The sequence below is a fragment of the Heteronotia binoei genome, chromosome 10 (assembly GCF_032191835.1).
Source record: "Heteronotia binoei isolate CCM8104 ecotype False Entrance Well chromosome 10, APGP_CSIRO_Hbin_v1, whole genome shotgun sequence".
NCBI lineage: Eukaryota > Metazoa > Chordata > Lepidosauria > Squamata > Gekkonidae > Heteronotia > Heteronotia binoei.
This window is the reverse complement of record NC_083232.1, coordinates 37,417,835-37,562,013: the sequence shown is the minus strand read 5'-3', so window position 1 is coordinate 37,562,013 and position 144,179 is coordinate 37,417,835. Positions and strand designations below refer to the sequence as shown.

The window sequence follows — 144,179 nt, the reverse complement described above, 5'->3', positions numbered from 1 at the left end:
CGAAACTGGGTTCAGGTAGCCAACTCAAGGTTGACTCAGCTTTCCATCCTTCCAAGGTCAGTAAAATGAGTACCCAGCTTGCTGGGGGGAAAGTTTAGGTGACTGGGGAAGGCAATGGCAAATCACTCTGAAAACGTCTGTGAAAGCAACATCACCCCAGAGGCAGAAATGATTGGTGCTTGCACAGGGGACTACCTTTACTAATTATAAGCTTTGCTTTCACCATTTTTTCACTGCTTTTGGTCCCAGACTGTCTAGAGAATATCCTTCCCTTCAGTTTCCCAGGCAGCTCTTACTCCCTTTGGAGTCAATAAGATTTCAGATATCCAAAATAATAGCATTTAGAAATACTCTGAATGCTTCCAAGTCAACTTTGCACACCTCCGAGATGAGTTAAATGGAACTTAGTCAGACTGATTGCTGCTGTCTGTGTAATGAATGTTGTTGGTGAAGAACCATCTGTGTGTTTCTTGAAGGAAATCCGTGAGCTTCAGGTCCAGATCCAGGAACAACATATCCAGGTTGATATGGATGTTGCTAAACCTGATCTGACTGCTGCCCTGCGTGATGTGCGTCAGCAGTATGAAAGTGTTGCTGCTAAGAATCTTCAAGAAGCTGAAGAGTGGTACAAATCCAAAGTAAGTGATCTATTCAAAGGGAACATATTCTGTTATTCTGTGTTATTCAATTTCATCACTCCGACTGTGCTGGGTGGGGTTTTTAAATTTTTTTGAAGATTTTTTAAAAACTGAATGAAAAACTAACAACAAATAGTTAAAAGGGAAATAGAAATACAAAACTGAAGAAAAAAGAAAAGATAAAAAGAAAAAGGATAAGTAAAATAGGAAGAAGTGGCTTCCAATTTTGAATGTATTTATTTGATTTCTATTCCACCCTCTCCGTGAACAGGCTCAGGGTGGGTTACAATATCAGAAGCTACAACTTTTACATTAAAATGGTAAAAATATCAATTAAAAACAACACTAAACAATAATAAGTTAGCAGTTTCAGAATTTACAGGGTATGGCTTAGTCCATAGGCTTCCAAAGTTAATGGGCAAGCAGTTTGGCAGGTATTCAACAGCAGTGAAGCAGTTGGAGGAGAAGGGGACAATTGTACTGGATGTCTGCTGCCTCAGCTGAAAACCTGGTGGAATAGCTCCATTTTACAGGCCCTCCAGAACTGTAAAAGATCCTTCAAGGCCCCTGATCTCTGTTGGGAGCTCATTCCACTAGGTCAGGCCAGGGTTGAGAACACCCTGGCCCTAGTTGAGGCTAGATGGATGTCTTTCAGGCCAAGGATTATCAGCAGATGTTGACCAGCCAAATGTTGGTCCCTTCAGGGTACATAAGGGGATAAATTAATCTTCTGGATTAATTAACATCATTTGAATTGTGAACAAAGCAGGAAGGAGAGGGTGTTAATCTACACTAGACCTTAATGACACAGAATGACATCTGTCATATACCCTTAGTTTTCAGTCAGGAATGCCAAGTTCTTATGCTATTTGATGTGATGAGTATTTCCAGTGGCCTATAGATAGTAAAAAGAGCCACTTAGCAAGCTGTCAACTATAATTACAAGCCAAGCATTCCTTTAATGATAGATAGCCAACTCCCTTAAAGTCCTTGAAAATAAACTATCCACAATAGATGTGACGTTAGTATGCCAGGGATCAGAATGAATACCATGTTCTAAAATAAGCTGCAGTCTTCTGGGACCTTAAAGGCTATTTATTCTACCTTGTTCTAGAATAAAAACTTTGTTACCAGAAGACTCCTTTTGCAGCAAAAGTAAACTTGATTTTCTCCTCTGGAATTATCACTGCATTCAACTTTGTTTGCTGTCACAATCTGTGCAACATCTTCTGAGAGCCAGTCTGGTGTACTGGTTAAGAGCCATGGACTCGAATCTGGAGAACCGGGTTTGATTCCACACCCCTCCACATGAAGCCAGCTAGGTGACCTTGGGTCAGTCACAGTTCTCTCAGAGCCCCACCTATCTCACAGGAAAAAGGAATGGAAGATGATTGTGGGGAGAAGGGAAGGTGATTGTAAGCCGCTCTGAGACTCCTTTGAGTAGTGAAAAGCGAGCTATAAAAACCAATTCTTTTTCTTACTAGTCTTGAAGATACTGAGTAGCAACATGCTAAAATGTTAAATAGCCTGTCTATTGATGCAAGGCACATATCATTAATATGGTCATATTAAGAGTGGTATGAATTTCACATTGAGCTCTCTATGGAAGTATCAATTGCAGTGTACTCTCGTGGTTTTCTGTACACAAGTCCCATCTTGTTGATCTTACACAGATTGGCCTATTTAAAATTGGTTTTAATGGTATGAATGTACAATAGAGCTTTCCTGCTAAAAACTACAAATGAAAATAAAATCTGCAAATGAAGAAATTTTGTACTGGTTTTTATTCTTTGAACTCTTAATATCATATCATGGGTAACAGTGTAATGAATCTCTTGCTCTTGAAACGCTCCTCAAATTGCTAAGCCTACTGTGTTAATAGTTTGCAGATCTCTCTGAAGCAGCTAGCAGGAATAATGATGCCCTGCGCCAGGCCAAACAAGAAGCAAATGAATACCGCAGGCAAATTCAGTCTCTCACCTGTGAAGTGGATGCACTTAAAGGAACTGTAAGTGAGAGACTCTGCTTGAATGAAAATAATTGCGCTGCCTCGCTCTTCTCTCTCTCTCTCTCTCTCCCTCTCTCTCAAAAAACAAGTAGTCGTAGTACCAGTGCTGTACTGTTTTGTGCTTAGAAATTAAATTCACTGATTTTTGCCAAAACAAACATGTGCACACCAAAGCTGTACATAGGTAAAATATGGAGGAAGATACTTGGTTAAACTTTGGCTAGTTTCATCTACTTGAATTATTAGCTGGCCATAGTTTCAGGCAGAACTCTTTCCCAGCTTTGTTTCCAGAGTTTTTAACCGAAGGCAGCAAGAACTGAACCTAGAATCTTGTGATGTGTATGTTCTGTCACTGAGCTCTGACTCCTGTAGGTACCTGATGTGGCATTGTGATTAGACTGTCAGATGAGGATCTGGGAGACCCTTTGTTCAGCTTCCTTTCTGCCATGACATTTGCTGAATGATATTAGGCCAGTTGGTCTTGGTTATGGTGAGATAGAACTGGGGATAGAATAGTCACAAATGTCACCCTGAGCTCCTTGGAGGAAGGGTGGGATAAAAATGCTAGACAGACTTAGAGTCTCTACAGAGCAATACAGCAGAAGTGCAAGCAATCATGCTCTTCCTACTGTTTATGAAGGAATTGTTTAACTTTCACCTTGAAAACATCAACATTATTGGAAAACTGCACTTGAAATAGAAGTTGTAAGCCATTGATTTTACTGGTTAATAAATGTGCTACTATAAGTGAACAGCAAGACACGAATGAGATTTCATTATGTACTACTTAAAAACCTCCACAGAATGAATCCCTGGAACGCCAGATGCGTGAGATGGAAGAGAACTTCTCTCTTGAATGTGCTAACTATCAAGACAATATCGCCCGTCTCCAGGAGGAGATCCAAAACATGAAGGAAGAAATGGCTCGCCACCTCCGCGAGTACCAGGATCTGCTGAATGTAAAGATGGCTCTAGATATTGAGATTGCCACCTACAGGAAACTGCTGGAGGGAGAGGAGAGCAGGTACTAGCTGGGATTGAGATTGTGCAAGCACACTGAAAGCCATCACAAACGGCATCTAAATATACTTTATGCTTTTTGTTTTACAGAATTAGTATGCCTCTTCCTACTTTTGCTTCCCTGAACCTGAGGGGTGAGTAGCTTTCTGCTGTCCAGGAAATAGTCCTAGTTTTTCATGTAGAAGTAAACTAGCATTTGCGTGTGACCTTGACTCTAGTGTGGCTTCCAAAGTTCTAATGTGCCTAAATGGTTTGGAGGGGTCTGGAATTGAAAGAGTTCTAAAACTGCCTATGACTGCCTTGTGTAGACTGTAGTCTAGTTCAGAACAAAGTACAGTCACTGCAGTGTATACACTCGGGGATTTATTTATTAAAACAATTACATCCTGCTTTTCCTAGCGGCCCAAGGCAACTAACAATGTTTTAAAACATACAAGGGGAAAATAACCTTTTCTGAAGTATACCGACAGTCTATTTTCCATTAAAAGCTCTGGCCAAAATGGCCTTGGAACACCTCCTACATAACAGCACCATTTTTGAGAGATACATCAGAAAAGGAATGGGCTCCAGTTGATGCCAGGTGGGCTATTCTAAGCGGGGGAACAACTGGCAGGTGACAGTCTGAGGATTGTAGCTGGTAGGCAGGGCTTATATGAGAAGGGCTGCTGATCCTGTATAGGGACAGGAAGTTAATTTGCAGTGGGACTCCTTCCAACTTGGAAGTCTATGGGTAGCATGATTTTTGATGGCTTGCATAGAATAGGACTTTGCAGTATGGCTCTAGCATCATTATTGATATAGCATATGTCAGGAGTGAACCTTCTTTACAGTGGTGCTCTTCTGTTTGCAGAAACAAACCTTGAGTCAGTCCCAATCGTGGACACCCATTCAAAGAGGACACTCCTCATCAAGACTGTTGAAACTAGAGATGGACAGGTGAGTGCAAGGAATGTTTCTTGTGAGTGAGTTCTTTAGTTCTTGTTGACATTTTTGAATGAGTACAGATTTTCAGATAAATTTCTCTCCTCTCCATATTTTGCATTCATCTCCTACGGGAATTAAGATACTTGTAGTAAAGCTCTAGTAAAGCTTGGGGTGGGGTATCAACTGAGCCTTTACCTGCTCATTTCAAAGTTTTCTCTACCACATGAACAGAAATGTCACACTGAATGCTGTGCTTAATATGTTGAAGCAATTTCAAAGGCAAGTCAGAGCATGGGGGTGTACAGCATGGGGAGACTGAAGGGTGTGGCCAAGGGGGGGGCAAGCTGCTGCTGTAGAATTGCATTTTCCACCCTTTGTCCACACTGTGGTCAGAACAACAAGCCTTTATTGGCTATAAATAAAATAAATATTTCAGGATCAGTTCTATGCTTCAAGTGCATGGCACTGAGATCCTTTTTAGCCAGTTCACATACCTGGTCAAACCATCCATTATCCTTTTTCCTAGGTTTACCTTTAGGAGGAGACAAATTTGAACAGAATTGAACTTCCTTTTTCCCTTGACTGTCAATCTAATTTTCAGAGCTTCTGAGTTTAGCCCTGCCTATGAGATGTTTCTAGTCATAATCCCTAGTGGAATAATAGGCAGGAAACGTTGCTTTCCCATTGACTGTTGAAGAACGGGTGGGGGCAGTGGAGAATGTCTAACTTCACTACTAATATAGTCTGTCATTTGTGTTCCTAGGTTATCAATGAAACTTCTCACCACGATGACCTGGAGTAAAGGAACAACAGCACATCACTCTTGTGCAGAAATGAAGCCTTACCAGCAAGACTTAAAAGACAAACAGCTTTCAAGTGCCTTTCTGCAGTCTTTTCCAAGAGCGCAAGATGGTTATGCTAGAAGAGATAGGTCTTAGATCTTGCAAGCTGACTCTCTTGGTGGTTTAGAAGAGCTTACAAAAAGGAGTCTAGTTCACTGATAGCAATATCCTGTGCTGCAATACTGTTTTTAAGTTTCTGAATTGAATAAAACTTCTTTTTCCAGCACAGTATGAGCAACCTGTCACTGCTTCAATAAACACTTGGGAAATGGCTTTCTAATGTGTTCTTATTTATGGCATGGTATTAAACAGCTGTTGGGAAACTAAACACTGTGGGCTGGTAACAGGCAGAAATGCTCTGTCGTTTTTTTTTCTGAGAGCTGCTTTGCCTGTGAAGCACAGGTTACTCCTCAGAGGCGCTGTGGTGCTTGCATAAGTGTAGACAGAGGTTTACTATCCCTCATTCCTTCCCTATAAACTTGGATACTGTAAGGATCTGCTTCCTGAAAGCTGATGCCCTTCTTTCTTGATGCTTATCCCCTTGTTTAGGAATATGAAGAGGAATCTTTGACATAAAATTGAATTGTGGAGATATTGTGACTTTCCAGCATTCAAACCCCAATATTTTTCATTTGGGAAAATGGCTTCTTTCCCCTCATCAGTGGAACTTCAGCTGAAATTGTGATTTCTGCATCAGATAATTTTACTGGGCAGTGCGTCTGTTCTTCCATCGCACCTTTCAAACGGAGGAAGTAGCCTACTGGAAGTGGCAAAACCCAGTAAAGTGGTTCCCATTTGCCTTAGTTTCTATTCTTTTTATGCATTTCTTTGATTCAGTCTTTTTTCCAGTGCATGCCTGTTTCTATGGCTACTTGTGCACTGTGTGACTGTAAGCTTAGTCCTTTGACAAAAGATAAACAGGACTGACCCTGCTCCCTATTATATAAATACACATAAATGCTGCCTGTGCTTTATGAATGCTGGGATACTCAGGAATGTGTGCTCCTGGCGTTCTACTCACAGAAGTGCTGCAACTTTAATTATTCCACTCTTTTTCCTCTTGTAATTTTCTAGAGTTTATTCCTCTGGCTTGTGCTTGGGGGAAAAAAAGGGTTAATACACCACGACCAGGAAACAAGGTTAATACTCCACGACCCCAAGCACTGTTTTAGCAAAAGCTTCAGGTCAAGAGGCCTTTCTAACTTTCAGACCATGGAGAGCTCTCTAATGCTCATTGACACTACTAGGCTCTTTCTGACAGTGTTAGGAGAGCTCAGATTGCTATGTCACCCTCAAGGATAATTTGAAAGGGCTCCAACAAGTCTAGGAAAAGAAAACAAGATCCACTGGGAGCGTTGGTTGTAATTAAATGCCTCACTATGGCAGCTTAGCTGCCTGTGGAGGGACACAAATGAGTGGTTCCATGTGTGGCTGGAAATCCTAGATAATAGAATCTTGGATAATGAAATATAATAACTGATAGATATAAAAGGTTTCTGGTTTTTTACTCATTCTACCATCATTGCCTTTGGGGTGTTTTTAACAATGGTCTTTACATCAGCGTTAAACAGGTTAGTTTAACAAAAGTGACAGCGTTTGTGGTTGGTTTAGCTTCTGCTCATTTATTTTTGCAGCTGAGTGCTTGTTTTTTTCTGAGATCTGCTTGTGAAGCACAGGTTACTCCTCAGAGGCTGTGGTGCTTGCATGACTGGAGAAAGAGATTTATTGTCCCTCATTCCTTTCCTACTGACTTGGATAATGGAGGGAACACAGTCAATTACTGTGGCTCCTGCAAGTTAAATATTATATGCAGTAGTGTGAGTATTGTACATCAATACATGAGTCAGGTGAGAGCCACAGTAAATTGTCTTCAAATAAACTTAAGGATTTATTGTGGGATAGGCTACAAGAGGGTTTGAGAGTGAGGGCATTTGGTTACATTGGAGGTAAACAATTCTGATGAAAGGAGACAAAATGTCTGTTAGGTTATTAGGACAGCTAGTGAAAATAGGGCTGTACAGTGCTTATCACCTGGTTCAAAAAAGGACACTAGAGCTAGAAAAGGGTAACAAATGATCCGGGGCCTAGATCACCTTCCTACAGAAGAAAGGCTAATGATTTGGATCCGCTGGAACATTTCTACTGGCATGATTACTTCTGCTTTTTCCACTTTGTTGCAAATCTGACTCTTGCTGTCCCCTTTGGAGAGTACTTTGGGGGTCATTTTCAACTGAAGTGGTGATGGGTAAGTTGTGCTCTGCTGATAGAAATCCTGTAACGGACCAAAGCCAGAAAATGGGCTGAAAATAGAAGCTTATAAAATTGTGTCATGTGGCAAAAGTGGATACCTTTCCCATAGTACAAGAACTGAGAAAGCTGGTTGAGCTAGTCAGGACAGACTAGTGGAAGTATTTGTTCTGGTAATTATTAATTTATGCAATTCACTGCTAAATGATGTAGTGATGACCACTTGTTACTTGAAAATAGATTGGTCTTTCAATGGTAATTATTTATGACAGCTGAATGGAACCTCTGTGCTCAGAGGAAGTACATAGAGAATGCTATTCTCTTCATGGAGATCTCGTCTGGGTTGTCAGCAAAATGCAGAAACCCTAGAGAAATGCCTGGAGGCAGTTGTGGAATGCTGATAAGACAGAAGTGTTACTGGTGAGCTGAAGTTCTGATTCGGGCAGGACCAGCCTTAGACTGTCTGGCACCATAGTCAAGGCTAACTTCTGCTGCCCCCCCCCCCCCGCATGGAAAATGTCACTGAGTCATATGGAGGTGCCCAATTCAGAGCCCCCCGGAAGGCCAGTGTCTAGGCAATTGCCTAGTTTGCCTAGTGGCAGGGCTGGCCCTGGATCTGGGACTTAAGGTGTCACTTGTTCTTAATCAGTTTGCATTCCCCTTGAAGGAGGGGACCGTAGGTTGCTGTGATCTTGGGCCCAGCCCAACTGTTAAGTAGGAGGCAGCTGTGAGCAGGAGTGTTCTTTATCAGCTTCAACTGTGTCCTTTCCTGGACAGAAAATATCTGGCTGCTATGGTGCACTCTATGTGGAGCTGCCTTTGAAATGTGTGTGGATATTTCAGTTGGTGCAGAATGCTGTAGTCAGGATGTTGACTGGAGTAGATTATAGAGACCATATTACTCCAGTCTTGGGCAATCTACAGTCTGATTCTGGGAACTGTTCAAGGTTCTGGTATTGATCTTTAAAGCCCTACATGGCTTGAGTCCAGCATACCTGAAGAACCATCTATGAATCTTCCCGAGCACTATGGTTATCTCCTGAGCAGCACAGGCACTAGGGTGCCCTGCCATGCCCATTGCCCCAGGAAAGCCACCCCCTGCAGGCAGAGCAGGCCCCCCCACCTCTGGCCTTCCCCCCAGGCGCCCGGCCAGACTTGCCACCTTACCAGCTGGAGATCCTGCAGTATGGCACAGTCTGGCTGTGGGCACTGTGATCTGGACATACATCCGGACACCTGCTCCCGCTCTCTCACATCCTGCCTCCCAAGTAATTTAAAATGCATGGGAGGGCACCAGAAGGGCCTGTCGATCAACTGATTGGCAGAGCCCTTATTTGTGAACTGGAAGGGCAGTGGGGTCTCCCTTGCTTGCCAGTTCCCCCACATGCCTCCTGGGGTGTGTGTGTGCTGAATTTGGCACCCCTGGGCCATGCCAGTAGGCCTATGGTTGCCTAATGGATATGCCAGCCCTGATTCTGAGGCTCTGTTTCAGGTGGCTCTGCCTTCTGAGATTAGTAAAATAGCAACATGGAAGGGGGTGTTCTTAGGGCACCAAAATTCTGGGACTATCCCTGCAGGATGATTCATATGCCCCCATCTGTTGCCATCTTCTACTAGGGGGGCTTTTTCATTTCTTCTGGTTTTCCTTTAGCGATCTCTCCTTCCTACTCTATGCTTTAACTGATGTTTTTTATGTTTCTGTTTTTGTTTTGATATGTTCTTGTTTGGAGTTTCAGGCATATTTTAAAAATTCTATATGCTTTTAATCTATCATCAACCTTGGAAGGCAGCAGGCGTGTAAATTCTGTAAATAAAATTAAGTTGGAGTATGCTTTTCCTTTGAAGAGGCCATGTGTGTTTGACCGTTACAGGTCAGATAGAAGTGCATCTCTTTGACGTAGTTCTTGTTGTTGCATATCTATCAGAAAATAGATCTTGAATGAGCAGCACAAGAAAAGAACATTGCAGTTGCCATTGCCATCTAGTGAAAGCTATAAGGAAGATGAGTTCCTAACAGAGACTAAATAAAAGACAGAACACGTGGTTGTTTATTTCAATGGGCGCTACGTCTGGAGTAGTTCATGCATCGTATGTAAGTCTTTCCATACAGATGGCTGATAATGTCATCTTGGTCTTCTGCAAAATATTGAGAACTGGTGGCTATTTAACATAATGACAATGAAGTATTTGGGGAGTATGAATAGGCTGCAGTCATTAGAAGACCAGGCCTAGCTGTACAAATTCTAAACTTTCCTGGTCCCAAAATGCATGGTTTTGGCTTGTAATTGCCAATATCTACCACTAGGTGTTACTCTTCTTATATATATATATATATATATATATATATATATATATATATATATATATATATATATATATATATATATATATATATATATAGGGCAGTGGAAGGGAGGCTCCTTCCTTCAAAAGAAAAGACAGGTGTTATTCACTACCAACTGCATGAGTCAACCTTTAATGTTTCTAAATGAAAGTAACTTTAACTAAAGCAGGGGTCCCCAACCCCCGGGCCACAGACCACTACTGGTCTGCAGCCTGTTGGCAACCGGGCTGTAGACTCCTCCCCCTGCCCCGCCCTACCTGCAGTGCTGCTCAGCCTTGCTGCCTTGTACCCCCTCGTGGCGCCTCCAGCACCCTCTGTTTTTACGATTTTAAGACCAGGGAAGGGGCAAAGCGCCGCCTTCCCCGGCTCTTTAAAGGCCAACAATCCCTCCCACCAATTGGCAGTGAAAACCTCCGTAGCAGTAGTGGACAACCCACTGTAGAAGCGATGCTGCCATTGTCTCCTCTCCACTTCCTTCCTGGGCGTGGGGGTGGGGTAGGAGACAAGGGCAGCACTGCTTCTTCAGCAGGTCACCTGCTGCTGCTACAGAGGTTTTTGCTGTTGAATGGCACGGGGAGGGGGGTTGTTGACCTTTAAAGAGCCAGGGAAAGTGGCTCTTCACCCCTTCCCTGGCTTTAAAATCGTAAAAATGGCAGGTGCTGGAGGCACCGCAGGGGGCGGGGTGAGGCTGCGGGAGGGGCGGGGCCAAATTCGATACCTCCACCCTGCTGGTCCCCGGTGCCGCAAAGGTTGGGGACCACTGAAATAAAGAACATTGGAAGAATTTGGTGTTCATGCTGAAATGAAATGCTGTGTGCTTAGACTTCTGATCAGGAAGAAAATAATATGCACACTGCTGAGAGGAAGTAGTTCATAAAAGGGAACTTTGAGTGAGGAGAAACATGCCTGCAAGAAGTAGTAGGCCTACAGTGATGGAAACTGGAAAAAACTGAAAAGCAGAAGTGAGTCCATACAGCAGCAACAAGACATAAAAATCAGTTGTTAGCAGTCAGACCCCTCCTGCTGAGGGGGCAGTTTATAGTTTAGAGAGGCAGAATCATCTCAAAAATCATAGTGCCTGGTCTAAAATGGAATAAATTGATGCCAGCCAGGTAAGAGTTTGGGAAAATATTTTGAAAGGTGAGTCAGAGCAGCTGACTGGCTAGTGCCCTAGAGAGATGCATAATTGTATGACAATGAGTCTCTCAAAGCCTATTGATCCACCCTTGGACTAATCTCATCAAGTCCACCTTTCTTCCTCTGCACCCACTTACCCTAATTAAGCAACAACTAATCAGTTTTATTCACCAAACCCATTAGCTTCCCCTCTGGTATTTGCAGGATCATCAGGCTCCCTTTGTACCTTTTTGCATAACTCAGGAATACTCATCAGGCCTCTCCCAAATCATTGTCTATCTCAGAAAAGCCTATCAAGTTACTATTTTTCAGGCAAATAGCTTGCCCCAGAGAGCATTTTGTTTTATATCAAGAGCATCCAGCCTACAGTGCAGTGTGTGTGCTCTCGGGTTCATACTTACACTCTCAATGTTGGGTCTTGCCTCCTCCTCTCCATGGAACATTAGTCATTTTGCTGCTGTCTCCATGGACCTCTTCCCTATGAAACTGGTAGTTATAGCCCTTGCCTGAAATTGCTTTTTCCCTTTCCATCCTGCCTTTCTCTACCTAAATCTGTATGTGTATTGTGTGTGCAGTTTGATTGTTATTCTTTCTCTTTCTGGTTGAACAGCTGCCTGGTTTATTTTGAGAGTAGTCTTAAGGGAAGAATTCCCATAAACATAGAATCCCAGTTACCCCGTCTTGCTCTGCCTCCTTTAAGATAATTCCTCCAACTAATTAGAAGACCACCTCTGGGTTACACAGTCAGAATTCTAAGTCTTGAATTATAGTGATGCCAGTGGAGCACCACTAGACCCCTCACATCAAGTGTCTTCAGACAATTTCCATGGGCAGGGGAGCAGACTTAGGACTTTCATTAATAGTCTCCTAACTTTCTTCTCATAATTATAGCATTGAATAAAATGTTTGAATTACAAAAAACCAAAACAAAACCCTTAACTTGCCATACTAATCCTCTGCTTGTTCTGCTTTCATTATTATCATGGTGGTAGTGGGAAGTGCCATAAAATGGAGCTGATTTATGTTATGGAGCTGATTTAGGTTTTCAAGGCAAGAGAGAAATAGCAGTAGTTTGCTACTGCCACTGTGTGGTGATTCTGGACTTCCTATTGAGACCACTTATTTATAACAGGTTTTCTGTGTGATCACATAAAATAGACTGAACTGAACTAAGCTTAGGTGACAGTGCTATCACCTGCTTACTATATCTTCTATTTTTTTAAAGAAATCTTTCATCTAAGGTGGCCTTCACATGTTGGTGGATATTGTACTTCCATTGCACCAGAACAATTAATCAGTGACCTTCTGACTTGGCTTGTCTGCACAGTAAAATTACCACTTACCAGTCATTGTTCCTGGAAGCAGCCTTGATATTGCTGTCAAAATGTGGTTTTAGTTTCTTTGAACTAGGCAACTCTCATCCAGCAATTGTTCCTTATCTCCAAATTTATTTATTTATTTATTTATTTTATTTATTTATATTAAGATTTATACCCCGCCCTTCTCACCTAAGTGTCTCAGGGCGGCTTACAACATGATAAATTAGACAACTTCAGATTGAGACATTTAAAATACAATTAAACTATAGATTAATAAAAAGCAGGATAAAATAGGATAATTAAAACCGGCGGCCTATAAATACATTTTGTTCCATCCAGGATGTTTTCATTGTCAGTTAATGTCATAGGCCTGCCGGAAGAGGACTGTCTTACAGGCCCTGCGGAATTGCCCTAGATCCCGCAGGGCCCGTACCTCTTCCGGCAGCTGGTTCCACCAGTAAGGTGCCGTTGTTGAGAAGGCCCGGTCCCTGGTGGATTTTAGACGGGCCTCCTTTGGCCCGGGGACTACCAACAGGTTTTGTGAGCCTGAGCGTAGTACTCTCTGGGGAACGTGTGGGGAGAGACGGTCCCTAAGGTAGGCAGGTCCTAGGCCATATAGGGCTTTAAAGGTGATGACCAACACCTTGTACCGGACTCGGAATATTACTGGCAGCCAGTGCAGACTCTGGAGCCCCGGCCGAATGTGCTCCCATCTAGGGAGCCCTAATAATAGCCGGGCAGCAGCGTTCTGCACCAACTGCAGCTTCCGGGTCCGGCACAAGGGTAGCCCCATGTAGAGGGCATTACAGTAGTCCAGCCTCGAGGTGACCGTAGCATGGATCACTGTTGCCAGGTCGTCACGTTCCAGGAAGGGGGCCAACTGCCTCGCCCGCCTAAGATGAAAAAACGCGGACTTGGCAGTGGCTGCTATCTGAGCCTCCATCGTCAACGAAGGCTCCAACAGCACCCCTAGGCTCTTGACCCTGCCCGACGCTGTTAGCGAAGCGCCGTCAAAAGCTGGCAGGGGGATTTCCCTTCCCGGGCCGCAGCGACCCAAGCAAAGGACCTCTGTCTTCGCCGGGTTCAGCTTCAGCCCGCTCAGCCTAAGCCACCTAGCCACTGCCTGTAACGCCCGGTCCAAGTTTTCTGGGGCGCAGGCGGGTCGGCCGTCCATAAGCAGATAGAGCTGGGTGTCATCAGCATATTGATGGCAACCCAACCCATACCCCCGGGCCATCTGGGCAAGGGGGCGCATATAGATGTTAAATAACATCGGGGAGAGGACCGCCCCTTGAGGCACCCCGCAGTCAAGCGTGTGTCTCCGGGACAGTTCCTCCCCAATCGCCACCCTTTGTCCCCGACCGTCAAGGAAAGAGGAAAGCCATTGCAAGGCCAACCCCTGAATCCCTGCGTCGGCAAGGCGGCACGCCAGAAGCCGATGGTCGACCATGTCGAACGCTGCCGACAGGTCCAACAACATCAGCACCGCCGAGCCGCCTTGATCCAGATGTCGCCGAAGGTCATCCACCAGAGCGACCAGCACCGTCTCCGTCCCGTGGCCCGGGCGGAAGCCAGACTGGTAGGGGTCAAGGACAGAAGCATCCTCCAGGAAACTCTGTAGCTGCAACGCCGCTGCCCTCTCTATAAGTTTGCCCAAAAAGGGCAAATTCGATACCGGCCGATAGTGTGCCAATTCGGTCGGATCTAACGTTGTTTTCTTCAAGAGGGGACGGACCACCGCCTCTTTGAGCGCTGATGGAAAATGTCCCTCCAGTAGGGATCTATTTATGATATCCCGTATAGGATATCTTAGCTCCCTCTGGCAGGTCTTAATAAGCCAGGAGGGGCATGGGTCCAATTTACAAGTTGTTGGGCGTGCAGATAGGAGGATCCTGTCAACTTCTTCCAGGCTGAGGGCGCCGAAGCTGTCCAAAACACAATCCGAAGACAGGCACGGAGCCTCAGGTCCACTAACTGTATCCAATGTGGCAGGGAAGTCGGAACGGAGCGATGCGATTTTATCCGCAAAATAATCCGCAAAAGCCTCACAGCCAATTTCCAATTCATTAATATTTGGTCTGCCCTGTGGCAGCGTTGTAAGGGTCCGAATTATATTGAACAGTTGTGCCGGGCGCGAAGTTGCGGACGCAATCTCTGCCGCAAAGTAAGTTTTCTTTGCGGCCTTGACTGCCATCTCATAGGACTTCATAACCTCTCTATAAGATGTTCGAGTCGCTTCGTCTCGGGTACGCCGCCATTGCCTCTCTAGCCGTCTGAGTCCTCGTTTCAGCTGCCGCAACCCCTGGTTATACCAAGGTGTCGGCCTTGAACGAGGGCGCAGAGGACGCCTAGGCGCGATCTCGTCGATGGCCCCGGTAAGCCTATTATTCCAAGACTCCACCAGGCCATCGAGGGAATCGCCAGGGGGCCAGGGATCCCGCAGAGCCGTCAGGAACCGTTCCGGGTCCATCAGGCTCCGCGGGCGAGCTAAAATAAGCTCGCCGCCCAAACGGGGTTGGGGTGGGACGTCCACACGAGCCTTGAGGGCATAGTGATCCGACCATGGCACTGCTATAGAAGCAAGATCGTTCACTAAAACTCCCGACGCGAAGATCAGGTCTAACATGTGACCGGCCTGGTGAGTGGGTGTCGTAACTACTTGGGAGAGTCCTAGTGTCGCCATGGAAGACACTAGGTCCATCGCCTGAGTGGAGGTCACGTCATCGGCATGAACATTGAAGTCACCCAGGATCAAAAGCCTTGGGTGCTCCAATGCCCATCCTGCTGCGGCCTCCACCAGTGATAGTAAGGCGCTGGCCGGTGCGTTAGGCGGTCGGTACACCAGCCAGATCGCCAACCCCTCCCCGACATCCCACGCCAGGCCGGCACATTCAATGCCCTTGATCTCCAGAGCCGGGAGGGCCCGGAAGGAGTAAGCCTCTCGAATGAACAGGGCCACCCCTCCCCCCCGCCCGCTAGTCCGCGACTGGTGAAAGACCGAGTATCCTGGGGGCGCCATCTGGGAGAGAGCTACGGTCTCCCCATCGCGGACCCAGGTCTCGGTCACGCATGCCAGGTCCATGTCCTGCTCAAGCAGGAATTCCCGAAGGATAGAGGTCTTATTATTAATGGACCTGGCATTACATAACACCAGTGACGGAGGCGAGTAATTTCGCCTTGCCCCGCTACCTGTCACCATCGGGATGGGACGCAGGCTGGAAGGTGGTCGAGCACTATCTTGTCTCGATCTCCTTCCCTTCCATTTTTGCCTGTTCCCACCGTCATACCTTCCCCTCCCCAGGAGTACCGGAATCCCCAGGCCAGTCATCTCTCACTGGTGCCCCCAACCCTTCCACTGACCGATATTTGGATTTGTCTCTTCTCAGCCCTCCCACCTCCGATTGGCCTATCAATAAATACCCACTAATATCTAATAGTTATTTAATCTAATAGTTATTTAATCTACCCCCCCCCCATCCGATCCAATTCACTAGCTAACAATAATACTTTATAATTCCAATTGGCTTCTTAATTAAACTCTACAATCATTATCCCTTTTCTCCAATTAATTTGCCATAAATAGTTCCATTAAATTAGCTAGTCAAAACCAATTTTAAATAACCAATAATCAGTCCAATCTTAACAATTTAAATAACCAATACAATTACAATTACACCAATCTTAATAATTTGGGAGATAGGGTCCAGTGGGTAGGAGGGAAAAATTGTTATTATTAGGTAATTTATAGTTTGCCATTCTTGTTTAGACTGGGTGGATTACATTGTGTAAATCAAGTGCAATCAATAGGATGAGAAATCCAATGAACAATACAACTGGGTGGGGAATATAGGAATCTGAAAACAAACAGAAATCTCAAAACAGCACTGAAACAAAGCATGAGTTTTTAAACACAATACAATGGGTGCTTTCACACACACTAAATGATATGCTTTGCAACTGGATTTTACTGTATAAAATCGGCAAAACCCACTTGCAAATGGCTGCCATGTGAAAGCACCCATTAAGTGGTGTAGAATAGAAACTACCTACTCTGGAGCATACATACAAAATTAGGTAGCAATACAATGGTGTAGGTCACACTCCCTATCCCTTTACCAATGCAACTTTCTGACCATTTCATTACAGTACAGTTTTATTTACCTGTACAAAAAGCCCCCTGGAATAATTCCATTTTTTTTCATTTGTGGAAAGCCAGGAGAGTGGCAGCCTTCCTCACCTTGTCACGGGGGCCACAACGAGAATCCACAAGTATGGGTGGTTATCAATTCCGCCCTTTTGCAGGATGGTACCTGCAGAAGGCCCTGCTGGGATGAGTATAGTTGGTGTGGTGGAGCATAGGGAGAAAGGTAGTCCCTTAGATTTATTTTGTTAGATTTAATGACTTGCCCCATCCCAGCCAAATATTAGAGGGACCAAGGATATGAAGAGTTTCATATGTGATAGTTAATGCCTTGAACTGAACCCAGTAACAAATGGGCAGCCAATGCAGTGACTGCACAATGTGCACATTCCATGGAGTCTCTGAATAGTCTTTGAGGGGAGAACCAGTGAGGTGTAGTAGACAGAGAAGTGGACTTGGGTGACCCAGATTCAATTCCAATTGCTTGGTGACTGTTGTGTCCTAGGTTCAAATGGAGAACTGTTACTTTTGGAGGGAACTGTTACTTTTGGAGGGAAGCTGAACAAGCCAAGCTTGTACTCCACACCAGGGTTCCAGAGAAGGCCTAAGCGTGCCCAATCAGGGGAAGGATTGAAACATAAGTAGCCAATCAACATCTAGGCTCATACTGTACCCTGATAGGCCCTTAGGCCTCTGTAAATAGCCAATCCATGTACATAGTTAAGGTCCAATCAGAAGGGGGCAAGAATTGTATAAAGGAGCGGGAGGTTTGAATAGAGCTCAGTCTGTGTTGGTGTTCCTGAAGTAAAGCTTGCTTGAAATCACTCTCCGACTCTGGTCTCTTACTGCGCCGACCCCAATACTTTACACTGGCGACGAGGATGGGATGCCAGTAAGAACCAGCAACAGAACCAGGAACACGGAAAGGTGGCTAAATCCAAGCCATCTGGGTCCGCACCTCCGCTCTGCGCACACCCCATCTCTCAAGCCGCCCAGACATGCTGCCAAGAATGGAGGCTTCAGCTAACCTCCTGCAGCCCTTTAGCATCAATCGCCCCGAGCTGTGGGACTCGTGGGTTGAAGGTTTCCAGTCATACCTGACCTTCCAGAAGATTACAGAGACTACCATGCAGAGAGCTCTGCTTATCAGTACGTGTGGCACGGAGACCGTGGACTTAGCCAGGGCCCTTCTCCAACCCAGGAAGCTCTCAGAGACGCCGGTGGACGACATCATCAGCGCTCTGGAGAAGTATTTCCAGCCCCAGCCAACCAAGCTCACCCGGCACTGGGACTTCCGACAAAGGACACAGAAAGCAGGCGAAACCACGATGGCGTTCTTCACAAGCCTGCGCCGGGTGGCAAGCCGATGCAGTTTCGCAGACCTCAACGAAGCCCTTCTCGACCAGTTTGTATGGGGCTTGAGGGACGAAAAACTAGTACAGAAACTCCTGTCCCTCTCCGAGTGCGACCTAACAAAGGCAATCGATGTGGCCACCAGCTGGGAGAAGGGCAGATCAGCAGAGCCACGGCTGACAAGACAGGCTGCGGCACACCAGATCAACCCTGAACCATCTACAGAGGACTCAGACGAGGACAAAGCTCTACAAACCGGCTATCGTTCAGCAGGAAGGAAGACCACCCATGCCCCACAGGGCATGAGACACAAGACACCACCTGCATGTGCAAGCTGCGGGGGCCAGCATGAGCGAAAGACCTGCCGATTCCGGAATGCCACCTGTCGACTCTGCAACAAGGAAGGCCACATCGCCTGTGCCTGCAGATCCACATCCCGAGCATGCGTCCCGCAAAGATCTGCGCACTCCGAAGGCCAGCCAGACTTCGAGACCGACGCTCTCCACGCCCACCCATACCCGGTACAGTACCTACCCTCGCCAGTCAGGCCCTCCAAAATCCGGGTCAATGTAGGGATCGGGGGGGGGTGCCCTGCCAAATGGAGGTGGACTCTGGGTCAGCATCATCTATTATAGCGGCAGAGACATTTTTTAAAATCCCCACCAGGCTGAGGCCTCGTCTCAGGGACCCGGGGTTTACCTTAGTGGACTTCCAGAAGAATAAGGTGCCTATCTTGGGAGTGGGCACGAGGCACACCCGGGCATAGTCCGCATGAAGGCTCTCGCACGGAGCTATGTCTGGTGGCCCGGCCTCGATGCAGAAATTGAGGCTTGGGTTAAAAGGTGCCCGGCATGCCAGGTGTCAAGGCCTGACCCCCCACGTGGCCCAGTGCAACCATGGGAATCCACCAAAACCCCCTGGTCAAGACTGTATATGGACTTTGCTGGCCCCTTCCATGGGCGGACTCTACTCATACTAGTGGATTCATACTCCAAGTGGTTGGAGGTGGTCCAGGTGCCCTCGCCATCATCGCAGGCGACCATCACGGCTCTGAGGGCCATCTTTGCAACCCACGGGTTGCCGGAGACCATCGTCACCGACAACGGCACAGCATTCACGTCCGCAGTGTTCCAGGACTTCTTAGCCAGGAACCTCATCAGGCACATTCGCTCTGCCCCGTTTCATCCAGCCACCAACGGCCAGGCAGAGCGGATGGTGCGCACGGCAAAGGAGGCCTTGAACCGTCTGGGCCCCTCAGACTGGCCAAAAGACTTGGCGTGTTTCCTAATGGCCTACCGGACCACACCCACCGCCTCCACAGGTCGCAGTCCAGCCGAACTCCTCATGGGCCGCCGCATCACCACCCTGCTGGACAAGCTGCACCCTGACCGAGCCCCAGACAGGCGACCGGCGCCGGAACACCTTAAAGCCCCCAGAGGGTTCTACCCAAGTGAGACAGTGTGGGCACGGAACTATGCCACCACTGGCCCCGCCTGGCTCCCTGGAAAGGTGGACCACGTCACCGGACCGGTCTCCTATGCAGTGACCTTGAAGGGTGGACATCTCCTGAGGCGACACATCGACCAACTCCGTGGTCGCCTGCCTGCCGGGGAGCCAAGGTCAGAGGCTCCAGATCCGGACAACGTAAATCCCCGTGAGCCTGACACAGAACAGGGTTCCGTAGAGCCCGCTTCGGCCCAGCAGGAGGAGACCCCCGACCACGCAGCTGAACCCAGGTCTCCCGGGGCCGCCGTCCCAGATGTCTCCAGCTCTGCAGCCGTGGAACCACCAACCGAGTCGGAACGCCCAGTCCCCTCGGAGCTCTGACGCTCGACACGAGACCGCCGCCCTCCGGCATATCTCCAGGACTATGTCACCTGATAGCTGGAACTATGGGGGGAGGGGTGTTGTGTCCTAGGTTCAAATGGAGAACTGTTACTTTTGGAGGGAAGCTGAACAAGCCAAGCTTGTACTCCACACCAGGGTTCCAGAGAAGGCCTAAGCGTGCCCAATCAGGGGAAGGATTGAAACATAAGTAGCCAATCAACATCTAGGCTCATACTGTACCCTGATAGGCCCTTAGGCCTCTGTAAATAGCCAATCCATGTACATAGTTAAGGTCCAATCAGAAGGGGGCAAGAATTGTATAAAGGAGCGGGAGGTTTGAATAGAGCTCAGTCTGTGTTGGTGTTCCTGAAGTAAAGCTTGCTGAAATCACTCTCCGACTCTGGTCTCTTACTGCACCGACCCCAGTACTTTACAGTGACCTTGGCTTGGGCCCATCACAAACTCTCAGCCTGGCATACCTCAAAGGGCTGTTGTTGTGAGGAAAAGAGGAGGAGTGAACTATGCTTTAAGTCTGAACTGGAAAGAAAAATAGGATATAACCAAATGCAAAATATTAGCAAATGCATCAACCTTGGTAAAGTGTAGTCTCAACATTACCCTAGCATAGATCCAGGTCACCAGATCAACTCTGCTGCAAGATGGTGACTGGAGCCGTTACCCTGAAGCTATGCTTCTTCCTATCTTTCCCCATAAGGCAGCGTCTTTCGCTCTTACAGGTGAACTTCCACAAAATGGAGAACTACCTATCTTGCAGGCTAGACTAAGTTGGAAGAAAACATTTTTGCAGCTACATAAACTTGGTTCTCCAGCAGAAATTCTGGATCCATTAACTGAGTTAAGGTTAGTTGAACGCCATCAAAAGTGGGAAAGGATGAGGTCCTTCAGGACATCCACCTTCCAAAGCCAGCATCACTTCTGTCTTGTCTGGGTTCAGTTTCAATTTACTTGCTTTCAGCCATTTAACTGCAGCAGTCAGGAAGCAGCTCAGGATGTCTGCTGCATCACCAGGGAATTTTGATAAAGAGATGTAAAGCTGGGTGTCATCCACATATTGATGACATCTAATTCCACAGCTACTAAGGATTTCTCCTAAAAAGCTTTATGTAAAGGTTGAATAACAAGGGTGGGGTGATAAGATTGCATCTTGAAGAACTCCACTAGATAATTCATTAACTAAAGAGAGATGATCTCCAATGGTAGCCCTTTGAGTTCAATTAATGAGGAACCAGTCCAAGGCACATCCCTTTATACCTACTTCTGTCTCCAAATTCCTCAGTAGGATGTTATAGTCTACTGTGTCAAAGGCTGCAGACAGATCTAGGAGGAGCAAAAGAGAAGCATGACCTTTGTCTTTGCTCGGATGGAAGTCATCAGCTAAAACCACCAGAGCTGTCTCTGCCCTGTAGCTTGGCCTTAAAGCAGGCTGGAAAAGGTCCAGAGCCATAATTTGTTTATTTATGAGAATCAGCTTTTAGGATATTGTTACATATTAATCAAAAGAATATGTAAGAAGAAAAATATGTACGGCAAAAGGGGCAGTGGGATTAATATAAGGGGGGATATAATATCAAACTGCAGAGCTTGTCTGAAGCTTGAATGCAAAGTCACTCGCATTTTCTGGTACTGTTTGTTTGTTTCCACATCTTAAGAAGTCAGACACATAATCTCCCCTCATTCTTTTCACTGCAATGAGCTTGCTTTTCAGAGTTCCAGGTACGATTGAGTAATATTTCATATTCTCAAGTCCATGAAAAGCTGTGCTTTTGAGCTTGCCCATTCCAGCTTTGCACGTGCGCATACAAAGAAGAGAAAATCAATCATGAAAAGGTGGTTGCGATAGTTCCTGCCAAAGTCAAGTGACAAAGTGGAGTCAATTAAATGTCTCCCCCTCAAGTCACAGGAGAAATGAGACACAACAAAGGAATGGGAATGGTCTGGTGAGCTCTCAATCACCTTGTCAAGTCTAGATGGATGTGAATCCGATCAATGTTTGGAAGAGAGACCAGTGAGGAGCCCTCCCAGCATCCACAACCTGGAAGAGTCAGATCAAAGTATAAATAAAATCTAACTCTGAGGCTGTCATTTCCAACAGCAATGGGAGACCTGGATTCTCTGCTTTTCTTTAGAAATTACACGCAGCAACCTGGAAGAAGGGGGAAAGATGCTGATGGAATAAAGAAATAGTTGCTTTGAAGCTTTGCATCCTTTCCCCCAGGTATGGTAATAGAGATGCACAAAGACCACATCCACATGAAGATTATCCCAGCTGCATTGGGAATGGTGCCTGCAAGCAGGAAGTGAAGATGCACTGCATACATGTTCCTTTGAGACCACTTCTACACAGGAAATCTCTGATGTGTGGGTATTGAATGTGTCAGCCTAAGATCCACTAGATGGCGTGGTTCAAAAAGGATTGCCCAAGCAGTAAAATGTTTCACTTCCACATAGAATATCAAAGCGGAAAGGAACTACAGCCTCTCTAAAATGGAACACAGATCAAAGCTCCCGCTGGAGAGCTTCTGTGCCACAATCTACATATCATTATCAATACAGTTGCAACATAAAACTGAAGTGCTCAGTCCCAGGGCTCAGCAGTAGAATGCAGAACAGTCACAATTCCGTCCCGCCATCTCCAGGTAATTCAGGAGTTCTTTGACTTTTTGAAGTGGGACACATTGCTAAACTAATGTGCTTTCTGGGAACCGCTTGCATAGTAATTTCACCTAATTTTTAAATTGTATATGAAAATTGCAAAATTACATACGGCATAAAAGAAGCATACAAATATCCTGCAAACAAATTACATAGCTTCCATTTGAGCAATCATATTCCAGGTTTTCACTTGACCATAAATATCTTGAAGCCTTTGGAGAGCTATTAATTTAAACAGACTGAAAACAATCCTGAACTTGGAGTTCTTAGTTAAATTCTCACAATCCAGGGTGTAAATGGGGTTGCATATGAATAGGAATGCACAGTATAAGAAATGCAATACACAAAGGTCTGTCAAGACCCAGACCTGGGTCCCCCTGAACCATAGCTACCCTCTGATAGGCCAGCAGTGTTCAGACCTGTGGGTTCCTGAAGTTAAGTGCACACAAGAAGCCAAACCTTTTCTTTAAAAGAACAGGAAAAGGTTTATTGATTGACAACAAGAAAAAAAGGAATCCATTTGGCAACATAGCCTGCATGATCAAATAGCATAAAAACAGTGAAAACTAATTTTTCTGTCTAACGTATTGGTACCTGATATTAGATGGCACAGTCATAAAGGTTCAGAGTCCAAGACAGAGGCTTAAGCATTCGTTCTCTGTGGTTCAGCATAGTCCAGGCCTCTATCCTGTAAAATCACCAAGTTAGCCTCCTCTCCCTTAGCCTAGAGCTCAATTATACTCTTTTGCCTCTAGTGTTAGATGATGTTCCAAATCCAATCAGGGCACATGCTCACAGGAATTCTCTTGAATTCTCACAGGAACATGGCTCCTGCTCCCCCTTCCACCTTACGAACCACAGGATTTCAGGAAGAGATAATTAGGACATTCTTGATTCCAGTCTTGAGAGAGATAAGAGTAGTATAGGCAGAATGGACTAATTACAGACACCTGTAAAGCTGGAGTAGGTCTACTAATATTCACATTAACTCTTGGGAGGAAACAGGGTGCTTTGCGCCAGCCACAAGGTCACAATCCAATATTGAATTAAGCAGCACTCAGTTCTATGTCGATGATCTACATGGATATATAGTTAAGTGGAACAGGATGGGATTAATGAAGGCCCATCGCAATGGACTGCTCAGTGCCAATTTCGTTGAATTTTTAAAAAATGAATAGTCCTGTATGTGGGAAAGGTAGTCAGAGACTCCTGTTTACTCTGCAGAAAAGATTCACTGACAGCTCCAGGCTATGGATTAACAAAGCATCAAATGGCGTGCCCAGGAGGAAAAGTTTGCTCAAACACAATACATTAATAAGCAAAACCATTTTTAGAAACAAAGGCCAAAGATACAAGTCTCAAAACAGTTAACATCAGAGTCTGCAAATGTAGTTATTTCTTACAAGCATCCATTTTGTCACATCCAAAGCAGCAAACCAAGCTTTAAGCATGCCCTTAAATTGCAAACTAGATTGAAAGCAAAAGTAGTTGTGATACTAGGTCAGTCAATGCATTTCTCCAGCACTTTAAAACAGCCACTGCAAGGGAAATAGCAATGGTTCAGGAGCCCTCCTGATACAGTTGCCAACCTCCAGGTGGCACCCTGAGATCTCCCTCTGTTACAACTGATTTCCAGACAACCAAGATCAGTTCCCCTGGAGAAAATGGCTGCTTTGGAGGATGGACTCTGTGGCATTATACCCTGCTGAGGTCCCTCCCTAGGCTCCACCCCCAAAATCTACGGGTATTTCCAAACCCAGAGCTGGCACCCTATTCTGAAGGGACATAAGATTTGACCCATCAATCAACCTATCAGGTTTTGCATTTTTAAACTGATCTCTTCCCTCCCTGCATGCTATTATTAACCAGGGCAGAGAAACAGACTGCTCCCCCCACCCCTCAGCCCAGCCCCACTCTTTTCCACCATCTGAATCCTTTTGGTTCAGATGTGCCAAGGAAATACTCCACTGCAAGCAACTTGAGAAATCCGGTAAAGTTTAACAATGGCAAAGAAACAAACATTTGCACTTCTGAATACCTAGCAATTATTTCATACCAACACAGTTAACAGCAAACGCCTTGTGGTGTCCTTATATTTGCAGCTGAGAGTCTGAATCAAATGGCACCTCATCAAATGAACATTTTGGGTAATTGAAGCTATTCCAAAGAGTTTATTTTGATGGGGAGGAAATAGCAATGTAATTTAGCAGTGCTAGAGAATGCAGTCACCCACTGCTGTGGATTTTCTGTCTATGTAACTTCAGCTTTGCACATAGCCAATAGGGCTTGGCTGTTTGCTACTTTGGAGTCAGGCAGCAATTTTTCTCCAGGATAGTTTCAAGGGATCCTGGAGGATTGTTGTTGTTTTGTGGCCATCTTCTAGGTGTGGAGCAGGTATCAATGGGTTTCTGTGGAGAGGGGTATTTGTAAATTTCCTGTACTATGCAAGGGGGAAGACTAGATGCCGTGGAGGTCCTTTCCAACTCTATGATTCTATTCTCTCTCGTTCACTGTCTTTGCTTTTGCAGGTTGTTCCACAAGAAATAAATTCATTTATTAGTTCTTAATGAGAGAAATAAATTATGTCTTGAATCAAAACACAATGGGCACATCAGTGCTGTGGCCCAAGTCTTTCCATTAATTTAGCCTGCCTTTGGTGGGGAGGGATATAAATTAAATAAATGGAAGGAATAGCTCCACATCGTGCTTGAAACGCTACCACCCCTGTAAATGAATGGGGACACACACTGTAGCTTTCACATCACAACAAATGGCTCATTATGCATTGCAGTACATTAATCTTTTCATCTGTAATCCTGTGCCCTGATGGAAATAAAATTATATCACTTGAATTCATTTTCATGAACAGGTCCTATCATTAATCCAATGACTGCACTTGAAGTATCAATGAGCCACATTTGGGAAGTGGGTTGCTATTAGGTTGCCAGCTTTGGTTTGTAAAATACCTGGAGATTTTGTGGGGTGGAGCTTGAGAAAGGAGGGTTTCCTGAGGGGATGGGACCTCAGCAGGGTAAAATTCCATACAGTCTACCCTCTAAAGCATCCATTTTCTCAAGGGAAACTGACCTCTTAACTAGAGATCAGTTGTGAAAGTGGGAGATCTCCAGGCCCCATCTGGAGATTGGCAACCCTAATTGATATTGTCATAGCACAGAAACAAAGTTTATAATTTATGAATCTTTTTTAAAAAATGCTGTGCAAGATGGAGAGGTGGAAATAGATGGTGTTCAGGTGGTGTTTCTGCAGGGCAGAACCCATCCAAAATGTCTCATTTTTAACATCTGCCTTCTAAGCTTCCTTATTGCAACCCCCTCCACCCAAAAATAAAGAAACCAGACTTCCTGCATAAAGTTTAAACACACACACAAGAAGATGTTCCCATCACTTGTATCTCACCATTAGTAGAGCTGAGAGCATTAATTAATTAAGCCATGCAAATGACGACTTTCCAGGAGATTTCAGTCATCCCCTGTGAGAAGGGCATCCAATGCTGATGGCAGGGTAAACGATAGATTTGCATCTCTTGATTCAAGATGTACTTGTGAGAATTTTTTCAAGAACATTTAACATTTCTGTGCTATTTGAACATGGAAAACAATGATATTAACCCAAATATCTTCAAAATACTACGTACTATGAGACACTGTAGAATTTATTTTAGCTTTGTTAGTTCTTCAATTAAATAAATACAGGATGATTAATTGACTAGCCATCTGTGCCTGCTGATCCCTTCCATGTGTACTTAGAGTGGGATAGATCAGTAATAATAATGAGATCCAGCGTGGTATAGTGATTGTAGTGTTGGACTATGAAGAGGAGCCCCAACATCAACTCCCTACCTTGCAATGAAGCTGACTTGGTGACTCAAGTTAACCCTTCTCACAGGATTGTTATCAGGATAGTACAAGGGAAAGAGGACCATGCAGTCTGCCTTGAGCTCTTTGGAAGAAGGGTGGAATAAAAACAAGATACATCTTAGCATTTGTATGGCATTTCAGAAAGTTCATTCACACATTGGCTGCAGTCATGTGAGCAGTATGATCCAAAATTGTTGCTGTTCTCTTCTGGATTTAAAGTGCATGATGAGACAGCAACATCTGCCACCTGTTTCCCAGTTGTTGGCAATTTGGAGTTATTAGGCACTGCGGAAAGTCTGGTCTTTATGGATGTCAGCACTTTCACCCTGTGTTCCTGGATATCTGAACACCCCTGTTGTGAACACAGTCAGTTGGGAAGTGTGAACCTTCTGATCTGTTTCCGCCCCACTCTTTTTTATCTGGCAGGGATGTGTGCATAAGCATGTAATCACCACTGGGTCATCAATCACCAGTGGTGCATTTATTATATACAGTTTACAGACATCTCTCTCTGTCTCTCATGGAAGCTTCTCAAAACTGTGTTTTCCTTAAGAAAACCTCCAAGGCACAGTTTCAGGAACACTTCTCCCATACTACACTACATACCCCAGCAGCCTCCTCCAGCAACCCCATCGGTCACCAGCTGCCACCATCCTACCAGATGTCTGAAGTACTGCTTCCCATACACACTTATGCACATACTCAGAACACAAATGATGAAAAAACCCTGCCTGACCACCCATTCTGTGGCTGCCGCACAGCGGTAATCTGATTGACAAACCACCAACCAAGTGCACACTGAAGAGGATTATGGTGGAATGTCTGATCAAAACTCTCTGTTACAGAAAAAAACTGGATTAATTAGAGATCACGCTATTCCTGTTGTCTTGACCTCAGCCATTGTGTTCTTTACTCTGTGAGACTGGTAACTATCATTAACTTGACTGTACATTGACTTAGCTTTCTGTTAGCTTTCTGTTGCACAAAGGCATGGCAGCTTGTATAGCAGAATGCCCCAGTAGATTATGGCCCTGCATCTTCATCATTTGCTTGAAGGCAAATGACTTCATAGAGGATATGTTATATAACAAGGGTGTCCTGTCCCCCTCAATTTTCCAAATAAAAATTGCAAAAAATTGCAAGTCACATCTGAGAGGGACAACATTCATGTACACATCACAACCAAGAAAGCAAACGTCTTTGGCACTGAAGTACTTCAATACAAAATGTCAATTAAATCATCAAAACCTGGCCTTGTAATAATAAAAAATGCATGGCACCATATTCCTCCTGATATGCTACAGATAAATAAGTTCTTTATACTTATATTTAGCCAAACATTTAGCAACATATGCAAATAGACAGTGAGATAACGTCAAGATTAAAGCATCAAATGCTGAGCTGTAGCACACTACAGAAATCAGAATGCAATTCTTCCCCCCCAGGGAATGCACACAATCACGCACACAAACATACACAAAACACCTTTCAGCTGATACTGATACACAAAGGAAAGAACAAGTAAGTGTTTTATTGGGTATAATTTTTATTGTGATGTATATAATTACTTTTAAAATAACATGACATACTTTGTTATGCCAACCACAATATGAAGGGCAGGCTTAGAGTAAGAACTTGTCTATTGAGTGGTACTTGCAGGATCACACATTTTGAAAAGATTCCTGTCAATGGCCTGTTATGCATAGGTGTTTTGCCTCGCTTTCACCACGCATGTCTGTTGGGTTTTCTTTATCATTCTGTGTTGTTTTTCCTCCCTTCAGCACTCAGTTTGCTTTCCACTCACTGTTTCTCCAGGTTTTCTGAGACTGCTTCTGTGCCAGTTTTCCCCTTGCTTTGCTTCCAAGTCGCTCTTTCCCCACCCTCAAAGGTCACTCTACTGTCCACATTGAGGTTGTTCCACCCACTCTGCAGCTTCCACTATCCTCCCCACTTCGTAGGTGTACAAGCTCCATTTCCCCCCTCATTTTTAATTTATTTTTTTTTTAAAAAATAAGTGGCTTGAGTCTAGCACTAATCTCAGACCACTGGGAAAAAATGAAATGGCTCCCACTTGGGCTGCCCTCTCTTGCCACCTGGTTTAAACTGGGCAGAGGAAGAAGGCAGCAAAGAGAGCTGCACCTGAAGGAAGCCTTTGGCTCCCCACAGGCACAGTGATCCTGGTTGGGCTGCCCTCTCCAACCCCAATTAAGAAAAACTGGGGGGGGGGTTGTTTGTAGCTGCAGAGTAAATACACTGGAGAAAAAATAATGGTGTTTACAGCAGGCACAAAATCTGAAGTCAAACTTAAAGGCTTGACTACTCAGATTCTCTGCTTACTGTGCCAGGTTTTGAGGCTTGAGTTTATCCTTCTCATAGTGCTTTGCTATATCTCATGTATCTCAATAATGAATGGCAGTCATTATTGACCAGTATTTTTTACCCATTGGGTGCAAGATTGCAAGATTGGATTTAAATTGGCTCCATTATTACTTCTGGTTTTGCTGGCTTAATCTGAAAAGATGCCACGTTCCCTAAGGCCAATTTTCCCACATCCAAACTTAACTTGCTACACACTCTAGCACATAACAGTCAACAAAAATTAGGTCCCTTTGGGGGGATTGATTTGATATCTCCAGCTCTGTCATACTGGTTCCATAGTTACTGCTGTTTGTGTATAGATTGGCAGAAATAGAAGGGGAAATAGTGTTGGCTGCTTCTACTACTATCTCAAGAACCGCAGGAGCTAGGTATGCATATGTTCAAAATGTCTGTGTGGTATAAACTTGTGATCTAGCAAGCTGAATGTAGTCCAACAGCCTGTATTATGGTCTACCAGATAAAAAAACCCCCATTTTTGCAGTTGACAGAAAAATAGATGGGCTTACTGACTCCTTGATGGGCAACCATAAATGGTTGGTACACTGCATTTTACTTGGTGGCAGAAATGAAGCTTTGCAGATTCATATTAATAAACAACCTCATCTCAAAGTCCATGCCAATAGCCATGCAAAGCAGCTCTGTACCACGTTGTTATCCCAAGCATGATTCAAAGAGCTCATAGTGACCTCTCTTCTGTTTTATAATCTCAACAACTTCATGAGGAAGGTTAGGGCCCAAGGTCATTTAGTACTTCATGGTAAAGTGGTGGTATGAACCTAGGTATCCCCGCTGTGACATTCTCAGCCCTATAATACACTGGCTCCCTGATCCTCCTCTTTCATGTTTGTGAGTCTGCCCAGAAAGCAGTGTTCCAATTTTGAGCATCAGATTCCTTGTTAGATTAATGTAATTCCACAAATGGTCTCAAAATGCTGTCCAAGGGACATATTGCAGTCTTTATTAGATAACTATTATGTAATGCAGGTTTTCCTTGCCTTGTGTTAATAGAAGAAAATTTCATCTTTTCAATAATTTAACATTAATAGATATTCTAATGAAATGAACATTAAGAATTTAAACTTATGAGCTAAATGTGAAACTCTTCAATAAAATATGCATAATATATACCTTTTTAACAAAAAATATACCTCAGTTCTCAAGAGTATAAGATTGAACCTGAAACCATAGTCCCCAACCTATTATAGTGTAAGGCTTTCTGTAGTACTTTTGATGCATGGGCAATTATAGCCCAATTATATCACTGCTTTCTGCTCTGTGCTCTGAGTTTCAGTCCCTAGTGGTGCTCAGTTCTACCTTATGTGTGTTCAGTTCTGCTTTGCTTCCTGGACATTGCTGGGATCTGTAACCCTGATCATAGCAGGTGCCCACTGGATAACTCCAAACTCTCTTAGGATGTGTAGTTTTGAGGTCCCATTTGGATTATCAACTGCCTATTCCCTTAGGAATCTCCCAGACAGGTTCTTACCAGGATAGGTCATAGAACATTTGCTCACCCTTATGTTTTCCCTCTCTAGCTCCTCTCCTTTCTTCTTGAGAAGTACACATTTCATGAGCATACGGGCATTTGGAATAGTAACCATTTGCTGTGAGAGTTCTAGTATTCAGAGCTACGTGTATGGTTGATGTTATTTTTGACTGCTGGAGTGCATTTTATATGGCACTCAATAAAGCATCTTAGGGAGGGAAGGCAGCATGATATCACCCAGTCTTGTCAGATTTTGGAAGCTAAGCAAGGTCAGAAGATGAAAGACCACCAAGGAAGATTACAGAGGAAGTCAAGGGCAAACCATCTCTGCTTCTCAGTTGACTTGGAAGTGCAACGTGACATATCTTATGTACATATGTAAATAATCTCTCTCTCTCTCTCATATATCCAATTTCCAATACTCTTTCCAAACTAACTTAGAAGCTCTGTCATTGTCAAAGACTCCAAAATTTGGGTATGGTGGCCTTAGTCTAGATTTGTACATTTCTGTAGCTGAGTGTTAACACCTAAGGCAGCAAGTCCAGTAAATAAGAAGAAGAGCAGGAAAGGTCTCTTCTTTATGATTAATTGTTCTTTTTGAAATTAGGATCCATCCATATAGGAAAGTGGACCCATCCACTCAAAGATGTGTATAGAATACACATATGCAGATCACTCACAATGACAACTTAAAGAGATGAAACATTGTCCTAGTTTGCATTTGGTAATGGACTCCAGCCAATTAGGGGGCGGGATCACACTGGGAGGGTGACGAAGATGGTGAGGGGACTGGAGATCAAGTCCTATGAGGAAAGGTTGAAGGAGCTGGGCATGTTTAGCCTGGAGAGGAGGCGGCTGAGAGGTGATATGATCACCATCTTCAAGTACTTGAAGAGCTGTCATATAGAGGATGGTGTGGAATTGTTTTCTGTGGCCCCGGAAGGTAGGACCAGAACCAATGGGTTGAAATTAAATCAAAAGAGTTTCCAGCTCAACATTAGGAAGAACATCCTGACCGTTAAAACGATTCCTCAGTGGAACAGGCTTTCTTGGGAGGTGGTGGGTTCTCCTTCCTTGGAGGTTTTTAAACAGAGGCTAGATGGCTACCTGATAGCAATGAACATCCTGTGAATTTAGGGGGAGGTGTTTGTGAGTTTCCTAGATTGTGCAGGGGGTTGGGCTAGACGACCCTAGAGGTCCCTTCCATCTCTATGATTCTATGGGGCAGATCCCCATTTCTAGACACGGATCTTTCGTTGTCATGTGTAGTTTTCATTCTCAGATGCCATATGAACCAAATGGCAATTCAGAACATATCTTTACTTCCAAAGAAAGATTTTGGATAATATATTTAAAGAGGATATTTAGAATACAATCTAGTTCACACAACAGTACATAAGTTGCTAAAATTGTTCCTAAACAGTTTCAGAAGAGGGCATTGAGACACTTAGGAATCTGTAAGAAAAAGACCCTTGAGGAGAGGATGAAAGAACTGGGTATGCTTAACCTGAATAATAGAAGACTGGGGGTGGGGCATTTGATTGCACTCTTCATATATTTAAACAACTATAACATAAGAGAAGGCAAAGACTTAGGAGGCTGCTTCAGAAGCGATATTGGATAGAATGGGTTTAAGCTGCAGGAAGCTTGATCTCAGTTGAACATCTGGAGAAATTTCAGAGTGGCAAGAGCCATTCAACAACTGTGAGTTCTTCATCACTGGATGCTGGACATTCAGCTGTTGGGAATGCTCTAACTTTGTATTTCCTGCACCAACCAGAGTATAAGACTATATTGCCTATAACACACACTATTTCTGTGGTTCTATTATGTACCATGTAAGACCACCATATAAGGCAAGCCATGGCTGAATCAGGTATGTATTTCACAGTTCAACAACAAAAAAAAAGAGCAGTCATACAGTATGACAAAGCTATTATAGTAGACATCGTTCAACCACCCTAGATGATATTAACAAAACAGAAGCACTGTAAAAAATTATAACTACTTGGCAAGCCAAAACCATACAAACTTCACTGACAACTATCATCCTGAGATTGTGCTTTGTTAACTACAGTGTGTACTGTGGATTTTGAAAATCTTGTTTATGTAAAAAGTCAGATTACGAGATCTAAAATCACACCGGCCACTATGTCACAAAAAAAGAAGACTGCCATTCTTAAGTGCAAAATATTTTTTGAATTAAAATAATAGTACAGTTTTATGCTCACAAATGGACATTTGATCAAATCCAACATTTGACTGCATGAGGCGCATACCAACGCTTTCCTTGGCAATCATCACTCTGAAACAAGAAAGCATATCACGATGTTTCATGCACAAGCACATTATGTAACATGTACAAAATAAGGTTCAGTGGAAATTATGTGCCTTTGGCTGGAGGGGAGGCAAGTTAACAAGTCAAAATGTGAAAAGCTGCTGGCACTGGTCCACTGGTGAAAGAAAAATTAGCCTTTTTGCTTCAGTTTTGTCTTATTTTGAAATTCACTGATGCTTCTTTAACATTTGGTAACTAAAATGATAATATAATTTCATCCATTTGGACTACTGTCAGTTTGGTGTAGTGGTTAAGTGAGCAGACTATTCTCTGGGAGAACCAGGTTTGATTCTCCACTTCTCCACATGCAACTGCTGGAGTGAACTTGGGTCAGTCATAACTCTCTCAGAGCTGTTCTGTTCGAGCAGCTCTCTCAGAGTTCTCTCAGCCCCACCTACCTCACAGGGTGTCTGTTATAGGGAGGGGAAGGAGAAAGAGATTGTAAGCTGCTCTGAGACTCCTTTGGGTAGTGAAGGGTGGGGTATAAATCCAATCTCTTCTCTTCTTCTTCTTCTCTAAATACTTACCTTTGTTACAGAAAAATACTGGATTTGCCTTCTTGAAGCAACTTAGCAATTTATGAGGCAGATGCAATTACTGCAGGTTAACACTGGTTCAGATTGGTGTTTCCACAGCAAACACAAAATGTGTAAACATCCAGGTGGGCAGCCATGTTGGTCTGAAGCAAGAGAACAAAGTTGGAGTCCAATAGCACCTTTAAGACCAAGGTTTTATTCTGGGTATAAGCTTTCACAGGCACACACCCTTCTTCAGACCAACATGGCTACCCAACGGAATCAGTTTTGTAGAAACATCTTTATTTATACATAGGTTCTCTGCTTGGACCAGGGCTTTCTGATGAATGTACATTGCTGTTCATGCATATATGTCATCCACATATTTCTCACATCTGCTTTTGGAAATGCCACTTACTCTACTGTGCATCTCAGTTATGGAACACTTTCTCCAAATCCATGAATCTGATGCTGAATCTTTTGACCATTTGTTTTCCCAGGTATTTTTCCAATTGACAGCAGCTTTGAATCCTTTTGTCACTTGTTTTTCATTTCCTGCTGGCTGTTTTTCTATTCACTAAACTATTTTAATGCTGCAGCTTAGGTGGGTTGTTTTTTTGGTTTTTTTTTCTGGATATATACATTCACATAGTGGGTACAGGTACAGAAAAGGGAGGTGTTTCTAGAAACCTGGGGGAACTCCCAATACTGCAGAAAAATGCCAAACATACTGAGGGAGTTCAGCTCCCACAAACTGGAGAAACAATGCATACACTTTTGAGGGGTGAAGTATGGTTTAAAAATGGTCATCTCCTCTCCCATGATACCTTGTGAACTTGCATTTGTGTTTGTGTGTGTATTTGTGTGCCTATGGAAACAATTATTATAGATTTATAAAATTAAATAAAATGTTCTGTGAAGAGACCTACCTTGGGCTAGTCAGGTAGACATTTGCCAAACTGCAGCTTGAGGATACCCCTTCCATGCAGCTGGAGAATCTGGTTATACTCTTTGGGCATTGCATGGAAACCAGGTTTGGGTAGTTGGTTATCATAGTAGTGGTGGCTGATTGGAGTACCTGCTACATTTTTTGAGAAAGGCCAGAAGCCATAAAGCTTTACATTCTCGCACAGTTCCAAAGCAGCGCTGGTGATCATAAAGCCAGAAGACAGCCGATAGGCTCTGACTCCCTTAGTCCTCCAGAACTGGGCAAGATTTCTGAGGTATCGGGGAAAGAAAAAGATGGCTTTCTGTTTTGCACTGAACTCCTTCAGAGTGTGGTGCACCTTGAAAGAAGCAGCAGTGTTGCTCCTGAAGGAAAACGCTGGTAACAAAAGGAAAGCGTCTCCGTAGCTTGCAATATTCTCCAGGAAGGTGGCCTTCTTTTCATTCAGTTTGTTATATCTGTAAACATGCAAAACTGAATGAAATTTTTTAATAGTTTAGATACTCTAGAAGAATTTAAATTGTGTCTAATGCTCAGTTCTATGAGGATCAAACCAGATGAAATGCTGGAAGATCTATCAGTGAATTGCAGGAGCATTTTTTAAACTGATAAACAGCAACTGCAGGAAAATAGGGCAACTCAGAAAAGCACTGCAGCACAAAGGGGGTGGGCTTAACTATTTTCTATAGTTAAGTTGTCTATATGTACAAATTGTATATATGTACTTCTTTCCTCAATGGGTAATTACATTGTGGAATTCACTGCCAGTGGACAGAGTGATGGCCATGAGCACATGTGGCTTTCAAAAAGGATTAGATAGATTAATGAAGAATACATCTATCAATGGCTACTTTCCATGGTGACTAAAGAGATCTTCCATATCCAGAGGCAATAAACCTCTGAATACCAGTGTTAGGAGGCAACATCAGGGTAACATCTTGGCCTCTATATCCTGTTTGTTAGCCCTCCAGGGTAACTGGCTGGCCCCAATATGAAACAGGATGCTGGACTAGAATAGCCCATTGGTCTGATACAGCAGGGCTCATTTTATGTGGGACAGATAGCTGATTGGGGGGAAGTTAAACTTGGGGGAAAAGGTTCAAAGTTACTACTGAAAAATAAAACAATGTGCAGGTTGTGATTTTCCTAGTTCACATGGCTCTGGCTACACTTCTCCCACAAGTATATGAGTCTCGCACAAGTCTCCATGCATAAGGAGACACGGTTCTGGATCATCCCCTCCACGTCATAAGTATGCGGGTGGGGGGAGGGGGGAAGAGAAGATGGCACAGATGAAAAGTATGACTGAATCATAATTTAAGCAAAATTATTTGAAATGCTAACAACATGAATATATTTTAAAATATAACTATAACAGAAAGACTCTCCTACTGACTCAGTAAAATAGTAGGATGGAGCAAAGAATCCTCTGAGAGACTTTCTTCCAACTTAAGTAGGCTCTTCCTCCAGTGAAAAAGCCACGTAAGTTGGAGGAGAACTCTTTAGCCTGAAGGAAGACTTCCAACTTGAGCCAAAATGAAAGGTGGAATATAAACATTTAAATAAATAGATGAATAAACCTTGCTCAGTTGATTGATGGGATCCATCCCATTGTCACAGGAGTAAAATTGGCACACAACCAGGCATACACTGAACAGTCCCACAGCAGAAAGCACTCAAACTTTCATAAAGCAACAACAAGGTGCTTTTCCTTCCATAATAAGGAGACGATTTCCCCCTTACAGCTTGTTTGGCATGTATCTGCTAAATGCACATGATGTTAAACTAGCTCTGGAGATGGCTCAACATTAGGAAGAACTCAACATTAGGAACTCCGGCTCAACATTAGGAAGAACTTCCTGACCGTTAGAGCGATTCCTCAGTGGAACAGGCTTCCTTGAGAGGTGGTGGGTTCTCCTTCCTTGGAGGTTTTTAAACAGAAGCTAGATGGCCATCTGACAGCAATGAAGATCCTGTGAATTTAGGGGGAAGTGTTTGTGAGTTCCTGCATTGTGCAGGGGGTTGGACTAGATGACCCTGGAGGTCCCTTCCAACTCTATCATTCTATGGGGTTGCTCTGTGAAAGAACCTTGAAATTAGGCTTGAAATGAAGCAAAACCTTGAATAACATTTGAGAGATGTCAGATGCCTGGAATTCATCCCCACAGCCATTGTTTAGGCAGTGGCTATGATTTGAGTAACACTGTCTTTGTCTGATGCTTAAGAGCTTGTTGAAGCAAGAGGGGGAAAGAGGCCAGCTCTCCTTATTTCACGGAAAGTTCTGCTGTTTCTGAAAGGATGAATAGCTTAAGGAGATTTAATTTGCATTAAGAGGGAGCTAGGGACCACTAATGAAGCAATTGGAATGCAGCTGCCAATGTAGAGATACACCAACCAGCCAGTTTCTAAAACGGAGAGTCAAGCAATCAAACATGAGCTGCAAACAAACTTGCAGTTATACTCACCTCTGGGATATAATGCTCGGGTTGATGGTCACAAGATTTGTTTTACTGCCAACATCGTGTCTGATGCTTCCCATGGTGGGAGGAAGGTTACATCTGGAATTTTACAAGAGCTGTTGAAAAGCTACTATAAATGGTCCATCATTAAAACATCCCAATAATTGTCAGGCAATAATATATGACACTTGCAATGCAATCCTAAACAGAGTTAAGTGCTTCAAAAGCCATTGAAGTCAACAGACTTAGGTGCAGCTCTGCTTAGGAATGTACTGTAGATGCCTTAGACAGGTGGTAGATATAGGCAGGAAAATATACAAATACGCTACTATTTTCAGTGCTATCAAATGAAAAAAACAGTGCTTATTCACTGGTTTACCTAGGAGGTTTGTCCTACCCATACAATCACATCTGAGGTAACCCAAAGCATAAAACTAGACATGCAATAAATGCAAAATGCAAAAAACGAGACAATAGATAATCATTGGCAGCAGCAAAGAGCATTGACAAAATCAACAAATATAAAACCTGTTAAGTAGCAAGATAAAATCAACTATTAGGTGAGGAAATTGCAAGATGGAAAGCACTGCAGAGTCAAATAGAACATAAAACTGCTATCTAGTGAAATCTAGCTAAAATTGCTATGCAGCCATCTACTAAATTTACTTAAATGTGTGAGCAAATTAAAAAATGTCTTCACTTGGGTGCTTAATACTATACAGACCAGGCAGCACATAAATCTTAGTGGGGACTGAGTATTCCATAATGAAGTCACCTTCACTGAGAAGGATCCATCTCTGTTCACCACCCACCTAACTAGGTGACAAAAGTGCTGGGTCATTGACAAACAGCATTTTAATTGTTTTTGGATTGAATTTCAGCCCATGAGCCATCATCCAGCCATTACTATCACCAAACACTGATTTGGGATTTCCACTGTGTTTTGATATAAGAAAGAAATGAAGCTGGGTGTCATCTACATACTGATGGCACTTCATTCCAAATCCTTGGACAACCTGTCCCAGAAATTTCATGTAGCTCAAGGAGATGTCCAGCAAAATTTCCACTTCCCATCAGATGCAAAAGGATGTGGTATGGACAAAGCTAGGTAGAATTTAACATGAACAGATGTAGAGGGTGATGGAACTCCATTTATGTTTAGTTTAGCAAAAGAAAAAGAAAAAGAAAGCCATTGTGGAGTAAGGACAGTTATCAAACAAAACCCAAAATATACAATTCTTATACAGCAAACTATAGATAGTACAGGATACTTACCCTTTTCTGCATCTCGACTCCCTACATACCAACATGGATCACTTAAAAAGGAGATTGTATAGGAGTCATATGATGCTAAAAGCATACTTGTGTAAGTCTCACACATATTTCTGAGCAAGTACCCCACCCTTCGCAGTGAGCAGGCATCTATCTTGTAGTGTGTTCATGAATAATGAAAACAGGCAGACTAGGAGGGGGAAACAGAATAGAAGGATACAAGAACATATACCTCTGTGCATGTGAACTTGCCACTTGTGAAGCATGGACAGCTAATTACTTACTGACATTTCTGATATCCTGGTTTATATATCTAATTTTAACTGCCTTGTGGTTCACAAGTTCTCACCTGAAAACAAAGTCAAATTGGTCAATTTCTGCTCCACAGTTGGAGTCCTTCAGAATCCCTCCATTTCCAACCACTGCACAGTTCCTGAAGGGGTGCTCCAGAGGCTGAGACTGAAAACAAAAATAATGGATAGATCCTAGACGTGTACTAATCCAACAATGGGAACCTTTCACAAGGATATTTCTCTTGTCAAACTTGGATTTATCTGGGCTAGCACTATATACTGTGACTGGTAGCAGCTCTCCCCAGGAAGGTATTTGAATTCATAAGCCAGATGTACAGCCTGAAGCGAATTTTTGTGCCTAACTTGATGCACTATATTAAGCAGCATTCCCACCCACCCACACCAGGTCACAGCTAACTTATGGGATTTCAAGACAAGAGATGTTCAGGGGTGGTTTGCCATGTCTGCCTCGAAAGCACAACCCTGGACTTCCTTGGTAGTCTCCCATCCGAACACTGACCATGGCTGATACTGCTTAGCTTCTGAGATATTATTTAATCAGGCTATCCTGGCCAGGGCACTAAGCAGGATAGCATTTTGTTAAAAGCCTAGGGCTCTGCTGGTTCTCAAAATAGGGCAAAGTAAGAGAATAATTGTTTAACCCAAGGGACCACAGGTGCACAATTAGTGCACTAGGTAAGCATCATCATCTCTGATAAACAAGAAAATTCATTTTAAAAAAGATCAAGTTGAAACTTGATAAAACATTATGTGGCATGCAGGTAACAGAATACTGAGGGCATTGATGACACATATATGAGGGACCACCTCTCTCTCCCTCCCTACTGCTCTCTGAATCTTTGGGCAGCTGTGCCTTTCAGAGGGATTACTTCTTGCCCTTTCTCAGGTTGGGGTAGTTTTTTCTTCTACTGCCACAGCTTTTTTTTTGTCATTTCACCTAATCTTGGAATGGACTGTCATTGAGATCCAGAAGGGCTCCTTTTTACAGCTGTTTCAGGAAAACAGACACATCTGTTTAGTTTTTTGGGGCTGACAATGATGTTTGAGTTTTCTCACTGAATTGTATTGTTGGATGTATTATTATGGGTATATTGCTATCTGGTTTTTCTTTTTTAAATATTATTTATGGATACCATAAGGTTCCTCCTTGAACCCACCTTGGAGGAAAGCATGATGTAAACAAGTCAAATAAATAAACAAATCTTAAAAGATTACATATCTCTGGCCACAGAAGGTATCAAAGGAGCTCTCCGTACTTCAGGTAGCATCCTGAATATTTCCTCTGTGATGTGGATGGTTTTTTTATTGTCCACCTCATAACTCATGTTGCTTCCCAGCGGGGTGTTGTTTTGTGAAGTGATAAAGTTGTGAGCTGCATCACAGCACGAGGCAAGTTCTGACCTGCAAAATAATAAAGATTGGTGTAATGAATGCTGTCAAGGTGGCAAAGAAAATGGGAAATAAAACCAGTTTCTTATTAATGTTTGTAATAACAGAACAGTCTTGTGAATCCTTCATCAGGTTTGTTTTCCATTCATTTACTAAAAAAAATCTTCACTACTTCACACTAACTCAGAGCATGCCAGGAACGTTGACATTTTGCAAGGCATAAAGTTGCAGAATATTTTTAAACTTTGTAAGCCAAAGAGCTGTCTGGAAAATCTATGACATCCCTACCAACACACCATGAACAGAAAGTGATGAACAAGAATATTACAGACTGAACATGGGTAGCACATTATAGCACAAAATCTTGTGGAGTGGCGTATTGCTTTGTAAAAGACTAATTTTGCATTACCACATCAAACCATGGTGGGGGATGCTTACTTAGTAGATGTGCTATTTGAAACCCTTTATCACTTACATTGCAACTGTCCCTATGTACTAGACAGTCTCTGCCAAGGCTTCCAAAGCCTCTGTCACCCAACCCCCCTGGCTGATCCTTACCCCCCGCCCTCCCTCTGTTGCAGCACTACAAGCCAGGCCGCACTCCCCTCCTCTCTATTGCTGTTGCTGCCGCCAAGGCTGGTCTTTACCAGCTTCAATGTGCATGGCTTCTAAGCCTTTGAAGGGCCCACGGGAGGAGAGTTCGCTCCCCCTCCTTCTAGGAACCGGAAGTGGGGGGGAGCGAATTCTCCTCCCACAGACCCTTCAAAGGCTTAGAAGCTGCACGCAGCCACATTGAAGCTGGTAAGAACCAGCCTAGGCTCGGTGGCGGGGGGGGGGGCGAGGCGAGCTGAGTGCGGTGCTGGCTTCCAACACTGTGAAGGAAGGGATGGCGGGAGGAGGGCAGGGGGACGGGCGCAGCCGAGGGTGACAGAGGGAGAGGGCATCCCTGTGAGAGCCAGCGCTCTAGGCCATTGCCTAGTTCGCCGACTCCCACGCACCGGCCCTGCTTCACAAAATAATCCTTGGTATGAAAATAAAGTGTATTACAGAAAAGGTAGCCAGGTACATGTAGTGTATCGAGATAACGATACAACGCAATAACGCAATAATATAAAACCAGCCAGCGCGACCCTGTGCGGAGCGACCGGGCTGTCCCTGGGCTGCTCAGAGCAGGGCACGAACTCCCAGCCAATCACCAGCTGTGGCGGGAAGTTCAACAGGCCAGGATTGGACTGGCCTGTCTGGAGGGAGGTTCCCGGAGTTGTACATAAGCGGGACCCGGCCCGCGTGTTCCCTCTCTTGTAACGTGCCTCCATTAAAGCATGTTGCCCTACCAACGTCTCCTGTTTCAGTACGTTACAGAGGTGACGAAGGTGGGATTCTAGCCACGTCGGCTACATCAGAGACAGGGCAACCCACGGGCCACGACCGCCGCCATCGCCACCATGGCAACCCAGAGCGGTACCACCGATTACATCGAGCCGTTCAACCCCGCGAATCCTGAGGGCTGGGAGTCCTATGCAGAACGGGTTGAATGCTACTTGAGGGCCAATCGAATCACAGAGGACAGCATGAAGAGGGACGTTCTCCTGAGCGTCTGCGGGGCGGCCACGTTCGAGATCGCCAAGGGTCTCTCGGCCCCCGCAAAACTCACCGAGAAGTCCTTCGCGGAGATCATCAGGATCCTCACTGGCCATTTCCTGCCGCAACCATCTCGGGTGGCCCGCCGGTTCCTTTTCCACCGGCGAGACCAAGCAGCAGGAGAATCAGCCGCCGACTATCTGGCGGCCCTACACCAGATTGCGGGAAACTGCGACTTTCCTCGGCTGGAAGAGACCCTGGCCGATCGGTTCACGTGGGGCCTCCGCGACGAGAGGCTCCAACAGAGGCTCTTCGCGAAGGAAGAGCTCACTCTGCAGAGCGCCTTCAGCGAAGCCATGGCGTTCAAGAGAACCGCGAGGACCTTTCCCAAGGCGAGGGCCGACGCGGTCCACCACGAGGAGCTGGACCCCGACTGTCCGGACGAGGGAGAAGCGTTCCAGCTGCGCCGCCCAGCAGGGGCAACCAACCGCGCACCACAACGACCCCGAGCAGCCGAACGATCCCCAGCGGCGGAGAGACCGCCGGCCCCCAAGTGCGCCAGCTGCGGCGACCCCCACGACAGAAGGGACTGCCAGTACCGGACCTGGGACTGCCGGAGCTGCGGAAAGACCGGCCACATTGCAAGGGCTTGCCGAGCCAAGCCCAACCGCCGGAGGCCAACCACGCACCACGAGTCGGCGGAGTTCCACTCCACAGCCTCCACTACCCTACAGGTACTGAACTTGCCCCTCGCCACCCCCGATAAGATCAAAATGGCGGTCCTCATCGAAGGGAACCCCTGCCAAATGGAGGTGGACTCAGGCTCCTCCATTTCCATTATAGCAGAGGAGACCCTGAGGAAACTGTGCCCCCACCAGCGGCTTCAATTAAGGCCGGCGGACTTCATACTCTGGGACTTTCAGAAGAATCTGGTGCAAATCATGGGGTGGGCCTGGGTACACGTCGAGCGGGGGTCCTTCTATGGCCTGCTGGACATCCTGGTGGTAAAGCGCCAGCTTACCACCCTGCTAGGACTGGCATGGTTCAAGCCCTTGGGGATCCGCTTGGAGGGGGTGGGGCAAACCCTAACACCCAGGGGGTTCGGTGAGATATGCCAAGAGTTCCCAGACGTGTTCGACGGCTCCCTGGGGAGCTACAAAGGGCTGGCCATCTCCCTACCACTAGACCCGACGGTCAGGCCGATCCGGCTCAAGGCGAGGCGGGTCCCGTTCGCCTTGAAACCAAAAATAGAGGCCGAACTAGACCGCCTCACTGCCCAAGGGGTCCTGGAGCCGGTGGATTACACCACCTGGGAGACTCCCATCGTAACCCCGATCAAGCCAAACGGGGAGGTGCGGATCTCACTATAAGTGCACAAGTGCGGATCTCACTATAAGTGCCGACTATAAGTGCACAATAAATAAGGCACTGCAGGATAACCCCTACCCAGTGCCGGTGGTGAGCCACGTCTTGGCTGCCCTAGCAGGGTCTAAGATCTTCGGGAAGCTGGACCTGGCACAGGCCTACCAACAGCTCCCGGTAGATACTAAGACGGCGGAGGCCCAAACTATTGTGACACACAGGGGGGCCTTCTGAGTGCGGAGGCTACAGTTCGGGGTTAGCGTTGCTCCGGGGATTTTCCAAAGTATAATGGACGCTCTCCTTAAAGGGATCCCCGGAGTCCAACCGTTCTTCGATGACGTTTTAATCGCCGCCCCGGACTCCGAAGAATTAGGCAACCGCCTAAGAGAGGTGCTCCGCCGGTTCCAGGCAGCGGGTCTCAAGGTCAAGAGGGAGAAATGCTTGCTGGGGGTACCATGGGTGGAGTTCCTGGGTTTCGCCGTAGACGCAGCGGGAATCCACCCAACGGAGGAAAAGACCCGTGCCATCGTGCAAGTCCCGGCCCCCACATGCAAAGCGGAGCTACAAAGCTTCTTGGGGGTGCTTAATTTCTACCATTCATTCCTCCCCCACAAGGCAGCCCTAGCAGAACCCCTACACCGGTTGCTGGACAAAAAAGCCCCTTGGGTTTGGGGCAAACAACAATCCGCTGCGTTTCAGGTGGTCAAGGACGTCCTGGTGTCCAATGCGGTGCTCCACCATTTTGACGAGGGCCTCCCCGTCATCCTGGCTTGCGATGCGTCGCCTTATGGGTTGGGAGCAGTCCTGGGGCACCAACTCCCGGACGGGAGGGAGGTACTGGTAGCGTACTACTCCCGTACACTCACACCGGCCGAGCGCAATTACGTGCAGATAGACAAAGAGGCTCTGGCAATCGTGGCGGGGGTCCGGAAGTTCCATGATTATTTGTATGGGCGGAGGTTCACAATAGCTACAGACCATAAGCCGCTGTAAGGTCTGTTGGCACCAGACTGCCAAACCCCCCAAATACTTTCACAGTGCGTGTTGAGGTGGAACCAATTCCTCAACTCATACACGTACACACTGGTCCACCGGGCAGGCAAGGCTATGGGCCACGCGGACGCGCTCAGCCGTTTGCCTCTACCCGTCACAGAACCTGATCCAGCCCCCACACACCTGGTCATGTTGGTCGAATCCCTCCCAGAACAGCCCCTCCACGCCGCGGAGGTCGCAAAGGCTACAGGGAGGAACAAAACACTGGCAAGGGTTCTCGACTGGGTGGTGAGGGGGTGGCCAGAAGGGAACATGGGGGAAGAGTTCAAGCCCTACAAAATGAGGAGAGAGGAGCTAGCAGCCCACAAAGGGTGCATCTTATGGGGAAGCAGGGTGGTGGTCCCCCCCCCCCCCGCTGCAGAAGCGAGTTCTGGAGTCACTCCACGAGACCCACCCCGGCATAGTCAGGATGAAGGCTCTAGCCAGGAGCTACGTCTGGTGGCCGGGGATGGATGAGGAGTTCGAGAACTGGGTGCGGAGGTGCAGCGCATGTCAGGAGTCACGCCCTGAGCCACCAAGCGCCCCGGTCACACGGTGGGAAACCACTAGGAAACCTTGGTCCAGGCTCCACTTAGACTTTGCGGGGCCCTTCCAGGGACAGATCTTTCTGATCATGGTGGACGCCTACACCAAATGGCTGGAGGTCATTCCAGTAGCGTCCACGTCATCAGCAGCCGCAATACGGGCTCTGCGCCGGGCCCTTAGCACCCATGGTATTCTGGACACTATTGTCACAGACAATGGGGCGGCTTTCACCTCTGGGGACTTCCAGGCATTCCTGCAGAGGTACCTGATTAGACACATAAGGTCTGCCCCGTTCCACCCGGCCACCAACGGACAGGCGGAGCAAATGGTCCGAACGACCAAGGAAGCCCTGGGCCGGATAGTGCAGGGTGACTGGGACCACAGACTAGCCACCTTCCTGTTCGACAACTGGGTAACCCCCAACCCGGTCACGGGGGTGAGCCCGGCAGAACTCCTCATGGGGTGCAAACTCATCACGAGGCTCGACAGGCTACACCCCGACCGAGCCTCGGACATCCGAGGATCCCTGGAGGTCCGGGAGGCAGCCCGAGGGTTCTTCGCAGGGGACCCCGTGTTTGCATGGAACTACGCCCAGGGACCCATGTGGGTGGCGGGTCGAGTGAGGCAGGTAATTGGGACCCGTCATTACGAGGTATCCACAGAGGGGGGCCAAACTCTTCGGCGGCACATCGACCAGCTGCGCCGCCGCACTCTACCGGAAGGGCCGATTGACGTGGAGGAGGAAGTACCCGGGGGAGAGCCGGCTAGGGGACTGGCAGAGGCCACAACGCCAGCACCGACCCGGCCTGCCAGCGAACTCCCCGGACCAGCAGAGGCCGAGCGACCCACAGAGATCGATCAGCAACCCACAGCAGCCTCGGCCCCCAGAGAGACTCCCGCGACCGAAGCAGCGCCGACACCCCAGGCAGCTCCTAGACGATCCACCCGGGAGCGCCGACGTCCCGCCTACCTAAGAGACTATGTACAGCAACTGGGGGGGGGGGTGTAGTGTATCGAGATAACGATACAACGCAATAACGCAATAATATAAAACCAGCCAGCGCGACCCTGCGCGGAGCGACCGGGCTGTCCCCGGGCTGCTCAGCGCAGGGCACGAACTCCCAGCCAATCACCAGCTGTGGCGGGAAGTTCAACAGGCCAGGATTGGACTGGCCTGTCTGGAGGGAGGTTCCCGGAGTTGTACATAAGCGGGACCCGGCCCGCGTGTTCCCTCTCTTGTAACGTGCCTCCATTAAAGCATGTTGCCCTACCAACGTCTCCTGTCTCAGTACGTTACAGTACATGCCTGCAATCCCCAGGAGACTTTGAGGGTAGGGTGTGGTGGGGAAGGCATCATGTATATGTGAACTTCATTTCCAGTTTAAATCACAGTGATCAGCAAAATCCTAGCCTACAGCATCGGGGACATCATTTCCAGATTTTAGCCAGAAGTTATGTTATCACTTACACAGTGTCTCCTTCCCAATTTTCCTCCACTCATTTGAACAGTGGTGTATGTAGAAGGCGGGAAGGAAGGCAGAAGTAGTTCAGCTGCCTTGAGAGGTAGTGAGTTCTTCCTCATTGGCAGTCTTCAACAGTAGCTGGACAAACACTTGTAAGAGGTGCTTTAGGCTGATCCTGCCTTGTGCAGGGGTTGGCTTAGATGACCTGGATGGCCCCTTCCAACTCTGTAAGTGGAAGATCACTTGCCATAGCAGGTGAATTGGCACTTGGCAAGCCTAGACTTATAGGCAGGTCTGTATTTTCCTCTGTGAAATGTTTGAGACTATGTTATCACTCTCTGTTTTTCCGACTGACACATACTCTCTATTTTGATGTAGCTACATGCTACTGAAAGAAAGCAAGAGCAATTTTTCCCCTGGCATTTTAATACATAGTAAAGATGCAAAAAAGAGGTCACATGTTTATAAATCTACAGTTACGAAGAACAGATTTTAAAAAAGAATTAAGGAGCCTGATGTACACAAATGCAGCATGGACAACAGAAAGGTCCTTATCACACATTATGCCTTTAATTTTAAAGCTATTTTCAGCATTTATGAAAATTCAAATCACTGTAGCATACAGGTCATAATATTTAACAAGCTAATTTAATGACAGCAGTTATACTCAGCCATAAGGGGGTCTACATTTTAGATGACCTCAAATACCTTCTCATACAAATTTCACTGGATGTGTACCTGATTATTAGAGTGATTTGATACATAATGGGGTCTACCAGTGCCACATTTTAGGTAGCAACATTTGCCGGAAGTTCTTAAGCATGGCAACAGAAAACTGCACAACAAGCAGCCTGAACACACAGGATTCAAGTAGATGGGCACTGAAAAATTAATCTGGCAATTGTGTGAAGTTTGAGATTGTCCAAATCCATCCAAAGAAGAGAGAGAACAGAAAATTAGCATGTTATACATAATTTTGGCACTTACAAGGAATATCTACATGTCTACAAAAAGTACTAAATATATCTGTGGGTTTTTACCTGTCCAGTTACTACCTATAGCAGGTTTACAGATGGAAGAACATTGTATGGCAAAGAGACAGTGAATCTTTAAACAAAACCCCATGAAATGCCCTTTAGTTGTCCTTTTCCAGTGTATCTCAGGCTTCAGGCTTACACTGCCGATTCCCAGCTGAATAGTGCATAGTTGGAGATAACACACTGAAGGCAGCGAACAGCCTGCCTGTGGGAAAGTATCCCTTGAGTAGGTGGTGATGTGTGCAAGAAATTAGGATGCCGCAACTTTTAAAAAGGTATTCAAGGATCAAGACCTTCAGATTTTACTGGCTGATATGTAGAGTTGCCAGTCTCCAAGCGGCGCCTGGAGATCTCCCACCTTTACAGCTGATCTTCAGGTGGCAGAGATCAGCTCCCCTGGAGAAAATGGCTGCTTGGAAGGGTGGACTCTATGAAACTGTATTCTGCTGAGGGAACCTCCCCTCTCCAAACCCCACCCTCTCCTGGATCCACCCCCAAAGTCTCCAAGTATTTTCCAACCCAGACCTGGCAACCCTACTGATACTGAATTGCACCAAAGGGTGACCTCTCAAGAGGACTGCCAGGGATCCCCAGTCTTCACAAGAGGGATGTAGCAAGCCTGTTTTTCCTTGATTTTTCTATGGTAAACCACCACCACCCTGCTTATAACACCTTGCTAAGCCTAAATAAACTCCAGTCTTTAGCACGCGAGAGCTATTCTTGGTGGAGCAGCCAACCCCCTGGTGAGGGTTTGGCTGCTCCTGTTGCCTGCTGCTGCCCCTGCTGGTAGCAGTAAAAAAATTATTAACAATCAGCAGCGTTGCATGCGGTGCTACATCACTTCCAATAAAAGCCCAGAAGTGACACAAGGGTTGCTCTAGGTATTGCCAAAACTTCTGGCAACAACTTAAGCTATCCAATGTCACTTCTGGGTTTCTACTGGAAGCGACATATCACTACGCCCAGCATCATGACACCCCTCCCCCATGTTCTTCCGGTCCACAACCCGCTTTCTTTGGTATCATACAAACCTAAAAGCAGGGTCTGGCAGTAAGACTCTACCTGGATGAAGAATATGGTCCAGAATGCCCACTATTAACATGGAACAGCAGCCCACAAAAGTCAACCTATTACATTACCAATTTGCAATGAATGAAACCCCTACTTTTCATCCTTCCTTTAGTAATGTTTCCATTTAAAAATGTATTTGACTCTAGTTGAGGGCTGTCCTGCTATCTAGCCTATGACCTTGATTTCTACAAAGATCTGAATATCAGATGAAATGCATTTGTGATGGATAACATTCATTAGCAGAGATGGTACACACTGCCTTTTTATTGCTAGAACACAGCCATTACTTCAATATAACCAGAAAATAGTCTGGCATAAAGGAAAAGATTTTTCAACTAACAGGAAAGAATAGCTTCTAATTAACGTCATGGTTCAGCTAATGTAGTAAAATGCAGCCAGGCAAGTACTATACTAATACAGAGCACCAATGGAACAGGCAGATAATAGAACAGTATTTTGAACATTTTCTTTCCTGGGAGATCAGTGAACTCATGTCAAAATAAATATACTTTCTTCTCTTCAAAAGCATCAGTATACACATTTCCCTTTACATTGATCATCTCAAACAAACAGGAACCTTAACTCAGATCTTCCCTATTAACTCCACCATCCCACAGACATTATTTATTGTATGACTGCCTTTTAAATTAATTAACATGCTCAAAATGTTATAATAAAATAGAAATCCGGTTTAAACAAACACTCACATGAAGTCAGGGACAGTGAAGTTTCCATTAAAGCAGAGGAAAACTAATAACAGCACCTGTCCTTTTGACAAACTGTCTAGCCTACACAGGCTTTATAAGACAGCTCATGGCATCTCTGATGTTTACAGAGATGCAGTATTATCTAATGAGCAAAGTCCTAGCACCATTCCCCACCAGTTCTGGCAGCAAGCATAGAAACTGAGCAGGGCATCAGCTGTGTTCTACTGAGACACAATGCAGACCCCTTGCTGAAGTCAAGAGGCATGGATCTGGTCAGTGGCTTTATCTAGGAAAGCTTATGTTCATTACCTTGCATTCTGTGATCAAAGCAAGGTGGAATAGAAATGTAATAAATGATGTCTCTCAGGCAGCCAAATCATATACATTGGCTTTGGATGTCATGGAACAAGCTGTGACTGGTTCCAGTACAACCTATGTGTCATTTTACGGCACGCAAGGCAGAGTCACCAATTATGCCCTGTGAGACTCAAACACCCCCTTTACACTTTCTTGTTGGTACTGTATGGTCCAGTCTGGAGCAGCACTAGAGCAGAATCTCGTGAAACCAGTCTGACAGATGGGTTTGGTTTTCCACAGGCTTATATCATCAACCCCCACAATCTTCTTCTTATTTAAGACTGCCTTCCCCATCTTAATTTCAGCCGTGAAAGAGCAACAAAACTTGCCGTCTTTTATGTTTTCTTTTACTATCGGGCAAAGAAGTCCTCTTAAGCTCCGGCTTCAATTTATTGAACTGAGTACTTGTGAATTTTAAGTCTCGCTATTGAGGGGAAAGACAGCAATGCCAAGGACATTGCTGTCTGTTGTCTCCCACTGTCAGGGTGGGCCCTAGGTTGTCTGGCACCCTAGGCAAGGCTAACTTCTGGAGGCCCCCCACACACACACACACATTGATAATGTCACCGAGTCACATGGGGTGCCCAATTTGGTTCCCCCATGAGGCCAGCACTCTAGGCAATCACCTAGTTTGCCTAGTTGGCAGGGCCAGCCCTACCCACTGTTCAGAGCCAAGGTTAGTTGACAAGGAAAAAAAAACATTAAGGAAGCTTCAGAAGAAGGTAACTCCACAAGGCTACTGTGAGAGAGAATATCCAAAGAAGCAAAAAATTACTCAGTTTATATTCATAGCCAGGGCCAGATTAACAATTAGGCCAAGTAAGCACTAGCCTATGGGCCCCCATGCCTTTAGGGGCCTCAGGCTGGCTTCTCCCCCCAGCCTGCATGCCTTCCAGCCTGCATGCACAGCCAGCAACTGAGCTGCTCTTTGCCCTACTTGCCTGGTGTGACTGATGCTGGCGTCATCGCCAAGTTTGCCTCTCTCTGCCTTTCCCCACAACTTTGTCAAAGGGGCTTTTGAGAAGGGGGCTGCAGGCAGTGGGGTGGCCGCTCCAACTCCGAGATAATTTGCAAGGGACCCCCCGAGATTTTGACTGCCTGGAGGCCTCCACAGGGTTTAATCCGGCCCTGTTCATAGCACTCCAAGACCACCTTCAAATTGGAACTGTCAGGCATAGCCACTAAAAACAAAAGCTGGTTGAAACTGTTCGTTGTTTCTCTAGCATTGGTCTCTGTGCTGGGAAAAGACAGGGAGATTTATGGGTGGGGCATGGGGAGGAAAGAGACCTCAGCTGGTTATAATGCCATAGACTCCACCCTCCAAAGTAGCCATTCCATTCTCAGGAACTGATTGTTATGATCTGTATCTCCTGGAGATCTCCAGGCTCCATCCAGAAGTTGCCAAACCTACAATCTATGTTCATTGTACACTTTTTAAAAATACACATATTCAATCATTCTCATGTTACATACAGCTGCACATGATATAAAGCTCACATTTATCCAGGTACTCGTAAAGTGAACACATGCTGGCTCTGTCTTACAAACTGATGTATGTGCATGCAGGAGGGATGTATGTGCATTCATGCAAACTGGGTTACTGAGCCACGCTGTTGATCTATCAAGGTCAGTCTTATTCTGAATGGCGGCTGCACTCCAGGATCCCAGGCTGAGACCTTTCACATCACATGCTATCCGGTCAACTGCCATCACATGCAATACAGACCTCCAAATTCTTGGATGGAGCAACACGTTACGTGTTTGCATGGGAAAAAGTCTAGATGGCTTTTCCCCCCTAAAGAAAGCAGCATGCGGGAGAGAGATGATTTGGGTTATAGAAGTGCTGCTGGAGTTGTATTCTTTCTCTGCATGCCACTTAACCACTCTAACATGGCAACTAAAGAGTGTTACATCAGTCTAAGCTCATTCATTTCATTGGTCTTAGACTAGAGTAACTCTCCTTAGGATTGTACAGTAAATTCCTCCCAAAGCTACTTTTCCTTGTTCAAACAGTGTATTTGTAAGAATAAGCAAGAGCCCAGAACTCTAAAGAGGTGTGTATGTGTATGGGAGTCAGAAGCAATACAGAATGAAAAAATGACAGGCAGAAAGGAAAGGATATATAGCCCTCCTCTTGCTGCTTCTTTGCTTAAAACCCTCCCCTCCCTGCTACTCTTTCTTGTGTGCTTATGTGGGTAATGTGGTTCTGTGCTTTAAAACTTTCCTTCTTCTGTTTCAACAGTAAAATATAAGTTAATTGGTATGTCTGTATGGTTCACTGAGCAGTTGAAGAGAATTGATTTGTGACTCTGGTCTGTGATTGACGTTTTCCGTTTCCAACTTTTAGCTTTAAATGATGTGTCATGGAACATTCACTGGTGATTGATGCAGAGTGTGTAACCCCTAGCTAGGAATGGAATGAGCCAGGAAGGGGTGGAGCCTCTAGATGCAGAAGGGTGCAGTCTGCGTGCAAAACAGAGGAGGAAGCAAGGCTGCCCTGCTGGGGAGTTTGAGCCTTAATCATAGGCTCTTTAATGCCTTGTTTAAGATAACTATGATATGTCAATGGAAACTGGTGTGGGGGCGGGGACTTTCATTCTAAATTGTAAACAGGTGGGGCACAAGGATGGTGCCCCCTATAGAATCTGCAGCAACCCCACCCAATCTTTCCTTTCACTCACCTGGTCCAATTTTTTTGAAACTTTTATGGGGGGGAGTTGAGGAGGGGCACCAGATGTTATGCTGAAAATTTGGTGCCTCTACCTAAAAAAAAAAAAGTCTCTCCAGAGGCCCAGATACTTGTGGATTGATTCTCCATTATACCCTATGGGAACCAGTCTCCATAGGGTACAATGGAATGCCCAGCAGACATTCAATGCCCCCTCCACTTTATGATAACCCTGAAGTGGGGGGAGGGCCTTCAAACCAGAGGATCCCCTGCCCCCAACTGGGGATTGGCAGCCTACCCACAGAACCTACAAACTGAAGTTACAAGCTGTCTGTGAGTGTATACCTCTTCAAGAAGAAGGAAAGTTATCTCTTCAAGGTTAATGGTGGTCTTTCTGGATATTAGATGAAGTACCAAATGATAGACAGGAGTGTGCAATAGAAATGACTTTAAAATACCAACTTCATAGCAAAGAGATAATAGTCCTTTACTCCTTGTTCATATAGAATAAATAAGTAGCAGTTAATAGCTTTGATCATTTACTTTCAGCTCCTTGTTTTACCTTTCGGTAGATACTGGTGAACTTAATTACAGACATGATTGCTTTTTTCCCTGTCACCTTTCAGATCTATTGTAAAATAAATATTAGATGCTGCAATGATTTATGTTCTATTACTCCACTGTGGCCTTGGTGGGCTCTGGGGGGGACTCTGGCTTGAACTAGGGTTGCCAGGTCCCACTTGCTAACCAGGGGAGATGGGAGGACTTACCAGGAGAGAAAGGAAGGCCCAGGTAATGTGGACATGTCATTTCTGGCATGCCCAGGAAGTGATGTTATCAAGCTGTGATGTCATCAGGCTATCATGGCAGTGCTCTGGTATTTGGGCAAAAACTTTATGATTAAAAATTGCTTCTACCATAGAATTTTCCCCCAAATATTGGAGCATCACACAGACTGCCTGTGTGATGATGTCACTTCCTGTGTATGCTGGAAGCAGCATCACCAACAATGTTGCCTGGGCCGTCTTTCTCTTGGTGAGTCCCTCAGCTGATCAGATGATCAATGGCAGGGGATGGGGCCGGGCAGGGAGGAACCCTACTTCCACCACTGGAGCTGGTCACCCTACTTTGAACATAAACCCTATCCTGTTGTGTGCATCTGCATGGTATATACCACCAGCATACACAAATGGGTGGATGCATTTACCAATACTTGGCAAAAACTAGCTTATGAGCAAGTCCCCCCCCCCCCCTATCTTAGATGAATTCAGTGTTGCTAGTGCTCCACTTTTGTGTCTTGTCACTATCTGGGCAGCATAACACTAGCATGGTTAGCAGGAGTTAGCCAGGATACTATCTTCTGATATTCATTTTTAATGCCAGTCATTTTTTTTCCCTTACTCTTTCTTTCAGTTATGCCCAGCAGGTGAAACTCAACAGGCTCTCAATGGTGTCCCAGGATATAGCTGCTTCTATCAGCAGTTTCCTCCCCCCCACCCCCCAATACACTTACAAAGCTAAAGAAGCATTTTCTGGAAGATTGGCACCCCAAGCAGGCACTTACTTTGCCTCTGTGAAAGATCCGGAGTTAGGATTGCAAGCCTCCAGGTGGGACTTGGAGATTTCCCAGAATTACAACTGATCTCCAGGCAACAGAGATTAGTTCCCTTGGATCAAATGGCAGCTTTGGAGGGTGAACTCAATGGCAATATACCCTGCTGAAGTCCTTCCCTTCCCCAAACCCTGCCCTCCCCAGGATCCACCACCGGATCTCTGGGAATTTTTCAACTCAGAGTTGGCAAGCCTACTTGGACTGATGCATGAGAACACACACATCAATATATAAAGCACCCTCATGCTCATTTGGATGGGGGGGGGGGACAACAAATCTAGAAAGAAATGCCAGTTTTTTTAAAAAAAAAATCCAGAACTCTTGACAACCTATGATGTGTTGTAAAAACAGGATACCTGTAAAATTTTGGTATCTTGCTTCTGAAAAGTATAAAAAGAGAAACTGGCAGAAGAGTTATATGAAAACCTGTAGTTATAAAAACATTTCTCCCTAAGAACTATTAGCATCACTGTGGTTATACATGCAGAAATAAAAGCCTTTCTCTCATTCCAGTCCCTGATCAAAAACAAAACCCTGGATTTGGGAAAAGCCTAGTTTTCTTCCATGGAGTTCTGTCTAATGTTTAGATTGTGTTCCTAGTGCCTGAGAAAGGCAGATTTTTAGAACTGTTGGTTGTCTGGGGGGGAAAGAAGCAGCAATCTAAAAATGTCTTCAAGGGAGATGTCATTCCTGCTGCATGTAAGTTATGATGAGATATGTCTTTAAGCTTCATATCTGGTTTTGTTTAATATTGGCTCTGTTCTTCATTGTCGCACATCTGCATCAGTGAGCACAGAGGCATGATGTAAAGACCACAATTCTCAGCGGAAACATTCCCAGTGACTTCAGACGTCAAGTGAGGGCTTAGATCGAACCACAGAATTTCTGAGGCCATAATATGTCAAAAGGATTGGAATAATGACCATGTGTGTCTCCACATTTCTAAATGAGAATTCCGAGAACTTCTGCAAGAGTAACATGAACAATCAAATCAAAGAAAATGTACTGCAGCATCTGCTTAACTTCCCTCTTTCTCTTTCTCTCTCAGTCTTGCTCAGTCTCTTACACAGAGAGAGACTCCATTAGATTTAAATCTGGAGAACTTTAGCTGGATCACGTATACATATTATCATTATTTCTTCATGTGCCAGACAGATTTACTCAAATTTCTTATACCTCATACAATAGAGTTGCCAGGTCCTCCCCCCAGCGGGGGATGGAGGACTTGGGGTTGCCAGCTCCAGGCTGGAGAACTCCTGGAAATTTGGGGATGGAGTCTGGGGAGGACAGGGACTTCAGTGGGGTACAATGCCATAGAGTCCACACTCCAAAGCATCCATTTCTCTGGGGGAACTCTAGAGATGAGAGGCAATTCTGTGAGATCCCCAGGTCCCATCAGGAGTCTGGAATCCCTATTACACAATAATGTCTAGATTAGATCACTGACTTTGTACAGGGCAAACCTTTACAGGGAACATTGTATTGGGATAAAAATTGTGTGGGTAAGCATGTTGATCTATGAAAACTCCAGAAACAAAAGTCATTCAATAAATTTGAAAAACTCTTACCTTTGACATTCTCACCATTTTTGGTACAACACAAAACCTGTTTTGTATTTAGCTAATCTTAAACAGAGTTATTTCCCTCTATGCCCACTGTAGTCATTGGGTTTAGAAGGGTGGAACTATGTCTGTTGCACTGTTAAGTCTCCAACACATCTTATATTTTATCCTAAAATTCTACAAGTGCAGATAAGACCCTCTGTCAAGGTCTGATGCATCTTTTTCTCCTTCCCTCTTTCTTTCCTATTGAACATGTAACCTGATTAAAAATTCTGGGGAACTTGCATGTATGCACATGGTTTTCTGATACTTCATAGGAAATATATTGTAACTGTACAGAATCTCAGGTACTGATGCTGTCACAAACTGTAAATGTTACATGGCTTTTTAACCCTCCTTTCGCAGTGTTTCTCTGCCTGTACTGAAGATAATCAACTGAAGAATCATTTCATGTGTTGACAAAGTGGGATCTAACCCAAAAAAAGCTTATTCTTCAATAAACCTGTCTTTAAGGTTACCATGAAAGTTCATGTTGATTTTGCTACAACAGACAGTGACCCTGTCAGGTATACTGTAGCTGACTGAACCAACTGAGCTACTTTGCACTGATTCCACTATTCGCCTGTCAATATGACTGAGAATAGCCCTTTTCAGATATTACATTCCTGACAGTCTGGACATGTGTGGAACAAATATGCTACATGCAATCCTAATATGTGAAATCAATGTTTCTTCAGAAAGGGGCAATACACACATACCAGACCCCAAATTGTGTGTTCTACAACTGGAATATATATACACTGCCACTTTCAGAAGAACGACAATCGGCCTCTCGGGAGGATCAAATATAGCATGTTTGTCCGACGTGTGGCCAAATATAATGAATGAACAGAGCAAATGCCCTTAGATTCACAATATAGCATTGTCTCCCCACAGCAGTCATACACACAAACAACAGAATGTTTCGTACAGCAATTTCCACACACCCCCACAAAAAAAAATGGTAGGATTAGTTTCACATATCATTTTCATGGCTCCCTTGCAGATTGTTTTATGGAGTTAAGAAAACAAGCTTACTTGAACTTGTTATATTCTTTTGGCTTCTTGTTCCATGCGCAGTTCTGTAGTCTTCTCACAACCTGCAAATAATAGTCTTCTGCATACCTAAAAGGATTTAAACAAAAGCATGTGGCATGAACAGTTTGCAGCTCACAGGGTAGGTTTTGCTGCCTCAAGGAATTGGGGACTGGGATGTATGAACACATGAACCTGCCTTATACTGGGCCAGACAAGTTATCTAATAAGGTCAGTATTGTACTCTGACTGGTAGAGACTCTCCACAGTTTCAGGTAGAAAGAACTCTTTCACATCACCAACTAACCAATTCTTTTAACTAGTGATACCAAGGATTGAACCTAAGGCCTTCTGCATGTAAGGCAGAGCTATACTCCCTCACCAGTCAGATATCTGTGAGATATACATGATTAGATCTTTGATCATCTTCTCCTAACTTCACATGTTTGATTTCTGAGGCAGAATAAGGCAAAACATAGGTCAGATCTTTTCCAGCCCTGACTGCTAAGCAAAACCATTATATTCATAGATGGTAGAATCTGGCAGCTTTGATTACAAAGTGCTGGATAAACAACAGGGGCTGGGAATTGTCCCACTATTCATCACTTCCTGCTTGAAAGTCTCCAAAGGCTTCTAACCAGTCAGTCTTGAAAACAGACAGCAGATCTAGATGGATACAGCAAAGCAGCTCTTATGTTGCCAGATGGATTTCAACTAAGAACTTAGTAATGCAGAAAACCCTTCTCAGGACTGACTGGAAAGTTCTGCCACACACAAATAACCACATAAAAAAAAATGCTGTGTCTACCCAGGCAACTGCCTAGGGCAGCAGCCTTCTGGGGGCTCTGAACTGGATGCCCCCATGTAACTCGGTGACATTATCAGTGGGAGGGGGCGCGCCAGAATTTAGTCTTGCCTAGGGTGCCAGAGTGCCCCGTGGTGCAGAGTGGTAAAGCTGCAGTACTGCAGTCGGAGCCCTCTGCTCACAATCTGAGTTCGATTCCAGCAGAAGCTGGTTCAGGTAGCCGGCTCCAGGTCGACTCAGCCTTCCCTCCTTCTGAGGTCGGTAAAATGAGTACCCAGCTTGCTGCGGGGGGAAGTGTAGATAACTGGGGAAGGCAATGGCAAGCTACCCTGTAAAAAAGTCTGCTGTGAAAACGTGAAAGTAACGTCACTCCAGAGTCAAAAATGACTGGTGCTTGCACAGGGGACTACCTTTACCTTTTTTAGGATGCCAGACTGGCCCTGGTTCTACCATCCATTCATTTTTCCTATATATTGTATAGGACTATGAACACATAAGCACACAAGTGGAGAGGGACCATGGCTTAATGGCAAAGCATCTGCTTGGCATGCAGAAGATCCCAGGTTCAATCCCTGACACCTCCAGTGAAAGGACTCAGATAGTAGGTAATGTGAAAGACCTCTATTTGAGGCCCTGAACAGTACTGATCTTGGTGGACCAATAGTTTGATTTAGTAAAAGGCAGCTTCATGCTTTATGTGAAGCTGCCTTATTGTGAGCAAGACCTTTGGTCTATCCAGTATTGTATACTTTGACTGGTGGTGGCTTTTCAGAGTTTGAGGTAGAAGTCTTTTACATTGCCTATTGTGTGTGTAAAGTGCCATCAAGTTGCTTTTGACTTATAGCGACCCTATGAATTAATGACCTCCAACCTGTCCTATCATTAACAGCCTTGCTCAGGTCTTGCAAATAGACTTCCTTTATAGAGTCTTCCTTCCGTGACTTCCTTTATAGAGCCAATCCAAATCATATTGGGTCTTCTTGTTTTTGTGCTGCTTTCAGCTTTTCCTAACATTATTGACTCTTCCATTGACTCTTATCTTCTCTTAGGATCACAGAGTTGGAAGGGGCCATTCAAGCCATCTAATCCAACCCCTGCTCAATGCAGGATCAACCTAGAGCTGCTGCTTAAAGACTTCCAGTGAGGGAGAGCTCACCACCTCCCTAGGTACGGTAGCTGTTGAACAATTCTTACTGTAAAAGTTTTTCCTAGAACCACTGGTGTAGTGGTTAACTGCACAGATTCTTATCTGGGAAAACCAGGTTTGATTCCCCACTCCTCTACATGCATCTGCTGAGTGACCTTGGATCATTCACAATTCTCTCAGAGCTGTTCTGCTCAAGAGCAGTTCTTGGAGAGGTTCTCAGCCCCACCTACCTCACAGGGTGTCTGTTGTGGGGAGGGGAAGGGAAAGAAGATTGTAAGTCACTCTGAGACTCCTTTGGGTAGTGAAGGGTCGGTAGAAATCCAATCTTCTCCTCCTCCTTCTTCCTAATATCCATTTTATGCTTCTGTTGATACACCCCAAGATGGCATTAGCCTTTTTTCTTGCTGCATCACACTGGCTGCTCATATTTAATTTACAGTCCAGCTGTACCCCAAGATCTGGTTTACACACATTGCTACCCAGAAGCATATCTCCCATCCATCCAGTATGCGTGTTGCTCTTTTTGTTACTCAGATGTAGAACTCAGTATTTATCCTTGTTAAATTTCATCTTGTTCACATCTGCCCACTTTTCCAATAAGTTCAGATCCTGTCGAATTCTATCTCTATCTTCTGGTGTGTTTGCTTATCCTCCCAATTTGGTTTTATCTGAAGATTCAATGAATAGCTCCTCCACACCCTCATCCAGATAATTGATAAAAATATTGAAAAGTACTGGGCCCAGAACTGAGCCCTGTGGCACCCCACTGAACACCTCCCTCCATTCAGATGAAATGCCATTGATAACTACTCTTTGAGTATGGTTCTCCAACCAGTTCCCTATCCACCTAATTATCCCAGAGTCCAGATCCACAGTTCTCTAGTTTACCCATCAGAACATCATGGGGAATCCTGTCAAAATACTGAAGTACAGGTAAACAGCACCAACAGCATTCCCTTGATCCAGTAAGCTCATTACTCTATCAAAGAAAGAAACAAAGTTGGTCTGGCAGGACCTATAGGAGACAAATCTGTGCTGACTTCCCGGGATCACCAAGTTGTCCTTTAGGTGCCTGCAGATTGATCCCTTTAAAATCTGGTCCAATATCTTCCCTGGGACAGATGTCAGGCTGACTGGCCTATGGTTTCCTGGGTCATCCCTCCTCCCTTTTTTGAAAATTGGGATAACATCCTTCAGTCTTGTGGCATACCTCCCATCCTCCAAGAGGTCTGGAAGATGATGGATGAAAGCTCTGCAAACTCTTTAAAAAGTACTTTGAGTACTCTTGGGTGCATACCATCTGGCCCATGGGATTTGTATTCATTCAATGTAGCCAGCCAATTCTCAACTACCTGGACTCCATGCCTTACCTACTATGATCTCTAGATGAGCCTATTCAGGGAATAAACTGAGGCAAAACAGGCATTAAGTCTTTTTAATGTGAACAAAATACAATAATGAGAACTGAGTAGCCTCAATTTGGTCATTTTAGCTTCTAGCAAGAGTTCAGGCTTGATTTGATCTAGAGCCCACTTATTGTCTTTTTGGTGGTTCACGGTATTTCTCCTCCAACACCACATTTCAAATGAATCAACTTTCTTTCTGTCAGCTTTCTTCATTGTCCAACTTTCACATCCATACAGCTATGATTTTCAATATTAACAATTTATTTTTATATTAACAATGGCTACTATCCAATCATTTTTAAACAGAAGAGGCTGGAGATTGAACTTGGAGCTTTCTGCATTTAAAACAGATGGTTCACCATGGAGTCAGAGCTCCACTCCCTATGGCTGTCAACTCCAGCAGGCAGAGAAAAATGGGTAATGAATGAAAGTCCTTCCAACTAGAAGCCTTTCCTGCTCAGCAGGGCAGTCACTGCTCATTGCAAAAAGGCGGTCTTCTGAAGAAAGAACAAAGGTCTTTCTGCATTTGCACCAGTGATCATCTTTTTCTTGTTGAACCAGCTTTTGAAACATTCATGATGTTTTGAGAGAGAATTTTTGCAAAGTAAGATACAGAACAGCATCACCTTGAATTTTCATTTATTTATTTCTTGGAGTCTTTTGCCAGCTTCACTTCAATGCTGTTCAATATTTTTTTTAAATGAACACTCCTCTGCAAAAACAAAAAGCATTTAAGCAGAGCCTCACATTCACATGCAGTGAGCCACAGCCCAAAGATGCTCACAACTGAATTTTATCCCCCTTTGATAAAAGAGTCTTTTAGAAAGACTTAATTTAGTTGCGGAATGAAAATACAAATATTGTATGTGTTTGTCACCAGGATTATTTTCCATCTGTGCTTCATATATAATTTAAAATAGCGTGTACAGATCTTCCCTGTAATTCCATATCTAATTTAAGCTTCTTTAATAATTTGGTTCCTATCTTCAAAAACATAAAGCAAAGAAGAGATAAGCTGATATGGCCATGTTTATTTCTTTTAGATCCAGTGCATTGGGTTGAATCCTAAAGACCATTCTATTAGTGGAAGTTATTTCCTCTGGAGGAAAGCGCCTTGTCCTGTTGCAAGAGGTCAAAGGTCTCATATAAGGGAATGCTCCTGCTGCCTCAGGAAATCCCCCTTCACCAGCAGAGCACATCTCCTGGATCCTCCCTATCTTTAGACCTAACAGGGGACTGAAACATTCTTGTCATCTCCCTGGCTCAGGCTGTTGCTAACTGGATCCAAAGCAACCTCGGGGGGCACTGCCAGATTTCATTAGATGCAGCAGGAGAGGAAGCAACAAAATACCTTGGGGCACTTGGGAACCACTAAATACTTTCAACTAGCCCTATGTTTTAGGTGAGGAAACGGTGAAGTGGAGGCTTATATCTTCCCACACAGGGTTGCTAACTCCAGTTTGGAAAATTCCTGGAGATTTGTGGATAGTACCTGGGATGAGTGGGGCTTGAGAAGGGTATAATGCCATAGAGTCTACTCTCCAAAGTAACAATTTCATCCAGGACAACTGGTCTCTGTAGTCTGAAGACAGGGTTGCCAGGTCTGACTAAGGAATATCTGGAGACTTTGGGGGTGGAGCCAGGAGTTTTGGGATGGAGCCCTTCATTAGAAATAATGGAGGATGGGGACACCTTCTTTTGGAAACTCATAGAATTGGACCAACTGGAGTTTGTTTTTTTTTTAGGAGAGGCACCAGATGCTATGCTGAAAACTTGGTGCCTTGACCTCAAAAAACAAACCCCCCAGCACCCATGGATTGGTTCTCTATTATAACCTATGGGGACTGGTCTAATGGAGTGTCCAGTGGGCATTAAAAAAAATCCTCCCCACTTTCTGAAGTGGGGGAGGGCCCCAAACCAGGGGATCCCCCCTAGGCCCCACCTGGAGGCTGGCAACCCTAAACCACAACATGGTTCCAATCCAGGATCATGGTTCTTCCAATCCAGGATCCCACATACTAGCTATTTAAAAGACAAAAAAACTGGGAATGTAACATGTCACTTTCAGAACCTTATCCAAGTAGGCCCTTAGCAGAACAGCTGGAGTCTTGTTCCAACTTCCTTTGTTTTGTTTTTTTAAAAGCTGAGATTCTCAGGGATCTTTGAATTCTTCACTAAATAACAACTGAATATTTTATTTATTTATATTATTGAATTTCTACCCTGTCCTTTCTGTGAGCAGGATCAGGGCTGGTTACAACATGGAAAGATTAACAGTTAATAAACTAGCTATAATACAATAAGAACAAATCCCTTAAAATCCTTAACAACAAGACTGGTAAAATGGAATAGATCCAGCTGTGAACAAGCCAAAGTTTAAGAAATCTTGCAAGAACTGGTGACCTACTTTTTATCCTTCCTTTGCCACAGTAACATTTTTATTGATTTCAAAATGGAGGACAAATATGGAGTCCTTGAAAGCCATATTTAATGTCCTCTTCAAACTTGTCTTCAGGGGGACTTTCAACCCATGGCTTAGAATGTTCCATAACAAAGGGACAGCCTTATTTTCCCCAGGGTCTTTTGATCTTTTTCCCTATTTAGTACAATTTTTTTTTGTGCTGTGGATTGCCCCAGGACCAAGTCTTTAAATATGCAAATAGCACAAGATGACTTGGTTTTAAAATAAACATGTCATGGCAATCAACCTTGACACATCAATGCTGATGTACACATAAGAAGACTGAAAAAGCCAATCGTTTCAACTTAGCCAATTTACTAAGCAACCACTTACATGAAACGTATGGTAATAATATTAGTGTCAGAATATAGTTCAATCAAGCAGAGAGGGGAAAAAATTAAGTGGCTATGGGGAAAATGGTTTGCCAGTTCAATTCTTTGGTGCTGAATATCATTATATGCCACAGCAAAATTTTGCTTAGAAGACTGTGGCCTGCAGGGAGAAATCTATAAATTAAGGGAAGAGTAGAAAGCAGAGAGAACGGAAAGCAAAAGGTGACCTGGAGCAATTTTGTTGTCTAGGGAAAATTCCTGTAAGCTTATCAAAGCTAACTCCTGCCTAAGGACATATGCTCAGTGAAGATCAGAAAACGAGAACAACCATCAAATTCTGGAAAGGATGTCATTGGACTAGCAACATATCAGAAAGCCACAGAGGCTGTAGGCTTCAAAGAAGGTCAAGCCACTCCTCCTCAGCACTTGTTCCTCAGTCGCATGAAGGAGTGATGCATTTGTGCCCAGTCTAGAAATCACAGTGCGTATATAATCCTGAAGATTAAAGCACAAATAAGCTGGCAGGCACGGATGCCTGAATCCTGTGCTTTTGGGAAGCCACTTTTTCAGTGAGGCAGATACCCTGATAAAGAAATCAGTATTGATGGACAGAAAAGCAGTCAGTTGTTGCTGGGACCTTGCTCTGCCATTTTCCAGATGCTCATAAAAAACCCTGGACCCATAAATAAGGCACTGCAAACTTATGGGATACCTTTGAACATTCTAGGGTTGCCAATCCCCAGTTGGGTTTGGAGGCTCTCCCCCCACTTCAGGGTCATCAGAAAGTGAGAGAGGGGAGGGAGAGGAATGTCTTCCGGGCACTTCATTATACCCTATGGAGACCAATTCCCACAGGGTATGAGAACTGATCTGTGAGTATCTGGAGCTTTGGGGGGCGGTGTTTTGCAGTAGAGGCACCAAATTTTCAGCATAGCATCCAGTGCCACTCCTCAAAACACCCCCTAAGTTTAAAAAAGATTGGACCAGGAGGTCCAATTCTATCAGCCCCAAAAGAAGGTGCCCCTATCTATTATTTCCAATGGAAGGAAGACATTTGAAAGGAGTGTGGTCCCTTTAAATGTGAGAGCCAGAAATCCCTTTGGAGTTCAGTCATGATTGTCATACCTTTGCTCCTGGCTCCACCCCCAAAGTCCCCAGATATTTCTTGAGTTGGACCTAGAAACCCTGCCCCCAAATCTCCAGGAATTTCTCAAGCTGGTGCTGGCAATCTTAGAAAACTGGACCAGGAGGTCCAATTCTGTCAACCCCAAAAGAAGGTGCCCCATCCATTATTTCCAATGGAAGGAAGACATTTAAAAGGAGTGTGGTCCCTTTAAATGTGATAGCCAGAACTTCCTTTGGAGTTCAATCATGCTTGTCATACCCCTGCTTCTGGCTCCACCCCCAAAGTCCCCAGATATTTCCTGAGTTGGACCTGGCAACTCTAATTATAGCTTAGTCAAATTCATAAACACAGAGATACTTCATCTGTATTCCCTTCTCCATGAAGATGGGGGATATGAAGTTCCTGCTTGACCTCTATCAGTGTATGTTATTATAAGGCCAAAGGACCAACTGGAAAGGAATTTCCTCCTAATCCATGTGGTACAGAGACTTGGCACCCCACCATTTGTATCTACTTGTGATCAACCCTGAAATTCACTTTTCCATCCCAAACGTTATTAGAATCACACTTAAATGTTTTTTTCCTCTTCCATTTTACCCTTATCAACACCCCTGTGAGAAGGTTAGGTTGAAAGAAAGTCACTAGCCTAAGGTCATCCTGTGAGCATCATGGTCGATTGGACATTTGGATCTAGGTCTCCCATTCTTAGTTCAACATCTTAATATTACCCCATCTTTAATTGTCTTCTTCCACACAACCACTGGAACAAAGGAACTCACATGCAGACCTATGAAGTTGCCTACTGGTCCATCTAGCTCAGTTATTTATCCAACTCGCAGATGGTCACAGGTAGAGAAAGGCCTTTCCTAATACATGCTGCCTTTAACTGGAAATGTTAAGAATAGAATTTATGACCACATGCTCTGTCATTGAGTCTCACCTGGCTGTGGACCACAAAGGGGAAAGAATGGGACACATAGGGCTTAACCTGGCCACAGAGATACACCTTATTAATGATTTATAATTTAGGGACATTCCCTTATATTTTACAATGTTAAGGAATTGGGAGTTTGTGGGCTTGCCTTAAGATCACATGATCTTAGCTGGCTCTATAATAAGGCTTAGAGACTGCTGCAATATGTCTTAGTCACTGTTTATATTAAAGTTGTTTTAAGCCATTCATCCTGTTAGTATATCTGTGGACAAATAAATATTAGAATTTGGCTCCATCTTATCCTCTTAAATTCTTGATGTTTCTCACTCCATTCCACATGTGTCCCATGCAAATATACAAATGAATGTGTTCTGGTTAAGATGTGATGATACACAGCATTCCACCCCCCTTGCAACACTGCATACAGTCATCATCCAAACAATATTATTCCAAGGAAATCTTTAGCAACTTCATCATTGCCAAGCTACAAAATATATTATATTTTATCCACCTATGTACCCAGCAGAGGCTATTTGTCTGCTTGTGGTGGCAGCCAGGCAAAATTTAAAAGACCTTGGAGTAAGTGTTATTTTGGTTAGAAACTGAATGGAGAAACCCTTCCAAGGAGAAAGTGTCAGACTCTGTTCATTGATACTCTTCTTGAATACTGATCACTAACCATACTGATTAATAAAGATATATGCTTACTAACTCATATTAGTATAGTAGTAGAAGGGGGGCCAAGTAGAGGCTAGCCCAAGAGTAGCTTCCCAGGAATATCAAAGGTTGAAGTAGAAAGTGCCTGGCCGATTCTCACCTCCCCCCTAGAGGCAGCAAGGACATTGCCACCGGGAAATGTAACCACCAACTGTAGGAGATAACGGGGGAGCCGTGTGAAATGTCTCACATGCAAAGACAGCCTTTGTTTTGGGAATTGGGGGTAGATGTGAATGCTTTGATGTATAATGTTAAATACCAATGACTCAAACTGCTAGCCATCAGTTCCCATGTCTTTCATGCTGAAGTAACCTTGGAGAATACAATAAACCCAACTTTGTTGCAGATAACTAAGTCTGCTCATTTTGGGAACGTCAATGAACCTTCGCTGACAGAAAGTGCTATTGAGAGGATACAGGTTTTACTGATGGTGTCTTAGAACAAATCATTAACAGCAGGACGTGTGGCAAGACACACATTCAGTACCAGGTATCTATGGCTTAATGAAGCTCTTTGATTTGCTCCTTTTGGTTTTTGAGCTTGAACTAGCTTTGTTTTGATGTCTAAATGCCTATTTGCTTCTTAAAAAGACCCCATAGATTTTTTGTTTAGATGGGATGGATCCAAAAAGGGGGGAAATATTTCATTTTATAGCCTTATTTGAAGCTTTGTCACTGTGCAATCCATTGATTTTTCTTTTGTTTCTGTTGCCAAGACATTTATTTTTTTATGTTTTTGATATTTATTTTCTGGCAGTTGGCTTTCCACAGTGCCCTAAGGCAGGTTTTTTTTTAACAGACTAACAATCATTCATTCCTTTCAGCATTGAAGAACTTACAAATATATTCAATATCTAACCCACACCCAGCTGGGCACATAACATAAAGTGTTTTGCTTTACTCTGTGTAAATTGTATAGTCATGGAACCGAGCAGTTATCATTCTAATTCTCCTTCCCTGTGGTCATGCCTACTGCCTAATACCTTAAAGTCATGCTAGCCTAGATAAAAAGGGCATGAGCAAATAAATACTACATGGCTATGCCAATACCTCTTTCCACCTTTAGCCTAAACCAAATGCTACACAAAGGAAAACATTCGATAACAGATGGCAGTACAAAATCAGGTAGCCAGCTAATTTGGAAACCACTGAAACCAACTGCATAATCAGAAATTTAAAGCAATTTAAAAGGCTGTGACTCAGTGATAGAGCATCTGATTTGTATACAGAGCATCTCAGGTTCAATTGTTGTTGCCAGCCACCAGTTGGGGCTTAGAGATCTCCTGGAATTACAACTGATCTCCAGGTTGCAGAGATCAGTTCCTCTGGATAACAGAGCAGCTTTAGAGGATAGACTCCATGGCACTATATGTGACTGAGGTCACTCCCCTTCACGGCTTTTTTTGTAGCAGAAACTCCTTTGCGTATTAGACCACACCTCCTTGATGTAGCCAATCCTCCAAGAGCTTATAGGACTTTTAGTACAGGACCTACTGTGAGCTCCATTGGCTATATCAGGGGTGTGTGGCCTAATATGCAAAGGAGTTCCTGCTACAAAAAAAGCCCTGCTCCCCTCCCTAAGCCCCACCATGCCCAGGTTCCACCCCCAAATCTCCAGGAACTTTCTGAGTCAGAGCTAACAAACTGAGGTTCAATCCCTGGTACTACCATTTAAAAGGCTCAGGTAGTAGGTGAAGTGAAAGAGCCCTACCTGAGACCCCAAAAAGCCCCAACCAATTGCAGCAGATAGTACTGATCTTGATAGACCAATGGTTTGATTCAGTCTAGGCTAACTTGTGTGTGTGCCCATGGGCCTCCATGGAGAATGCATATTGTTCAGATAATAAGCAGGTCTGGGTGAACAAAGAGCTGGCAAAGACCTCACCCTGAGACACAGCAGAGTTGCCAGCTCTTGGTTGGGAAATACCTGGAGATTTGGGGGAATGAAGCCTAAGAAAGATTGGGATTTGTTAGGACCTGCAGGACATCTACTGTTGTTAGCTCTGGATTGGGAAATACCTGGAGATTTTAGGATTGGAGCTTGAAGAAAGCAGGGTTTGAGGGAAGAGGCTTCAGTGGGGTGAGGGGAGAGACTTGGTGAGGGGAGAGACTTCAGTGGGGTATAATGACATAGAGTCCACCTTCCAAAGTGACCATTTTCTCCAGGCAAACTGACCTCTGTCAACTAGAGATCAGTTGTAATGCCAGGAGATCTTCAGTGACCACCCAGAGGTTGGTAACCCTAAAAAAATGTTCAGTGAATGTAGTTCAGTATGAGTCGTTCTGATAAAATCCAAATGAAGTTACTGAAGATATGGGGTGACCTCTATTGTATTGTAATCTCAGTGGTTCTTTTTTTGAGCTTCTAGCAGTTTATGTCGTATTTTGAATATAAGGGGGTGGGGAGGAAACCTTCGTGTACCTGGACAAAAGAGTATTGATATTCTTATCCTCTATGAATGTACCTAGTTTTGTAAATGTGTAGCTGTCACATCCATAGGTGGGGTGGGAGAGAACATAGTGCCAGGCACTGCCACAAACACACATAGCTTTTCCACAAGGCATTCTTAATATGGCACTCTTTTTTTCCACTTTCCCACAGCAGAAGACAGATGCAAAGGCCATCCTTAAGCAAGCTCATTTCTTCTTCAGAAATGGTTTCTTTTGTGAAGCCTTCCCTTTCCCAACTTTCACAGAGAGCTCTTGCAACAACTTGCCTAACTAGAGCCACTTTCCACAAATTGGATTGCTTTCGGTAGCCACACAGATCATCAGTGAGGGACTGAATCAACAGTTCTGGGGGCTGATCAGAGAAAAGAAAATGAAGCCAGCATGGAATGAAGCCCCTTATGACCTGCCTATGAACCATGCTTCTACTTAGTGCTCTAAAGCAGCATTACAATTTTCACGTTTTTGCTGAATGCTCTGCGTCGGTCAGGAAAGGACCTCCAGCATAATAGCATTATTTGCTGTGGATGTGGGAACTGCCCCATCCTTCTGTAAAAGAGCAGCAGCCATGAATGCTGCTGCTCTGGAGCAAGAATGTCTTGAGGACAAGTCAGTGGCAGGCATGAGAGGCTTTATGGGTGGGCTGCTATGGTGATTGCCAGTTCCTTTTGATGTTGTAGGTAAACTTCATTTATCCCTCAGCTTTCTTTCCAAGAGGGACCCTGTGTGGCTTACATGATTCTCCTCTCCTCCATTATATCCTCACAACAACCCTGTGAGGTAGTTAGGCGGAGTATGTGTGACTGGCCCAAGCTCACCCAGCAAACCTGCATGGGAGAATGGGGATTAAAACTTGGGTCTCCACCTCACTGGCTCTTACACTTTTGTGTACACTCTACACCAACATGTCGTTTATACATAAACAATACCAAAATAACAGGAAAATGTTACAAGGCAGGCTGCAAACTATGATCAAAACATGACTGCCACATGAATCTTAGCTTGCTCAACACCCTCAGTTAGAGGCAAGGTGAGCCCCTGATCAGATTGCTTTAATGGTTTTTGTCAAAGACTGTGTTAAGTAGCGTTATGCCTGTGCAGTAGCTAGGGCTGCCAGTCCTCAGGTACCAGTGGGGGTTCCCCTGCTTTTGGGGGGTTTCAGCCCACAACCAGCCAGCTGGCCAGTGGAGGAAGCCGCACCCTACCCCCAAACAATGATATCGTTGTGGGACTTCCCCAACATGATGATGTCACTACCTGGTGAGGTTGTTGTGCTGGGGACATCGCATGGTGACACTGGTTTTAGTGCAAACTCTAGGGTCTTGAAACAAACAAAAAAAGCGCATCATTTCTGATGTCACTTCTGGGTGATGTCATAATTGTCAGGAACATCACGTGTGATGTCCCACCCACCCCTGGAATGCCCCCCCCAAATCCCCCCACCATGATGAAGTGGGGACCTGGCAACCCTAGCAGTAGCAAAGTATTCTACAGGGACAGGTCCTACAGCTTCAGTTGTTGCAGTTCTTGCTGACAAGCTCTGAATTTATTGCTGTAGTTGTTGTTTGTTTTAAAAAAATTCATAAGTGACACTGTTGCACCATTACAGTATGCCGTAATAGCAATAAATGGTACAAATGTGAAGGAAAATTACAGAGGTACAAGCAAGGAAATGGATATTTTTAAGCTATGTGTATATGGTTGTTCAAGTGAAGTGGGCAGGAAGAAGGCTGAGCTGTAGGTAAATAGTTCTGATCCTCATACCTTGCCAGAACTGAAGACTGTCTTAATGCCATCAATTGTTCCAGAACTCCATAGTAGAGTGTCTTTGAGGTTTGCTTCAGAATCAAATCAGAAACCATGTGGCATAGCACACCAAGTATACCTCATCACTAGGCATAATGACTTACAATATATTTCTAACATCAGGGCTTGATAAATCATAAGAACATAAGAGAAGCCATGTTGGATCAGGCCAATGGCCCATCCAGTCCAACACTCTGTGTCACACAGTAGCAAATTTTTTTAAATATACACACACACTGTGGCTAATAGCCACTGATGGACCTGTGCGCCATATTTTTATCTAAACCGTTCTTGAAGGTGGCTATACTTGTGGCCGCCACCACCTCCTGTGGCAGTGAATTCCACATGTTAACCCTTTGGTGATTAAATCCTGTGTGCCAAGTCACCATAGTGCCTAGAAATGCCATTGTGGCACCTAGTATTTTCAGCAATGATTTTGTTGTAGTGTCTCTCTGTGATCCTCAAAAGTACAATGCTCATTTATCATTTCACATCAGAACATTTTACTATATGATATAAAAATGTATGTCCATGAAATTTGTACTAATGCTTGTATATATATCAGGGCTTTTTATGAGCAGGAAAGCAGTTCCAGCTGCCTTGGTGTCATGGGAGTGGCCTAATATGCAAATGAGTTCCTGCTGGGCTTTTTTCTTTTTAAAAGCCTGTGTGAAACAATGATGCCATCAGGGGGTGTGGCATAATATGCAAATGAGTTCTTCCTGGGCTCCCCCCCCAAAAAAAGCCCTGATATATATTATATGCTTTTTTATTTCTACAACCTTCTGACCAACCCTTTCACTACCATGTTGTACTGTTTTTATATCCTAGGTAGTTTTTAGGGGCCCTTTCTAATGGCTCAGCTTCTTCTTAACACATGGTTTTGTTTTATTCTTTTTAGTTGTAAGTCTTCTCAAGCGGGTGTCTGGAGAGGTGGCATATAAAATTTCCAAATTAGAGACAGATAATATATTAGAATCAGGAGCCAACACAGCAAGCCTCAGGAGTCAGCCATTTCCTGCTTCTTACTCTACACAAGGGCTTCCCCCTCTGGGTAGGGAAATACCTGGAGATTTGGGGGGGTGGAGCCTGGGGATGGTGAGATTCAGGGAGGGGAATGACTTCAGCAGGATATAATGCCATAGAGTCCACCTTTCAAAGCAGCCATTTTCTCTAGAGAAAATTATCTTGGTAATCTGGAGATCAACTATAATGGTGAAATATCTCCAGGTGCCACCTGGAGGTTGGCAACTCTACTTTGTACCCTTTGGGAATTTTACAGGAAGGCGCAGCAAGTGGCATGGGTGTGCTTCTAGCAATACTTCCAGCCCAGTTCTTCCCATTCTGGCATTATTTTGAAAGAAGGACTCTGTGGCTCCTAAAAATATCTACTCCTGTGGCAGAATATAAAAGAGGTCATCAAATTTAGATGTATGTTCACCACAGGCAATGTAATTTGTGAATCCTCTGTTAACATGTCAGCTTCTACTGCCTCAGTAGGAAAAATGATCAGAATATTGTGAAAGGGAGGGTAGAATTCTGGAGCAGAATATCGGTGTATGTCGGATGACAATTTGGATTCAGATGCTGACCCAGTCATCTACTTACAGGGCACACCATGGCAAACTCTGTTAGAGCACCAGGCTTTTATTTACAAAATGATAGATATGGAACAAGAGTGTTGTGATGTAGTAGGAGACAAAAAATGTTAAACGCTTTGCAGAGCAGCACGGCTGCTACCTGCTGGCCATGAAAATAGCCGTGTTGCCAGGTGGTAATAGATGGCGAAAATTGCAATATAATGCTGACAATTTGGGGGGGGGGGGGTATCCACTTGGAAGCACTAAACATGGAATGCCTTCCTCTTAGCTGAATAACCCAAACTGCAGCATTCGTTTCCCTCTCTCCTCTTCTGTTGAACCAGATTTTTTGCTACACTCCTAATTCACCTCTCTTGAAAAGCTCACCACTTTGTCCACCTTTGGCCACAAAACAGGATGATTATAATGGAGGAAGTAGCAAGATTCTCAGGACTGTTATGTGTACCTGCCTCTGCCAACAGCATTATTTGGCTCTTTCTATTGCTTTTGTCTACAATGGAAACAGAACAAGACTGACACTCCATTTAGTGGCTCTTGGGGAGGACATGTCCAAGAAAAAGGAACTAAAACTCACAATCCAACCACTACTGCATAAAGAAAGCTAGTTAAAACTTTTTTACCTGGAAAAGCATTGGAGGGTATATTGGTAGAGTTGAGCCTTATTGAGTTTCATAATTTATCCTTTTGAAGGGCTGTGGTAAATCTGTACACACCCATACTGAAACAGTGGATTGATTTACTATGCTATGTCAGTAACAATGGCATAAAGGTTGTTGTTTTTTAACCTGGTTGGTATATTTTGATTTATTTTATTCATATTTTTACCCAATGGGAATTTTTAAAAATATGTTGTTTTTAATAAGATCTGCAAGGAATATTGACTCAGCAAGGTTCAACACAATATTTACCATGGTTTTATTCCTCATATTATAGCAGTGTGGGTTTTGCATAAATGCCCAATAGCAAAGACTGAGTCTATAAGACCCCTGCATGGAACACTCACATATTTTCAACACAGAAGTGAGTTTTATGTTGAACGTTTTGTATGCTGGACTGCTGTTGAAGAACGCATGCTGAAAAACAGTTGCCTTTTTGTTCTATGGCTGATAACAGTAGTGTTCTGTGCATTACAAACAATTATTTGTGACACTTACTATTCATTCACAAAGAGATATTTGGTTTGTTTAGATCAGGGGTGTCAAACTCATTTGCTATGAGGGCCAGATCTGTCATAAATGAGACCTTGTCAGGCTGGGCCATATGTCATAAAATGTAATGCCAAGTAGCAGAGATATAACCTTTATAAAGGATACAGACAAACACAATTAAAGATTTTTTTAAAAAAAACAAAACATGCTTAAAAGATTAGCACTGTTACAATACTTTATTTATTTAATAGTCTCTGATAATTGACACCTCTTGCTCTGAATTATTGTATCAAAATCTGGAGACACTGTCTGTGCTGTAGCAATCTTGAGGCATTGCAAGAATAGAAAGACAGCCATGTATAGTGGTCAAGATCTGGGAAGCCTAGGTTAAAAATCCCCACTCTACAAAGCAAATGTCCTAGGTGAACTTGGTCTGGACACACACTCTCAGCCTCATCCTTCTCACTGGCTTGTTGCTATTCCTCATGTAGTTCATATTGCTTTCCTACTGAGAAAGACTAGATCATGAAGACATGAATACATTGAAAAGGGGGAGGCAACCCAGTTGCACCCAGGACAGCTGTTTTCCCTGTGTGATTGAGCAAGCCTAGCAAAGCAAGCTGGGGTGCAGAAGGAAGCAAGAGAGAGGGAGAAGGAAGCAGACAACAGTCATTTGCTCACAGCTCTGATAGGACCCTTCCGGGGACCTGATCCAGCCCCTGGACCACATGTTTTATGTCCCTGGTTTAGAGCTTATTCATTTTCTAATAACAGATCCCCCACCCCCAATACATATTCTTTTCCCTCAATCGTGCTGGCTTTTTTCCTGGTTTGGGGGTTGGTTGCAGCTTGCAGGTTTAGTTTCCCCTCCTGTTATGTGCTGACACATGGCAAGACAAAATTTTCACTATAAGGCTTATACTTTTATTAGTATATATTTAAACATACATACACAATGAGATCCTAAACAGGATTACACCCCTCTAAGTCCATTGATTTCAACAGATTTATAAAGCTGTCCCTCTGCTTAGGACTGCCCTGATGGCTCTTAACCAGATTTCAGCATCAGCCCTGCAGGTGCCAGTTTTGATAGCTCTAAGCCATTGGTGTGCTGCAGCTGAGCTCCTATGTGTTAATCCCATGCTATAAACTGTTATCATGATAACCAAAAGATAGGAAACTGCAGCTATTAGTCACCAGAGATCATCCCCTCTTACATCTCAGGCAAGAATAATTACCTCAAAATAGGACTTCTCTGGCAGTGACCCATGCAGCAAAGCGTGATGTAACTCCCATCTGTCACTGCTGAATGCACACTGATGACATCATTGGCCTACACAGGCAGCTAAAGGATTTTGCAAAGCTTATGTATTTTATTTTCCCACTTATGTTGGAAGAAGGCTCTTCAGGCTTCCCTGTGGAGTGTTTGGATAATTAAAACACTCTACACGATGAAAAGTGCCCACAATATATGTCAGGGTCAACCAGAAGAACAGCTATGGTTCAGTCAGGGTCAACTAGAAGAATAATTATGGTTCAGACAGGATCTGTCACAAGTTGAGCTTCACTGCAGAGTGAGAACTTGAATCCAGGTGTTCCCATTTCTAGGCCAACATGCTAATCAGTGCACTGGCTCTCAGCTGAGGGGGAAACATGAGTTTTGACCCCCAAAATGACAGCCCAATATCAACTTTCCTCATCCATAATATCAAGTACAACTTACCTCATATCCTAAAGTTATTCTACTGTATTCCCCAGCCCACCATGACAGCATTGATTCCATTAAGAGGGTAGAGAAATGACCCACATAATGTTGTCAGTATGCAAATTTGACTAAAGGGTGCTGAAGGGGAGGAGCCGCTGATCTGGTATGATGCTATGCTTGGATTAGCTGCACCAAATTGAGGGAGCCAGAATTTCTCCCTTCTTGTTCACTGATTGGTCAGTGGCAATACTCTAGATATATAATCTATAATTTCGCTTGGTCAACTGCTACTAAAAATTGTGTTTGTGTGTGTGAGGTATATTTGTGTGTCAAACTATTTGTGATTACTGTGTTTTAAAGATGGTTGGAGACCTCTCGTTTTAATGATTTACATGTTTTTTTAAAAAAATCGCAGATCAGAACACAAAAATGCCAGAATGAAAATATGCTTTTTTCCCCTGTTGCTTTTGTCATCATGATATATTTGAAAAAAGTCTGAAGAAAACAATGGACATTATGCAAGCATCCTTGGCTGCTGAAAATCTTGTTAAAATAATTTACTGTAACTTTGACATGTTTAAACCAGCAGTATACAACTCAATACATGCAGAAGAAAAACCAGCAAAGCATCAGCTGTTCACTCAGTGCTTGCTGTTGCAAATCTCTGCATTTCTGAGCATCCTGGGCATGAGTTCAGGTCACCAGCTCTGAGTTGGGGAATTTCTGGAGTCTGGGAAGGGAGCTCAGCGGGGATGTGATGCCCTCCTCTACAGCTGTTATTTTCTCCAGAGGTTATAAGCTCTGTAGTCTGGAGATCTCGTGTAATTCTGGAAAATCTCCAGGCCCCACCTGGAGATTGGTAACCTTAGTATGAGTACAGAAGGACTAGTCATTCTAGGTATTGCTTACATTTTGAAGGGAAAGAAAGGGGGCTCTTAAAGAAATCCTCACCAATCTCCCCCCTTAGCTTTTTAAGAGCAGTAACGGATGAGGTACAGGATGACCACCATAGCCCTAAACACACTTACTGGGAAATTAGTCGTATTGAACTAAATTAGACTTATTTCTGAGTGTATATGCTTAGGCTTGTTCTGAGGGTCTACCTTTGCTTCTGTTTATAATTCAAGCACTGGTTCTTGGACTAGGCTGGCATCCCGAGGGCGTTCCCAGGAATGGATCCTCCATGAATGGCAAAGGTGTTTTAATCATCACTGACGACTTAATCTCTAGCAACTGGATGCTGGGAGCTTTGCTTGCACGCGTAACTTGTGAATGACTATCAGATCAGAGATATTTTGCTCTGGTTTCACTTCCCACAGCAGGTCAGTTCAGACTACTAAACTGAAATGTTGAGGATGTGGGTGGAGTGGTTCCTTGCCGTGCTAGGAAGAGGCAAGCATGTGACTCCTTCACTGCATGCTTGGCTTGTATCTCAAACCTTATTCACCTCCCCACTGTTTCACGAGCTTGCAGCATCTTGGTAACTGAGCGTTAACTGTAAATTGAGTTCTCAGTTACTCATTTTGTCTGGTTCACTGCATGAAAAGTGCTGCAAGCAAACATGGTCAGGTATGCACCTTTTCCCCTGCTTTGAGCTACCAGCATTTGCTCAGTGTCCTCTTATTCACCATACTTGGTTGCTGCTGCTGAATCTGAAGTGTTGAACAAGGATCCAGGTATGCAGTGCCTAGGATTCTCTTCCCAATTACAAAGAGGAGAGCTTTGCAAGTTGCAGTTATCAATATCCCATTTAGTGATTGACATCTCACTACTGTTCCTCCTAGGTTTCTGCCCCCTCCCTGAACACCTGGAAACATCCGTATTGATCCAATCCTGTTTCCTCCCCCCCCTCCAAAAAAAAAACAGGCCTACTCGTTTTTTTGTCTCTCCTACTTGCTTCTAAGTCTTTCTCTCTTGATCACAGTTATGCAATTTCTAGATCATGGAACTTTCCTACTTTCATGAATTCTGAACCCTGAGTCAGGAAGTGACATCATAAACATGGGACCTAGCCTAGGGGGATACCTGGGACTTAATCCAGATTAAAATTTTCTTCAGTGTGTGGATCTGAATTCATGGAGTGGGATTTCCGCATCCCTAAGCAGTTGCAAATGCCTCTCCCCAGTCTTGATTTTGGATGTCTCCTCTCCTCGAAGAACAGGTTTGGGAAGCATTTGGACTGCTGCAGGAAAGGGGAGGCAGGAAAATCATGATCCATGAGCAAAAATTCTTACACTCATGGCAACATCTAGCCTGGATTCAACCCCTGATTTCGTGTGTTTCAGGCCTCAGAACAGGGGTCACCAACCTTTTCTTTAATGAGAGATAGTTCTAGGTAATGAAAGAATTCCCAAGCTACCTTCCCCCATCCTCAGCAAGTTTTGTTGTGTCTTAGAAATAAAACATGGGTGATGAATTGCTTCAGAAATGAAGCTATCAGCTAAGGAATACATAAAAGTTTTTTTAAAAGCCTAGAGTGGATCTTTTCACTATCTTTTCCTGGTTTGTCTCGGACAGGGCTCCTGAATGTAGCACCTCTTCCAGTGAAAAAATATATCATACTTACATATTGATTCAATTATATAGATTCTTTACAGCTCTGTATGTGGCTTCTTGTTCTAAATCATTACTCTACATGTGCTACCCGCTGTGTTGTGTATTTGATCATCTGTGGGTGTGGCCTAAGGTACGTTGGCAGCACTACTCGAGCCCTTATAGTACGTATTCTGGAACACAGGAGCAGACTTAGGAACCATGTGATTGAAGCTCCTATGGTCAGCCATTTTATGCAAAAGAATCATGACTGTGAAGATTTTTGTTTTTTCACCTTATACAAATATGAACAAACAGCTAGAAATGAAGACGTTCACAAGATCCTGCTGCAAAAAGAGGCATACTGGATACACCAGTTGAATTGCATTTCTCCATATGGACTGAATATGACCAATGATTTGACATGTTTTTTATGAATGGTCTTCTTTATAATATTATGAGTGCTGTGCATAATTTGTCTGTGTGATAGCATACTTTTGTATAAATTATGGGATTTGACATTCTTTGTATGGAATATTTTGTATGTTGTATCTGCTGTGATATAATTTGTGGTGTTTGTGTCTTTTAGCATGTTGCATTAGAAATATGTTACTTTACCTTTAAGAGGTTTGTGTAATGGCAGCTGTAAATTAGATGTTTGCCTTTTTAAACATGTTAGTTGCACTATTAGGGTGCGCAAGAAGCCACATACTGAGCTGTAGCCGATGTGAGATTGCTGCTGGAGACGCTCTGCGTCCCTCTTTTTTGAAAATTGTGTAAAGAATCTATATAATTGAATCAATATGTAAGTATGATATATTTTTTCACTGGAAGAGGGTTGGTGGTGTCTGAATGTCCTTCTGATATTTTGTATAATATTTTCTTTTGTTAGTGGTCCCAGGTCTGATGAAGACTGGAAAGAAACAAATACTTAATTGATTGGCTTGTCACCACACTACTTTGGGACTTGAATATACATGTTTTGGACATTTGGACTGATTTCTATATACTTCTTAGTAAATTGGTCACTAGCTTGCATTTTTTGTTGTGTTATGCATTATAGTGACCTCTCTCAGATTGTATTCTATCCCAACTGGGGATTGGCAACTCTAATCCAGCAAGATTCTCTAGGTCAACTCAACCAAAGTTCCATTTGGCACTGAATAAATGATGGGCTTACCCCTTGTGAATCTATAGCAGGGGTGTCAAACATGTGGCCTGGGGGCCGAATTAGGCTCCTGGAGGGCTCCTCTCAGGCCCCCAAACAACTAGCTGTCATCTGCTTCCTTCTCCCTATATCTTGCTTCCATCTGCATAACAGCTTGCTTTTCAAGGCTTGTTTAATCGCACAGGAGCTACAGAGCAAAACTTATATTTTCTCCAATGGCTGAGGTTCCTTGCTTGGAGAGGAAAGGGGGAGGGAGAGCTTGCTTTCAATGTTGTAATGGAATGGCGTTTTTTGCCCAGAGTATGAAAATGTTGTAAAAGGGATTATTGCAGCTCGAAGAAGCCTGTGCAAAACAAGGGTTCCAGTACAACCTTGTTCTTTTCAACCTTTTGGATTGCTGGCTGCATATACTGAGAGACATTGATCAACTGCACAACTATTTTACCAGGACTCCTTGGAATGAACTGAGCAATGATTGCTATAAAGACTGGATTGATTCTTGGTGAACACGTTCCCTATTTTGCTAAGGACTAATTGTATGGTCTACCATGAACTAAGATATACTTTTGTATCTGTTGAATTGTTTGGTGAGTTTGTGGGTTGTACGGAGGCTGGTTTTAATGGAAAGCCTTGTGCTTTGGATTTCTCGGTCTCTCAATCACACAGCTGAGTGACTGAGCCAAAGCCTCTCTTTGGCTGAGGCTTCTCCCCCTCCTGGTCCCCTGGGGAAGGAAGGAAAGAGCCAGAGCTTCCTTTGCCCAGTTCTCTGGATCCCATGGGAGAAATACAAAGAAAGCACCTTTAAGACCAATGAGTGTTTTAAGTTTTTTAAAAAAATCTTTATAAAATTTATATCTTTATAAAATTTTTCTATATATATATATATATATATATATATAAATATAAATCTTTATAAAATTTATATCTTTATAAAATTTATATCTTTATAAAATTTATATCTTTATAAAATTTTTCTATATATATATATATATATATATATATATATATATATATATATATATATATATATATATATATAAATCTTTATAAAATTTATATCTCTGCTACATAATATTAAATAAGCACACACATGGTCCGGCCTGACAAGGTCTCATTTATGTCAGGTGTAGCCCTCATAACAAATGAATTTGACACCCCTGATCTATAGCAGGCCTGCATGGTTTTTTGGAACTGTAGCATATATATTTATAAGTAGACTGTTAAATAAAGCTCCAACAGAAGCAGACACCTTACCTTTTCCTCCTGATGGTTGCAACCCAACTGTTACTCCACATCTCTTTGCATTTGGAGGCTTGCTCTGGCTTCTGAATTTCAGTCTGATTAGGAGTTGTTCTGCTTAAATGAAAACAAAAATCATCTTTGAAAGAACAAAAAATGTTATTGGCAGCAGCCCAGTGGATTGCTGTGAAGCTAAGATAAGCAACAGCTTAGAGTTTGGGGTAGAAATGCCACTGAAGACTGTTTCACTTTCATTATGCTGAATGCTTTGAGTTGCAGGAGCATATTTGATTTTTAAAACCAAGCTGGGCTTATATCACTGAGTGCAGTGTGCTGATTCTGATGTAAATCAGAAATACAATTTTTAAACACTGAAGTTGCAACCAGCTTCAGCATAATCACATCTCTAAAATGTACAGGAATATTTTAGCAATAAATATGATTTTTTTTTTTTTGCAAATCTGCTTTCAAGATGCTACATTCAAGAATAAATGCACAATTTAGATAATATAATTGCAGTTCATTTATTGCCTTTATATTGTTTTCAAGGAAGCCTACAATGGGTTTCCAAACAACCTTTCTAAGTTTGCCAACACCAGCTTGAGAAATTCCTGGAGATTTGAAGGTAGGGTTGCCAGGTCCAACTCAAGAAATATCTGGAGATTTGGGGGGTGGAGCCAGGAGCAAAGGTGTGACAAGCATGACTGAACTCCAAAGGGAGTTATGGCAATCACATTTAAAGGGACCACACACCTTTTAAATTCCTTCCCGTCATTTAGAAATAATGAAGGATAGGGGCACCTTCTTTGGGGGCTCACAGAATTGGACCCCCTGGTCCAATCTTTTTGAAACTTGGGGGGGGGGCTGTTTTGAGGAGAGCCACTGGATGCTATGCTGAAATCTGGTGCCTCTATCTCAAAAAACAGCCCCCCCGATACCCGGATACCCAAGGATCAATTCTCCATTATACCCTATGGGAATTGGTCTCCATAGAGTATAATGAAGCACCCAGCAGACATTTCCCTCTCTCCTCCCGACACACTTTCTGCTAACTGAAGCAGGGGGAAGAAGTTGCCAACCCCCTGCCCCAAATGGAGATTGGCAACCCTATTTGGGGGTGACGCTGGGGAGGGCATATTTTTTTGTCGATTTTAGAATAACCATTCAATTGTTGCAATGTGGCCAGTAGTCTCCTCTCAGAAGTGGCAAAGGACTATTAATATTATTGTTGCTAAGGCACAGGAGCAGCTAATTCCCCTCCCCAGATGTGAGGTCTGCTTGATGATGCAGGGGGCTCCAATTCCAATTTGTGTTCTAAGGTGTGTTTAAATGAGTTAATCAATGGCTAAAGGGCACTACCGCTCCATGATCAAACCTGATGATTTCCCAGCACTATCCTAAGCACAATTACATCCCTGACTTCATTACCATCATCATTCTTCATTACCCCTGACTTGAAAAGGAGCAGCCCTGCTGTGCTTTGCTTTGTCCCTCATGTCCTCCTCCATGTCTCTCCACTCTTTTAGTTCAAGCAAGTGGGAATTTGGGATTTTGGAATGCCCTCCCAAGGGGGACCCACATTGTCCTGATGCGTCTTTGTGTTGGGGTATACTATAAGAATGTGGTTGTTCTGGTGGACATTCTCAGTAGATTGATCTCGGGCTCCTTGGTTCTGGTGCTTGGCTGGTCCTTGCTGTCTCTCTATGTTACTGATTTTACAAACAGATCTCTGTTTTTATTATGGGTTCGCTGTCTTGACAAGGCCTCCTTTGTTAAAAGGTGGTTCTCCCCCCTATAAATAGATAAAATAAATGTATGGTCATGAAGCCACTTCCATGTGTGAGTCCTGCACCAATTTCTTTAGTGCCCTTCCCATTTAAAAGGCCACATAAAAGTGTAAACGACCTTCTACCTCTGCAGAAGTCCAGAAAACATAACACATGCATCAGCTCTCAGAGTGTCAATTCACATTCCTTTGCAGTAGCCAATGATATAACCTTGTCACACACAAAAAAGTTATGCATTTCTTGGTCTTGCTTCCAATGCATTTCTAATCAGCTGCTACATCATCTCCATCTTTCAGCTGTTGGATGAATTTAACCTTTTCTCCACAATGACTTTCCTTTGTTGGATTTTGAAGGCTGGGAGTTAGAATCCTGATTCAAATGCTGCCAGAATTCTGAAGTTCATGAGATCTAATCTTTTCATACAGAATTCAAAGGAGAAATCAAATAATGCCCCAGCCACAATAGATGATAATCTTTGTGTGTTCTTCATCCTTGCAAAAATGATAGGAAACAGCTGATAGATTCTATGATTGTTTGCTGAATGACAGGCCAGCTAGGCCCAGGCTCATCAACACTTGGCCATAGTCAGTATATGTATGGGAGATCATCAAGGAAGGCTGGTGTTGCTATGCAGAGGAATGCAATGTCAAACTGCCTCTATGCATCACTCCCCTGTGGCATTGTGTGTAGAATAGCCAGGAGATCCTAATATTGTCTGGCAGCCAGAAGTTCTAGCTCTTTTTTAGTGTTACACATCACTAGGTTGTGAGCTACTCTTTTCCTTTTAAAGGCAAGAGACATTCCAGAGGTGCTTTGCCATTGCCTGTGTCTGCATTGGAGCCCTGGGATTCCTTGGAGGTTTTACATCCAAATACTAACCAAGGCTGACCCTCCTTGGGCTCTGAGATCTGACAGGATTGGGCTAGCCTGGGCTATCCAGATCAGGGTTCTTCCCTGGGATGCCACATGTATGGGGTTGCCAGAAGCCTGTCACAGCCTGACAGCTTCTTCTTCTTCCAGCCCTAAAATTGTTCCAGCGGCTTGCTCCTTTCCCCCTCTTCTGTCAACCTTTTTGCCTTGCACTGCTCAGCCTAACCCTGATCTGAAATGCTAGATTCATGAACATATGAATATTTGCATCGATGCTTCAGTGCTGTTTTTCCTCCCTCATCATTTCCAAGATCTGTCTGCTACTTATGGTTTGGATATAACAAAGTTTGGCATAATACATCATGCTTGGAAATGTTATTCCATGTCATTGTATCCCTAAATATTACTCTGTTTCATTTTTAAAATACTCTTTTACTGTGTTAAACCGACTACCCGACTGCCATTAGAAAGCAATATCCATTCCCGAATAGGATACATGATTTTAACTTCTTTAGCATTCTGCCACCAATTTGGCTGAATTAGATAATGAGACTGAGTTGCTGTTTTAGGGTTCATGACACTTTGATTAATAAGGTAATATGCAATCTAAATGCTGAGTGAAATGGACTGTAAAATCTTAAACTGCAGAAGTAACAATTTGTCTTATAACATTAATCACAGCAACTGGGGGAGAAGAGATGGGCTGGCGTTCCTTTTTTCTAGGCAAAATTGTCCCTGATGTTTTCACCGTGCAAAGGATATTGAATCCCAATTTCACTGTCAGGCTACCTCCACCACACCCAGAACCTTATCTGACTTGTCATATTCTTCATAAGGGACATCACTTGAGAAGGAGAATCTGAAATTAGAAGAAACTACAGATTGTCTGTGCCAGAAGTCTGCAACATTGGCTCAGTACGGAACCAATCAGTGGCCTGTGAACAACTTGTAGCTTTGTCCACTTCCCAGCTAGTAGCAGGACTGCATCCTTTCAAGGATACCATGGAGCTGAGCAAGTGAGCCCCATATCTGAAAGTTCTTCATTCTTGTACACTTGAGATGAGAGGAGCTCATACGAACTGGCTTAGCAAAAAGGAATGTCTAATCAAATTAAATTCAGAGCTGTGATTGGAAGTAAGATAACACCACTGAACATTAAGGCTTGGATCCAGCAACATGCAAGAGGAAACACAGATGGGTGTAGCACAGCTCTATTTGTGTAAGACCTTGTGCAACTGAAACACAACTGGGGATACAATAAGGTGTAGTGCAAGTGGCTGGCACAGCCTTTTTTGTACTTTTCACTTGTGCACTTGTTACCATGAATCTATAGTAATAATAAAATATAATAGTAAAATAAAATAACCAACCTGTCTATCCATCTGTTTATTTATTTTACTTATATTTCACCTTTCTCCTCAATGGGGACCCAAAATGGCTTACATCATGCTCCTTTCCTTCATTTTATTCTCACAACCCTATGAGGTAGGTATATAACTGGCCCAAAATCACCCAGCAATTGTTCATGGCAGAATAGGGGTTTGAACCTAGGTTTCCCAGATCCTAGGTCCAACACTTTAACCACTACACCACACTGGCAGGGATAACTCATCAGAGAATAAAACTAGGAGCCTCAAAACTGACCACCAGCTTCAGGATTATTGTGGGAGTTCTAGGGCCAAAATGGGAAGACCTGGGAAAATCCTGACCCAGGTGAGACAAACCACCACCACTCTGTGGTATTTGCAATGGAAGCGAAGGGTCTCTGTTTGCAGCAGGCAAAACTCAGAAAATAATGCTACAGGTTTGAAAAGCAGCCGCCAACCCCAGAAGGATGGTGGAAGCTGCAGTGCCAAAAAATGAACAGCACTGGAATACCTTGAACAGGTCTATCCTCAAGACATGTAATAAGAAAGCTTTTAAGCAGCCTTTCATGTGTCTTTAATACTTAGGTTCCCAATCTGCCATGGAAGGTTGCAGGGTGAAACACTCTCAGCCAGATCTACCTCACAGGGTTGTTGAGAGGATAACATGGAGGACAGGAGAACAATGCAGCTCTGAGTCTCTACTGGGTATGGTACTTGTTATAATCTGATTTTAAAATATATATATATATATATATATATATATATATATATATATATATATATATATATATATATATATATATATATATATATATATATATATATATATATATATATATATATATATAAGAGATTACATCATTTGTCATATAGCAAAGTAGCCTTTAGAAAAGGGTGGGGCTTTTTTGAGCAGGAACACACAGGAATACAATTCCACCTGGCTTGGTGTTAGGGGTGTGTGGTCTAATATGCAAATGAGTTCCTGCTGGGCTTTTTCTATGAAAAAGCTCTGCAAAAGGGTATTAGTTCTGTTCCACATGTATAACCACTAGAACAGATTAATGTTCCATTACCATGCATGTAAAGGGTGGAGGGGGGAGTATTATTTTACTACTTGGTGAGATGATGGGGAAATACTAACTCCCTGCTTCTGTTCATAGCATTAACAAAGGATTGCAACTGTACTACAACAATCAGAATAGGGATAAGATGGACCTGAGACTAAGAATAGGAAATATATGGGGAGTTGGAGAGAAATGGAAAAATTAGTTGAAGTGAGAGAGAAACTGAATGAGAAAAGTGTGAAACAGAGGGAGAATATTTAAGGGAAAGAGAAGGAAAGGTTCTTCTATCTTGTTGTAACACCCTAACTAATGCTTTGCAAGATCTGGCTGAGCCGGGGGCAAGGAAAGGGAGGGAGAAAAACTAGGCTGTTGGCAGGCTGCAGGCTGGCAATTACTGTAGCAGCCATCAGCTTGCTGTCTTGTCTTGCACCAGTGCTGGCTTGGATGACAGGCTTAGCATGATCTGTTAAGCAAGTTTTGCCTCACTCTTAGAGAAAGGCAAGTCTAGCCAATAGTAGAATGCCTTTCACTGCGCTCAGGCTTCCCTGAGCCCCTAGTGGCTGCAGCCAGAACTGCACTTTTAAAATAAACAAAAAGGCATTTGGCTGGATGTAGCCTTACTTTCTAGCTGGCTTGGAGTCTCCAGATTTTGTCCCCCCAGTTCTTCCAGTCTGCAGCTCTGCTGAGTGCACTGATAGCTCTGAATTCATCTTCCATCAAGAGCAAGATGTCCTCTGAGTTAGAAGTTGCCATACATTTTCATGGAGACAGTTGTGAATAAAATGACCTTTGCATGTGCTGAGAGGCTTTTTGTTATTATATTACACATATTTGGAACCTATCTTCCTAGTCTTATTCCAATTATCTCAGGGCAGTGCACATGATACCTCTCTCCCATTTTATCCTTACAACAATCCTGTGAACTAAATCCAGCACAGAGAGAGAGAGAGAGAGATTAACCCTAGTTCACCCAGCAAGCTTCAATTCAGTGTGGGGATTTGAATTCAGGTCTCTCAGCTCCTAGTTTAATACTCTAACAGCAGCTCACATGACACAAGGTATGGATTCCTCTTGAAAATCTCTCATTCTTCCTGATTCAGCCTGAAATGCGTCTCCTGAAGAACAGGGGAGCTGGAAAATGGCCAAGGAAGGGGAGATTAATCAGTGAATATCCCTGCCATGTGCATGCAGAAATGATTGGTGGGACCTGACCTATTATGCTGCAGCTAAGGTCAGTTTCAAAATTCTCTTCATCTCTTGCCAAAGGAAAGTGTTGCAACAAAAGTACAGATACTACCACCTGGTAGCCAGCATTTCTTTTTTTGGACAAAGTATTTGAGTGGATGATGTCTACAGAGTTTCAGGCAGTATTGGAAGAAAATTACCTAGACTCATTCAATCTGGATTCAGGCTTGGATTTAAGACAGAAACAGTGACTGATGATCTTTACTGGGGCAGTGACAGGGAGAGTGCCATAGTGTCCTTCTGGGTTGGGAGTAGTGGTGGTATGCTGGTTCTACAGAAAGTGGTGCTGGGAGACTGCTGCTCTGCCTCATGGTATTCATGCTATGAGATCTCTCAGGGATCCATCATGTCTCCCATGCTGTTCAACATCTTCATGAAGTTACTAGGAGAAAGCATCAGGGGATCTGGAGTAAGGTGCCACCAATATGTGGAAACACCTGTCTCTATTCCTCCTAAACTGCTGAGTCAGTAGGATTTGGGGGAGTCCTCAACAGATGCCTGGAGAAGGTGGGGGCCAAGCTCTATCCAGACAAGACTGAGGTGCTGTTGATTAGTGGAGAATCTGCTTGAGTATGGAGAATCGGCCTCTTCTGGAAGGGGTTGCACTTCCCTTGAAGGTGCAAGTTCATAGCTCGGGTATGCTGCTGAATTGTGGCCTGTACCTGGAGGCTCAGGTCTCCTCAATGGCATGTACTGCCTATTTTCAGTTCTGACCGATGTTCCAGATACTGCCCTTCCTGAAAAAGCATCATCTGGCCATTGTGATTTATGCTCTGATCACTTCCAGGTTAGGTTACTGTAATACCCTCTATAAGGGGCTGCCTTTGAAAATAGTTCAGAAACTTCATTTGATCCCAAATGCAGCAGCCAGGCTACTGTCAGGGGGAAAGATCTGCACTGGCTGACCATTTGTTTCCAAGGGACAGGAGTCACTGAGGATTTGAATAGACCTTTAATTAGCTGGAATAGGAGCCCCATGGCACAGAGTACTGCAGTCCAAGCTCTGCCCACAACCTGAGTTTGATCCTGGCAGAAGCTGGGTTAAAGTAGCTGGCTCAAGGTTGACTCAGCCTTCCATCCTTCCAAGATTGGTAAAATGAGTACCCAGATTGTTGCGGGTAAAGTGTAGATGACTGGGGAAGGCAAAGACTAACTACCCTGTAAAAAGTCTGCCATGAAAATGTCATGATGCGACATCACCACAGAGTCAGAAATGACTGGTGCTTGCACAGGGGACTACCTTTACCTTTTTTTAAAATTAGCTTTTCATGCAATGGAATTCTACATGACAAAGTGGGGAGGCAATAATGTTGAACCCTAAGTGCAGGCACAGTTCACAGCACTGGTTTTGACGATGAAACTCCTGCACGGTTTGAATTCAAAGTACCTGGAGGACTACTGGTATTGGTCCATGATAACTTTGCTGTGGGAATCTACTCTTTCAGAAGTTTGGTTAGTGGGTATTCACAGGAGGGCTTTCTTAGAAGCTGCCACTGGGTTTTGGAATTCTCTCCCTCAGGAGGGTCGTTTGACTTTATCCATTTAGAAGAATCTCAAGACACATTTATTCCAGAAGACCTTTGAAGGAGCTTGATGTTAGTTTCAGGTTTTAATAGAACAGTATTTCTGAATGTTACAAATAATTTTTATTGCCATATTTTGTATTTACTATGATATGCTTCGTGAGTTCATAGAATGAAACTGCAACATATAAGCTTCTGAAATAAATGAATAAGTTCTGCATCATAGTACAATAGAATAACAAAACAATTATTGTTGTTATTGTTATTGACAATTATACATTGAATAAAAGAACTGAAAGAGACTAATAGCCTGATCATAAATATGTTTACTTGGATGTAAAGCCCCAGTGAGTTCGAATTTATTTTTCCAAGTAAACATGCTCAGTAAAAAAGTTTTCCATTTGTTCAGAGTATAACTGTCTTCTGACTGCAGTTTCAATGGAGCATCAGTTCTTGCAGACATATCAAATCTATCAGGTAAACCCTGAAAGGGTCATTCACAACATGCCTTCAAGACATATTCTGGAAGGAAATTAATGGACGCAGTCAATTTAGGACAGCTGCCATGCTTCCTGAGTAATGTAAACTACAGTCCATTACTTATGTGCTAAGTAACTATTCCTATTTGTTGTAATAACTATTTTACCCTCAGGGATGCAATGTTCTGACAGAAGAAAGAACTCTGAGGTCTGTAGCATAGTTAATAATTAATTGCAGATAGTTAATTATTCTGCGACTTTGCAAAAAAAACCCCTATTGTTGTAGATAGAGGAAACAACAGGATGAAAGTAATATACAAAGAGCCCTGGCCATTTCTTATCTTCATTTCATGCACACACACAAACACACGCAAACAGGAAGTAATTCCTTAAACTGCTGTGATGTCATAGCATGTTCATGGGCAAAGTACTGCAGTGAAAGATCAGCCAGTATAGAATTTTGAAGTTCAAGGAAGCTGCAGTCAGAAAGGCACAATTGTCAGTTTCAGATAGGAAAGCCAGAGAATACCAAAGTAGCAATGAGATAAAGAAAAATTACTCTGAATCTATGGACAGGGGTCTTATAATGTGTTTTGGTTTGGAAGACACAATGTGATAACACAATTTTGTTTTTAAAAAGCAGGGAAATAGGAAGGAGATGAAGAGAAATATATGAGAACTAGAAACAGGACTCTAATAGTTGGAAGACATAATAAATTAGAAGTTCCACGTGCAGGGCTGGAGAGACAGGCACAAATTAGAAGTCTCAATGTGTGGAAGAGACGATGGTGTGGGGAGGAAGGGTTTAAGTTTGTTAGGCACTGGGATGCTTTCTGGAACAAGCAGGAGCTGTACAAAAAAGACTGTCTCCACTTGTCTCCAGATGGAACCAAGCTGCTGGCGCTTAAAATCAAAAAGGTGGCAAACCAGTTTTTAAACTAAATCTTGGGGGAAAGCCGACAGGACATGAAATGTCTAAGGTTCGGGAGGACTCATCTCAAAGAGATGAAGGGTTAGCTGTTACCGAGATGGTGACAAACAGTATGGACTGTCTGCCAAAGTCTCGAGGCAGCAGGACTTGCCCAGGAAATTATAGATGTTTGTATACAAATGCTAGAAGTGTTCGAAGTAAAATTGGTGAGTTGGAATATTTAGTGTTGGGGGAAAACATAGACACTGTGGGAATTTCAGAAACTTGGTGGAATGAGGAGAATCAGTGGGACACGGTGATTCCTGGATATAAGTTATATCGGAAGGATAGGGAGGGAAGGGTTGGAGGTGGGGTGGTTCTGTATGTCAGAGAGGGTATACAGTCCAGTAAGACTGAGGTCAAAGAATTAGATTCCCTTCTAGAAATGCTTTGGGTCGAAATAGAGGGCCAAAAAGGAAATTTAACTAAGGGAGTTTGTTATCGCCCACCAAATCAAAAGATAGAGGATGATTATAATATGATGGAAGGATTAAAGATAGTGGCTAAACATAAAAACTGTGTCATAACAGGTGATTTTAACTACTCACAGATTGATTGGGTGAATATGTGTTCAGGTCGAGAGAAAGAGATTGAGTTTCTAGATGCTCTCAATGACTGTGCTATGGAGCAGATGGTCACAGAACCTACCAGGGGTGGGGTGATCCTGGATTTGGTCCTAAGTAATGCCCAAGACTTGGTGAGAGATGTAAAAGTGATCGCACCACTTGGAAGCAGTGACCATAACGTTATTGATTTTACCATTTGTATAAATAGGGAGTTGCCCCAAAAGACCAGCACAACCACGTTTAACTTTAAAAGGGGTAAATTCTCTGAGATGAGGAGGCATGTGAAAAGGAAACTGAAAGGAAAGGTAAATACAGTCAAAACCCTTGGGGAAGCTTGGAGCCTATTTAAAACTACAATCCTAGAAGCTCAGATAAAATATAAACCACAAGTTAGGAAAGGCACAAACAGGTATAAGAAAAAGCCTGCATGGTTAACAAACAAAGTAATGGAAGATGTAAAAGGTAAGAAGGACTCCTTTAAGCAGTGGAAAGCTAGTCCAAGTGAGATTAATAAAAGGGAACACAGGCTGTGGCAAATCAATGCAAGACTGTGATCAGGCAGGCAAAAAGGGACTATGAGGAGCATATTGCAAAAAACATAAAGACCAACAATAAAAATTTCTTCAAATATATTAAAAGCAGGAAACTAGCCAGGGAGGCAGTGGGGCCCTTGGATGACCAAGGGGTAAAAGGATTACTGAAGGAGGCTAGGGAAATGGCTGAGAAGCTGAATGCAATTTTTGCCTCAGTCTTCACTGTGGAAGATGAGAAGTGTTTGCCTGCTCCAGAACCACTAACTTTGGAAGGGGTGTTGAAAGACCTGAGTCAAATTGAGGTGACAAGAGAGGAGGTCCTACAACTGATTGATGAATTAAAAACTAATGTCACCAAGTCCGGATGGCATACATCCAAGCGTTCTGAAAGAACTAAAGTTGAACTTGTGGATCTCCTGACAAAAAAATGTAATCTTTCATTGAAATCTGCCTCCATTCCTGAGAACTGGAAGGTAGCAAATGTCACCCCCATCTTTAAAAAGGGTTCCAGAGGAGATCCGGGAAATTACAGGCCAGTCAGTCTGACTTCAATACCGGGAAAGTTGGTAGAAAGCATTATCAAGGACAGAATGAGTAGGCACATTGAAGAACACAAGTTATTGAGGAATACTCAGCATGGGTTCTCTAAGGGAAGATTTTGCCTCACTAACCTGTTACAGTTCTTTGAGGGGGTGAACAAACATGTGGACAAAGGGGACCCAATAGCTGTTGTTTACCTTGACTTCCAGAAAGCTTTTGATAAAGTTCCTCATCAAAGGCTCCTTAGTAAGCTCGAGAGTCATGGAGTAAAAGGACAGGTCCTCTTATGGATCAAAAACTGGTTAATTAATAGGAAGCAGAGAGTGAATATAAATGGGCAGTCTTTACAGTGGAGGACAGTAAGCAGTGGGGTGCCGCAGGGCTCAGTACTGGGTTCTGTGCTCTTTAACTTGTTCATTAATGATCTGAAGTTGGGAGTAAGCAGTGAAGTGGCCAAGTTTGCAGATGACACTAAATTGTTCAGGGTGGTGAGAACCAGAGAGGATTGTGAAGCACTCCAAAGGGATCCGTTGAGGCTGGGTGAGTGGGTGTCAATGTGGCAGATGAGGTTCAGTGTGGCCAAGTGCAAAGTAATGCACATTGGGGCCAAGAATCCCAGCTACAAATACAAGTTGATGGGTTGTGAACTGGCAGAGACTGATCAAGAGAGAGATCTTGGGGCTGTGGTAGATAACTCACTAAAAATGTCAAGACAGTGTGCAATTGCAATAAAAAAGGCTAACTCCATGCTGGGAATTATTAGGAAGGGAACTGAAAACAAATCAGCCAGTATCATAATGCCCCTGTATAAATTGATGGTGCGGTCTTATTTGGAATACTGTGTGCAATTCTGGTCACCGCACCTCAAAAAGGATATTATAGCACTGGAAAAAGTCCAGAAAAGGGCAACTAGAATGATTAAAGGTTTGGAACGCTTTCCCTATGAAGAAAGGTTGAAACGCTTGGGGCTCTTTAGCTTGGAGAAACTTCGACTGCGGGGTGACATGATAGAGGTTTACAAGATTATGTAAACCTCCCTTTCTCACAATACACGAACTCATGGGCATTCAATGAAATTGTTGAGCAGTCAGGTTAAAACGGATAAAAGGAAGTACTTCTTCACCTAAAGGGTGATTAACATGTGGAATTCACTGCCACAGGAGGTGGCAGCTTTAAGAGGGGATTGGATAAAAATATGGAGCAGAGGTCCATCAGTGGCTATTAGCCACGGTATATATATGTTTGTTTGTGTGTATGTATATGTGCGCGTGTGTGTGTATGTGTGTGTATATATATATATATATATATATATATATATACACATATACACACACACACACATATATTGGCCAATGTGTGACACAGAGTGTTGGACTGGATGGGTCATTGGCCTGATCCAACATGGCTTCTCTTATGTTCTTATAAAGATCAGGAGATCTGAAGACTGAATTTCACTTGATTACATACAATAGCCCTCCAGATCTCCAGAAACCTCTAGTACTGAATATTCATATAATGTTGCCTTTCAAGTATACAGCTCTTTCCCCTCCTTACTAGTTGTTGGCTATTTCTACCAACTGCTTCATTGCTGTTCCACAATATACGTGTTTTACGGACTTTTTTTGGAGATGATAGCAAAACCAATCATTTTTTTTTAGTTTTAAAAAATCTATTTATGTGTTCTTTAATTCTGCACTTGGTATGCAGACAGGAGAATGCCTACCAGAAAGTTCTTTGTGCTGTTTTCTTATCACTGCTACCATATAATTAAAAGCCTGATTTCAGTGAACCAAAAATAACATTTTTAAAAAAAAAATCAAGGGAAGATTTAGAAATTCATCATTAATTATTACCCTAAACAATAGCTCGTGTTATATAGAAGAGCAGTAAATTTCTGAAACAGTACACTGCAGGATGAAATAAATATTAAAAACCATTCCCAGTTCCAAAGCATTTGTCAAGAACGATAGAAGGCTAAAGAGATACAGAGAAATTCATATTACCATAAAATTGTGTTAACCAATGGTCTTGTTCTCTTCTCTGGCATTCTCTTAAAGAAAGTTAATTGTCCATATTACCCTGAAAAACCTTTATTAATAACAAGAGAACCACTCTCTTATAGCCTTAATTTGAACCTGTAATTTCTATCAAGCTCTCAGTAGGAAGGCTTATTCAATGTGTTTTGGAAGTGATGTAGTTCAGTAATATATGGAATAGAAGAAATGTCAGCTGAATGCTGGGTGGGGGGAATCCTCTCAAAAGGCACATATCCACTGAGAAATAGCTACATATAAGAAACCAGTCTCCTTACCTTGAGACTTAAAACCATGCAAAGCAATGTAAAAAGTTATGCTGGGAAGAATTCTGTCATATAGAAGGCCACCTGTGAGCCTGTGAAACACAGACTAAAGAAGAACATCTTTCCAGAAGAATAGAACCTGTTGTTGGCTTCTAAGCTAGGTTTGGTGAAATTTCCTTTGTAGTGAGACGTCAGCCTTTCCAACACATCAATGCACCCAAATGTTCAAGGTCAGCCACTGTTTTCTAAAATTCTGTTTCAGATGGCAGAAAGTACAATAAGGCCAACCAATAGTGTTATGGGGCAAACCATGTAATTGTCCCCAGATTCCTTTTAACCCTCAGTTAAGCTGTCATCAAGCCTTCACTATAAGACATAAAGTCTCATATGAGTTTTGCTTCTTGAGGGAATAAAGTCTGCAGTACATTGGAGCTGTCCCTGGTCCTGCAGACCTTACTATGATTGCTCTGGCTATGTGCTATCCAGCTGCCTAACCCTAGCTACCCATCTTGTTACATATTTTTCCCACTGGTCCACACTAATCCCCTTTCAGACATCCTCTGATTCTGTGGACTACCCCCACCTTGCATGCTGGAATAGGCTAGAGGAGAATCTATTCTTTTTGGTGAAAAAGACCATTTACAGCACTGGCTCAGGACTCGCAAATTTATCAGTCTAATAGTTGGGTGAACAAGGTTTAATTATCTCAACTGTAGTTTTAATGTAGTGTGGCTCTACAGTTTTCACACTTACAGTTCACAAAAAGACCAAGCTGAGATCAAGAGGGATGTATCTATGCTCATTAGATGTTTGAACTGGGTACCCCCACCCCCAGGAACATGACTCTTCTTCAGAAGCACCTCATGGTTCTTTACTATGGATTATGAGAGGAAGAGAGAGAGAGATTCGATGGGAGAGCTTTTCAAAGAGGGAAATTAAGGATTTGGCAGCATTTCAATTGTGAAAAGTTCTCCTGCCCAGTCCCAAAACTATTTTTTTTCCATTGCAGGAGTTTAATGAGCAGTTTTTGTAAAGGGGGAATCCTAAAAAGGAAACTGGGAAAAAATCTGGTGCTTGCATGGATCGAAGCCCAAGTGTTTGTAAAAGAAACTGCTAAGCTGTGTGATAATAACTTATGACATAAAGGGAAAGTAAAAATTTGTGTCAAAAGAAAAAAGGCCAGAAGGAAACAGTCAAAAATCAGAGCCAACATGTTCCAAGCCGATCTGTACTAAACTTCTTCAGTTATCCTAAATGTAAAGCAATTCCAATTCCCCCCCCCCCCCCTCCTGGCCGAAAGGATGCTATTTTTCTATAGTTACAGATTTGGAATGAACAAATAATTACCGGTGCTGTTTCTGTTGTTATTGTACAATCAATCATCAGCGCACAAACATGTTGATATGTGTATTAAAATACAGCCATAAAAACATCTGCTGGCAATTGAATACCCTTGCAATGTTTGTGAAGCCAGCACTCCCAGAGACAGCACTTTGTTAATGATCAGCACTCCGCCTCACACTTTTTAAAAATACTCCACCAGCAAGGCCAACTGGCAAATCCAAATGCCTTTGCACACACTCCCATTTGCGAAACCAATGGGCACCTTTTCAGACCTAGTGCCTTCTGAGCCACAGCTTGTGGGTCACCCACCACAGGACACCCTTTGTTGATCAGAGCCGCGGGCTCACAACAGCAGTTTTTGACAAACCACAAGGTAGAGGAGACCCGCTGTCCGGTCCGGTCCAGTCCCCCCACCCCCCACCCCAAACCGGGCAGCCTTTACCTTTGGGTGGCCATTTGAGGAGCGAATTGGAGAGAGGCGAAAGGGAACCGGAGGGCTCTCATCACTCGGGGGACGGCGTCGGTGGTGGCTTTGACCTCCTCCTCCCAGCCCCTGTCAAGCAAGCAAGGCAAGCCCAAGTTGTCAGAAAGCATCAGGGAAGGGTTTGTTTTTTCCTGGGGGTTCAGCCATGCTCCGGAGAACAGAAATCCTGGCTGGGGGCGAGGGGGTGGGGTGGGGGGAGGCAGGCAGGCAGGCAGCTCCCGTTCTCCGGGTGCAGCCGGCGTGGATGGAGTGGGATTCCCCGCGCCCCCCACCCCGCCGCCGTCCTGCCCTGGGGGACCCCGCGCGCCCTGCGCCTACCTGGCATTGCGAGAGACCTCGGCGGAGAGCCACGCGAGGCAGAGGAAGAGGAGCAGGCTGCCCAGCAGCGCCACCAGGGCTAGGAGCGCCCGCATCCTGCCCGCCCGCAGCCGGGTCAGCCGGCCCAAAGGGAAGCCCCCCGCCGCCAGCCGCCAGCCGCAGCGACCCCGTCAGTGGGGCGGCAGGCGGTTGCCAGCGCCGGGTCGCTCCCTGGCTTCTCGCCGCTCCGCCCCCGCCCGCCCGCCCGCCACTGACATCAGCCTCCCTCCCCTCCCCTCCCCTGCCGGGGCTGTCGGGGGCGGGGGGAGCCGAGCGCCTCCGGCGGCGTCCCAGCCCGGAGCATCCCTTCGGCAGCCCGCCATTCCCAACCTCCCTCTCCAGAGAGGAGCGGCAGCACAGACCCCAGGATGGGAGCGGAGGAAGGTCCTAAGGGGGAGCTGGGGGAGATCAGAGCAGCGGCTCGCCAACAGGCTGCCTCAGAATCCGCCCCCACCCCACCCCGGGCAAAGGTCTTAACGCTAACCGATGGAGCGTCACTCAGAGAGCTGCCCTCTGCCGACCGAGGCAGGCCCTTCCGCTGTCCAGGGCCAGATGCTCCACTCAGACCGGCCAGGCTTCTTTGACATCGCTTCAACCTTGTAACTGGCGATGCCGGAGATTGATCCTACACACAAAGCAAACCCTCCACCCACCCCTGGGCCCCTCCCCATCCAGCCTCTGCCTGAAGTCCTCCAGCGATGGAGAGAGCTCGCCCTCTGATCTGCTGGGGAACTGTAGGTTTCCCCTCAGCTTTAGCCAAAACCTGCTTCTTTGAAGTTTCCATCCCTGAATTCTAATTCTGCCCTCTTGAGCAACAGACAGCCAATCTATGTCTTTTCCATCTTCAGATACTTGCAGTCGGCCATCACCTCTCTCCTAAGCCTTCTGTTTTCTGGGTTGAACATGCCCAGCTCATTCAACCTGCCTTCATTGGTCTTGATTTCTTGACCTCTCACCATCCTGGTCACCCTCCTCTGAACACAGTGGCATAGAGCCCAGCCACTCACTCTCTCATCCTAACCTACCTCACAGGGTTGTTTTGTTGATAGAATGGAAGAGTGTAGAAAGATACTGTAAACCTCTTTGGATCCCCACTGAGGAGAAAGGTAGGGCAGAAATATCTAAGTAGACATTTGTTTGTTTGTGTCATATTTCTATCCCACTCTTCCCAATCAGGCTGGGGGGGGGGGTGGAATACCAAAGATAAAACAATTACATAAAGGTTATTAGCTTCAATTTTATATTATCTACTTTATGTTGTAAATTTTTAATCTGTACTATGTATTGAAATTGCTGTTGTGAGCCACCCTGACCCCACTTGTAGGATAGGGCAGGATATAAATAAAAAAATTAAATTAAAATTAAATTAAACCACAACCCTGTTTGGGTATGTGAGAGAGCTGCCGATCCAACATCAGCCAGGGGGCTTCATGGCAGTGTGGGAACCCAGGTCTTCCCATCCTAGTCTGAAATTCCAAGCACTACTCAACACTGATTTATTTAAAAGCCCTAAAAACCCAAAACAAATGTTCTTTAAAATACAATATTATTTTGGAATTCAACCATCAATACATCTAAAATTAATATTTTAAGCTGTCCTATAAATCTCCACTACCACCCTACTGCACTAAAATCTCCTCTTGCCTCCTACTGAAACACAGAATGAGTGGCCCTAACCAGCCTTCTGAAATGTTGATGTTTTTGGGGGGAGGGGAAACTGGATTTCATCAATACATATAGATTAAGACATCAGTTTTATCATGCTTCCATCCACCCGTTCCCCCCAGCTCAGAGTTTCTGAAATAAAAGGATTTGGCTTCAGATGATTAGATGGCTAAATTAATCCCCTGATTGGTGGAAGAGGAATTCAAAATATTATGAGGCAGGTAGCCGTCCAGCATTCACAGGACTCTCCAACTGAGAGACCCTCATTTCAAAGGTACCAGTTACCATCAGCAAGATCAGTGGGAGAAAGCAAAGCAATACTGAAGCAATACCAGGGCTCTTTTTGAGCAGGAACACAGTTCCGGCTGGCTTGGCATCAGGGGGTGTGGCCTTATATGCAAATGAGTTCCTGCTGGGCTTTCTCTACAAAAAAAGCCCTATGTGAAACAGTGGTGATGTCAGGAGTGTGCAGTCTAATATGCAAATGAGTTCCTGCTGGGCATTTACTACTGCAGCTAACTGTAGAGGAGAGTGTGACAGGCAGTTGGAGAGTGGATGGAGAAGACAGTGGTGGCTTGAGAGACTCTCTAATGTAAGAAGACTCTGAAAAGCAGAGTCTGTTTCAGAGTCAGTGTGGTGTGGGTATGGAGGACACTATTCCAATAGTTTAAACAGTCTCTGTGTGTACAGCCAAGAAACACAACTTGAGAAGGGGATTAGTTCTCCAGTTATAAATTTAATATTCTGTGTGAAGAGACTGTCATTCTGGAAGATAAGGATTTGGCAAATGGTTTGAAGTGGCACTGAAAGGCCCTAAACATGCCGATGCTCATGACCTGAGTTCAATCCCAGTGGAAGTTGGGTTCAGGTAGCCGGCTCAAGGTTGACTCAGCCTTCCATGCTTCTAAGGTTGGTAAAATGAGTACCCAGCTTGCTGGGGGTAAAGTGTAGATGACTGGGGAAGGCAATGGCAAACCGCCCCATAAAAGTCTTCCAAGAAAATCTCCTGATGTGACATCACCCCATGGGTCAGTAATGATCCAGTGCTTACACAGGGGACTACCTTTACCTTTTTAAACATGCCAAAGGCCCAGGAGAAGATAATAATGATCTTGCCAGATAAAAGGGTCTTAAACAAAAAGGGATAAAGCTGAGTACATTCTCAAGTCTGTGTGACAAACAAATATTAAATTCAAAGGGAACCTAAGGAAACCAATAACCTATAATCTCTAAGAAGAAACATTATAATATCTATAATACCTTCAGTGAAAGCAAAACAACCTCTTGTGACTTCAGTACCATAAGATGCAGTTCTGTAATTATCTTTAACTTTCTGTCTACCAGTTCCCAATCCCAAACACTATGTAAATATTGATTCCCTTCCCTGCCAGTTTGTTCAAATAAATCTAAGCACTGTTTAATTGCGCCGAGAGTGCCATTTCTGAAGAGGAATATTGGTAAACTGATGCAGCACAAGAGTGATCATTTTAGAGGTGATTAATAAGATAGTTCTCTTGTCATACGTGCACTTAAAACAGTTGGATTGTCCATAAAGGATGCTCACTCATGTTGCCATTGCTTATCTTTGATTTTCGGTTCTGCATTAACCATGATCATTCATTGATGCAGATAGCACAAAAGAGGATCAATGGTGACATCATGACAATTCTCAAGTGTGCAAAGGTGCCTGTCTCATAAAAACCCATGCAGGACTGGTTTTGTGGCATGGAGTTCATTAGTAGTTTCTGAGGGGCATCTCAAAGGCCATATGATCTACAATTCACTGGGTTCCTTCCAGGGAAGCCTTAATTGGATTTGTTTAAAACCCTCATTGCGGCTGTGAAATATTCCACTCCTCTTCCATTGTAGGATGCTGTCAACGTTTCTGCAGTATAGTAATGGCTCTGCACAACATTCCATAAACACTGACCAGTGAACTCTGTTTTATTTCTGACTTCCTGAAATGTTGGTACAATATGTGAGAAGGTGTCTAGTGCTCCAGTGCACAGTTATTTTTAGCATGTCATAAATTAGGAGGTTTTGGTCAACCATATACCTGCAAGAAAAAAAAAACCTATTATGGTCCAAGGCATAACCTTCTGAGTGGGCACTTTTGTGTGCATTAGTGTGAATCAAAAGTTGAAGCAACAAAAATCTTTCTATCTTAATGAAAACTCATCTGCAGCATGGAAACATGGAAGGTTTATCAATATCCCCAAGGAAATGCTGGCATAATTTAGAAATACAGGGAGTATCAAGCACATGGAATTGTAATGCTGTTTTGTGATAACTTTGAAATAGATTCTACACTGCTTTCAGTAAAGCAGGAATGAAGGCTAGGATGAGATTAAAAACATAACAAGCCTAATGAACAAGGCCAGAGTTTTTGGACTTCTTTTGGTAAATTTAAACAGGGGTGTAATTCTAACTAAAAAAGATGGTACCCCCCACCTACATAATATAAGGTCAACACTATCAATCTATTGCATTCCTGTCTTGTGAATGTGTCACACAAGAACATAAAAAGAAATAAAAATATGTTCTGACCCTGTAACTCTGCAGTTTACTAATGAGCATGTATGTGAAATCCTTTAATTAAAGTAAAATAAATAATACTGTTATTCAATTTTCTAACTAGTTGTACTGTTTCCGTTAATCTGCAGGGCATGTGTGATCCAAAGCTCTTGTGGCAGCCATGAGGATTTTGTATCATGTGACTCAGCTCAAGGGAGGCTGAGCCCACCTTTTAAAATAACTAGATAGGCTGGGCCTGTTTGCGGCCCCCTTGAATTCCTCCCAAGAGTTAGCAGCTTTTTTCTGGATGACTTTGGTCAGATATAGGAAAATAAAGAGCTACACCAGTCACGGACATAAAAATAAGGCCAAGGTCGACAGTGAAAAATCAGGTTAAAATATATACTCAGGCTGAAAAGATCTTTTACTCTTTTTGCAGGACTACTGCGAGATGAACAGATTCCCCAAGTGAAGTCTGTTGGCAAAATGTGTAAATTTTTTGTTGAAATTTAACTGAGTAATAAAACATATTTTTACCTGATTACGTACCATTGGCCTTGGCCTTATTGTTCATCTCCTTTGGTCAAATATAAGCCATGTACTTACGAAGCACTGATCATCATGTTAGCATCCAGTTAGCTTTCCTATATCAGATAATTAACCAACTGTTTCTGGCAACAAGCACACCTCAACAACATTTTTGTTTAATTTGGAATATAGCATACAAGTAAACATATTATGAGATAATCTTACCACTGATTTATCTTTTTATGAAACCATAATTACTTAAACTATTGTATTAATATGGACTAATATGAAAGAATATGATAATTCTATTCACTGATTTTACATAGATCATAAAGAAGAGAAATTACTCAAGCCCATTAAAATGGCTTACTAAAAGTAAGCAGGGTACAGGCAAGGAGCATCTTCTTTGAAGGTGTGGGCTTTCCAGATTAACAGAGAGTTTCCTGCATTTACAGTTTTTCAAAACTGTCTTCCAGAAATCGCTAGCTGTCCCACCTTAAAAGACTCACATTCTTCATTGCCATTTCAAACACCATACAAAATTTTCTGTATTCAAATATCTTCTAATGCATAAAAGCTGGGTTAGCTCATTCTTGCTATTCTTTATCATGACCAGCAATAACTAAAAAGTGTGATTATAATTTTCTTCTACATCAAGCAATCCATTGGACACCAACCAATTCACCCCACCTTTGGACTATATCTTTGCTTTTGTGTTTAGCTTACTCTCATAGACCTCTCACACTTGGAGGACAACCAGTCCCAGCATCCTACCCTTTCTGGGATTGTCTGTTTTCCTCCTAATAAACTTCAATAGACTGTTGTCGTTGTTACTAATTTGGCTTGATGAATCGCCCCATCCTGGCTGATGCCAGACTCTAGGCAATGTACATGCGCCCCCTTGCCCAGATTGCCCGGAGGCATGGGCTGGGTTGTCACCAGTACGCTGATGACACCCAGCTCTATCTACTCATGGACGGATGGCCCGACTGTGTCCCAGAAAACCTGGACCGGGCATTACAAGCCATGGCTAGATGGCTCAGGCTGAGTAGGCTGAAACTAAATCCAGCGAAGACAGAGGTCCTTTGCTTGGGTTGCCGTGGTCTGGGGGGGGGGAAAATTCCCCTTCCAGCCCTTGACGGTGTGCCACTGACAATGGCACACAGGGTCAAGAGCTTGGGGGTACTACTTGAGCCTGCCTTATCTATGGAGACCCAGGTAGCAGCCACTGCTAAGTCCACATTTTTTCATCTTAGGCGGGCGAGGCAGTTGGCTCCCTTCCTGGAGCGGAACGATCTAGCAACAGTGATCCATGCAATGGTCACCTCAAGGTTGGATTACTGTAATGCCCTCTACATGGGGCTGCCCCTGTGCCGAACCCGGAAGTTGCAGCTAGTGCAGAACGACGCCGCTCGGCTGCTATTAGGGCTCCCTAGACGGGAGCACATTCAGCTGGGCCTTCAGGGACTGCACTGGCTGCCAATAATATACCGAGTCCGGTACAAGGTGCTGGTTATTACCTTTAAAGCCCTATATGGTCTAGGACCTGCCTACCTTAGGGACCGTCTCTTCCCATATGTTCCCCAGAGAGTACTGCGATCTGGCTCCCAAAATCTGCTCGTAATCCCCGGGCCAAAGGAGGCCCGGTTGAAGTCCACCAGGGACAGGGCCTTCTCAATAACAGCCCCTTGCTGGTGGAACCAGTTACCGGAAGAGGTCAGGGCCCTGCGGGATATTGGACAATTCCGCAGGGCCTGTAAGACAGTCCTCTTCCGGTTGGCCTATAACTGACCGGCACCAAACTACCAAAATACTGAAGGAAGTGTATAGATTGCACATTGTTGGACTGATGTACTGATTTTTTAATGTTTTTTAATGTTTTTAATTTCTTAACTATGTAAATTGCTATTATATTTAAAATTTGAATTCTATTGTTAGAATCTCTGTATTGTAAGCCGCCCTGAGCCCGCTTTGGTGGGGTAGGGCGGGATATAAATCAAATAAATAAATAAATAAATACAACACTGATTAAAAATACATAAGTCAATCAATAAAACCAATACATTAAAAAATAGATTGCAAACCCTGATATATCATATTGAAGTGCTATTATTTCTGCTTTTTGGATGCTGCATCAGGGGGCAGGGGACCCTCCTCAAAGGGCAGAGGGGAAGGATGCCAGCTCAGCAACTGTCCCTGTCCTCAGGCAAAAGCTGGGCAGAACATTTCTGCTTTACAGACCCTGTGAAATTGTAAAAGATCCTGCGGGGCCCTAGTGTCTTCCAGCAGAGTGTTCCACCAGTTCACTTGTTGAGGACAGTTGGACCTCTTTAGGGCTAGGGATCACCACCAGATTCTGACTAATAGAGCATAATACTCTTCCAGGGACATAGCAGAGGAGGTGGACCCCTAGATACGTCAGTCCCAGACCACTCAAGGTCCTAAAGGTCATAGCCAAAATTATGAATCTGACTCGGTACTCAACCAGAAGCAGTGTAGCTGGTGCAGCACAGGTAGAATATGTGCAGTCTGTGGCGTTCCCTTCAGAACTCACTCTGCCGCATTCTGGACCAATTCTGGGTCAAAATTTATTTGCCTAAAGGTAGCCAATGTGGGCTGACAACAAAGTGCCCAAAAGGTACTATGACTTCCCCATATGGCCTAAAGACAACTACAATCAAGATCACACTCACACCAGGCAAGAGCATAATATTCTTCAGGAAATGTTTCTATACATACAGGATTATTTTCTCTTGTTATAGAATTTCCACTACTGCAGTACAATTCCAGCACAAATTATTAATTGACTGGTTTTACTTATGTTATTTAATGTGTTATTTAATTTCTTCTTCAAAATGATTTATTGCAGCATATACTTCCAGTTCAGAATCAAGATGCACCATTTTAAGGGAATGTCCATGGTCTACGGGGAATGTAGAATGCTATCTTGCTTCTCTTCCTGGGTTCATAGCTCTTGCTTGCAACCATAACTGGCACATCGGGATATTTTAACTCTACAAGGACTGTTGTTCCAGTTTGCTTGCTGATCATATTGCAAGTCTTTTCCAGGAGTTCTTTTGGAATTATATGTTGGATGCTGGTGGTTATATATTTTTGGAACCTTATACTGGTTTAATTGGCTCCGTTCTGGAGTTTGATTTAGGTTAGGCTGTCTAAAAATTGTCATTTCCTTTGTTTGAAGGAAGAATCAGAAATTCATAGAAAATCATTCCACATTAATAGTGAAATCAGTTATTCAGGTCTTTTACCCAAACATTGTCAATGTCAAAACATATACAAGCGACATACATTACACATTTCTCAATATTTTATCTTATTATCATTTTACAGTGATTAGACCCATAATAATGCTTCTGTATACCCTCAGACTTGTGACAGGAAAAACTTATGATAACTTCAAAAGAAAGATACATCAAAAACATACATCAAAAGAGTGTGACAATGGTTGCCATTTCTATTCCAGCCACAAAGCCACTAAAAGTCTTATGGTTAGTACAAACCCTTTATCATGTGCTTGCTGTTCCTTCCAGTTAGTATCCCATTTTTGTCAGTGGTTGGAAAAATCTATAATGTTCTATAAAACAGAATATCTTCCTCTTGTGATATGGTCACTTATTTCCTTGAACTCATAATTATGTCTTGCACATTATGCCCTTATTTTTCTTGCATTCATCATGGCTCTCTGACAACCTTTTTCCATAGTCTTTCCCCACAGTCTCTGTGTCAGGTTCTGAACATCATTATTTCAGGAATCTCAAGTCGTTTCTCCATTCTGAAGTGTTTCAAATATAGTACTCACAATTCCACATGTGTAATTTATGTGTATCCACATCCATCTGATTAGATCACAGTTACTTTCATAATTCTTCATAACGTGTCATTACTAGAAAATTAGGCTTGGACTAGACCAGGGGTGACCAAACTGTGGCTCAGGAGCCACATGTGGCTTTTTCACATGTATTGATCCTGAAGATATAATAATATAATAATAATAACTTTTTATTTGTATCCCGCCCTCCCCGCAAGCAGGCTCAGGGCGGCTCACATCACATAAATACAATATACAATAAAACCATGCGCAATCAATTATAAATTCATATCCAATTCAATATAAAATCATCCTTAAAAACCTTAAAATTACATTAGAGTTAAGATTATGGTGCTATAGTTAAAATCTTTCATAAATTCCAGTGATTAGAACATAAAACATAGGTCGTATCCAACAGGACTTTCTGGCTCGGCTTATGTGAAGGCTGTTTTAAAGAGGTAGGTCTTACAGGCCCTGCGGAATTGATCTAAGCATCGCAGGAAGAACTCAATGCAGACTTACTCTCAAGTAGGTGTGCTTAGCATTGGTACCTCAGTTAGCCTCTGGGCACTGACCCATTGGTAGGCAACTATTTACATCATGTGTGAAGTGGGGAAGTGGGGGGGGGGGCAGACAGGCTTGCAAGTTCTCCTCCTGCACCACAGCGGTTGCCTGGAGACCTAGAGCAGGGAAAGAGAGTGCAAGAGTCAAGGGAGTCACTGCAAGGAGGGACAGAATTAAAGAGGGTTTCGCAGGATTCCCCCTAAGTTTCATAGATCTTGTAGGAGCTCTGTATACTAACCTCGGGGTCAAGGTAAAGAGAGATGCATAAGGATGCAAGTGGTGGTCAGTGATTTATATGGTACATGTGAGTTTCCTTTTTCCACTGGTGCCAAAAAATAATTCCTTAATCTTTCCCTATGCTGGTTTTATGGGGACTGTGAGCCCCAGATTTAAAGGGTTTTTTTAAAGTCTCCTTCAAGCATGGTTGTGTTGAAAAGTGTATTTTATCTTTCTGTGCAAAGAAAGTATTAAAGAGTTTTAATAAAGATGAATGTATAATATTTGTTCACGTCTTGTGGCTTTCAAGCATCTGTCATTTATTCTATGTGGCTCTTACACTAAGCAAATTTGGCCACCCCTGGACTAGACCACTAGGTAGTTAAATATCAGTCCTTCTACATAATCGTGCCACCATTACTTTGATCATGCCAGTAAGCTGTTCCAGTTTTCCATCACCCTGTAGATCCAGTTTCCACCATGGAGAGGGGTCATGGCTCAGAGTTAGTGAATATTCTTGACATGCAGAAGGTCCCAGGTACAATCCTTGGCATTTTCAATTAAAATGACCAGGTAACAGTTAACACTGCAAGACCTTAGCCTGAGATCCTGAAAAGCTGCTCCCAGTCTTGGGTAGACAATACTGATTTTGATGGTCTAATTCAGTATAAGGTGGCTTCATGTGCCCACCAGATTTTCTGATGTAGTTCAAAGATGCTCACTCTGTAGACTTTCAGAGCCTTTAAGGAGATTTGTCTTCTGTAGTCCACTGAGTATTTAATTTATGGTAACCTAGAATTATCAAGTGTTTCTCATTTTGCCAGATTCTGTTATTTTGCCATTGTACGCTGTCAAAACACAACATCACTAATATCCCCTAAGTTGTTCTGCTGATAACAGGCTTGGACTAAGGTTTCACAAAAAGGCCCACTGGCAATGAAGTTACATTGATCTGTACTAGGCCATGACAAATTCTCCTTTGTTGTATGTCTCAGCATCTTACATTCAGGGTTACACTATTTTTGAATAGGGGCTTCCATTTTAGAACCACTTGTGGTGAGAGCCAATTTGGTATAGTGGTTAAGTGTGCAGACTCTTATCTGGGAGAACTGGGTTAGATTCCCCACTCATCCATATGCAGTTGCTGATGTGACCTTGGGTCAGCCACAAGTTCTCTCAAAGCTGTCCAGCACAAGAGCAGTTCTGAGAGAACTCTCTCAGCTCCACCTACCTCACAGGGGGTCTGTTGTGGGAAGAGGAAGGGAAAAAAGATTGTAAACCACTCTGAGACTCCTTTGGGTAGTGAAGGGTGGGGTATAAGTCCAATGTCATCTTCTTCTCTTCCTGCTCCATACATGGGTAGCATCAGTCATCATGTGCTTGTTCTGTCATAAGGATACTGGCTGCAAATGTGTGAAAACAATATGTAAAGGAGCCCAAGATGGGAATCATTTGCCCTGTGAATTCCAGCATCTTTATTAGGATCCTAGGCAAGCATGCATCAGATTGCAGCCTCCCTGCCTGTGTTCTATTTCTGCAGGCAAGTGTATCCATCTATTTAGCTGTTCTTGAAGCAGAAATTCCAGTTCTCTGGTTACCTTCAATCAGAGCCTCCAATTATATTAATGCTTAATTACTGTGCTGTCATGCAGTGCCATAAAAACACAGTGCTTGCACAAACCAGGAGCAAGCATCTCAAAGGCAGAAGATCATCTGAGTAGTTGTGAACGGGGAGGAATGCTATTTTTAGAATCACATTTTAAAAAGTGCTTCCATTTCCACTTTCAACTGATTCTTTTCCTTTGGCATATTGCAATGTTGCTGGACAGGTGATCTCATTGTTCCAGTAAAGGCAACAGTGACGTGATCCAAGGCTGTTCTGTTAAAATTCTTGAGAGTGCCACTGGTTTCTATATGATGAGTACAGAACACCAAGAGAAACTTTTTTGGGGATGAAATAACCAAGAAGTGCTGGACTGAATCCACACATTTACTCTGCAAAAGAGAACATAAGGACCAGCCATCGCACGCAAGGAGAATAGGTCATAGTAAACATATGCCCTCCCCGTCTGAGGGCTAAGGCTCAATCCACAGCATCCCTCCTAAGAGGATCTCAGGGCTGTGAAAGGCCATTGTTGGGATCCCAGACAGCCGTGGCCAGCCACAGCAAGGAGCTCTAAATTTAGACATTCAAAGTATAACTGACCACTCAACTCCTAGCTTGGTTTTGAAACTCCTGATCATCTGAGAATGGTCATTGGTCTATGTATGTGTCGTATTAAGAATGCTGTGTGTAGAAAATATGCATACATGAATCAGAATATATATGATGTTTGGAGACATATGGATCAAAGCTTAAGATAAAATGTATTGTAAAGTTCTTTTGTGTTGTTTGGCAGCTCAAGGCTTGAACAGTAGGCTTCATTGGTGGACCGTTTCTTCAGGCATCAACCATGTAACTGATGTATGAATTTTGTTGAAATCAAGATCTAAAATGCTATAATAGCCTGTCATGTAATTGGAAAAGCTGGGGGTGAGATCATAAAAAGGGGCAGGCTTGCAAGCACAGGCAACACGTCACAGTTTTAAAAACATTCGATTGACATTTTGTCCTTGCAACTGATCTTAAGAGTTGCCATCTTTGAACCTTGCAACCTAAGGACAATCCAGCCATTCATCTTATCAGTAGAGAAAAATGAAGAGGACAATGATTTTATTGCCATCACAGGATAATTGTATCAACCTGATCATGAGAGCCCACATTTTGTGAGGAAGTAATAAGTATGTTTGACTGGGGGTGCATTCAGACGTACCATTAGTGGCGACACAGCTCTGTCTCGCTGACGGATTAAATGTGTTCGTTCAGACATCCACATCTGGCAATCGAGTGTCATCCAGGGTCATCCCGGCTTGCTGCGCCTCAATGCTGCATTAATTTGACAGCGCAGAAAGTCCGGCCCTTTTTCAAAAAAGCTGCACAAGATCGGCTTTTTCCTGTTTGGACAGCTCATGCACGATACTGCCCCTTGGAATGTTTATCGCCCCTCCCACTTTTTTTTTTTTTAAAAGCCCCAGCAGACATGCGCATTGACAGATCATCCGGGAATCTGAGGTGACGCTTCTGCTTCTCCAATCAACACAGGATCGGAGGGGGGGGGGGGACATTATCCCACTATTCAGAACAGGGGAAAAAATCTTTTTTTTTCAATGTGGAGGATTTCCAGATATCATTGTCACTACCAATTTCTAGGAAAGTAATTCCTGGCAGTTCCTTGGTTTGAATCGGCAACATTAATTTCGGAAACTTTCCCCCCTTCCCCCCCCCCCCCGCCTCTGAAGCAATGTTTGATTTCCCACCTCCAAACAGCTGGGCGCATATTCAATGGACCCCCCCCCCCCAGGAATCACCATCTGATCACGCATGCTCCAAGAAAAGAGCGTGATAGTATTGGATGTCTGATTGCTCAACAACAGAATGAGTCGCATTCTTGGATGCTCGTCTGAATGGCCCTGCATCGAATCAATATTCAGTGGTTCAAATTTGAGCGCTACACACCCGCTTTTAATGGTACGTCTGACTGCACCCTGGGACTCTGGTCCAGGGGATGACATGACCATCCTGTAGGTGCCATTTCAGAAATGAAATAGAAAACATTCTTGAAGTGTGCATGAACACTAAATTTATGCCCAGAATTGGAACTTTTTTTTCTGGGAAAAGAAGTACCAGAACTCTCAAGAAGGAAATAACAGAGAAACACAAGAGTGCCCTCATGAACTTTTAAACATTTTTTGAGAATTTTGTTTCCATGAAGAGGTTCTGGAACTCTGTTCCACCATGTTCCCCCTAGGAAAAAAGCCCTGCTCAGAATTAAACTTTTTTGGTCTTAAAGGTGCCACTGGACTCAAACATTGTCCTGTTGCTTCAGACCAACATGGCTACCTGCCTGAATCTACCTTCATAACTCATATGACTTTGTGTGGGATGGGAGAGTGGTATTACATGTATATCATGTCCAAAGAAATAAAGCTTGGGCCCTTCTAAGTCAGAAAGTTTTCTATGTTTTGATGATTAAACATGGATTACAAACCCTGGCAACTGATCCATAACAGTTGTTATAGTTCCATATTCAACTACTCAGCAATTGTCATGGCATTCAAGATTCATCATTGCCTTTGCTTAATGCTGCATGCAGTTTCAGTTGCTGCTGTGTAAGTCTCTGCATTCACAATGGCCACTCAAGTGGGTTCATAGGATCAGGACACCTCTGAGTTCCCCATCCTAATAGAACAATAACCCTCCCTCCATGAACATTCCCTCCTTCTGTTGTATGAACCGCTTATACTACTTTTCATCTTTGTGACAGTTAAAGAAATTGCTCAGCCTCTAAAGGACTGTTTGGAAAACATTCATCGTAGCGTGAACTATCATTTAATATGGGGAAACAAGAGAAAAAGCTGCATCATGTCACCATTTATTTCCTTGCAGACCATGTTCAACAGACCATCAGTGATCTACAGACCACAGTTTGAGAAATGGCAGTACCACAGCCTAGGTAAATAAGAAAACAGTGAATTGTGGGACCTGGATACTCCCTTATTTTCTACATCACCACACAGAAGGTCTGGGAAAGGGCTGGGAAAAGGGGCTCCACACAAGGAGATATAGATATGATAGTGGTGTTCCACCCCCAAATGTAGCATAATATAAACATGGGCCCTCTTGCATCATCCCATGGAAAGGGAAAGTTAGAAATGGAATGGGGTTTACGCTGTGCTTTGAAATTTTCCCTGTTCCTCTAGTCAGAGTGAGAATCTAAACTATTCCAGAAAACAGCTACAGGACAGAAGAAGCACTGGAAGGACACACAGATGTCTGGGCACAGAAGGAATACTTCTAAGTTACCAGCATATCACAGTGATTGCTGGTTAGTCTCATCCTAAAGCTCCAGAGTAGCATAATGTAACTGTAACATAACTGTGATAGTGAGCCTGTGAGACAAAGGCTGTGATCACATGCACTAAATAATGCACTTTCAATCCACTTTCAGTGCACTTTCCAACTGGATTTTACTGTGTGAACAGGCAAAATATAGTTGGAAGGTACATTGGAAGTGGATTGAAAGTGTACTATTTAGTGTGTGTGATCACAGCCATAGTGATGAATTCGAATCTAGGAGACCCAAGTTTGAACCCCTGCTCTTCCATGGTGACCTTGAGCCAGTCATACACTCTCAGCCTAACCAGATTGTTTCAAGGATAAAATGGAGGAAGGAGAAACAATGTCATAATCTGCTTTGGGTCCTCATGAGGGGGGGAAAGGCCTAAATAAATAAAGTGGTAATTCTGATGATGGTATCTGTGTGCATGCAAAAGAGAGACTTTCCCCCTCTCTAACCCAATAGCTCCTAAAGTCTAATTTTATCAAGCAGTCTTTCTATGCCCCTGGTAACTCTCTGCTGTGTATTATGTCTCCCTTGCTAAAGAATGTAATGATAACCACTTGGTCAGTCTACTGGGCTCATTAATTCTTCCCATCTCCAGTAAGCTATTTGGAGGCACCTTTTTGATTGGTGCCCAGGACATCACTTATAAGAAGTAGTTAAGAATGCTGTGGCAGAAGCAAGCTACTATAGAGGGTAATAAGGAGGATATTAATAATGCACCATTCTGGCAGAGCCATACTTCTATGCTGCATAAATACTCCGTGGTGTCATTGTGGCAAATTTCCTTACAGCTCTTATTTCAGGACTGCTAGTAGAATTGTTGACATAAGCAGATATAACTAACTGGGCTCAACTGGGAGATTTTTTTAAATGGAGAAGATTGTGAACCTTGTAGTTGCCTTATATCAAAGTGCTATGGATGTAGAGTCAAAATAAGACTAGTTGATTTCAGTGCTAAAGAAGTATGTAGAGGACTGCAGTCTTAGGTGACACATTCATAGGATTGAAAAGGATGAACATGATGATTTTTACACATGCCTGATGCCAAATCCACTTCAGACTCAGTTATGAGTAGACTGGTGCTTGCACAGGGGACTACCTTTACCTTTAAGGGTACAAAAAGATGAAAAGCATTGTCTCTATTTCTGACATACATAGTTCAAATCTTGACTTTACTGAACCATTTTCAGAAGGAGAAAAGGACCTGCCCTTAGCACAGCTATAGCAAAAGGAATCTGATTTTAATAAAAACACAGATACCTAGTTAAAGGGTTACCTTGGACCCAGCTTACCCCAGTCAGGAGGAACAGCCTGAGTCCCAGTAAGGCTTGCCCATGAATGAATGAATTACAAGGAAAAACATACCTTCAACCAACACCTTTAGTTAATCCAGGTAATTTAAGAGTCAAGTCAAGAAGATCCCCTAGACTGCTGGAAAATACTATCACATAAGAGCACAAGTAATATAATGGCATAACCCTTCTTCTTTAGAGAAACTTGAGCCATGCTTTTTGGTAGATTCAAGAAAGGGCCTTATTAGAAGTTGAGCAGAATCAGCAGATCCCTCCTTCTTAGCTAGGTATTTATGAAATCTATGAGCAGACAGCTGATGGTGCAGCAGTTTATATTAGCCTGCCTTGCCCATGTCACTGCCCCAGTGCCACCTACGTAGTCGGGCCACAGAGAGACATACAAAAGTATGGTTGATAGAGTTCTAATTACACTTTGCCTATAAAGACTGGAAATCCCAGCTAGTTCCTAATATGGCAGAAGATCACTGACTCAGACTGCACTTTAGGAACTGATCTCACTAGAGTTTAAATCTCTCCACTGCCCATTTGTTTCTGGGTGCAGTTTAAAAATTCCAGTTTTGACTTGAGTGGACCTGGAACTTGAGTAGCTAAGGGCCATGTACTCCCTATAAAGTGCATGTTATGTGAGGAAAAGCCCCCTTAAAGAACATCGTGATTACCAGCTTGGTTGCCAGAGCACCTGGAGAAGTGACTCACACGCGTCTGGCCAGAGAGTGTGGGTAAACCTATCCAGGGGCAAAAGGGACTTATACAGTACAAGCAGCCATAACGCTACAAAGGCACTCTAAACCGGTACAAGAGCGCCTACCAGGAGAACGGAAGGCTTCCCATCATTCCATATGACAGCCATCCCAGCATTGGAGCGAAGGAAACTGCGTCGCCAGGAGCTATCCAGGCGAACGGTTATGAAGTTCTGACCATGGAATCCACCGTGGAGGGCTAACACCACACAGCCACCTTCCTACCAGGCTTGACTCCATTCCATCGAAGCGAACGGCTCACGTACACACCAGATGTCACCTTTGGCCTACAAGCAACCTACCCACCCCAGGAGTGGTTAATAGTCCAACCGCCACTTTCTTTGTTTAACGGAACTTTAGACAAAGACTGGTGCCCAGGAGAAGACAGAAGAAGAGGAAGACCATTTTCAGCCAGAACCAAGTTCCTCTTGTATATACTGGGTGTTACCTAGGCCACAATTTGACTCTCTATTGTCACCCTTTCAGATTAGTTCCCTAATCTGAAGTGTTCCCCACCCAGTAGTCACTTCTATTCTTCTTTCCAACTGTCACTTTGGAGTCGCCTCTGGTCCGTTTCAATCTGAAAGTTCACTCAGGTATCCAGGATCCATTGGTCAAGAACAAGCACCCAATTGGGTGTCACCAATGCGCTTTCTATTGGTTGTCGCAGTAGTCCAGCCCTTATGGTCACTGCTATACCTCCCCTTTTCATGAGGTCACGCACCAGCTGACCACTTTTCTCCTCCCTCGTACTTCCCATCCCCTAAGGGCTCAAGAGAATCCTTATAATCTGTGGACTAGCTACCCACAGGTGTGCTTCTATCAGTATCCTAACTTCCACTGCATAGATCCATCCCTGATTCTAAGGCCAAGTTTCGGGTCCCTTCTCCCACTTCCTCACTTGTCGCCATTGGAGCCTTCCTTGAAGACTATGATAGGTAAATATCACCCTGTTTGTCTACCCATGTGTTCCTCTATCTATCTATCTATCTATCTATCTATCTATCTATCTATCTATCTATCTATCTATCTATCTGTCTGTCTGTCTGTCTGTCTGTCTGTCTGTCTGTCTGTCTGTCTGTCTGTCTGTCTGTCTGTCTGTATTTCCTAGGACTGAATGTGTGTTTTGATGAGTATTTTATCTTGTATGGAAGTCTATATTTTTCCCAATAAATTTTAATTAATTTTACTAAATTAGAGTCCCTATATTCTTACGCATTACCTTTCTGGATGGTTAATCTTGTATACATAGGTAAAAGATCCCTAGTAAGCCAGGTGCCCACCTGACTATTCCCCAACCTCGTTTTGAGGGCATTTTGGCTTACAGTTAAGGGATCTTTTTTGGGATGACTTTGCTTTCAGAAGTTAGGTGTGTAAGTACTGGAGAAATGGTTTGTTCTCCAGTGACACTCGGGTTGTAAAATACCCTCCCCAAGGTGGTTTGGCTGGTGCTTTCTTTATTAAATTTTAGGTACCATGTTATTTGCCCAAGATTTTAATTAGACTGCTGCTTGCTTTTCGCTTATTATTTTTTATGATCTGCTGTTCTGTTTATTGGTTTAGTTAACTTATTTTAATTTATATTTATTACTGTTTCATTGCATTTTATCTTATTTTGGGGTGGGATCTTTCAAAAGGTGATATGCTAAGTAATTTAAATAAACAAAATTATTTTTTAAAAGATAGGAAATATAAAGCCATCAAAGGCAGCTTTATGCCTTTGGGCCATTCCTCTGCATCTTCAGTTCCTTCTGGGTACAATATCTGCCATACAAACAAACAAATAAAAATGCAAATGCCATTTTATAATTATGAATCTGGGGATTCTGGACACTGTAAAATTACTCCAAGTAGTACATATTCTTTTGCATGTGGGTATTTACAACCTACCTTCTGAAATCTGCTCTGCAATTCATACACATTCACAGCAAGAATTCTTCAGGAATTATTATGAAGCACGCTGGGAATGCAAATTGAGCATAACGCATTACACTCCAACAGATTCTAACAAGCCAGTGGCATGATACTGAACACAGGAGACGTCATTAGCTCTAAAACGGCTGTCAGAGTACAGACCAACGCAACTCAGAATAATCAGCTCAAACTAGTGCCAATAACACCAAATTTTTCCCACCATGCCAATTTTATTATATACAGTGGACATGCATCCAAACTTCAGGAGTTTTGCATAGCTGAAAAGAAGCATGAGAAAGGCCTTTGCTGCTAGAGAGATTAGATTATGGCTCATGATTGAATCAATTATCTAAAGCCCCGCAGGATCCATTCTGTACTTTCTTTCAGTGGAAGCGGTTAGGATGTCATTGCCACTGACATTTGTGACAAATTTTTAATTAGTTTAATGCATTATAATAGATACATAGTAAAAAAATAGGAAAGCATATCTAGATTAGGGGTGCCAGGTCTGTATTGGAAAATACTTGGAGACTTTGGGGGTGGATCTGAGAGAGCGCAGGGTTTGGAAAGGGGAGGGGCTTCAGCATGGTACAATGCCATGGAGTCCCCCTTCAAAGCAGCCATTTTCTCCGGGGGAGTTGATCTCTGCCAGCTGGAGATCAGTTGTAAAAGTGGGAGATCTCCAGGTCCCACTTGGAGGCTGGCAACCCTAATATACATATGCTCAAAAAGGTCTTCGCTCATTACAACAAAATATCCTCAACTCTAGCTTTCTTTAGATGTTTGTCTATACATTTTTGCTGGATATATGTGGAAGGCTGCACAGTCAGTCAAATATTTGTAGAGAGCTCTACATCAACACTTCCTCAAGATCCAGACCCTGTTTTTACAGCATTCCCATATAAAAGAGACTACATGTGCATTAGTGTGAGAACTCCCTGTTTTTATTTAGCTCTGCTCTTAGACTCTGAGGGTAGGTCCTGTGGGGATAATCCAAAATTCCACATCAACTATTTCTGTCATTGCACCAACACTCCAGCACATTGACATCTTGCAGATTTCAGTGCATGCCATGGGACTGTATGCGTAACTGTACCATGACTGGGAAGTGACTTGTCGAATCACTATATTACATGTTTTCTTAAACTAGTTCAGTGGGCCCCACTCAAGTCAACTGGCATTTGTGATTCTCTTTATATCCAACTAGCTTGAAACCCGTGCTTTGCTATGCTGTTTAACTACCTTTAATGCAGTTATAGTATTTCTGGGTATATACATTTTTGTGTGTTTTAGGAAGGGTGTTTTGGTTTTGGAATTGGTTTTGGAATATGAATGATGTCATGTTGAAGCATCCATTGTACTTATGAACATGGTCCATGGAATGAGCATGCTTAAAGTGGCTGCCCAGTAGCAGGCTGTATTGAGGCTTGGGCAGAGGTTCGAAGGATGGGTTCAAAGAGCGGGAGCTGCACTTTGCCATTGCTGCAACACATGCCAATGGCCGTTGAAGGCATTGCAGTACTTGCATCTGTGTGTCATGATACCCAAAGCAACAATGCTGTCTGGCTCACAAGCCACAGCAGGATCATATGCCATGCCTGAGTGAGCCTTGACCTTCCATGGAAGTGATAGCCTCTCTATTTGTGTTCCAGGATTGCTTTGCTCATTGAGACTATGCCGCTCTGTGCACCTTGGGGTGATCTTGCTGGTATTTGGGCACCACTGCTCGGTGCACATATTTATTTGCTGCATCCCTAAGTTGCTTCCTCTTTTCAGCATTGGTGTATCTGGCACAACATTTGCCAGGGCCTTCTTGGGGGCAGTAAGAGGTGAGAGGTGTGAGGGGGAATTGGATTGAGGGAGGGGTGATGTGCTGGACAGTTCATCAGGTTCACAAGGGAGGCATACATAGAAATGATTCCTAGAAAGATCCTGTACCATCTCTGCATGAATATTTATAAACTCAAATTGCCATACTGACTTTTATGAAAAATGCTTATTCAGGAGTCTTGGATCACTGATTTTATTACATAGAAGGCAGAAGTTCCCCGAAGACCAACTGTCTGCAGTCTCCTTTAACTGATTTTTACCTCAGAACCTAGAGCTCCACAGCTGACCAATCAGAGAGAGGGGTATGCAAGCAGGCAGCAGCTTGCCATGTATAGCAAAGCTATCCCCTTTGTGAAAACACGTTACCCCTTCTCACCCCCTTGGGGTCAAGTTTCTAAAAATTCCTTCTTAGTGGGTGCTGACATCGTGGAAGATACACTCCCTGAATTTTAGGTTTCTGGACCAGGGGTTTGGGCTGGGCATTGAGTCATTCAGGGCACTTTTCTTATACAGGTAGATAGGTCTTTAGAATGCTCCTACTGTTGAAGTCATGTAGTTGTTAGAACAAGGTAATCCTACGACCACCTGTTGGCTTTGCAAGATTCAACAGCTTGAGTGTGTCTCTTCATGTCTGTCTGCTTCTGGGTGCCACCCTGCAACACAGTCTGCTCCCTAAAAGCTTCTTGTGGTACTGTGCATCTTTCAATGTCTGTCACTGGACTTTCAAGATTCATGACTGATCTGATCAGCAAACTGAGTTTAGCTCCTATAGCTGTTATAATCCCTTCCTCTTCATGAATACAGTGACAGTTGGGCACCTCCAAAGTCCACTTCCACATCTTCCCAGGAGGGCATTTGTATAAAAATAATACTGCACAGTTTTAATGTTTGCAGAGATTTTCAAAGTTGTTTTTATTGTTAGTTTTTATTCTGTTGTTTCTGTTTTTTGTAATCTATCTCTGCAAGAAGGACAGTGTTTAAATGAAGTTTAAAAAATCATTAGATAGCTTAATGGAATAAAGGGCTAGCCTATCAATACTGTCCATGGATGCCCTTCACAGAGGTACGTGTTACACAGTAGATCAGAAATTCATCCCCTCCTCCTTGTAGTATGAAGGCTGCTGGTCACAGGAGGAAACCGCAAGAAGTTTGAGATGGTTCATGAGTGCCAGATCCCTAAAAATCCTCTGGCCCCAGGAATCAGGTGGTCCCAGAAAGCCAGTCCTATGCCCTCACCTACTACAAAACTCCCAGAATCCCTCTCTTATGCTATGCATTTGCAATATGTATGTCACCTGTTGCTATGGAAGGCCCCAGGCTATTTGGTTTGCCTGCAAAATCTCAGAGCCTAGCAAACAGTGCCTTCAAAGGAATGCCACAACAAAACACTGCTCTGTGCTACGTATTTTCTGGCATTTGCTGACCCCACCCTCCCCCAGGTGTGATTAATTCAAAACATGCTCTATCAAACTTGGAACATGCTACAGAAATGCCCAGGAAGGATGGGGAGTGTTATTTGTACACTGCTGCGAATATGCAAGGTGATTGCAACAGATAAAGCATGCCTAACACAGAGAAGTATAAAGCATCAGCGTTCTCAAAGGCAAGCAGATGCAAGCCTAGAGCATTGCTTTGCTGAGTGACTACAGACACCATCGCTGTAACTGGAAAGCTTCCCTGATTGAGTCACTGAAAAGATTGTCTGTGGCTGGAAATAATTTAAACATCAACATTTAGAATTAAATACCTAGGAGCACACCTTTACAACTGCAACAGACTCACAGCTGCTTTAATCAAACTTTGGGGGGAGGGGGAATAAAATAGCAAACCCTTTTCCCTACAGCAGTTGTTTGATTTCACTTCAAGGGCTTAAGGCCTTTTTAAAACATTTGATTTGTTTAATTCAATTATACAGACAGACTCTTTGAATGCATTAATGGCAGACAGAATACCGCAAGCCAGTTGAATGTGCCCCATTACTCTTAAATACATTGCATATTTAGAAAAGGCTACATAAGGGCAAATAAATTGTTTTGGTGTAAAGGAGAATATATTTCAAATCTACTAATTTTGTGTGTATATGAAAACCTCCATATACTGTTCTGTTCTCTGTAGTGTATCTTGGGTTTTGTTTATTTTTTTTAAAAAAGTTTCTGGCATGATTTCTAGAGATGCCATGAACATTGTGGTTCATGGAGTTTTTAAAAAAAAATCTCGAGATCAAATACGTAACTATTCAGTGCCCATACGTAATTGCCTGACCCACAAGCATCAGGATTTGGACTTGAGCCAATATACCTCAGTCAGAGCAAGTGGAGCCAAAAAGTCGTTCCAGCTTAATTGGGTTGTGGATAAGCCTGAGAATGCTATTTCCTTTTACATCTGGCAAAGTTTCCAACACAGCCCTCAGATAGCAATTTCTTGGGCCCCAAGGGTCAAACCACTGTTATTATCTGCTACAATCACAATAATTTAAACAGGAACAGAGGCGTGTTGGTCATTTAACTTGGGGAAATTTCCCTGCAGGCCCCAGCTACTGGCCAGTTCAGAGCAGAGCAGCCCCTTGTTGTTAAAGCCACTCAGTCTTTTCCTGGGACCATTTTAACATCTTAGTCTGCCCCTGAACAAGAAGCTTCTAAGGCACTCCTAGCCCTGGAGAGAGATTTCAAACTGAGCAGAGCACTCACCTATGAGAATGTGCAGAAAAGTTTATTTTTAACAAAGAATAACTTCAATCAGTTGGCCTCACAAATTTAGGACTGGATGGAGGTACTTGTAGGGTGAGTTGCTTGGAGGAGAAGAAAAATGCCATGTCCTTTTGACAGAAGCTTAATGGGATATTATTTACAGGTGATGTTATTTATCTCTATACTATGAAAAACTTCACCTGCCACGTTCTCACATTAAGCTTCTATTAAAGGGCAACAAGGACATTTATATCTGGACCTGCTGACAGCCCTACTGTCAAATCTGCCCCATTACCAGTCAGACACAGTTTGTCTTGAGAGCCAAACTGCCCATTATTTATTATTTATTTATTGAATTGGATTTATTAGGCTGCCCTTCCCTGCAAGCAGGGCTCAGGGCAGTTTACAACAAGATGAATATAATAAATAATTCAAACATTATAATAGTTTAGCATTAAAATACCCACAATATAATAACAAAGAAACAGTACACTTCTCCAAATGGTGGCTACAGGTCCAAACCATACTAACCAACATAATTTTAGAGGGAAATATGCCTGTTTAAAAATTGATGTGGAGTCCGCACAGTGGTGGCACCAGGTGATCTCCCCCCACACACACCTGGGAGACCTGTTTCAGCATTTGAAAAGACATGGGGGGGACCCAAGGCTCTATGGTGCCACTTCCGTGTAGGCACTATCAGGATCAGTTCCTAGTGGCAATTTTTAAACAGCTAAATTTCTCTCTAAAATGGCATTGTTGAGTTGTACCTAGCATTGCCATAACATGCACTTTACCTGGGGTTGCCAGTTCTGGCTCAGGAAATATCTGGTGACTTTGTGGGTGGAGCCAGGAGACTTTGGGGGTGGTACCAGGAGCAAGGTTGTGACAAGCACGATTGAACTTCAAAGCGAGTTCTGACCATCACATTTAAAGGAATCATGCTCCTTTTAAATGCCTTCCCTTCATTGGGAATAATGGAGGATAGGAGTGCCTTCTTTTGGGGCTCATAGAACTGGACCCCCTGGCCCAATCTTTTTGAAACTTGGGGCGGGACAGGTTGAGGAAAGGCACCAGATGCTATGGTGAAAAATTGGTACCTCTACATCAAAAACAGCTCCCCAGAGTCCCCAATACTCACTGATTAATTCTCCATTTCCCACCATGGAGACCAATCTTTATAGGGTATAATGGAGTGTCCAGCAGACATTCAACCCTCCCACCCAGCTTTCTGATAACCCTGAAACTGGGGGAGGGCCTCCAAAGCAGGGGATCCCCTGCCCCCAACTGGGGATTGGCAACCTTACTCCATCCAGTGGGTTTCTAGGCTCCTGTTGCTGCTGCATGGAGTGGTAGGAACAAAATGTGGAGTGGGATGGGGAATTGATGTCACTTCTAGCCTGAACGTGCACTGCCTTAGCCTTCAGATCTGTTTTTATAAATAATGGCAGAGGTCCAACATTTTAACTCTGCAGTAGAAAAATTGTGGGAGAACGGGCAAAAGGAAAGTGTTGGTGGTACTCTGTGAACTCTGGCAAAGTTCTAAAACCACTTTCAAGTCAATGCGCTCTCAGAACATAGCTGTTGACATCCCACTAATTTCAAGGGAAGAAAACACCCTAATCCGAAATATTTTTCTTTAAGAGCATAAGAACAACCCTACATCATCAAACTAAAGTTCCCTCATGGAAGGCAATCCCCTTAATCCCAATCTAACTGGAATTTAGTATAACATATACTAAGGATTATGCCTTTTTATTTAACTTGTTCCTGTTATGTTCAAGGTATTTGGCTTATTCTACTTTTATATTTCCAATGAGAAGCATCAAATTCTTCCTCAAAATGAGTTAATTAGGATACTCCTTTTGCACTTAAACATGTATTCTAAAAGTCAAGCAACTACAACGGTAGAGCTTTACGTTTAAGGCCTAATTGTGAACTGAAGATTTGGCCTCCACTAGATAAATACTATTATTCAGTATAAATACAGTACCTTGCATCATTCTACAGCTTAATTGCCTGGGTCCCACCAGTTAGTCACATGGACAGCTTTACCCATCTGAATTAATTAGACTCAGATGTTAACCTGCTGTGCAATTTATAACTTCCGATACTTGGCAATTGCTTCATGAATAAAAACACATCAACGAGGCTCTGTGGTGCATAAATAAACATGGTGTGAACCATTTTGTTTCATTTCTGGTAGCTTCCTTCAGTTTCTTCCTGAACATCAGACAGTTAATGATCATAATCTTCTACGTAGGAAGGGGGTGGACAAAGTGATATTAATCAGGGTGCCAACTGCCAGGGGAAGGGGGGAATCCAGATTCCTGTCCCTTTAATAGAGGCTTAATGGGATATTGTTTATCAGGAGACATTAGTTATCTCCATGCCATGAAAAGCTTCAAATGCCATTTCCATGCATGAACTCTCTATTAAAGGGAAAGCACATTTTTTTCTCAAGATTTACTGGCAACTTCACACATTGGAAGAATATTCTATGGATATTTTTTAGGCTGCTCAATGATTATGGTATGATATTTTTATGCCATTGTGCTTGTTTTTAATGTTATTATTTTTGTTGTTGTTATGGTTTTATAGTACTTTTTTACTCATGAGCTGCCTCAAGGAAGTCTCTGGAAATACTGCATATACATTCCCTAGACAGTAAATAAAAGTAATATTACGCACAGGGCTTTTTTTAATAGAAAAAGCCCAACAGGAACACACTTGCATATTAGGCCACACCCCCTGATATCACAATTATTTTCCACAGGGCTTTTTTGTAAAAAGAAGCCAAGCAGAAACTCATTTGGATATTAGGCCACACACTCCTGACACCAAGCCAGCCAGAACTGCATTCCTGTGTGTTCCTGCTTTAAAAAAAGCCCTAATTACACTACTATCCGCACTTCCAAGCTCCACACATCAATTGGAAAGTTGGAATAGAGAATTTGCTTGCATAACTTTATATGTGTGAATAGCAGGACTACCAACGAGTCCCTTTAAGAGAAACGTCATGTGAGGGAAGCTGAAGTCTCTCATGACATGGAAGTAAATAACATCATCTGGTAAATAACATCCTATTAAACCTTTATTAAAGGAACAGGGCAGTCAGCACTAGTAGACAGTTCTCAGCAGCTGCATGTGTAGAAGGCTGCACACACAACTGAGAAGCATTCTGGGGTAGCTCCATATACATGTACAATTGCATGTATGTAGATTCTCATCTGACTTTTAATCAATATCTGGAGGGCAATAGTTGGGGCAGAATGTGCAACTTCATACCTCATCAGTCCATGGGTGTGCCTGAAAACAGCTGTTGTTGCTTGCCTTGGAGAACATGATTGACATAATATCCTCCAATATCCCACAAGTAAAAACGGGGACACCCTATTAACATCCTGTTTCTCACATCAAAGGTCACTTCCCAAGCTTCTCCTTCATGCCTACCACATATTGCTGGCACCTTCACTCACTCTTTTGTCTGGTCTATTCTTTACTGTGCATCAGCTTTGACCTCTACCATTTTTAAAAGCCACAAGGGAATTTGGTTCTTTCAGATATGCTTTTGAAAGGTATCCTTTTCAGTACAGTATCAACCATTCAAAACGCACCTTCCCAGCTGCAGTGTGCAACATGCACTTCATGGTACCTGGGTGTTAATACATCTACTCCACACTCTTAGGACTTGACTTGAAGAGACTCTAGGGAGGGCTTTGAACACTGCTGAATGAAAACTCTTAAGCAAGTCCTTCCAGTAGGGTCAGATAAAACAGAAATTATTTATAGGTACAGAAAATGATATTCATTTGGCTTGCCCCAAGATGTATTGCCATCATTTAAGAACATTTTTACCATTAACAAAGGAGCATATAAGAAAAAGGAACAGCCAGCATAGAGACTTATAATAAAAGTCACCAGAATTATAACAGATCAGCAGGACAAGGGGAAGGGTGAGGTGGTGCCATTAATCACTATAGGTGAGGAGGCTGATGATAGGGAAGAGCTGGTTTTGCATAAAACTGGCTGCATTAAGGAATGCTTAAGCTACTGCTTGCCCCAGGATTGCAGCTCTTTTTGAGTCATTCACATTAATTGGAGGGTGGATTCAAATGGCCAAGAGGTCACTTTAAATCCAGCCATGTGGAATAGAATTGTCACTTTTTCCCTCTGGCCCTGCTCCTGTAATAGTCACTTGACATAAGAAATGAAACTGATAACATTTTTTCCCCTACCATTTATCTCCATTAAAGCTTCAAGCTCCATTAAAGCTTCAGTCCAGCTGAAGCTTCACTTGTTAAATTCCTGTGCGTCAGGCTGCTGTAGAAGGTACAGGAGCAGGGCCAAAAACTAAGGAGAAAGTGGGGATGAGACTACTACCTCTTCAACAGGTTTGATACACAGAAGACAGCAGATGAAGATTTTCATGAAGCCAAACTAGTCACATCTGCTAACTGCTAGAACTCAAACAGCTCTTGAGGCAGTTTCAGAAGTCAGGTTACCATAAGAATGAAACTTAAATCCTTGTTTATGCATTCTTCAGCAACAATCCTTAGCTGGGATAGGGCAGATTTACAGCATAAGCAATGTTTTTTGAAAGGAAAAAACCTCAGCATTTGATGGATGGTTGTAAGCAGCATATAGAGGCCAACCCAGGTCAAAAAGATTACCGGAGCCTTAATGGTCACTTGTATCAGCTGACCTGGTGGCGCTGGTGCAGTTGACTAGCTGCCAGTAGGGTAAACAGAGTACACCTGGGTCCTAATGCTGGATTTTCTTCTTTGAGATCACCATTGCCTCATAAACAACGTCTATTGTATTTGTGCTTTAACAATGGCATTTGGATGTGGTTTTTAAAATAAAGGTTGTAGTGAACATCTGTAAATTTTAGGCAGCTCTCATTGCTCTATTCCTTTAATACAATATACTATGTTGTATTCTGCCTTGTTCACCCATTTTTTGCAATTCTCAGGTGCATTGTTTTTGCTATATATATAATGCTGTTTTTAGTATATTGTACTGTTAAAATATGTAATATGTATATCACACTCTAGAATGCGAGAGAGGATCATGAACTGAGTACTCTGAGAAAAACTCCTGGAGAAAGGACAACACCAGTTCTTGAAATGCATAACAATTTATCTGGATATTAACTAATACAGGATTCCAGATTTAAGCTTTAAATTAAGACCTTTGTTATTCATGTGAAGATTACATTGGATACATGAATACAACTTAACACAACTATGTTCTACACTATTCCTTATTGCTAACTCTTAATCTATCTGTATTGGAAGAAGCAAAACCTATGGCAGCATAGCAGTATGACAATACAGCAACATGGCAGCATTGCAATGTAGCATAGCATAGCAATGTATCTCATCTCTCCTTGGGATCTTCCTGTGATGAGAAGATAGAAGAGTTTTCTCCTCTTCTCCCCCTTATAACTACCCTAGCTTTCCCCTCTCTTTTTATACAATTTTTCAGGGTGTCTGCCCACCTATTCTAACCAATCAGAAATCAGGAAATCATCCTTGGCAGAAAAAAATCCCAACTTTCAGCATATTATGGAATTTTCCTTAGTATACATCTCCAGCCAAACGTCGTTCTAACTTTGTCACTCTGTCATTCTCAACCTCCTTAGCTTCCCTTCAAATTGTCAGAAGACTCCTTTTTATATCACAGAATCCATTTTGTATGTGGCCATCTTAGATTCATTCTAAGTCCAACAGACCATTAAAGCAATTTCCATTTCTTTCTATAGTATGGATATGTTTGTGATAGAAATTTGGATGCATTATAACAATATGAATATATGAACATAATGTAACAATTATGGTGTGTGTGTCTGTCTGTGTGTGCCTCTGTGTTCTTAGAAGCCTATTACTGTAGTTCCATATGATTCTGATGCCTGTAGCTTATTCATCCATTATTATTATCATCAAATTTCCATAAATCAATTTAAATTATCCCAAAACACATGCTTATCATCACACCCCAGTTCCTATATATGTATATTCAACATGCAGATATATGACTGAATTATATGTAAATCTTCTTTTTTAAAAAAAAAAAAATATTATTTTTAATAGGAATCTATAGCTGTGTGCAATAACCTTTTACTTATTTTTCTGAAAAGTATTCTTGGGGAGGGGAACAAACTCTCCTCCCGCTTCGCCTAGCTGTTGTCCTGAGTAGGGCTGGCTCATTTCGCTTTTTCAGTTTTCTCTCAACACAAGGGGTATTAGGGTTTGGGAACAAATATTTTCTTTTCTCAACCCCCTTTTCTTGACAGCAGCATATTGGAGGGCTCACATTTTGATGAAAGAAAAATGTATTGTTAATTCTCAGAACTCAAGCTGTTCTCAAAAAGAAAATATGGTTCTTGGTCCAAATTAAACCATTTAGCTAAAGTTTCCATTTAGGTCAATATGAGTTCTAGCATTGCTGAATGTTTGCTGAAAAGTTGATGTTTAGCTGAAAACCCAACATGTTTTTCCCGGCAGTTCACTACGTCAGCCATAGCAAATCAATATAAGGTCAAGTCAGTTCTCTGTTGTCTCTTCCAAGTCACTGTAATCAGGGAACTGAAATGACATGAGCATAAAGATGGTAGAGGCACCAAATATGCAACGTAGTATCTGATGATTCTCCTCAAGACATCCTCCAAGTTTCAAAAGGATTGGACCAGGGGGTCCAATTCTATGAGCCCCTAAAGAAGGTGACCCTATCCTTCATTATTTCCAATGGAGGGAAGGCATTTAAAAGGTATGATGTCCTTTTAAATGTGATGGCCAGAACTCTCTTGGAGTTCAATTTTGCTTCTCACAACCTTGCTTCTGGCTCCACCCCAATGTCTCCTGGCTCCACCTCCAAAGTCTCCAGATATTTCTTGAATTGGACTTGGCAACCCTATGCTAGAGGGAGGGCAAGAGACATTGGCTTGGGTTGGACATATGACATATGAACATATGGACATATGAAGCTGCCTTCTACTGAATCAGACTCTTGATCCATCAAAGTCAGTATTGTCTACTCAGACTGGCAGCGGCTCTCCAGGGTCTCAAGCTGAGGTTTTTCACACCTATTTGCTTGGACCTTTTTTGGAGATGCCAGGGATTAAACCTGGGACCTTCTGCTTATCAAGCAGAAGCTCTACCACTGAGCCACTGTCCCTCCCCCAACGATTCAAGGGTTCAGCGATGCGCAAGCAGAAGCATAAACTTATCACAGTTCTGCTCAGTAAGAACTTATGCAACACCTAGCACTTTCCTCTCTATATATTATAGTACCTAGAAATCAAGATTATGCACAAGAAGAAATGCAAGTGGGTTACAATAAATTTGAGATAGCGCTAAAGGCTGCCTGTGGTTTCCTTCCTTACATTTCTATTTTTGCAAGACCTCTAGTGCCAGTGGAAATTCTGTGCTGGATCCAACCCATTGCTTCCTGTATTCATCCTGGTATGGGGTCATGACACCATATAGCCAGTGGACTGCTGGCATCTTCTGCATTTCAAACACTTAAAAATGGAGCATGATCACTACCAATACTAGGGTCCCATGAAAGGCAGAAGAGAAAGAAAAAAAAAAACTTGTGATGATGCACAGTTTTAATAAAACCATTACTATCACTTCCAATTCTTGTATGTCAAGTTTTTTAAAAAAGAAAATTCAGCTCAGCCCAATACATTATTATTAATTTATACAGCACTTGTATAATTCAGGTTGCCAACCTCCAGACGGGGGGCTAGAGGTCTCCCACAATTACGGCTGGTCTCATTAAAACAGAGGTTAGTTCCCCTGGAGGAAGTTGCTGCTTTGGAGGGTGGACTCTATGGCATTATACTCTGCTGAGGTCCCTCTCTTCTTTATAGGCTCCACCTCCAAAATCTCTATGAATTTCCACATCTACAGTTGGCAACCCTATTATATTTCACATTTAATTTCTCTTGTAAAGTAACTTGATGCTGGGGTTTTTGGGGGGATTTTACAGAAGATGAACTAACTCTCACAACAGCTTGATCAAAATCCTCTTTATAGCTGACTTTCCCCTTGTAGCTTTCTGAGTAAATTGTGAATTAAACTACTGATTAAGATCAATCTGCTGTTTTTTAATGCATTGAGATCAATTTCCACATTGACAACATTTTTTGGAAACACATAAAAAGTAACACAGTGTTTTCTGTTGTAGTTACATAAATACTCTGGACCCATATTTACCCATTTGTAGAAATATTTATTTATTCATTCATTCATTCATTCATTCATTCATTCATTTATTTATTTATTTATTTATTTATTTATTTATTTATTTATTTATTTATTTATTTATTTATTTATTTTATGATTTGTATCCCGCCCTTCCCACAAAGATGGCTCAGGGCGGCTCACAACAGATAAGAAAACAAAATTTGAATTAACATTTACATATATAAGCAGTTAAAATAGTCAAAACATTTAAAACCTTAAAACATCAAATCTTATAACAGTATAAATAGCAAGAGTCTAGTAAGCTACATTTGTTTCCCATCTCAGTTAGGTGTAAGCTAGCCGGAAGAGGGTTGTTTTACAGGCCCTGCGGAACTGAATAAGGTCCCGCAGGGCCCTCACCTCCTCCAGCAGCTGGTTCCACCATGTAGGGGCCATAACAGAAAAGGCCCTATCTCTAGTTGATTTAAGGCGGCTTCTTTTGGCCCAGGGATAGCGAGAAGGTTTTGAGTTCCCGACCTCAGTACTCTCTGGGGAACATGTGGGGAGAGATGGCCTTCAGGTAGGCAGGTCCCAGGCCATATAGGGCTTTAAAGGTAATAACCAGCAACTTGTACCGGACTCGGTATGTTATTGGGAGCCAGTGCAGAGCCCGAAGACCCGGCCGAATGTGCCCCCATCTTGGGAGGCCCAATAACAGCCAGGCCGCGGCATTCTGCACCAGCTGCAATTTCCGAGTTCGGCACAGGGGCAGCCCCATGTAGAGGGCATTGCAGTAGTCCAACCTTGAGGTGACCAAGCATGGATCACTGTTACTAGATCGTTGCGATCCAGGAAGGGAGCCAACTGCCTTGCCCACCTGAGATGAAAGAACGCGGACTTGGCAGTGGCTGCTATCTGAGCCTCCATCTTTAGGGAAGGCTCCAATAGTACCCCCAGGCTCTTGACCCTATCCGCCGCCATCAGCGGCGCGCCGTCAAAAGCTGGCAAGGGGATTTCCCCCCCCCCCGGTCCCCAACGACCCAAGCAAAGGACCTCAGTCCACTCAGTCTGAGCCACTCAGCCATGGCCTGTAGTGCCCGATCCAGATTTTCTGGGGCGCAGACCGGTCGGCCGTCCATAAGCAGATAAAGCTGGGTGTCATCAGCATACTGGTGACACCCCAGCCCATACCTTTGGGCAATCTGGGCAAGGGGTTGCATATAGATGTTAAATAACATCGAGGAGAGAACCGCTTCCTGGGGCACACCACAGTCGAGTGTGCGCCTCTGGGATAGCTCCCCCCCAATCGCGACCCTTTGTCGCCGACCTTCAAGGAAAGAGGAAAGCCACTGCAAGGCCAGCCCCTGAATCCCCGCGTCGGCAAGGCGGCAAGTCAGTAACCGATGGTCGACCGTATTGAACGCCGCCGATAGGTCCAACAACATCAGCACTGCCGAGCCACCCCGATCCAGATGCCGTTGAAGGTCATCTACCAGGGCAACCAACACCGTCTCCGTCCCACGGCCCAGGCGAAAGCTGGACTGAAGTGGGTCAAGGATGGAAGCGTCCTCCAGGAAAGTCTGTAGCTGCCTCGCCACTTCCCTCTCAATAAGTTTGCCCCAAAAGGGCAAATTTGAAACTGGCTGATAGTGTGCCAATTGGGCTGGATCTAGAGATGTTTTTTTAAGGAGGGGGCGGACCACTGCCTCTTTAAGCGGCGTTGGAAATGCCCTTCCGTCAGGGATCTATTTATGATATCCCGTACAGGATATCTGAGATCCCTCTGGCAAGATTTAATAAGCCAGGAAGGGCATGGGTCCAGTTTACAAGTTGTTGGGCGAGCAGATAAGAGAATTCTGTCAACTTCCTCCAGGCTGAGGGGGCTAAAACCATCCAGAATGTGATCCGAAGACATGCTCGGGGCCTCAGATACGCTAATTGTCTCAAAACTGGCAGGGAGGTCGAGGCGGAGTGACGTGATCTTATCCGCAAAATATTTCGCAAAAGCCTCACAGCCTATTTCCAATTCAATAGAATTTGGCCTGCCTTGTGGCAGTGTTGTAAGTTCTCGAATTTTATCAAACAATTGTGCCGGGCGCGAAGTTGCGGACGCAATCTTGGCTGCAAAGTGTGCTTTCTTTGCGGATTTGATTGCCATCTCATAGGCCTTCAAACTCTCTCTATAAGATGTTCGGGTCACTTCGTCTCGAATACGCCGCCATTGCCTCTCCAGTCGCCTGAGTCCCCACTTTAATTGCCGCAGCACCTGGTTAAACCAGGGTGACGGCTTCAGGCGGGGGCGCAGAGGGCGCCTAGGTGCGATCACCTTGATGGCTCTGGAGAGTCCATCGTTCCAGGACTCTACCAGGTCATCCAGGGAATCGCCAGTGGGCCAGGTATCCCGCAGGGCCATTAGAAACCGTTCCAGGTCCATCAAGCTCCGCGGGCGAGCTAAAATTCGCTCTCCGCCTAAACAGGTTTGGGGTGACACATCCATACGAGCCTTGAGGGCAAAGTGATCCGACCATGGCACTGCTTCCATTGCAATATCGTTCACTGATACTCCCGCTGTGAAGACCAGGTCTAACATGTGTCCCGCCTGATGAGTGGGTGTTGTAACAACCTGGGAGAGTCCTAGTGTCGCCATGGATGACACTAGATCCATTGCCTGACTGGAGGCCGCGTCATCGGCATGAACATTGAAGTCACCCAAGACCAGTAGCCTTGGGCACTCCAACGCCCAGCCCGCCGCGGCCTCCACCAGGAATGGTAAGGCGCTGGCCGGTGCGTTAGGCGGCCGGTACACCAGCCAGATAGCCAACCCCTCCCCAACATCCCACCTCAGGCCAGCACATTCAATGCCCGGGATCTCCGGGGCCGGGAGAGCCCTAAAGGAGTAAGCCTCTCGTATGAATAGTGCCACTCCTCCCCCCACCCACCCGCTAGTCCGGGACTGATGGAAGACTGAGTATCCTGGGGGGGTCATCTGGGAGAGAGCCACGGTCTCCCCATCTCGCACCCAGGTCTCGGTCACGCATGCCAGGTTTGTAAGTTTAGCCATTCATACATTTAAAATGATTGCCTTTTTCTTACACTAAGTTTAGCCTCTGTAAAAAAAAAAAAAAGGACATTACTTCTTATGTTTATGACTGACATGAGATATGAAACCAGGTTAAAATCTCTAGGGGCATATTTCCCTTCACTGAATAATAGAATTCCAGGTTTTAAACAAAAAAGCCCAGCCCATCCATTGTTTCATATCTAACAAAATTTTTAGACGTACTAGCTATAGTCAAAGATACTACATAACTTTGCTGCTTTCCGCATCACTTATTAGTAAGACAAAATAAACACTAGATGGCATGATAATCATTCCAAGAGAAGAGACAAAACTGATGATTACTAAACCACTGCACAAATTGCATCAAAATATTAACTTAGGAGAAAGAAAACACCTGTTTCCATAACAAAAATCCATAGCAAAGGTGAATTCAAAGAAAATTTAGCATGTGTTAAATCTTTTTTTGGGGGGGAGGGGAATTACCCAACATACAGTGTCATCCATTTTGGTGACAGCATAGGGCATAAAGCAGAATCACACTGTATAAGATAATTGCTCCCCCACCCCACCCCCAAAAACTCAAAACCGGAAACCAATCTGTTCCACATGCGATTATAGAGGTGGCGGTGGGGATATTGAGAACACAAGAACAGAAATGAAGTAACACAGTTCAAGTTCCTCTGTTGCACACTTCCATCATATGCCGATCATTTGCAGCAAATAGTGTTGGCTGTAACATCAGACTAGGATCTTGGACACCCAGGTTTGAATTCCCACTTTGCTGTAGAATCTTGCTGGGTGACCTGGAGCTGTCAGCTTAATCTACCTCTAAAGGTTATTGTAGTTGAAGAGGAAAGGATCTGATAAGCCCTGTCCCCCCCCCCCTCAGTATTTTAAAATGGTGCCACTACTCATCTATAAGGTTTAGGCCATTTCCACCAACTCCCTCCTCAAAACATGGGAGAGCCCTAAAAAAGGCATTGGTACAATCACCGCCCCCCCCCCCCCCCCAAATTGGGTCCCAATTAGGGAGAAAAGTGAGATATAAATTATAAATAATAGATCTGAGCAGAAAGGTAGAAATTGTCATCAAAACTTCTATCATTTGTGAAAGTGCTTTCTTTGATGCTCTGAATCAACTAAGAACACTTTATTGCAAGAAGAAACAATCAGAAACAGCACAAGCACTTCACTCATTATATACACTCTGGCCATGGATAACCATGCCCCCCTAGCAGGCAACAGTTACTCCAGAATTCTTCATTTGCATCTCTTTGTTACAAGTTGTTATATGCGTAGCATCCTGGTTGGCCAGTTCTTCCAGACTTCAGGATCTTGGTTTGAAAGGAGTGCCTGTCTCAAGCCCAGGCAACAAGACCCTAGTATAACACAATACATAACACACCTCAACAAAGAAAATGATTAAAAAACCCCAAAAAACATGGGACATGAAAACTGCCAAGGGCAGAAGTCAGTAGAATCTGTTAATCACAATCTCAGTTTCTAAAGATCATCTGAAATAAATATTGTTTATCCATTTATAGAAGCCTATCAAAGATAAATTGTCCCAAGGGAGGAAATTTCAGACTTCCAGAAAGCCCTATTCATTGTAGAGGTCAGCATTGCCTCCGATGAGTTGACAACTGAAGCAGGTCTTCCCCTGTTGATGCCTCATGATGCTATGAAACCAACTCAGATATGACCAGAGCTGGCTTTACAGACTGGTATTGTAAGGCATTTGTCCACTGCCAACCCTTGTAGCCCCATGTTCTTGTTGGTTCTCTACAGCTGTCTCTGCCTGCTATCTTTGTAACAGTGAGAGTAGAAAAAAGAGTGTCTTCTGTCAGACATTTCCATGGGCCCAAACTGCAAGTAAATAAGCTATGGTGTGACCCATTAAGTTACTGGAGCCCCAACAGCCCCTGAAAATCTGGAGTTGGATGGATCTGACTGGCTATGGGATGCTGGCATGACCTTGTTACATCATCACTTTGATTATATGATCCCTGATTGGCTAGGATCATGCAATGTTAATTTGGATTAGTGAACAAAATGAGCTATTCATTAACATCAAGTAACTCTTGAACAAGAGCAAAGATGGTTGGGATTTGAACCTTCTGAGCCTCTTGACAGCAATGTGGCATAGTTGCTTGCAGATACTTAGTACTGCACTAACCACAAGGAGTATCTTTGGTCCAGACTCACTTTGATGAGTGCAACTAGCTTTGTTGCTCATGCATTTTTTTTGTGTGTGTGTATAAAGCAAAAGGGTGATGGGTGCCTAAACCCTGGAGGTCATCTTCTTGGCTTTGGGTAGCATCATGTTCACCATATCCCACCATGAGACTTGTACCATTGCCACTTACCAGTAAGGTTCAAGCCAAGACCCTGAGGTGCTGCCCTAGATTGATGGAGGGTCATCTAGCTTCAGTGTAGAGGAACAAGGTCTTCTCTCCTCGCACCTACCTATTACTGCCTGGTGCAGCAGTGGAAGAAAATGGGAGGAAGTGTCATCATGCCTGGTGATGCTGCAGTGTCTCTTCTGGTCATATCACTGGAGTGATGTCACATGCCACACTGATGCTCTAGGAATCCTTCCAAATCTCTATGATTTTGTTTGTGGATGTTAAGTGCTGTCAAGTTGCTTCCAATTTATGGTGACTCTATAGTTTTACCCACCCCGCCAAGCTCCTGAGGATTGCCCTTGTCTAGCAACCTCAACTCAACATCAAGAGGCATGCTGTAATATTCAGAAGACTAATGCATATTTTATTATGGCTCCAGGGTACCAGAATCTGGAGTTCCAGAATCTGAAGTAGATCCTGAACAGGCTTTACTTCTGGTTCAGGGTGAGCTGGCTAGGCAAACTGCTATGAAAACCTGATAGATCTCCTGTTCCTTTATTTGTTTATTCTGAATAAAGGTATACATTGTTTATTGCAGAAAACCCTCCACATTACTGAGCAACTGTGGCATCTTACACATACCAGTTTAGGATGGCAGAATACCTTAAGGCCCACCTACAAATGTATACTTCTACATGAAATGAGAAAAAAATGATGTAGAGTATTTATTTACAAAAAAAAGGACAACATGGCTCTAAATTAAGACTTTCAGCTACCGTCAAAAATATAAGGCCCATTTTCCATAAAATGAAAGTATGATTTTAAACAGTATTAATTCTACCATTCAAGTGTCAACTGAAATTAAAAGATATATACACATAAACAAAAATTCCTTATAGGAATAACATAAGACCGATTCTATTTGAATTATAGCTACTGTTTCATTTTAGTCTCTTCTGTTTTAATTTCCTCTTTCAGTTTGTTCCAAGTCACAGGCGGTTGGTAAAGCAAGTTGTTCTTTGAAACTCTACCTGGAAGAAGCTTAGAAGAGCCGGATGACTTTTCTCTTTCAAAGAGAATTACATCATGATTTAATCTAGGAAGATGACTCCATTTGCCATTGGCATTAATATTAAATATATCCCGGGCTTCTTTCTGACATTGGCAGATTGCTGCTAGCGTAGCTATTACTATTAAATGGTCCCAAATCTTCCTCCTGTTATCACATAAATATTCCTTGCCTTTCTCTTTTACTTCTCAGATTCTGCTGGCTCGCCAAAAGATGAATTCATCATTTAGGTTTTGAAATGTGATAATAATTTAAACTGGCCGTAAGCTTTTCATTTAGGGTTGCGAACCCCCAGGTGCTCTCCAAGCTACAGAGATCAGTTCTCCAGGAAGAAATGGCAGCTTTGGAGGGTGGCCTTGAGGGCATCAGATCCTTGCTGAGCTCCCTCCTCAAACTCCACTCTTCCTAGGTTGTGCCCCCAGTCTCCACGAAATTCCCCATCCAGATTTGGCAACTGTATTTTAATGTACTGTTTGCAACTAAATGTGTTAAATCCCTCCATTTGAATTCCTGGTTTCCTTTTTAACTTTGGAGGTATTCAGGTTACTAATTAGGATTGCCAATCTCCAGGTGGGGGCAGGGGATCCCCCATTTTGGAGGCCCTCCCCCTGCTTCAGGGTCAACAGAAAGCAGGAGGGGATGTCTGCTGGGCACTCCATTATTCCCTATGTAGACCGATTCCCATAGGCTATAATAGAGAATTGATCTGTGGGTATCTGGGCCTCTAGGGGATGTTTTTTTTAGGTAGATGCACCAAATTTTCCACATAGCATCCAGTGCTTCACCTCAAAACACTCTTCAAGCTTCAAAAAGATTAGACCAGGGGGTCCAACTCTATGAGCCCCAAAAGAAGGTGCCCCTATCCTTCATTATTTCCAGTGGAGGGAAGGCATTTAAAAAGTGTGTGGTCCCTTTAAATGTGTTGGCCAGAACTCCCTTTGGAGTTCAATTATGCTTGTCACACCCTTGCTTCTGGCTCTACCTCCAAAGTCCCCAGATATTTCTTGAAATGGACCTGGCGACCCTATTCCTAATTAGCATAAAAGAAAAAAATAGATGTGTTACATTTTTAAGCAATTTTAAATAGTGGAGCAGAAATCTTTTGTGGTGTCCTTTTGTCACACTCTGAGCCAAAAGCAGAGTGGGATATTAAAACAGCTTGTGCCAAGCAGCTCCTTTAATGGCTGCCAGCAACTCTCCAGACCTGTGACTCACCAGGAATTTTCCCAGCAAGTTAAATGGCTGGTATACTCTTTCTCTGACCAATGTTTGTATGAAAGGCAAATTAAGATATATCTCTGACAACTGTCAGATTTGAGGTTCATGTAGGCTTGTCCTATGCATGCCACAGAAGGATGATGGTATTGCAAGATGGTCAAATGAACTTTACCATTTCAGACTGAAGAAAGGAAACACAATAATGTATTAAAAAGCTTCTATCTCTCTGACTGATTCCACACTTAGCACCAGGCCCGTAACTATGAGGGGACCTGTGGGGGCACAGCCCCCTGACTTCTGGGTCAGGCCCCCTGACTGGACGCCTCAACCAGTCCCCGGGGTCTCTGCCATAGTTCCGGGGGCTGCTGCTGGCCGCACAAGCAATTTGGCCGGCTGGGTGCAGAAGCAGTCTCAGCCTCCCCCGGAGTTAAAGGGCCAGCAGATTAGCTGTTTTGCAGGCCCTTTAACTCCAGGGGGGAGCTGGGAGTTGCTTTTGCTGTGGCTCCACCAGGAAAGGAAGGGAGGGTTGTGACCAGAGTGACAAAGAGGAAAAAGAAGGCTGTTCTATTCCCTCCCTGCTGCTCCTGCGGCTGCCCTCCCTTCCTCACCATTAAAATAGCTGTGCCGGGGGGGGCAGAAGCAGACACCCACCAGCCTCCCAGTTAAAGGGCGTGATGATCAGCTGTTTCGAGGGCCCTTTAACTAGCAGGGGGCTGCTTCTGCCTCCACCCCACACTATTTTAATGATGGGGAAAGAAGGGAGGGTGTTGGCGAGGGGCAGGCAAGGAAGAGCTTTCCTTCCCTCCTCTCCCTGCTGCTTTCCCCGCCACCACCCTCCCTTCCTTCGCAGCCACTTGCCCCTTCCCCTCCCTCCCAGCCCCGATCGCCATTGATTCTCCTCACCCCTTTCCCTCCCACCCAGCCCTGATCACCACCACTTCTCCCCACCTCCTTTCCTGCTCTCCCAGCTCTGATCGCTGCTGCTTCTCCTCGCCTCTTCCCATCCCTCCCAGCCCCAATCCAGCCACTTCTCCTGCCCCTTCCCCTCCCTCCCAGCCCCGATCGCCACTGCTTCTCCTGCCCTTTGCCCTCCCTCCCAGCCCCGATCACCACTGCTTCTCCTGCCCCTTCCCCTCTCTCCCAGCCCCGATCACCACTGCTTCTCCTGCCCCTTCCCCTCTCTCCCAGCCCCGATCACCACTGCTTCTCCTGCCCCTTCCCCTCTCTCCCAGCCCCGATCACCACTGCTTCTCCTGCCCCTTCCCCTCCCTCCCAGCCCTGATCACCACTGCTTATCCTCGCCCCTTCCCCTCCCATCCAGCCCCGATCGCAGCCACTTCTCCTACTGCTTTCCCTCCCTCCCAGCCCTGATCCCCACTGCTTCTCCTCACCCATTCCCCTCCCACCCAGCCCCATCACACCGGTTTCTCCTTGCCTCTTCCCCTCCCACCCAGCCCCGATTGCAGCGGCTTCTCCTCACCCCTTCCCCTCCCTCCCAGCCCCGATCATCACTGCTTCTCCTCGCCTCTGCTGCCTGCCTCTCCCCCCGCCTGTTCCCCCGAGTAGCCCATGCCTGCCGCCTACTCGGAAGGCTACTCATGAGTAGGCAGCAGATCCGGTGACTGGGGCAGGGTGGAGCTGTGCTGCCTAGCCAGAAGGACTAGGGCCGGCCCTGCCTGTCACTAGAGAGAAGGTCGTGTGGGGCGCATCAGTGCCCCTCGAAAAATGTAAATGCCCCCCGACCTTCCAAATCCTGGCTACGGCCCTGCTTAGCACTCGCCTCCCGTCTGTGCATGGCTCCTCATGGCACCTCTTTTTCCTGGATTCTGTACTGGCATTTCTGAAGTGGGGCTGCAAACTCGAGAGCCAAGAACAAGACCAGGACAAAGGCTAATGCAGAATTGCTCTCTCTCTCTCATCTATCTGTTATTTCTTCCATAAGCCTGATAGGATGCCTGTGACAATTCTGTTAGGACTGGTGATCCTAACTAATAGGGAGCCAGGGATGAGAAATGAAATAGGTAAATTTTCAGATGATTCCAAATTATTCAGGACAGTTAAAACCCAGTCAGACTGTGATGAACTCCAAAAGTATATCTCCACACTCAATAGACAAGTGACAAAAGATCTGAGCAAGTGCAAAGTGATAAAACCTGGAACAAAAAATTCCAGATTTCACACGTATGCTGATGTGGTGTGAACTGGTGGTAACCAGCCAGATAAGACTGTTATAGTAGACAGCTCACTGATAATTCCACTGCTGCAGCAATGGAAAAGTAACTTCTGTGCTTGTAAGGATTATTATGAAAAGGACTGAAAATCAAATGATCAGTTTTATAATCCCTTTCAATGAATCAATGTTGTAGCATAATATGAATAGTTCTGATCACCCCAACTGAAGAGGAATACGGAGGAACTAGCAAAAGTGCAAAAAGGGCATCCAAAATAATGAGTGCCTTCCTTGCAAAGAGAGGTGAAAGAGACTGGAATTCCTTAGTTTAGAAAAAAGAAGCTTGAGGAGGAGGATACCATAGTGGTTCACTACATTATACATAGTGCAAAGAACATAGAGAGAAATTTTCCTCTGTCTTGTAACACAAGAGTTCAAAATTAATCAATAAAGTAATTTGTCAGGGATATAAAAAAGGGGGAGGGGAGACTTGTTAATGCAAAATGCAATTAAACAAGCTATGGTAATGCCCATTGGCTTAAATAGCTTCAAAATGGGCCTGGACAAATTAATGAAGAAGTCAAGTCCATAAATAGTTTCTTAGCTATGATAGCTACATAGAGCCTTCAGTATTCAACCCACTTGGGGACCATATAAGGGAACAGGGCTATTGCTTTCATTTCTTGTACATAACCTTTCTGGCCGACTAGATGGAACTATGATCGGATTGCGTTGGGATCTTCATGCATTTGCACATGAGGGATTCTACAAAGGACAGTCCTATACAGCAACTCTACAAAATACGAGTCTCTATGCTGACAAAATTGCAGCACTTCTTTCCAGTAGGGATGAGCATGAACCAATAAATGAATCCTGATTTGTGTTTTGTTTAGAACCAATTCATGGAATTTCATCTCCCCAATCCAAAAATGAAATGCATTTCTTTTGCAGTGTATCATTTGTTTCATTTTCATGGTTCATTTGCAAGACTGCCTGGTGCCAATTCAATCAATTCCAAGGCAACACTGGGGGTGGACTTCTGGGAGCCCTCGAAACAGCCAGAGCAGTTGTCCATAGATTGACTGGCAGCTCTGGGAATCAATCACAGAGCTCCCATTCTGCTCTATGGGAAATATATTCACTTTGCAGCATAAAGGCAGAAGAGTTAGTTGTCATGAGAGCTGAAAACGAGCTTTCCTGGGGCACCTGCTTTGTTGTACTATAACTCAGAAATTCCAAATACAATCTTCACCAAACTTGAAGGGTGGGAGAAAGAGAGCCTACGGAAGACTCCCAGTGAGTTTGGTATCTCTAACTCATGACGGGGCTGTTCTACACCTCCTAAACCAAATAAGCCATGAACTGGTTCTAGAAATCGCACCAGTCATGAACCAACATGACCCGCTGGCTCGGACACTCAAAGAAATCATGAACTTACACGAGCCACCATTTTCCTGGTTAATTCCCATCTCTCCTTTCCATCAGTAACTTTAATAGCAAAATACTTCATTTCAGTCTTTCCATACTGCCAATTCAGTTTCCTGGAGAAGCCTACTCTAACTTTATACTTAAAATTCAGGCATAAAATATAGACTTTTAAATTTCCCCAGGCATTCTTATATTACTTTGGATGCCATAGTACAAGCTGTTGCCTCTGTACTTCTAGCCATTGGGGGAGGAGATGGTTTCTGATTTTACTTTTGAGAAATTGTTTGCTGCATTAGGTGTCTTTTAAACATACATGTTGTTGAAGAGGTAATAAAAAGCTACTTTTGTTGAATAATAAGCATGTCTGTCTATACTGTATTGTGCTTTTGGAATGAAACTTCTGATTGACTGAGATATGATTGATGGTTTGGCTCCAGTGGGGTGTGGGGCTTTGACCTAAGCTATTTATTTAGGGCTCCTATGAGCAGGGCCCACCGCAGTGTAATGTACTGAGTGTAACATGTATGTCTATCTGCTGGCTGGACAGAAATCATGGGGATGTGCTTGGTGCAAGGGAATGAGCTTAACCCTCAAAGCCAAGGTCTGATCTGGAGAAACAGATAAGTTAGGCACACAGATAAGACTCTCTAGAATAGGAGTGTCACACGTATTTGTAAGGAGGGCCGGATCTGACATGAATGGGTCTTTGTGGGATGGGCCATGTGTGTCATAAAATGTAATGTGAGGTAGCAGAGATATAAACTTTATAAAGGACACAGACAAACACAATTCAAGATTTTTTTTAAAAAAAAAACCTTAAAATACAAACATGCTTAAAACTCTTGCAATATTTTGTTTTAAATGGAAAGGTGGGAAATAGTAGGATTTGGCAATCTAACTTTGAAAATAAAACATCAAGAAAAAGCACAAGGATCACAGCAGAAAGTAAAAAGTATAAAATACTTTGAGCCTGGAAAAACATGAAAGGTGGAGGAACAGTGGGATTTGGCAATGCAATTTTAAAAATAAAACATCAAGATAAAGCACAAGCATCACAGCAGAAGCTAAAAATATAAAATGCTCTGACCCTGGGAAAACAATGAAATGACATTGCAAGCTTCTCCCCCTCCTCTGGGGTCTACACAGATTGGCAGTGGCTCTTCAGTGTAATATCCTCTTTTGGTTATGCTGGGCTTTTTGTTTGTTTGTTTGTTTGTAGAAAAAACTCAGCAGGAACTTACTTACATATTAGGCCACACCTCCTGATGTCACCATTGTTTCACATGGGCTTTTTTTGTAGAAAAAGCCCAGCAAGAACTCATTTGCATATTAGGACACACACCTTGGCACCAAGCCAGCCAGAACTGCATTCCTGTGCATTCTGCTCAAAAAAAGCTCTGGGTTCACAGGTTAGAGTACTCATTAGGTCAGGTCCATTGAGTAGAGGCAAGCTAGCTCAAAACTTCAACCCTTTATTTGCAAGCATTCAACTCCAGGAAGCATGAACTTCAGCTATCTATATAGGAACTCTGAAACACATTGCAGCACAGACAAAGTTACAAGGAAAATGTGGAATGAATTTTCCATTAAGGTCTCTGGACACTATCTATCTGGGCACAGAGATCTTAACGGAAAAATCCATTCCATATTTTCTTTACAGCTTTGTCTGTGCAGCAGCCTGCAAAGACAAGATGGAAAAGGCAAAGAACTTCAAATGGTGAGGACAGGAGTGGGGAGAAAAAGCCCTGGGTACCTGATTAAAGTCCTGATAAAATCCACTGCTGCAAGAAGTAGTGGCAGCTACAAGCAGAGACAGCTTCAAGAGGGGATTGGATAAACATTTGGAACAGAGGTCTATGTGTGGCTATTAGCCACAAGGTATAGATGGAAATCTCCAGCTGGGGCAGTGATGCTGTGTATTTTTGGTGCTTGTGGGGCAACAGTGGGAGGACTTCTAGAGTTCTGGCCCTGCTGGTGGACCTCCTGATGGCACCTGGTTTTTGGCCACTATGTGACACAGAGTGGCCTGATCCAACATGGCTTCTCTTATGTTCTTATAGTGTTGGAGTTCAAAATCATTCCAGTTCTTCTGACAAAAAGCTGTTAGAATGCTTGAAGTCCATTGTTTTACAATCTCACATAAACCAGAGGCTCTAACAGGGACAGAAAGAGTGAAGTATCACCTTTGCTAGCTGCACCATCTTCTTGAGGATTTCTCCCTCCCCCATTCATGGGGTGTAGCCAGAGGATCTTGGCCCTCTGACTCTTAGTCCATGGTTTGCAGCCCTGTTCTTCAGAGGACCCAGCATCTGACCCCCTCTCAGGATGTATTCTACTCTTGTTAGGGTTGCCAAGTCCAATTCAAGAAATATCTGGGGACTTTGGGGGTGGAGCCAGGAGACTTTGGGGGTGGAGTCAGGAGACATCAGGGCAGAGCCAGGAACAAGGGTGTGACAAGCATAATTGAACTCCAAGGGAGTTCTGGCCATCACATTTAAAGGAACTGCACACCTTTTTAAATGTCTTCCTTCCATAGGAAATAATGAAGGATAGGGGCACCTTCTTTTGAGGCTCATAGAATGGGACCCCCTGGTCCAATCGTTTTGAAACTTGGGAGATAGCTTGGGGAGAGTGACTAGATACTATACTGAAAATTTGGTGCCTCTACCTCAAAAAACAGCTCCCCCAGAGCCCCCGAAACCTCCAGATCAATTCCCCATTATACCCTATGAGAATCAATCTCCACATAGAGAATAATGCTCAGCAGATGTGTCCCCCCCCACCCCATTTCTGGCGACTCTGAAGGGGATGGGCCTTTCTACTTATGAGTTGCTGCCAACTTCTTCAAAGTAACACAGACACACCATCCCAAGAGGAAGCCTTTCAATCAGCGACTGAAGCCTCTGGAAGTAGAAACGCACATGGTCCTCCGGGGGCGGAGCTCCCACCCCCCCGCAGGCCAGACTCCCCAAGGAGATGCCACCCAGCAGCCGGAGAGGATGCAAGGACTACAAGTCCCAGCATGCACCTTGCGAAGGGAGGCCAAACTGGAGCAAATAGCAGGCCGGCGGTGGGTGGGTCTTTGTGACTTGGAGGAAGGGAGAAGCCTGAAGCCAGGCAGGGAAAGAGACACGGCGCCGTTCCACCCCCCCCTCGCTTTCAGATTTTTACATAGCGGGAGATTAGGCTTCTAATCCAGGGGTCCCCCAGCAGAGCGGGGGGGTTGGGAAGCATAACTCTTGTGTGGCTGTTTTGTTGCTTATTGGTTTGTATGTAGACTCCTTTTGGGGGTGTTGCAAGTTCTTTTAGGTCTCTTCAGGGGGGGAAATGGGGTGGTTGTAGAAAGTGCTGTCAAGTCACAGCTGATTTATGGCAACCCTGTAAAGTTTTCAAGGCAAGAGACATTCAGAGGTGGTTTGCCATTGCCTGCCTCTGCATATTAACCTTGGCTTCTTTGGTTGTCTCTCATCCAAATATTAACCAGGGCCAACCCTACTTAGCTTTTGAGGTCGGACTAGATAAGGCTAATCTGGGCCATCCAGGAAACGCCATATAAATAAATAAATAGGGATTAATTCTCCTTCTCTTGGCTAATTCAGTTATTAATGGCTGCGCTTGTGAAAAAAGGAATTACAAAGTCTTCCAAACTTTATTCTCTTTTAGCCTTGGTTATCACTTGTGATTACTACCTTCCTTAGCCTGGAAGTGGGAGCTGGTGATTTATATTTCTATAATCTGTCCTCATCTCGTTGCAAGCAACACCAACTTGATATAGTTAGAATGTTTTAAAAATAATTTAATAGAGTGTCCTTGTATCTGAAGCTAAGGTATTAAATCCATAACTGTTAGAGCAGCTGTGTGTCAGAGCCATTCATTTTCTTGGGGCAATTCAGAGGGTGGAAGGCAATAATGTGAGACTGAACTTGAGATATCTAATTGTGTTTCAACTTATCAAAAACTGGGACATTTCACCTTGCAGATCTAGATATCTCAAGCTTACATTTTGCATTTTACCCTTATTCAAAAGTGAAATATAGTTAGTAACATATCCTAATTAAAACTCTTGCAAAGCTAGTGCATACCAATTTATGAGAAGATTAGACATGTGTATATCTGTGGAAGAGAATGACATGCCAGGATGGTGTAAATGACTGTCTCCAATTAAGGTCTGATGCAGATAACTAATTATAAAGCAGGTGGCTCTGAAACTGTGACAACCATGTATCAAAGTGAGTGAATTTTCATGGTCATTTCAGAGAGTATAAAATGTTCATTCTAAAGCTGTAATCCTATGCACAGTAGAACATATACCTAGGAAAAAGTGTATCATTTAGTTAATCCCAATTTTAGCTGAGGCAGCAGAAGAAGTAAAGAAGACAGGACTGGTGGCCAGTCTATGTCTTCAAAATGAAACGGAATTTTCTTGCCACAGACCAATGGGGGCATTCCCATGTTTTTTAGACAAGACTGCTTTGCCATAGATTTAGTTCAAGATGGGCAGCTGTATCATGGATTTAGTTCAAAATGGGTGTCTGTAGCAGTAGAAAAGATCAAGAGTCAGTAGCAACGTAAAGACTAACAAAATTTGTGACGGAGTGTGAGTTTTTGTGAGTCACTGTTTACTACTTCATATATAGCTAGAATATGAATCTGTATCTAAAGAAGTGAGCAGTGTCTCATTAAGCTCATCCCTGCCACAAATTTTTGTTAGTCTTTAAAGCAGGGATGTCAAAATTTGTTATGAGGACCGAATCTGACATAAATAAGACCTTGTTGGTGTAAGCCAAAATGCCCTCAAAACAAGGTTGGGGAATTGTCAGATGGGCACCTGGCTTAATCAGGATCTTTTACCTTTGTATACAGGATTCTATGTCCAGAAATTAATGCTTAAAAATATTAGGGACTCTAATTAAGTAAAACAATTAAAATTTATTCCAGAAAAATATAGGCTTCCATACAAGATAAAATACTCATAAAATCATACATACAGTCCTAAGAAAGGTAGAGAGAGAGATAGGGAAACACATGGGTAGACGAACAGGGTGATATTTACTGATCGTAGTCTTCAAGGAAGGCTCCAATGGAGACGAGCGAAGAAGTGGGAGATAGGACCCAAAACTTGGCCTTAGAATCAGGGATGGATCTAGACAGCGGAATTGGGATACTGCTAGAAGCACACCTGTGGGTAGCTAGTCCACAGATTATAAGGACTATCTTGAGCCCTTAGGGGATGGGAGGTGTGAGGGAGGAGGAAGATGGTCAGCTGATGCATGACCTCCCAAAAAGGGGAGGCTTCGCAATGACCATAAGGGCTGGACTACTGCGATAGTCAATAGAAAGTTCATTGGTGGCACCTAATTGGGTGCCCATACCTGACCAATGAACAGGCTTGAGTCCTGGGTATCTGAGTGAACTTTCAGGTTGAAATGGACCAGGGTGGAGGTGCTCCAAGGTGACAGTACAGAGAAGAATGGGGGAAATCACTGGGTGGAGGTGTGCTTGAGTTTATCAAACTTATCTAAAAAGGTGACAATAGATGGCCAAATTACTACCTAAGGTAACACCCGGTTTACACAAAGAAACCTGGCTCTGGCTGAAGATGATCTTCCTCTTCTTCAGTCTTCTTCTGGGCACCAGTCTTTGTCTTGAGTTCCGCTGGACAAAGACAATGGCAGTTGGACAGTTAGCCACACCTGGGGTGGGTCAATTGCCTGCAATCACAGGTGACATCTAGCGAGTACGTGAGCCGTTCACCTCACTGGAATGGAGTCTGGCATGGTAGTAAGATGGCTGCGTGTGGTGTTAGCCCTCCACAGTGAATTCCATGGTCAGTGCTTCAAAACCATTCGCCTGGATAGCTCCTGGTGGCGCAGTCTCCTCCACTCCACGGCTGGGATGGACGTCATACAGATAGGCAGAAAGCCCTCTGTTCTCCTGGTGGGCACTCTTGTACTGGTCTTGAGTGCCTTCATAGCGTTATGGCTGTTAGTACTGCATAAGTCCCTTACGCCCCTGGATAGGTTCACTCACACTCTCTGGCCAGACGTGTGTGAGCTACTTCTCCAGGTGCTCTGGCAACCAAGTTGATGACTACGATGTTCTGTAAGGGGTTTTCCCTCACATTGGGCTGAGCCATGTTAGGCCGGGCCATATGTGTACCTATTTAAGATTAGGTAACAGAGATATAAACTTTATAAAGGACACAGATAAACCCAACGTTTTAAAAAAAAAAAAACCTTAAAATAAAACATGCTTAAAACATTAACACTCAAATATTAGCACTCATTGGTCTTAAAGATGCTTTCTTTGTATCTCTCCCATGGGATTCAGGGAACTGGACGAAGGAAGCTCTGGCTTTTTCTTTCCTTCCCCAGGAGGCCATGAGGGGGAGGAGTCTCAGCCAATAGAAGGAACAGAGTCTTGGCTCAGTAGCTCTGCTGTGCCATTGAGAGAGCCTGGCAAAGTAAGCTCTCCCTTCCTCCCCAAGGGAGGAGCCTCAGCCAATGGACAAAATAGATGTTTTGCTCTATTGAGGTTTTGCAATTGAGCAAGCCTTACAAAGCAAGCCTTACAAAGCAAGGAAGTAAGAGAGAGGGAGAAGGAAGCAGATGATAGCCAGATGATAGCCAACCAGATGATAGCCAGCTTGGAGGCCTGATAGGAGCCCTCTGATGGCCTGATTCAGTGCCACATGTTTGATACCCCTGCTTTAAAGTGTTACTGGATGCTTGCTCTTGTCATAGATTGTCTACAATCTGCTGGAAATGCAAATAAGGCAGAATGGGATTCTCTCTCTCTTTCTCTCTCTCTCTGACCAATCTTGCAGTAGACCTTTAATCCTGGTTTAGCCCTGTCCCCAAGCTGACATTCTACACTAAAATCATAGAACTATAGAGTCATAGTGTTGGTTTCTCCGATTCTAGTGTAGAATGTCAGTTTGGGGACAGGGCTAAACCAGGATTAAAGGGTCTAGTGCGAAATTGGTCTCTCTCTCTCTCTCTCTCTCTCTCTCTCTCTCTCTCTCTCTCCAGTTGCCACATGGGCACCTTTTAATCCATGGCTACCTTCCATTACCCTTGCGGTGACCAGATCTCCAAAAAACCCAGATCCAGTCACTGTGAGGGGAATGGGAGGTAGCCATGGATCAAAAGGCACCCACACAACAACTGGTGGGGAATCAGTCGCTTGAGCCAGCTCAAGCAGAAGCCCAGGGGTGGAGTGACTGCCGGTGAGGAATCAGTCTCAGTGTGATGGGAACTAAAAAAACTAATTTGCTTTAAAAGAAATGTTGGGAGTAATTAATGTCATTAGAAGAAGAAGAAGATGAAGATATTGGATTTATATCCCGCCCTCCACTCCGAAGAGTCTCAGAGCGGCTCACAATCTCCTTTACCTTCCTCCCCCACAACAGACACCCTGTGAGGTGGGTGGGGCTGGAGAGGGCTCTCACAGCAGCTGCCCTTTCAAGGACAACCTCTGCCAGAGCTATGGCTGACCCAAGGCCATTCTAGCAGGTGCAAGTGGAGGAGTGGGGAATCAAACCCGGTTCTCCCAGATAAGAGTCCGCACACTTAACCACTACACCAAACTGGCTCTCCAGTTTGTGTTTCAGATTCCTTTTGGAGTTCATATGGTTATCAAAACTCCTTTGTTTTCCAAATGATCCACAATGCAGCATTTCACACAGGGCTTAGATTGAGATCAGGTTCACCAAGGCGCTGCCGAGATCCTACTGTGAATGCCAGCACTGATCCCTGGAGTATGTAACATAAAAATAGATTCCCTTTGAGCATGTACATAGCCTTGTCTATCAGGTTACCACAAGCAGTGGGGAACCCCTGGGATTGTGAAGACTGAGAGACTGAGAGCTTCCTGGTCAGTTTGACCAGCTTCTCTTTTCCACTAGCAGCCTCACAAGCAAGTATAATGTAAGAGTCCCTCTGTTTTGTCTGACTAGCTTTCAGTGGACCAGAGTTTGTGACCTCTGAACATGGAGTTTCTATTTAGCGAACAGATTAAATAGCTGCTGATAGATCTATTCACCCTAAAGTCACACAGTCCTTTTTTAGCAACCATCTAAACTAGCGTGGATGATAACATTTTATGATAATGTTTATGATAATGAACTCCAAAAATGATATATAGACTGAACTACGGGTCATTTTGTAGAAAAATAACTGGTGGAGCTCATTAGCATATGCCACCACCACTCTATAGCCAAAAGCAACCTGATGCAAGAAAAGAGAGCCCCAGGCAAGGAAGGCCTGCTTGGGCTGGCTAGAGATCCAGTCAGCCCAAGCAGGGATCGCTTGCCTGGGGCTCTTCTGGGTCACCTCCCAGTCAAAAGGCCAGCAAGCCACCCACCGCCCTAAATCACATAAGAAGTGGAGAAAGGGTGGCATGGGCTTCTCCTTGGGTTAATGAGGG

The 144,179-nt window shown here is 43.7% G+C and overlaps 2 protein-coding genes across 2 annotated transcripts in view; one reads left to right on the top strand and one right to left on the bottom strand.

Annotated features, from left to right (window-relative positions):
* The window catches only part of VIM (vimentin), a 15,170-nt gene extending 9,465 nt beyond the window's left edge, over positions 1-5,705 (top strand). Inside the window, exons 4-9 of the mRNA XM_060248418.1 lie at positions 477-638; positions 2,521-2,646; positions 3,450-3,670; positions 3,757-3,800; positions 4,517-4,602; positions 5,354-5,705. Of these exons, the coding sequence (XP_060104401.1) occupies positions 477-638; positions 2,521-2,646; positions 3,450-3,670; positions 3,757-3,800; positions 4,517-4,602; positions 5,354-5,392 (678 nt within the window). The 3' untranslated portion in view covers positions 5,393-5,705. The remainder of the gene's footprint in view (positions 1-476; positions 639-2,520; positions 2,647-3,449; positions 3,671-3,756; positions 3,801-4,516; positions 4,603-5,353) is intronic.
* A 26,373-nt stretch (positions 5,706-32,078) lies between these two features.
* ST8SIA6 (ST8 alpha-N-acetyl-neuraminide alpha-2,8-sialyltransferase 6) lies at positions 32,079-93,678 on the bottom strand. The gene is made up of 9 exons (XM_060248417.1): positions 93,485-93,678; positions 93,125-93,235; positions 78,111-78,209; positions 55,525-55,611; positions 39,317-39,461; positions 38,096-38,205; positions 36,481-36,573; positions 33,999-34,473; positions 32,079-32,521 (listed from the first exon to the last, which is right to left on the bottom strand). Exons 1-8 carry the CDS (start codon positions 93,577-93,579, stop codon positions 34,005-34,007), a joined length of 1,209 nt encoding a protein of 402 aa, XP_060104400.1. The 5' UTR covers positions 93,580-93,678; the 3' UTR covers positions 32,079-32,521; positions 33,999-34,004.
* Between the last annotated feature and the right edge of the window lie 50,501 nt (positions 93,679-144,179).

Coding starts and splice junctions, on each gene's coding strand:
- ST8SIA6 (XM_060248417.1), bottom strand. CDS start 93,579: ATGCGGGCGCTCCTAGCCCTGGTGGCGCTGCTGGGCAGCCTGCTCCTC. Junction 93,236..93,484: donor GAGGTCTCTCGCAATGCCAG/GTAGGCGCAGGG, acceptor CTTGCTTGACAG/GGGCTGGGAGGAGGAGGTCA. Junction 78,210..93,124: donor CCTCAAATGGCCACCCAAAG/GTAAAGGCTGCC, acceptor TCATTTAAGCAG/AACAACTCCTAATCAGACTG.